This window comes from Primulina tabacum, chromosome 11 (genome assembly GCF_025594145.1).
Source record: "Primulina tabacum isolate GXHZ01 chromosome 11, ASM2559414v2, whole genome shotgun sequence".
NCBI classification, from domain to species: domain Eukaryota; kingdom Viridiplantae; phylum Streptophyta; class Magnoliopsida; order Lamiales; family Gesneriaceae; genus Primulina; species Primulina tabacum.
Window position 1 is genome coordinate 35,899,414 of NC_134560.1, and position 144,179 is coordinate 36,043,592.

The window sequence follows — 144,179 nt, forward strand, 5'->3', positions numbered from 1 at the left end:
GTAGTTTTCATGATCGGTTTATTGTTGAGGATCTTGAAGTAAAGTTGATCTTTGGATTTGTCAAGTTAGTATAGGTATGTTACAGTTCAGTAACATACGACGGTAAAACATAAATTAGGTTTTAATTGTCATTATGTGTTGTTCTGATCGTATCTATGATTTGTTGACTACAGTAAGTTGTTAAATGCCTTCGTTGTGGTATATTTTTATTATTGTGACATATTATTGGCATTTAATATAGGACATACTGTTATGATATTCATGTTGAGACCTATCGTTCTTGTTAGCCTGTTGTTGATATCCTTTGTTATATGGCACTGTTGTTTATCTTGGGATTATGGTGTGGCAGATAGGCCTATTTACATTGATACACATGAGACCATAGATATGATTGAACAATCCCATGGTTAGTTCAGCCTTTTGAGGTCAGTGCTGGGATCGTGTCATCTAGTTCGTTCTGTTGTGTCATCCTGTTGTATCGTACCAGCTGTATGGAGGCCGAGTCAGGGGTGTTTACCTCGAACACTTGGCAGGACGGTTTAGCTGCATGACGATGTAGCTCCCCTGAGTTATCGCTCGAGCATTATTCCATTCATTATCTTACTGTTTATTGGCTCTTGTTATCTCGATTATTGTTGAGCCGTTCATGCATTGCATATGACATTTTATTATATGATTATGCATGATTTATGTTTATTGTTGTTATTGTTTAACTATTTCATACAAGAACCTAACCTCAATTGTTTCTGGGCTGGGCTGTTGTGGTTTCTATTAGGCACTATAGTAGATCTCCCGAGTCGTTTTGCAGCATCGGGCTGAGGTTCCGTCAGTGGAGCTTGAGATTGAGGTTGGATTGCTTGTTTCTGTTCAGTGGAGTCTCCCCATTAGTCTATATGTATGTCTTGAAGTTTGTTTCAGTCTTGTGTTGTAGTTTATTTGCCGGAGAGATGCATCATGTATCTATAATGATATTTGGTTGTTTTTGTGATGTTCTGAGTCGACTATGTCGTTGTTATGATCTGGTGAGTACTTGGTAAGTTTTAATTTCTACTTAGTCCTTGCTAGTGCGCTATAGGTTGTTTGACTTCGGTTTTTGTTTTAAATGACTCTATTCGGAGTATATTTTGATATAAAATGATGCTTGAGTTTTTCGGATGTCCAATTATCTGGAGATGTATTTGTTAATTGTTATATTTAAAGAATTTAATATATTTTTTATGTGTAAGCTCAACAAGATCTTTTGTTTGATAATATGTGAATCATATATATATATATATATATATATATATATATATATATATATGGTATTTACGTGCATCGTACGTGCTTCATGCTAGTGTATTAGCATGAAGCACGTACGATGCACGTAAATACCAATTATATAATAAAAATTTAAAATTCGATTTTTTTAATAAATAATTTGAATCATTTTGTTATTAATTTGAGTTTAATCTCTTGTTACATTAGACGAATAAATTAATTAAGAACTTATATAATTTACTTTCGAATTTTTTGTAAAATTAAAATTCAAGTTGATAATTTTATGTTATGTAATAAATTATAATTAACACAATATATAGCCAAATGAACTTAAACAAATTTTTAAAAAATATATATTCAAACACCAAGTATAAGGTATAATAAACTAAAAATCAATCAAATTATGGACTTTATCAATACATAATCATAATTTACATAAATTAAGCACACTAACGATAAATAATTATCAATTTAAAATATCGTAACTAACTCATCAAAACAATATCAAAACTAATGAAATAATAATTTTGATAGCAAAATATAAGTCATAATATTCCATTTAAATAATATTTAAATACCTAAATAATTTTTTAACCTTTTGTTTTTAGAATTTTATGTCATTGATAATAATTTTATATCAGAATCGATCTTTTATAAACTACAAAAGTGCTTATTAATTTCTTGTTAAATATAATTTTAATTAAATTAATAAATAAATCAATATATGTAATGAAATACATATTTAAATGAGATTATACGGTAAATATCAAATAAAATCTAATAAACTCATAAAATAATTATTAAATATAAAATTTAAACTACCGGTTGATTTTCACATAAAAAATAGAAATATAACCAAATACATAAACTTGCATAAAAAATGTTATTTTTTGTATTTATTGAATTAGTTAGTTTGATTTCAAAATAAATAAATAAATATGTTAATAGATCATATGTAAAAACTCTAATACTTTGACAGATGTTAATCAATGATCATTATAATTTATATTTATTATAAGGATTATGTCATATATTATTTTTTATAGTAGAAAATAACATTTCATTATAATATAACTCAACTTTATTTCTCTCATGGTCGTTTACAATTTCTATTATGTAGAATGAAATAAATTTTTTTTAAATGAAATAGAATGAAATATGATATAATTAAATATTATAATGAAAAATAGATAAGGGAAAAAGTTAAAAGCATAAAACTATAACCATAAAATATGGTTAATTAATATTTAATTACTAATTAATAGCCTAAGTGTGAACCATAAAATGTGGTTAATTAATATTCATTATTAATTAATAGACTAAGTGTGAAGTTACTACCTATGTTATTTGATAATTAAAATAATTAAGAATGTGAAGGGTAATTACGTCCGTTCACAATTAGAAAACATTTCAAATATCCACATTTTTATAGGTATATAGATTTGATAATTAAATAATTAAGAATGTGAAGGGTAATTACGTCCGTTCACAATTAGAAAACATTTCAAATATCCACATTTTTATAGGTATATAGATATATATAAATAATATATTAAGTTCTTTAAATATAACAACTAACAAATACATCTCGAGATAACCGAATTCTAGTTTCTTTTGTGGACAACGCTATTATTGCCATAAAAATAATATATCATATATATATATATCAGCTGAACATGCACGCAACACGTAAATATAAAAGATACAAAACATTCATTTCAAAAAAAAAAAAAAAGATACAAAACATTAATGAAATTTTATATAATGCAGACAGTTGAAAGCCTGAAGGCAATTGAAAGTAACTATATGATATATTATTTTTATGGCAATAATGCTATAACTCGAGGTTCCAATTAAGCTAATGAATCTTGAAATGTGATAAGCGTTGTCCACAAAAGAAACTAGAATTCGGTTATCTTGAGATATATTTGTTAATTGTTATATTTAAAGAACTTAATATATTATTTATGTGTAAGCTCAACTAGATCTTTTATTTGATAATTTGTGAATTTTACTGTCAAGTTTAGACATACATAATTTATTTGTTTAAATTGTTATAAAAATATTTAAGTTCAATGAATTTACTAGATCGGGTTATACTTTAACTTTAGGTCTTTTTTCAATACGTCAATTAAATTAAATTTATTTGCCTAAAATAGTTTTTTTTAATCAACTAATATGGCTCGTTTTCCAACATCTTAAGGCAGTTGTGGTATAAAAATATGAACATTATTTAAATCGATCCGATTATTTGCACCATATGTAATAATCAAGAACGCAATAATCACACACAAAAACAAAAAAGAATTAGCATTTAAAAAAATTATTTAGAATTTCTGCAGTAGGTGAATCAGTCGACAAGAATATCAATACTTCTACCTCAAGACAAACCAGTTAATGTCACGAGACTTACAGCACTACTCAGAATCTGAAGATTCTTCAGAAAAAGGATTTAGCGTCGAAACCATCTTAGACAGTGTCTCTCCCATGTCATCAAGATCATCTTTGCCAAAACCCCAACTTCTAAGCAGTTCCGTACCTAGTGCTCCTCGCGCAATCCCAAGCCTACGAAGGTTTATCAGTCTATCCTCCAAATATGGCAAAACAGCACTGCTAGAACGCAATCTCGCTGCCATGGGGATGGAGTGAACTTCGAGCGGTCCTCTGGTTGTCGCAGGACCTGAAATTGGGCCATCCAATATCTCGCCATGTTGACCAACAAGATTACTGAATACTGAAGGAAAAGGCAAAGGAATTGGAAGAGGGCATTGCGCTACACTTAGATGGGAGAATTTTGGTCTCGCTGCTGAATTTAAATAGGAAGCCTGCACTGCATCTTTAACTTCAGGAACAGAGGCTCTTTGATACCCTGAAAACAAAATAAACAATAGAATTAGACTACCAATTTTTTGCCTGTCTAAGATCTAGTAGCTAAATAACAATACTGAAAAATGGACCAGATCAGCGAGGAAAAGCCTGGAAGCCTATTGAGAATGTTATCCAAGAACTACACTAACACTTTGGCTGGATTTAATATCAGAGAAATTCTGCAAAGATTTCAGGTCGCAGAAGTTGATTTACAGTATGTTTTAAACAGAAAGGCTCATTTTTTATTTGAAAATTCATAGCTAAAAATTGAGGTCGTCACAATAATTGAACAGCATTCCAACCTTTCTGTTCTTTCGTAAATTTGTTTTGTCTGGAGTTAAAGAAAATCTTAGCAAACAAAAATGATGAGTGGGTTTTTTTCCCTTCACTCGTTTATCATACAACCAATAGTGCCATTACATTTCTCACAAAGATTCTATATACACCTTGACTGCAAAACCACAACCAACAAGGCAAGAAGAGCCACCAAGTTCATGCATAGAAAATTAGACCATTAATACTGGAAAAAAATACCCAAAGTTGTAAGACCGGGAAAATGCAAATAATCTTTATTGCTACCTGTTCCAAAGACTCCATGAACAGTGATGGATTCCACAGCAAGCATATCTTCAACTTCTGCTAACTCTGGAGTCAACGGCAACAAATTCTCCAATAAACATTGTGGGCTTTGGTTACCTGGTATACATGAATTTGAAACTTTAGCTAGAAAACTTAATTCCTAAGGGGGAGGAGAGAAGCACAAAGTCAGAACATAGTACCGGTGAGACCTGGAACTGGCATAGAAACATCCAGAATAGTAACCATATTCTGCCTAGATTGGCCCCCTGTCATTTGCATTAATTGATTAATATCCACCGCACCGCATGCGTGGCTCACTTGTGTACTAGGCCCAAGTGGTTGCATTCTGAAGGGGAGACTAATGGAGTGTATTGCAGATGCATAAACTGCACTGGTGTGGTAAGGCTTTTGATCTTTTACACACAGATACTTGGACAGTCTACCTTCATAAAAGTAAAAAGATTATTTGAGTAAAATGTCGTGACAATAAGTGAAAGGATACGCTATTAGCCACAAGCTCAATTTTCATACACAAGATGCTGCAAATTGGAAAATGGAAATAATTTCTTTAAATTATAAATTGTAGATCCAAGTTTAAATATAGTAGCTTCTTCAATTAAGGAATGGGGAGATCATAACACATCAGTCCTGGAATTAACATAAATTTGCATGAAAACAAGGTTAAGAAACTTGGCAAGGTTAAGAAACTTGGTTCAAACACCGCAACGATGAAAACAGTAATATGCGAGAATTATTTGCAAGAAGACGCTGATTCATTCATAGATTCTCCAATCTATTACTCAGTCTTGCCTCATTAATCCACTGCACGATACAAATAAAAACACTCCAAGATCAATAAAGATTGTTACGAGATAGATTACTGATTGTGTTATATGAAAACAACAGAATCGAGAAATTGAGATTATGAAATCTATCTCACAACACAATCTGTAGAACCTATCGCATTGTCTTATTTTACGAAGTGCAGAAAATTTGTAAATTCCGTGTGTGACAATGCTAGCCATCTCAGCAGACCTAGGCAGCTATATAATAGTGTGATTAAAAGCCAATGTTTAAAATAAGCATTATCATTTAATTAAAGAGATTACAAAGATAATAAAACGAATGGTACAAGCATAAAAAAATTTTGGCATCATTTCTCGACGAGGACATCGAACTTTTCAATCAATAAGTAGAAGGCAAAACCAATGAAACATAGATACTTTTGATACCAAAAAAACAAGAATCTGTTCAAATTAAGGACATTCGTCCTATCAGTCTAGTCACAAGTTTTTACAAGATAATCGCCAAAGTGTTGTCCTTGAGATTAAAAAGGAAATCCATCTCACAATACCAGACTCTCAAAATGATTTTATCGAAGGTAGACAGATTCTAGACTATTGTCTCATTGCAAAAAAACTAGTGGAGGAATTTAGGTTTAAGAAAAGGGTTTCGGGGAGCGTTGGAGAAGACGGATCAGGGGATGTCTTTCAAGTGTATCTTTCTCGAAACTTATTAATGGTAGGCCTAGCGGTAAATTCAAGGGTGGAAAAGGCCTTAGCAAAGGAGGCCTGTTATTCCCCTTACTTTTCAACTTAGTGGTAGACGTGTTGGGTAGATTGGTCGACAGGCAAATGAAATGGAACTTTTAAGGGGATTGGAAGTAGGTAGAGAGAGGGCTGAGATCTCCCATATACAGTTTGCAGATGAAACTTTGTTCTTTGTGAAGAATAACAGCCACTTTAGGTTTTTGGTGGAGATTTCGCTATCGTTTTGAGAAATGTCGGGGTTAAAGATCAATTTGGAAAAAAATGCTTTATTGGGACTTCATTGCGAAGAAGAGGAAGTTGGAAGGCTAGCTTGTGAAATTGGTCGTGGGAAAGAGTCTTGGCCAATTAGATAAGTGAGGATCCCTTTATGCGGGAATTCATTATAAGTCTTTTTTTGAGAGTCAGTCCTTTTCAAGATGTCTAAGAAGTTGGCGAGTTGGAAGAAAGCGTTCTTATCTAGACAGGGTAGACTGACTCTGATTTAAGCTGTGTTGAATGCTCTACTAACGTACTTCATGTCTTTATTTAGGGTCCCACAAGACGTAGCGGAAGCCGTGGAAAAGATTATGAGAGATTTTTTGTGGGATGGATCTCACCATTGTCACTTGGTTGCTTGGGACCATGTTTCTACACCAAAGGAGCAAGGGGGTTGGGGCATTGACAATATTTGTCTGAGGAATAAGGTCTTACTAGGGAAATGGCAGTGGAGATTTTCAAGTGAGGGGGAGTTGTTATAGAAGAAGATTGTGCTTAGCAAATATGGGTTACATGATAATGGGTGGGATGCGGGTCTTGCAAGGAGTGTTAGTTTTAGGAGTCCCTGGAAATTTATTTCTAGGATCTATCCGATTTTTCTTCAGTCGGTGAAGGTTGTGGAAAAAGGGGAAATAAAATCAAGTTTTGGGAGCTCAGATGGTGGGGGGATTCCACTTTTTGGATTTTTTCTGTCATTATTCCAGATTTCTACGGCACATAATCAGACTATTTCCCACTTTTTGCGTTCTGATTCTTCATCCAACCTATCCACAATCTCTTGGAATTTGCACTTTCGTCGGGATTTGAGGGATGAGCAAGTTAACGATTTAAGCTTATTGCTAAGGTCTTTGGATATGATTAGTTTGATCGAATAAGCTGATTAGGAAGTGGGTTTGGGATCCTTCATGGCTATTTTCCATTAAATCCTTCTTCGAGTCTTTTTTCCCACTTTATAGTTTTCCTTCTTTTCCTCTTTATCAAACCATTTGGAAAGTGCCTATTCCGTCCAAGGTTCAAGTGTTCTTGTGGTCTTTAGTGTTTGGTAAATTACCAACGTGCGAGATGATGCAAAAGGGGTACTCCAACTGTTCTCTTTGTCCGAGTTGGTGTGTGTTGTGTAGGCAAGAAGCGGAGACCCACGACCACTTGCTCATTCATTGTCCTTTTATGATCTTTCTTTGGTTCAAAGCATTGGCGGAGTTGGGCCTGGGCCCTGGTTTAGATATCTTTGAGATCAACTCATGATTTATTTGGGGTAGCTCTTGGTCACGATCTAGGAAAGAGGGGTAGAATTTTCTGGGTTGTGGTGGTTCATTATTTATGATGATTCGGTTGGATGGTGAGGAATAGAAGGATTTTTGACAATGAAGAAGAATCGCTTGAAGAATGTTGGGACAAGATTAAATTCAAGGTTCCATGTTAGATTTCGATGAATGTGGAGTTTAAAATGTTTCCAGTCTCAGATTTGTATAGGATTTAGTCCAATACTATGTTAATATGATTCCCGTTCTTACTTTATCTTGCGTGGACCTCTAGTTCATTTTTTTGTACTTAAAATCTTTTATTGACATAATCTTGTTTCCCACAAAAAAAAAATATAAATAGGAGGCCTAAGAACAACATAGTCAAGAAATTGAGATGATGAAAGCTATTCTGCTTAACTCATGATATTGACACACGTTTATTCAAAAGTGAATTATTCCAACAAAGTTTTTGTGGTCATTGTTCATTGTTTAGAGGCTAAAAAACTTGACTTGTAAAAGTACATGTGGGAGTAGTCAAGGTGCGAATTTCAAGGTGAATGAGTAGTTACACACGAATGAACCAAATTAAAAGTATCATATCAAAGAAGATACTAGGACAGCAACAGTTGAAGAAAAATCAAGGACACTATATTTAAGATGGTGTAGACACATTCATTATTGAGAGTTTTGAGGAATTTAGAAACTCGAACAAAATGGAGGACAAACTTAATTTTATACGAATTTATTAAGCATCACTTATATGATTTAAAAAACTGATAGTTTACAGTGACTACGAATTTAGGACAAGAGCTTGGATGATAATATAAACCATCAGGTGGACCCATGTAGCAAACACAGTTTCAGCTTCTCGTGGATCAATTTTTCATCAACCCTAAGAGATTGTTTTAATTGCGCCAATGTCGAAAAATAAAGATAAAACTCACATTTAATTGTCATGCTTACTTGTACTCAGGGACGGTAAACCAACTGGGACTATCAATTTACAGAAAGAAGATAGTCTTGCAAGTGAAACTGCATCGTGGATTTTACTGGATATTATTTGTTTTTGGCTTTTGGCATTTAGGTAGGAGTTGGGACTACGGGCACAGTAGAGCAGAACGGGAACATTTGTGTACTCATCTGCAATATTTTCTAAAAATTCCCCAGCTACACCAGAGAATCCTCCAGAATCATCAACGATAAATTGAAATCCCTGCCCAAGAAGAAAAAGAGGGGGAGAGAACAAATTTAGATTAAGAAAAAACGTATAAATAATGCAGCAGCTGTCTACGAACTGCGAAGAATAAGCAAAAGTTCTAGCAGGATAAAAAGGTATTGTGCTCTAGAAATATAGTTCCTTCGGAAAAGGGAATAAAAACAATGATAAAAACCATGATCCATTGTCAATGGGCCCAAATGATCAAATGAATTTTATTTTCTAAAATTTGATTCTCAAATAATTGAATCAAATGTTTAACACGGTGAGGACTGAGCCCCACAAAAAGTACCTGAATAAGGTCACACTCTTCAACAAAAAAGCGAAGCCTCTCATTAATTTCTTCTCCTGACATGCACCCCGAAAAAGCATCTCTTCCAATTCCATAATTGTTAAAATCTTCAGGGTCCATCCACAAGCCATTTAACTCATACAGACTCTGAGGATGATAATGAACTTTGGAGAAATCTGTCCAGTACTGAACTCCATCTTCAAGACATGCAACAATGTCTTTATCTTGATATTCAGTTTGAGAATCACTGTTCCTTCCATCATAACCTCTAGAGTTATCCATGTCCTCGTCAGTCTCTGCTGAGTCTAAACTTTGCAAGAACAAGTTCTTCTTCAAAGGTTCAGATGCCTGAGTTGTTATACTACCCTTCCTACACATAGGTCTGGAGACATTTAATTCATACAAGTGTCATATCAGACAGTAAAATGTGCATCAAAATGGCATACCAAAATACTATATCTAATGCTCAAGAAAAGCAGAAACTGCAGATCAAAATTTAGCCTTGATAGGTGTTGCAGGTTTGCCTATTAAAAACATAGGCTCCATAGTCTTCAAAGATCAGGATCGTTGCTCGTGGTAAAAAACTAAGTCGGGTCATGAAGACTCATGTGAAATGGTAATGAAAATTCAAAAAGGCATCCAGCTTTCAATGTTTATAACAACGAAAAAATATTTAAAAATAAAGAGAATTGGCAGTGGCATGCGATTGATAACCTTCTGCTCCAATGAAGGAGAACAAGAAGGTATCTCCAAGAAAATACCAGAAAGACACGATCTGGCATATTTTCCCATGTATGCCAACAAACAAACTTGTGTTGACTCAGGAAACTATGTCAACTAGGAGCACATAGATTCTAAAAAATTGTAATATACAGAAAGAAGGGGAAAAAGCATTCAGCAACAGTCAAAAGTCTAACTCTAAGGTCTAAGCTATATGGAGTACAAATATTACATGCCTCCATTAACTGTCAAATGAAAAATGCCACAGCCCATAATAAACATGTATAAATTTGTTTTCCTAGCAGACATGAGTAAAACATCTCCGTCACTAATGAACTCATTTAAGTTGGTAAAGAAGTGAAGGAGCTTGAAATATCGGTGGTAATGCATCGAGAATAGGAGAAACATTTTATTATCCATGGAAAGTCGTCTGTCTAGTAACAACTAGATGCTTCAAATGTTCCTGGCAAGCCAATGTAACCTATTAAAGCAATCAGCCATCAGTCAGCAAGGGACAAGTCTAAAGATGCTCTCATGAAGTCATATCTGTAGCTGTATAAAAATAAGACGTTTTGAAAGATCTACACAGAAAAAAATGAACACCAAACATAAATTTGCAGGGTGACAATTTCCAGAAAATATGAATACATATATCAGATATTGGTGCCTAGGCATTTGATTATTATAGCTCAACTAACAGGATAGCCAAGGAATAAAATCATCTAAGTACACATAATCATAAATAAGAATCACTACCAATAAAGTTATCAGTTGTATGACTGGCCTGGTTTCAAAACTGATTTTTGCAATTCTAGAGTTGAAGGTTCAGTTTCAATGGACGTTAGAACCTGAACCAAACCGCTTGAACATAGTTTGGTCCTGATACCTGTGATTTCATTCACAATTCAGATACAGCCTACCCGATTAAGCAGGAGTTTATTCTTTAAAACTTTAATGGTCAAGAAAAACGTAAATGTGTGTAATTATAGATATCAAGTAGTTCATGTATTTACTCAAGACCTTAGAACTCAAGAATAACTTACGTTCCGATTGCAATTCCATAAAGTCACAATTAAGAAAAACTAACTGAAACACATCAAAATATGAACGTGAGAGTAATATATCACCATGTAGGGGTATCAATCGATGCAACCGGGACCTCATTATACAATGTTCCACTCGCGCTTACACATCCGAGGGAGCCTGTCGATCCAATTTAATGAGTCAGTATCTTTGATAGAAGAAAAACCTACTTTGATCAATTCAAGAAATTCAAAGAGTGTGATGTGATTTCTACAAGATCACTAAATGTGTATGTAAGTAGGAGCCACATCAGTTTTGACAAGGACAGATATTAATAGGAAACCATACACGCATGGAACCCCTTTCCCACAGACAGTGTGAAAAATAACATGACCATACAAGTTATCAATATGATGTAGAGAGGAAAAATGGGGAGATGGAAAAACATAATCACCTTGGTTGGTTTTGGGGGATAATTTTAAAAGAATGATTTAATTGACTTTTTCTGGAAAATAAGTTGTATGCTCAGTTATATTTTGAAGGAATATTTTTTGCCATCAATTTCTAGTCATGATGGCACTTGTCTGATAGTGATAAGATGTTGTAGCATAAAATAAGCTTTTGGTTAAAATGTTATAAATAATAAATATGTAAAACGTTGAATCACAGAAATGTGTACCTTGGGAGATAATATTGATTATTTTTATTCTGGGATATAAAATGTTTTGGGGAAACAAAACTTAAACAAGGCTTAGGTTAGTGAAACTTAAAATTCGAAAGAAAATCAGAAAAACTAAGAAATAGCTCTAGCCATTGATACAAATGTCATTACAAATAAAACTAACTAGCAAATTAGAGTGATCCAGAAATTAACAAGTCATAACAATTTCATAAAAAATTAAAAGTCAGCATGAACCCTTACGCTAAACTTATTATGTACCTTGAAAATCAACTGAAACAAGACGAGGAGTGTGCGTAAAAATACCCTGCACATGACGAACTCGTCCGAGAAAAAAAGATTATCAACAAAAACCAAAAAAGAAAAAGGATACCGTAAAGTTTTCACCAAAAATTATAGAAAGTGGGGAATAGATTTTTAGTTAATGGGCACTGCCTTGGCAGCAGATTTACCTGCCGAGTTTCGCCAGCACGATAGAGGACGTCCATATTAAAGTGATGATTTTTAAATATTTCATCACTCTGAGGGTTGTCAGCCAAGCCAAGAAGCTCATCCTTGAACACACACAACAAAAAAGGTCATTTTTTTTAAATTTTACTATTGACATACATTCGAAAGAAGGCAGATCAGTATACCCAAAACCATATACAATTCCAAAATCGTCAATACTAAACAGCCAAAATCAACTCATAAATTAAGCAACTAACAAAAAACAGGGTAAGACATACATACAAATATTAAAAACTAGTTCATAGTTTCTTCAGTGTCTACAATCGTCGTGTAAAAAAGCTAGAAGTAGAGAATACGGAGCAAAAAATCAAATTTACCTGGAAGTTCCAGAAATGGGAGCCGATAAAATTTGCATAGCTTCCAATTTGAACTGTCAAGATTTCCTTCATACTTCTACAGAGTGAGATAGATGGACGCGTCTCAGGGTAAGAAAACGGTTTTGAGTGCAGTAAACGATAACTTTTTTAGGAAAAACTTTTCGAGATATTTGGGAGAGAATGATCTCTACGGTATAATTCGGCAAATTTAGGGAAAGGGAGTATTTTGGGACTTATTTAAAAAAAATGATTGAGATGTCAATTTACGTAAATGTTCATGTATTTTAAGTTTAAAATTGATTAACTCTTGTTCACTCCTCTAAACTTCTTCACTTTACTTTCAACCCTACGCAGTCGACTGATTTGCCCTCGTTTTCCCATCGACTAAATCCGCGCAATTGAATCGACGAAACCCTTCTTCAACTTTTTTTTTCAACGCATCCGAGAAATGGCTGACCAAAATATGGTATGTTCACTTTTATTCTGTTATTTGATTCTTCGTGCGTTTGTTGAGAGAGAAATGGTAGAACCGTCGTGTTGAGGAAGAAAGGGTGCGTGTGTTGAGTTGTTGAGGAAGAAAGGGCCAAGCGTTGGTCGACCAACCCTCGCTTAGTCGACCAAGAAGCTCTGGTCGACCAAGAAGCTGTGGTCGACCAACGCTTCTTGGTCGACCCACGCTTGGTCGACCAAGCGTGGGTTGGTCGACCAAGCGTGGGTTGGTCGACCAACGCTTGCTGGTTCAGTGTAACATTAATTTTTATTCTAATATATTTGTATTTGTGACAGGTATATTTGCCGAGAAAACTAGGCAGGGATGCAATTTTTCGCTGCAAGTTGACACTCGAATCAAGATATAAAGAGGTTTCGGAGAAGATTTTTCACTACCTCAATAACGACGAGAGAGCCCTTTTTTTGGAGCAGTCTCTTTTTGATAATTTGGTTAGGTATCATAGAGATTTAAATATTTCTAGTCAAATTACGTGGTATTTGATGAGTAATCAGATAGTTGACACGGGTAATGATAAGTTTTGGATGGTGGTGCGCAAGAGGCCGGTTAGATTTTCTTTGTTAAAGTATTGTTTAATAACCGGCCTCGATTACGCTACAGAGCCTGTAGATGTACCAGAGGGAGGTGTCTTTGGCTCCAGACACTTTGGCGGTAAGTCTGAGATTGTTTTAAGTGAATTGGAGGCAAAGATGAGTGTTCAAGTGCAGAATGAGACTGGTGTAGACGTGGAGAAGTTAAAGATGGCTAGTCTTTTACTTCTGTTGTTTTGTGTTCGGTGAGGGGACTAGGAAAAAAACGAATAAGATCGACCCTAAATACCTGAGGCTTATAGATGATTTGGATAGGTTTAACAGCTATCTATGGGGTAGAGTAGTCTTTCGTGATGTGGTCCGATGTTTGAAGAAGGACCTTTTAGGACGATATAATTACCTCACCGAGGCACAGGGTCGGAAAGAAGTTGATGACAGCTTCCTTGTCGGTGATTTTGTGCTGCCTCTGCAGGTATATTATTTTTTGAATGTTAAAACTGGATTTGTTATCTTTATTTCTACTAATAACATTGTTCTAAATTTATGTTACAGATCCTCGTTTATGAATATTATCCGAGCGTGGCACAAAAGTTTGCAAGGAGAAGAGATGTGGACGATTTGATGTTGCCCAGGATGTTTCAGTGGGTGACTAACACGTGGCCGTCAAACTGTGCCCCAATTGTTGTTGATGTCACTGCAACCTTTGGTGATTGTGCTATAGATGTAAGTAATATGAATTGATTTGATATAATAATTGTGGACTTAATTTTTAATTAATCTGATACGTTATTAATTAAATGTAGGATTGTCTTGGATGTTTGACTCCTACTCTCTAGGAGCTCGTTTCAGCGTATTATACGACCGGGGATTTTGTTGATTTTGCGCCCGATGCGGTCACCACTCGGGTACTCGAGCTCTGGAGGCAGGGTCAGACAGTCATATGTGGCGAGCACCCTCTGGAGTCTCCCTCAGTCCAGCACATCCATTCTGCACATTCAGCTCCCTCTGTCCAGCACACGCCTTCTGCACATGCATCTCCTGACGTTTCCGGCACCCGTCCTGGTGATCTCAATAGATCCAGCTCTAGCACCAGTTCTCCTATGCGTACGGGTCCTAGAGTCCACTTTGGACTCAATCCTTCCCGCCGCCCATCACCCTTGGAGCATCGTTTCGAGCGGCGATTGACTGCGTTGAAGGATTTTGTTACGTCTATGCATGTTAAGATGTCAGCAGGATTTATTGAGACCAGAGCGTGTATCAGGAATATAAATCAAGCTCTAGATGACTTGAAATCGAGTTTCAATCTTGGTCTCGATGAGTTGAGATTGAGTTTGACTGAACAGATTAGAGCTGGTTTTGCTGAGATGAGGTCTAACATGACAGTGCAGCAGGACAGAGATTATAGCATAGCCTATAGCAGAGGGCGGGAGAGGAAAGCATCCGAGGCATATTTTGGTGAGTTAATTTTATTAATTATATTTATGTTTATGTAATAGAATGATTTAGTAGAATTCTCATTATTATTTTAATTTGTTTAATGTACGCTTTTAGGTGTGGATGATAATCTGGCTAGAAAAATTGGCAGTACTAGCCAAACACTACATATATTTGAGCCTAACCTTCTGGTCATTACAGAGGAGTCCTCAGAAGGTGAGTTAATGCACATTTTTGATTTGATATTTATGTATAGTATATTAAACAACAAACTTTTTGTTTTTAGATATTCAAGTGACTCCAGATTCGCGTAAGTCAAGTAGCGAGACGACCACGTCGAGAGGTTATTACACTAAACCTTGTCTATTCATATTTGCATTAAAGTTGTTATTATTTTAATTTGTTTAATGTACGCTATTAGGTGTGGCTGATAATTTGGGTAGGGAATTTGGCAGTAGTAGCCAAACCCAACAGATATTTGAGCCTAACCTTCAAGGCATTCCAGAGGAGTCCGCAGGAGGTGAGGTAATGCACATTTTTTATATTTATATTTATGTATAGTATATTAAACAATATACTTTATGTTTTTAGATATTCAAGTGACTTCAGATGCGCGTATGTCAGGAGGCGAGGCGACCACGTCGAGAGGTTATTAAACTATACCTTGTTTATTGTTTATATTTGCATTAAAGTTGTTACAATTGATCATTTTATAGATGACGGTGTGAGGCCACTTGCAGAGACCATGACACTGAAGGTAAACAACTCGCTGGCGCGAGTTAGGGCATCGATGATCGACCGTTCGCCAAGTAGGATTCGAGGTTTTTGCGTCGAATATGAGAAGTCGTTCTACGGGCCCATGGCGATCACAAAATCGCGTGTCACTGTCTCTGTAAGCTTTTAAATAAATCTTTTATAAAGTTTAAATTTGCAAAGAACTTCTTTTAAAACATTGAAAACCTTTTGTTATGTTGAATTCAGAACATCGGCGAAGCTCTCCGTGGATTGCTTGAGATGCAGATCCGATATCCTGAAGTGAAGTCGACAGATGATTCGTTGATGGACAGACATTTCTACACTGCGATCTCAGTTTTGGCCGAAGATAAAGATATCGATTTCAAAATAAATCTGGCAGGGATTGTGAGCAAAGTCAAAGGTAGTGATCCAGAATGACCGTGTCTCTCGTGGGAAAAGACACGAAGAATTCTCATCCCTGTCTACAGAGATGGGCGTTGGTTTTTGCTAAACTCGTGACAGGGGTGAATAAGTGCATTATATATGACTTGCAGCGAAGGCACGATCCCAAATTCAAAGATCTGAATGAAGAAATAGAGCCTATACTTATAAACGCTGCTCGTCTGCTATCCATTGTTGGGAACAACTCACACCCCGAGAGGCCATGAAATATAAAACTACATGATGAATTCCGTGCCAAGATTATACAGTATGTTGTCAACTTTCTATTTAAAATATAATAACTTCATTATTCTTTTTTTTATTTTACAGTAAATATTAACTTCTCATTTTTTTTCTTTTTTCACAGTGAAGATTCGGGAGCATTTGTGTTAGCTGTTGCTGGATACTCTTTGTCTAGGAAGAGTGCGCAAGTAGTAGTAACTTTAGATGATAGATTCGTATCTGAGTTTAGATATTTTTTAGCTTGTAATATGTTCCTTAATGATTGGTAATTATTGTGATGTATCGGACAATTTTATGTAATTATTGGAACATTGTTTCTTATGTAATTATTTGGGATTTTTTGTTGGTCGACCACTCTCCTTTTTGGTCGAGCAGTATTCTTTTTGGTCGACCATTCTAGCTTTTTGGTCGACCAATAAGCTTATTAGTCGACCACTCTCCTTTTTGATCGACTAATAGCTTGTCTGGTCGACCAAAAAGCTAGAATGGTCGACCAAAAAGCTAATGGTCGACCATTAGATTTTGTTGGTCGACCACCAGTGTCCTTTTAGTCGACCATTGTTCTTTAGGTTTTAGGGTTTAGGGTTTAGGGTTTTAAGAGTTTAGGTTTAGACCCGTAAATTCATGATTCATCATATAAAAAACATATGAATTACTGAATCACAATCTCACAATTATGTTACATTAAAAAATATATAAATCGTAATTTCAGGATTATGTTATATGTTTTAAATTACATATGAATCACAATCTCAGTATTTTGTTACATTTTAAAAAACGGGATTATGTTGTATGTTTTAAGTTAACTATGAATCGTGGAATCACAATCGAACTATTTTGTTATATTTTAAAAAAATATAAATCCTAATTTGAGGATTATGTTATATGGTTTAAATTACATATGAATAACTGAATCACAATCTCAGTATTTTGTTACATTTTAAAAAACAGGATTATGTTATATGTTTTAAGTTAACTGTGAATTGTGGAACCACAATCGAACTATTTTGTTATATTTTAAAAAAAAATGAATCGTAATTTCAGGATTATGTTATATGTTTTAAATTACATATGAATCACTGAATCACAATCTCAGTATTTTGTTACATTTTAAAAAACATGATTATGTTGTATGTTTTATGTTAACTGTGAATCGTGGAATCACAATCAAACTATTTTGTTATATTTTAAAAAAAATGAATCGTAATTTCAGGATTATGTTATATGTTTTAAATTACATATGAATCACTGAATCACAATCTCAGTGTTTTGTTACATTTTAAAAAACAGGATTATGTTATATGTTTTAAGTTAACTGTGAATCGTGGAATCACAATCGAACTATTTTTTGATTTTTAAAAAAATATGAAGCGCAATTTCACGATTATATTATATGTAATAATTGACATGTGTCACGATCTGCCAACGGTCTCACAACAAAAAATATGAATCTTAATTGCATTACCTTACATGTTTTAATTTACATATGAATAATGGAATCATAATCTCACAACTATCCTAATTTCACAATCATGTTACATATTTTCGACAATTATTAATATCTATTTAAAAAACAAAACTAATGGTCGACCATTAGCTTGATGGTCGACCAAAGAAAACTAATGGTCGACCATCAAGCTCATGGTCGACCATGAGCTTGATGGTCGACCAAAGAAAAATAATGGTCGACCATCAAGCTAATGGTCGACCATGAGCTTGAACGTCGACCAAAAAAACTTATGGTCTACCAATCAAGCTAATGGTCGACCATTAGGCTCATGGTCGACCAAAAATAAAACTTTGGTCGACCCTCAAGCTATCTCTTGCTGAATTCACCGATCGAAGGAATTCTGTTTCGTTTTCTTCTGCCAACTCTCTTCTCTAACAAAGGAGGCAACACCAATGGAAAATTAATGTTGCGTGGCCATTCATTTTCTTCCGGAACGGGATACACAGTCTTTGAGTAAGCCATGCACCATGACATTGTAGAATAGTATTCTGAACACATATCATATAAATCAATCTTCGCTAACCAACTGGCTGCGATGGCATGAGCACATGAGATTCTATCAATATCAAAAACTCGACATGTGCATCTTTTTGATTCGAGGTCCACTATGGCCGAATGTCCACGACTCCTAACATCAAACTCCAGACGTCCTAATTCAAAAACTTGCATTCCTTGGGCATCTGTGAACCTGCTACGAATAATCCCCTCGATCGTAGGGGTCAAGTTAGTGTTACTTGCAATTGATGTGTGGCGATATCGGGCAAACCAAGATGAGGTCAGTTTCTGCAAAGAATCTAAGAGTGCAATGATTGGCAGCTTCCTTTCTTCAAGTAGTCTAGCATTGATCGACTCAACCTCGTTTGTCGTCATAATATTGTAACGGGTCTTCGGACAATACGCTCGAGTCCATCTATCAAGTGAGTCTCTCTCGTCCAAATATTGCGCTGCCTCAGGATATCTATTCCTAAAATCATTGTATGCAATATCAAACTCGAATGTTTTATAAATTTCTGCAATGTGCAAAAACATTTCGGTTGCACCCTTCTTTTTGCATCTAGTCTTCATATTTTGGGATAAATGCCACGTACAATGATCATGATGCGCATTTCTATAGACAGTAGAAATCGCATTAATGATCCTCTGATGTCTGTCAGAAATTATCACCAATTCATCATCGTCTGGTACTACTTCTAACAACTTCGTTAAAAACCAACTCCACGAAGAAGTACACTCGACATCTACGATTCCCCACGCCAAAGGATATTGGTGATAATTTCCATCTTGTGCCTATGCCACCAGTAAAACATCATTATACTTGCCCTTCAACCACGTACCATCAATTGATACAACTTTTCGCATACTTCGATATCCTCTAACGCATGCACCAAAAGCAAGAAACATATATTTGAATCGATTTTCCTCGTCGACAAATATGTCTGTTATGCTTCCTCGATTCATCTGCTCAACCATGTGCAAATAACAAGTCAATTTAGTAAAACTCTGCGTAGGATCACCTTTCAACATATTTTCTGCTAGTTCTTTTCCTTTCTAAGCCTTATAGTATGATATATCAGCATTCATACTATTGCGCATCATCGCCATCACCGCTTTGGTACAATTGGCACTGGATGACCTTGAAAATTATCCACCAACATATCACGAACAACAGCAGAACTCGCTCCACGGATTCTATTTCGTCTCCTAGTCAAACCACATGTGTGTGTATTGCAATATGTTCGAACGGAGAATGCACATGAATCATTCTTAATCAAAGAGGTCAGAATTCTCCACTTACAATCAGACACTACACATTTTACGACGTACACCTTTTGGCTACTTTTAACCGTCTCAAATTCAAAGCAAGCTTCCAAACTTATTTTAATTAGCTCGTTTTTCACCGCTTCTCAGGTTTGGAAACTCTTGACCAACAAACAAGTTTGAACCATCCGTAGATGAAAATGTATCATCCAAATTTGCGTCATTGCTTTGAACCAAATTTGCCTCGACCTCAATTGCGTTATTACGTGCTTCATCATATAACTCGTCTGTGTTACTGCGATCCACATGCATGGCATCCACATTATGTGCTTCGTCGAAAAAATCACTGCTATTATTACGATCCACAGAAACAATATTCAAGTGAAAATAATCATCAAAATGCCTCTGTTCGTTAATATTGCAATTGTTTTCATCAATACCATATCCGTGCACATTATCAAAAGAATCAAAAGAAGCAACACATTCAATTTCAACTTGAAGCACTGGCCTACTTCTCGGACAACCAAGATACAAATATGCTTTCAAATCATGGCCATTCTCTATATAAATTGGTTGAATGTTTCACGGCAAATATAGAAGATAACTCAACCTCAAGTTGGCAGTGTCTTCTACTTTCCCAGCTCTATATAGTTCACTATTTAAATTTTCAAAATAACAAATATCATCATCCACTGTTATAGCAACAAACTTTGCATTGGGCCCTGGATTCCATTTATATACCAGCCCCTCCGTCACTTCCCATTTCCCATCAAAATGAACAACAATAACTGTTGGCATATCTACAAAGTGCACAAACAAATATGATAATTAGAATGGGCAAAATTTTTTAATAACAAAAAAAAAATGTCCGCACATGGTCAACCAAAAAATTGTTGGTTGACCAAGAAATTATGTCGGTCGACCAAGATGATCACGGTCGACCGACTTAATTTCGGCAAAAACAAGAACAACTTCATCAATCTTGGTCGACCATTAAGAGTGTGGTCGACCATGAAAAATTTTTCTTCTTCACTAAACATGGTCGACCAATAAGAGTTTGGTCGACCAGGAAAAATTCTTCTCGATCGACCAACTTAATTTTGATTGAAAAAAATTTTTGATTTTAATTTTGATCGATGAAGAAAACAATGAACGACACAAATTATTGATCTTAATTTTGGTCGATCGCTGCATGAAATGAAGAAAACAATTGAACTAGGTTCAAAGAAAATGGAGCAAACTTACTGTATGTTTCTTCAAATACAAACGAATTGGTCTTCAAATACAGAAGAATGGGGGCAACATATGTGGGAGTAGATTTAGATCTGGATCTGAGGAATGAGCGCAACAACACCTGAGCAACAACAGTGGTCGATTTCGATTTAATGTAACGTGGAAGAGGTAGATGAGTTCTTTAAATTTGGGAAGCTGATAATTGGGGAAAATGTGCGTGGAATGAGAAGAAAGAGAAGAGAACAATTAATTTAGGAAGTTAGAAGTTTAATTAAGGTTTAACGTACAAATCAAGAGTCAACCCCTTATTTTTTTAAAAAAAAAGTCAGACTCCTTGTTTTTTAAATCCTTCATGTCTTAATCCCATTTTTTAAATTGGCCCGGTATAATTCAGCGTCGATGGAGGGTAAAAAATAAGGTCACTCGGGAAAATGTGCAAAAAAAGCGCGAAAAGATTTGAAGAAATATTTACGTAAAATTTTAAAAAAATTTATATATAAGAAATTTTTAAACAAAAAAATTAAATGCATTGAATTAATTTTGTTTCAAACTCTTAATTTATTTATGATTAAATGACACTTCATTCAACAGCCATCAACAAAAGTTTTATTTCATACAATTTGTGATACCTAGAAGAACCGCACAGTTGCTAGGAAGAAAAGGAGCATCGCCTACAGAGAAGAGGACGCAACACACCTCGCAAAAACTCCAAACAATTCTTTGCAGAATTCTCATAGATTTAGTCAAGCTTCTTTCGTGCTTTTCCAGTCATATTTTAGCATCAATGTACATATTCTAGCACTATTTTGTTATATTTTTTCATGTTTTTGTAATTTTCTAATGATTTGTTGATACACAATCATGTTAAGAGTTTATTTCATCAAGTTCTATTGTCTTTTCTTTTGTTTTGGTGTTGTATTTGTTTAGGAGATTATAACGAACCGTCAAATTTAGTGTCCATAATCATTGTGATTCTTAAAAGTTAGATTTTCATTGTATTTACACAAATCGAGACATCTTCGCACTTGCCACGCCCACAAATCAAATATTGTGCAAACAATTACCCTTGTAATATGTTTTCTTATATAATAAAATTTAAATTTAAATTAAAAAAACTCATATACATATTAAGATATTTAATTGTAACAATATGTTGATTAAGAAAACCTAAAATCAATATTCATCTTAAGGAAAACTAAAATTATAATTTTTGATATTGAGCTGTTTAAGGTAATCTACAACGATAAATTCGACCACACACATTGCGTGGCGTGCGTGAAGAGCAGCGACTGCACGCGCCAACCGACCCAATTCACTGTCCTAAAAGTACCGCAGAAATTAGCTTTACATTTCTTCTTCCTGCAAGATATCAATTGCTCAGCCAACCCTCTCCAGTTTCACTCCTCTCATCACCATCGGAATTAGAACTCGTTCACTTCTTCAGAAAATAACAAAATCAAGAATATTATGGCCCAAAAGTTTCACGAATCAGGCAACTGTTGATTGTTTTCAATCAGCTCTTGATAGGAAAAGAGCTCGGATTCCCAGAACCATTTTCAGTCTGTGTTTTAAGTGGAAACAAGGAAGCCATGGATTCTAATTCTTGGTCTGCTCGTGTGTCTTCTGTCACCAAGAGCTATAAATCAGCTCTTCAATCTCGATCTGGTTAGTGCTTGAGATTATTATCTCACTTTTCTCTGGAACGTTTAATTTCCATCTGGGCTTCTCGAATTTGTTGATTTGATGTGGATGTTGATCAAAGGTTGCATTTTTTTGTAATGATTTAGGTCCTAAGGTAGTGTGTACGGGCGATGAAAATGGAATTATTTTACTTAGGGTTTGTGATTGAATAAATGTTCCTTTGAGAAGTTAGCTCTCTGTTTGAGTACTGGATTCGAAATCAATTGTACCCTTGGGCTCAGTACGGTTTTTTTGGGAATCACATATTTGTGTTGAAAACTGGCTTGTGCTTGGGGCTAAACATTTTCTATTGAATATATTCTTTAAAGGTTGAATTATAAAGATTTTTCCTGTTCATAGCTTTATCTTATACTGAGAGGTTTTCTTATATGAGATTGGTTGCTACCAAATTTACATTGATTTTGATGGGATTCTGTGTGTGTGTGTGTTATGGCAGGGCTGAAGTGGGATAATTTTGATGCAGAAATGCTTATGGGTTTCGAGGAACTCGAGGTGGAGGATGATATGAGGGAAGAATATATTTGCCCTTTCTGCTCAGAATATTTCGACATTGTGGGACTCTGTTGCCACATCGATGATGAGCATCCTGTGGAGACCAACAATGGGGTAACTATTTTTTATTTTTTTTTCTTATCACTCTGAGTACAATATAAAAATTTAAGTTGTACTCATTATGCTACTCTCATATGAAATGCTTTTCTGATACTCAACTAGCTAGCTCTTATTTAATAATAATTTTTTTAGCTCCACAAGTTTTGGAAAATGATTAATCAAATTTGTTTCTGTTAGAAATTATGGTCCTGATTTTGATTATCGAAGTCATAGAAGATGATGAAAAATAAACACAAGATCACACAATATTTATATTGGTTCACTGACTTCACTCTCGATATAAGAGCTACATCCACTTGTCTGCAAATTTCCACTATAACGAAATCAAGAAAGCAAAGAAAATTTTACGAGAACATGTCCTCTCTCATAACTCTTTTCTTGTCACTCTCTGTATCTCTATCTATTCGCGAATTATTACACAATGACAACTACTAACAGATATAAATAATAAAAGGCTACATTAATATATGCAAAATACCTAAAATACCCTTAAATAAATAATTAGGCTCCATACATGTATTGACAGTCTCCCACTTGGAGACTAATCCACCATCATCGACCGTTTTCACCTGGAGCGGTAGCGACTCCTCACTCCTCAGTGGAGAAGTCCAACTGAAGTTGTACATAAATTCAGTTTCTCAGCTGTCGCAGTCTTCATCAACATATCAGCTGGATTACGAATTCCTTCAATCTTCTCAAGAGCCAGAATTCCATCCTCCAAGGTTAATCTTATGAAGTGATATTGAACATGTATGTGTTTTGCCCTGGTATGATAAACAAAATTCTTTGCCAAATAAATACACTTACTGTTACAATATAACACGCTCTTTCATATTTGTGACCCAACTTTTCCAAAAAAGACTGCAAGATACTCGGCCTCAATTGTAGAAAGTGCAACTACCTTTTGCAATTTCGAAGCCCGACTAACTATTGTAACTACCAGAGTGTAAACAAATCAAATAGTACTATTTCTACCATCTATATCACCAGCTTTGTCAGTTTCAACCATAGTACTCAAAAGCGCAAAAGGCGCGCATTGCACGGATTCCATGAGGTGTGCGCTTTTGTGCGCTTCTTTGCTACTTTTTTTTCGTTCTATGCTACTTTTTTTCGTTTTTTGCGCTTCATAGAAAACAATTTTTTTTAAAAAAATCCAACATATGAGAAATCGCGCATTAAAAGTGTGATTTATCCTTAATTTATTAAAAACTAGAGCAGGGGAAACCATAATATCTTGTTGCCTATGCCCCATATCGCCTTTTCCTTTTGCTCTCACATTTTAATATTTTATACTTGGAAAATGAAAATGATGATGATTTAATATTTGATATCTCATGTTTTATATTTTTAAAATAAATTAATTTTATTTTTATCATTTTAAAATATTTTATTTATTGTGCTTTACGTGCGTTTCGCTCTTTGAGTCCCAGGACACCTGAGCGCTTTAATGCTTCTTGCTCTTTTGATAACAATGGCATTAACATATCCATGCAGGCCAAAATCCGATTTTCTGAAGCATAAAGCTGAAATTTTGTACCTCTCAAATATCTGAGAATCCATTTCACCTCCTCCCAAAGTTGTTTTTACTGGATTCCTCATAAACATGCTTACGACTCCCACTGCATGTGCAATGTCGATATAGTACATATCATTGCACACATGAGACTACCAATTATAGAAGCATGTGGTACCTTGTCTGTGTAAGCTCACTACTCACACGAAGGTGACTGATCCTTGGATAGACGAAGGTAACCAACTAAAGATGTGTTCACCAGCATTGCTCTATCCATATAAATTTGCGAAACACTTTCTTAACATATTCTTCTTGAGATAATATTAGAACCTTTTTGTAATTCTCATCCCAAGGATTTGTTTTGCTGAACCTAAATCTTTCATCGCAAACTTTTCAGACATTTTCCTTTCTCAATTTATCAATCTCCAGCAGACTAGCTCCATAAATCAACATATCATTTACATTGAATACTAAAATGCTATAAGAGCTATCAAACTTTTTTATGTGACAACAATGATCTGCCTGACATCTCAAAAAATCTTCACTGCTCATAAAATTGTCAAACTTTTTATACCACTGTCTAAGCGCCTATTTCAAACCATACAAACTCTTTTGAAGTTTACTTACCATTTTCTCATTTCCTTTTACATCAAAACCATGTGACTGTTGCATGTAAATTTCTTCCTCTAAATCACCATGAAAAAGTGTCTTTTTTATATCCATACGCTTAAGATGCATATTTTCTTGCGTAACTAACCCAAGTATAGTTCCTAATGTGGTTAGTTTAACCATCAGAGAGAAAATCTCGGTATAATCAACTCCTCATTTATGCTGAAAACCTTTCGCCATGTATCTTGCTTTATAGCGCTTGCTATCATCATGCTCTTCTTTTATCTGGTAAACTCATTTATCCTGCAATGCTTTCTTCCCCTATGGTAACTCTGCTAACTGTCGTGTTTGATTAGACATCAAAGAATCGTGATCTAGCTCCCACTTGATTGATCCATCAACCTGCATTACTTCTTAACTTTCTGGTTCACCTATGTCAGACAACAAAATACAACTGAGAGATCTCAGTGGTGGCCTAGAAATTCTGGACGATCTCCTCGATTCGGTGCATTAGTAGTTTATGGATTACATTATCTTGGTCTGTCGGCAGATATTTTCTTCATTAATTGGAGCATCTCGTTGCCAATCACTCACCTGTTTACCCAGTTTGTCGTTGTACAACACCTGCTCATTGAAAATTACATCCTGCTCTTGATAATTTTTTAATTTTGGTCATCCCAGAATCGATAGCCAAACTCAGTATCACCATTGCCTATAAATTAACATTTATTAGACTTTGGATCGAGTTTGCTTGTAGCAGAAGATCAACATGAACATTAGAGAGGCAACCAAACACTTTCGGAAAAGAATAATTACCTCTTTGACGCTCCAAACCTCCTCTGCTAATCAAATAAGTCGATGGACCGCTATTAATGAAATAAGTTGTTGTGTTAATCGAATCAGCCCAAAATGCCTCGGGCAATTCTTTATGAATCCACATGCTCCTTGCACGCTCATTCATGGCCCTATTCATTCTTTCAGCCATTAACCGTTTTGTTGAGGATTTCTAAGAGCAGTTTTCATTATCTTGTTCCCATTCTCGGCACAATACTTCTTAAATTCATCAGCTATGTTTCACCTCTATCATCAGATTTCAGACACTTCACTTTTAAATTTGTCACATTCTACCACGGCTTTCCACTTTTTAAAAGTATCAAACACATCAGATTTATTTTTCACAAAATAAACTCATATATTTCTGGTAGAATCATTAATGAATGTCACATAATAGTTAGATCCTCGTAGAGAACTCATAGGTGAAGGACCCCAAACATAGTATGCACTAACTCCAACTCTCTCATATCTTAGCCATATTTAGAGAAACTGGTTTTTTTTTTGTTTTCCAAAAACACAACTTTCACATAACTGAAGAAGATCAACAGATTTTAATTCTAGTATTTTCCCATTCGACACAAGCATTTTCATCCCCTTTACACTCGTATGTACGAGTCTGCAATGCCACAAATATGACTTGGCATAGCAGTCAACAACTACAATCATATCTCTGCAATATGAAGTCCTATAAAGAGTTCCAGTTTTATTGTCATGTACAACCACCATAGAACCTTTTGTAATCTTCCACGCTCCACCACAAAACGTGACATTATGCTCTTCATCATCAGTTGTCCCACTGAAATTAAATTTTGCATCAACTTCGGTACATGTCCCGCTTTTTGTATTTTCCACACAGCCCGATCTGATATCTTTAAACGAATATCTCCGATACCAACAACATCCAAGGGTACTCCATTAGCCAGATATATTTTCCCATTATTTCCAGCAACATAATTTTTAACAATTCCATGATGAGGAGTTGTATGAAAGGGCGCACTTGAATCCAAAACCCAAGAATAACAGGACTGTCAATAGACAAAAGTAATTAATCCTGAATCTCATCAGTTGCAGCATTGTTCTTGTTTTTGTTTTTCTTTGGGGTCGTACAATTCTTTTTCAGATGGCCTCGTCCCCCACAGTTCCAACACTCCAGATTGTTATTTCCTCTGCCTCTTCTCTTCCTTCAATATTTAAGGCAGAACCTGATGTCGTAGTTTCACCATAATCGATCCTGTGAACCTCTTTTGCAAGAATTATATATCCGATATCATTAAATTTCAGTTTTTCACTGCTAACAAAATTACTAACCGCAACCCGCACTGGTTCCCAACTGTTTGGTAGAGACACCAAGAGTATCAAGGCACATACCTCATCATCAAAATTAATTTTAACGAAAGGCAATTGATTGACAATTGTATTAAACTCATTAAAATGTGCTGCTACATAAGCCCCATCTATCGTCAGCGAACTAAAAAACCTTTTCATAAAAAATACCTTATTATTTGTGGAAGGCTTCTCTTACATATCTGACAGAACTTTCATCAGACTCGAAGTCGATTTCTTGTTTGCAACATTATGAGCCACGTTCGTCGATAGTGTCAGTCGAAATGATCATTTTCTGAAGTCTTTTTTGGTTTCTTCCATGCAAGCAGTAGATGCAACTTTCTACCGTACGGATAGTCCTCGATTTGCATTCTCCAGAAAGCAAAATCCTTGTCATCAAATTCTCAAATCCCATGTACCAAACCTTCTTCGCTAGCCATCGCTTTCAAATTCAACACGACTCTTTGACACCAATTGTTAGGAATTATAGTCTTGATTTTGAGTACCGAAAGCCAAAAAAGGCAACGAAAAATAAACACAAAAACAAACAAGATTTATAGCGGTTCACTCTCGATGTGAGAACCGCTTGCAAATTTCCACTATAATGAAACCAACAAACAAAGTAAATTTTCCAAGAACTTGTGCCCTCTCAGAACTCTTTTGTTGTCACTCTCTGTCTCTCTCTCCATTCGTGAATTCTAATACCATGACTGCTACCAACAGATATAAATAATATCAAAGCTACATTAATATATGCAAAATAGCTAGAATACCCTTACACAAATAATTAGGCTCCTCACTTATATTAACAATTTCATGATATGTAGAGATGAGGTCATGTGCTCGTATTTGAGGGACATGTTTATCTTCTTTGAGTAATCTTTAATGCGCTTCTGCTGGAAAGATTTTGTTTCCTCGGGCTATCATCGGATGAAGCTATTTTAAGAAGAAAATGTCTCTTAAGCATTTGTTGTTTTGTTTCTTTTGTTTGCAAAAATATAATATTAAACAATATTATTCGGATGTTTTTGTATGAAGTTATGTTAAATATGTATTCTTTCTGCAGGTGTGTCCGGTGTGCTCCGTGAGGGTTGGTGTTGACATGGTAGCACATATAACCTTGCAACATGGAAATATTTTTAAGATATCCTTTCTTTTACTGTGCTATTTCTTGGATTATCTACTTGTTTCCAAGTAGTTTTTTCCCACTCATCGAATTGCATCTATGTAGTTTCTCTGTATTTTGATTCTGCGAATTTTTTTTACATATAAGCTTATATCCATCTTGCCACTTGAGATTTATGTTATTCTTTGCATGAAAACTATATTAAAAATGTGGCATTGACTTCTCAAATATTGGGAAGTGTTGCAATTACTAAAAGATCAACTGTTATTTTGATATGAATAGTATATTATATGATGACATGATCATGTACATTCATTTCCTTGACGGGAGATCACATGCAGCGCAAGAGGAAATCAAGAAAATCTGGTTCCTATTCAACCCTTTCTTTGTTGAGGAGGGAACTGAAAGAAGGTAATTTGCAGTCCCTTTTTGGAGGGTCAGCCTCCTCGGTTTCTTCTTGCAATGCAGCCCCAGACCCGCTATTGTCTTCATTTATTTTGCCAATGGTTCAAGATTTTGAAAGTGTTCCATCTAACACGTCAACTGAGTCAGTGTCAGTTAACAAAAGCACAACTGATGCCATTTCACAAAGGTAATGTTTTAGTTCGTTATGTAAATTTCCATTCTCGCTTGTGCCATTAGGTGCCATTTAATTATTAACCTTATGGTGAATTGCTGAAGGCTTTGAGAATATAATATTCTGACGTTGTTGAGCATTGAACTCAGATTTCTCCTTTTAATCATTGAGTTGTCAGTGTTTGCGGTGAAATGATCTGATCCACTTTTATATCCATCGCACTTCTCGTTTTTTGGTCTTTCCATCTCCCTCTAATTTGGGGAAATGTGACTCAAATTAATGATTTCTAATGGCGTTGGTTAGCTCTGCGAAATGATATTCTTAAGTTACCTGGGAATTCCAGAGTGCTGGTTTTGTTTGAAAGTACATTAAACTAGTTTAGACTAGAGACCAGTCCATTGAGACTAATATTTTTTTATTAACTTCTTATAATGTTTGAAGAATGGTTCAAAGTCCGATTTAACGTTGAAATAGTGCTAAGTTAACTTGACATTTTTTGATATGGTTTTGTTTTCAGCTCATAGTAGCCTCCTTGAAATTTAATAGGAATTTGAAATTAATGGTTGGTGCCTCATATTTTTTTTCCAAGATTCTCGGAGGCATTGATACAGATTTCTTGATGTATACTCGTTCTTGCAGCAACTGCCTCCACAAATTTAGTAGTTCTCTCGCCATTCTTGGGACGTGAATAAAAAATTTAGTCATCTGTCATTATCTTTATGAATAAACTAGAGTCCTTCGAGAAAAAATCTAAGCATTTGGCTACCACAGAAGAAATTAGTGATAATGACGATAAACTCGTACCTGATATTTCTAGCTAGTTAAACTATATGCTATTTCATATGAATGAAACTTCACATGAATGAAGAATTTGAAATTGCTAGATCCTTTTGTCGTCCTTGTTGGCTAGTGGTCAGTTCTGCTCCCACCAAGGCTAAGCTTAATGATTAGAATCTTGATGCGGAAAATGGAGTCAAATTCTAATTTTAAATTGTATAAATGATGGGATTTTATCAAAATTGGAACAAAATAAGAACCAGAACATGCATCGTTGGTATCAGAACCATAAAAAAGATATTCTCTTTTAGATCCTTTAAAAATTTCCAGGATCTTTGAAATGTCCTTTATTATACTCGGATCATACCTTTTTCCAATAATATTTCTATTGGACTCTAGTGATAATCTGCAGCCTTGAAGATGAAAATATACGTTGATAGCTTCATTTACCAGCTGTATATAGTTTAAGTGGTTAAATTGTGATTATTGATATTGCTACTTCTATCACCGACTAGTTACGTTATGTTGGGCTTTATTTCCTATTTTTCTCGGTTTTTTTCTGCAGAAAACGAGTTTTTTTAACGTACTTGGAGGGATAAAGTATATATGTAGTTTCATTTTTTCAAGTAGGCGGAATTTACATTGGCAAGTAATGATGATATATATTGGATTACTATTTGCAGAAAGGTCCAAGAACCTCCATTGTCTATCGAAGATAAAGAGGAGAAGACGAAGAGATGTGAGTTTGTTCAAGGAATAATGCTATCTAAGATGCTTGATGATAATTTATAAGGGTCATCTGTGGGTGCTGCTATGCTTGTGGAACCTGTAAAATGGATCGTGGCCATTGTGTCCGAGAATCGAAACACGTGGTAAAAATAAGTTGTAGCAATAAGTGTAATTTTATGTTTCTGTAGAATTAGTAGAAGCAAATGAAAGACTCGATGTATTTCGTTTTCATTCACTAGGCCTTGATAGAGAAGATGACGATGTACTTATCGCGCTATTTCTAGATTCTGATCTTTATCGATTTTTTCTAGCATAAATGCAGTTCTAGTCTCCTGATCGTTTTGAGTTTTTTTACTCGACTTTTGTTAAAACTCTGCTGGGCAAGAATACATTTGGTTGTATTGAATCCGAATCATTTTTTAATTCTTGTTTTTAGGATGTATGTAATAATATTTTATTTTTCTAAAATTTTGCAGTTTTTCTGTTTATGTTGTGCATAGAGTTCTGATTTCTGGAGTAAAATAGTATGTATGAAACCAATATAGTAGCTGAAAGGAGTTGGTAATAAGAGCAGTCAAACCAATCGAGTTTCAGAATTTTTCTACTATTTTTTTTCAGCATAAAATTTTTATATTTATTCACCCTTCCAAAAATTTTAATATGATTTAATTTTTCTTTTCTTATTCGCATCAAACGTTGTATCAAACCTTTTCTTTTTAAGGATGAAGGTGATTACGCACACACTTTGTTTATATCTAAACTAAATTTGTATTTACATATTGATTTTAAAAAAAAAAATTACGAAATTATTGTTATGCACACACTTTTGCTTGTTGTCTAACAAAACGTGCTCCCACCTCATTTAGTGTTTGTCTCATTTAATACTTGTCTACCATCTAACATATTGCCAGCAATTATGGCTACACTGCGTGCTAGTATCACTACAAAAAAAAATTTAATTAGCGATGCAACGGTTTTTTCCATCGCTAAAACCGTCGCTAATTAGCGACGGAACTTAAAGCCGTCGTTAAAGTCACCGTCGCTTTCATATTACAACGAGTTTTCAAAAATCGTCATTAATTAGCGACAGTTTTGAGTATATAAACCGTCGCTAATTAGCGACAAAATATATCAACCGTCGCAATTTTTTATTTTTTTTAAAAAAAATATTTTGTTTTATAATTTAATTAAAAAAACTTAGTTTTATAATTACTTGTACATATTTTTAAATTAATCTTCTCAACTCATCAAATTTGTAAATAATCTATGAAACGATTAAATCTTGCGATAAAATAATCGAACAACAAAATTAAATAATGTCATAAAACTGAAAAAACAAACCGCTCATAAGTCTCAATAAATAAAGGTGTAGATAAAATAAAAAACTAGGAGACTAAGTTTCATCGTCGTCGTATGCATCGCCGCTATCGCCATCACCGTCGTCGTGACCAAAGTCTTATGATGGTGGAATGTACTCAGGCGAGTACCTCAGGACCTTACCCGAACGTCAACGATGTGAGAATCCAGCTGCGTATGGGTCATCAAAATGTGATGACCCTGGTAAAACGCGTCCTCTGCTAGATGAGCCTCGACCATATAGAACTCGTCGGGATGTATGTGGCTGTGGCTGTGGCTGTGGCTGTGGTAATCCAGCGACGAGTCGATGGACCTGCTCCTCCAGACTCGTCATCCTATCCTTCAACGACGCATTCTCCTGCTGGATCGCCTCCAAAGTGGTCTGCGTCGCCTGCAGGTCGATACGGAGATGCTCATTAATAGTTTTTTGTGCCTCCCACTCTGCTCGCATCCTGTCTGTATCCTGCGATCCTCTGCCAGAACTGCTCGAACCTCCACCTGGGTAAACTTCATTCTGCCGGTGCTCAAATCCAACAGCAGCTAAAACGGTGTGTGTAGAGGTCCTTGCAACGTCTTTGAAGGTTCTGTAGCCTGCATTGAAACAAAGCAGCTATTCCAAGTGAACAAAAATCACAAGGCTAGCAGTTCCTAATACTAATATGAGGTAACTGCGAGAATATTCAAACTGAACCTCTTCCATGAGAATACATGAGCAATCGATGTAAGATGTTCGACTAAAGTTTAGTGAGATAGGAGCATTTATTATGTAAAACGAGATCTCTGTCACAACACATCACAGTTTAATTCTAAAGAACATACAAAGCTTCCTTTTTTCTGATATTCAGGCTTTATAGACAAAATAAAAAGTAATGGAAGAGACATTGTTTAACCCCTGTTCTTAAGACTTTTCAGTGGCTGTTATATACGTTTAATTTATAGTTGCCGGAAAACTTGCAGACATGCAGCTTATGTGTACAGATTTATTGACATACCTATTTCCATATTTCTGGACAAGCTTTTTATATGTCTTTTAACCATCGGCTGAACTTGTTCCTTTTCTCGAGGTGAGTAGATCATCACTCTACTTTGACATGGTGATAAGCTAGTACCAGGGCCTCGGGGCAGCCGGCTACTGCAAGGATGGAATTGCTGATTACTCAAACCCCGACCAATCATAAGATTGATCCCAATATACTCATTACAGGGCAGTCCATTAAGCGTGTGATCCCTGGATGGAGAGGCTTCATTGTCAAGTATTTGTCCCCTCAAACTGCTTAATCTTGGAGAAAGAGCTTCCCTACTATCAAGTAAGGGGTTTGAATGATTGGGTAGTCTTCCCTGGTGATAAACATTTTGCTGTTCAATTCTTGCTGGAGTAACAGTCTGTCGAGGTGCCATTAACCCATCTTGACCAATTTGAGAGCCAAAAGGACTACCACCTGATACTTGGGCAACAACATCACTTCTATCCAAGTGTCGATTTCTGTAATTAGGAAGTTGATGTATCTGTCGCTGTATTCGTCGTCTTTCATAAAGAGTAAACGCCACCGACCCAGATGAAGGAGAAGCCGCCTGAAAATCTCCAATAGAATGCGTAGGAGCCGAGTGTCCAGTTACTTGAGTCAATGGTGCGTCAGGCACATGTAACTCATTGAGATAAAAAGTTTCTCGAACAGTGGCGCCAGGAGATGAAACAACAGCCAAATTGTGGTCTGCTCCATGATCAGAGGTTGGATTCATAGTTTGTACATTTGAAGAACCAAGAACGGTTGGATTACAGCCATCACAGTACCAATTTCCTTCAGGTACTTCATGCCCAAGACCGACACAATATGTGTGCACAGGTAAATCACAGAGATCGCAGAGAAGCATAAGTGCGTCATCCCCACCTTGCTGGCATTCCGCACAATGAACATTCTCATATGGATCAATAAAGCCCCTGAGCTCTTCCTCCGATGGTTGATAAACCTGTACTCGGCAGAATTAAATAATGTTGTTGAAAAATTAGAGAGATCCATCAACCACAATTAATTCATGCCTCTACTAATGTAAAATAATACCTGATCTCGCTCCGGAACAGGAATAGCCGCATCCCTCAAATTATATTTGCCATCAATTCGTGCAGTTCTACTGATTGTTGCAAACCGTTGCTTACAGAGGGGGCAACGAGATTCCACCTTTGACCACTCAATTATGCAAGAAAAGCAAAAGTAGTGACTGCAACAATTTAATATTCCTCTGACTGTTCTCTTCCCCTCCTCAGATAGACAAATCCCACAGACCTGTTTCCCTACCTCAATCGTCATGTCTTCCAACTTTTCCTTGCCCTTCTTTTGCCCTTTCGCAATCTGAGCAGCAGCTTGCCTGGTAAGCCTGCTCACCCTGTTCCTCTTTGTGGCAAGCAATTCTTTTTCATCATCTGGTGCAAATTCTTCATTAATGTTGTCATCAGAATCATTATAATCATCGTCTCCTTTCTCTTCTCGATACGAAATCTCAACATAATCTGCATATTTTTCTGCAGATGAAACCCGAGTTTTCTTTCTTGGTTTCTCTTGTCCATGCCAAAGTTCTATGTCACCACCACCATCTTCTTCTACGTCTTGTGATAGCCTACTTTTCTTTCTTCGTTTAGCACCATCGAAATTATCATCTTCTTGGTTTTCTTCTTCACTATAAGCTGCCTGTTTCTTTCTTTGCTTACCAACCCAACTATTTTTTTCTCCCTTTCTACCTCTAGGTCTAGAAATTTCTTTAATCTTCTTTTTTCCGAAATCCTCCTCAGGTTCATCATCATCATCTTCTTCCTCCTCAAATTCCCCTAAACTTTCTTCTGACACATCCTCAGAAACAAACGAATGCTTTTCGTCCTCTGATTCATCAAGCCCATCTTCTTCGCCCACCATGTAATCTTCATCTGATTCATCGGAACCTTTTTTCTTTACCCAAACCTTCTTCCTGGTTCTACATTTGTAGGCAATCTTGCCTGCCCTTGCCATCCTCCATGCACCAACGAAATCAAACGATATAATTATAAAACCACGTCAACGGGTGTGTATTCAATGTTAGCGGGGGTGTATTTAATTATGGGATTTAACGATGATTTTTTTCAAAGGATAGATTTTCATGGATTTGGTAGATTTTTATTTATTTTTATAGAATCATATATATTTGTAAACAGAATTTCATGGATTGCTGTAGAATTTGGTATTTACAAATCTATCGATTGATGGTACAATTTTTGTACTTTGATACATAAATATTTTTTTTTAATTTATTTGAACTTATAATTATTTAATATAAATGACATTTTCACTTTGAAATAAATTTTTTAATGTATATGGTAAATAACTAATCAAAACAATATGAAATTTGATAAATTTTGAGCAGTCTTTATGACAAATTCTTTGAAATTTAATTATTTTTATTGATTTTTGTTGAGTTTAAAAGTCTAGAGGTATTGAACATAGACTTTTATAAACTCTATAAAAGTTTATTGATATTCAAATTAGATTTTTCTTGAGTCTTAAAAAGTTTAGAGGTATTCAAACTTGACTTTTTTAAAATTTATAAAAATCTATAAGTATCCAATATTTTCAAAGATTTACAATTATTCTAATATAATTATTTACGTGCAAATCTTAAAACTCTAGGTACAACTATAGAAATTCAAAAATTGTCTTCTACTCACTCACCCTAGAAATTTTGATAGATTTTTAATCAAACAAAATATCATTTTCATCCATATATATCTCTTCCTCATTCAAAAACAGCGCTTTTCTCCTCTCTAAAGACAAGTCAAGGGTTCCTCGAATTTCAGAGGTATGATTCTTTTCTTGAATCATTATATATTTGATTACAAAAACATATTATGATTTCTATGTATCTCTTTCTGTGTTCCGTTCGTTGTTTGTTTATGTGCGTGCTCCAAATTTTTGCATATAATGTGATATGGGGAAGTCTGTACATCTGACTTTCAGTTTCTTAAAAAATAATCTGTTTCGATTTCTGTATTTTCTCAAACCAATGATTCAACAATTCAAAAATCGATTACATAAATTTGGATAATAATTTTCAAATAAATTATAATGTTTATGTTTGAGTAATTTTTTTCTTCATCTAATTTTGTATTTGAACTTTTATTTTATTATGTTTTTGCCATAAGAGTACGAGTCGTGTAGTGGAAGGATATTCGGGGGGAAAGTGATTGGAAAGCTTCAGAGATCAATTAATATTAAATTAAATTTATTTGGAATGGATTTTATAAACTATTTTAAATTTATATCAATTAGAAATTTGTAATGAAGATGATTTGTTGCACAACTGACTGGTTGGATTCACTGGTTAAGATCGTCACCCTGAAGATGTAAAAGAGTTATTCAATTTTCGTCATTTTTCTTTGAGAAACGTCATTGAGAGGATATTTGTTATATATAAATCGCAGTTCAAAATATTCAAAACTGCTCCTCCATTTCCATATACAACACAGGCGGAGCTTGTATTGGCTTGTGCTGGATTGCACAGTTTTCTTCGGAAGAAGTGTCGATCTGATGAATTTCTAGTTGAACCAATGAATGAAGTTCCACACCCTTCATCAGAACAAGTTTACGAAGATAACAATTTTGATCAAATATTTGACACTCAAGAACAACAACGAGCAAATGCAAATGCATAGAGGGATGCTATAAAAAATCGAATGTGGAGTGACGTTGATCATATTGATAATAATGGACCTTAGATTTTTGTCGTAAAGACTGCTCAAAATTTATCAAATTTCATAATGTTTTGTTTAGTTATTTATCTATATTGATATAAAAATTTGTTAAATATAATATATATATATATATATGCTTATAAATTAAAATTTTATTGATTAATTATTTTACATATTGAATAGACGGATATTGAAATTTTGATTTTGTTAAATTGAATTGTGATTTTTTTCATATATTAAACATATTTATTTTTTAAATAATTAAATTTATTTACATTATAAAATTTATTTCAAAATGAAGTTATCATTTATGTTTAATAATTACTAGTTTCAAGAAATTTTTAAAAAATATTTATTTATAAAAATATAAAAATTGTACCATCAATCAAAAAATTTGTAAATGTCTACAAAAATATTGAACAAAATCTACAAAAGTCCATGGAAATCTGTTTACAAATCTTTGAGATTCTATAAAAGTCAATAAAAATCTACCAAATCTACATAAATTTATCATATAAAAAAATCGTTAAATCTCTTCGTTGAATACACCAATATAGTCTGCAGAACAAAAGCGGAATAAAGCTTAAACAGACCAACCAACAACGGACGGAAATACAGAGGAGATCTCCACAGAAAAGAGGATCACCGGTGTCTTCTACCTGCGACTGGAGAAAGGACACCAGAAACAATACAAATCGAATGGATTTCAACGAACTTTAGCTACAATTTCCGCCACTGCTCTCCTTCATCATGGGTACCGACCTATGCAGAGAAGTGAGAAGTTTAATGCACATTACGTTCGATGCAGGTAAAAGTTGAATTTTGGTAGCAAATTTAAATCTCGCACCAATAAATAGCAACGAAACCGCATTCTGTAAACGCGCTATCTATTTATATCTTATTTTGTTATTTAAATCTAAGAAGATATCAGAAGATAAACAAAATCATCCTAAAAGGCAGCATGTTTTGGATTTTGATATTTTAACTAGAAGAAATTTGGTTTCGGTACAATAAGTTGGTCTTTTCCTCTAAATCCAAATATAAGTCAACATTCAGTTCTCATATAAAAAAAAACTTAGTTAGTCCGAGAGTTTCTCTAGTGTAAATCGAATAACAACAGCTGCGGATTTTATCATCATAAAAAAGATCATACTGAATCGGTAATGGACTAAGATTTTGATTCACAACGTATGTATATTGCATCTATGATCTATCTAAGTTTTGACGGGCAAATTATAATTATCGTCACCGTGAAATATATAAAAATAAAAAACATCAATCACCTACATTAAATTAAAGATATTTTTATAACCGGTGCTTTTAAAAAACGGGTGCATTTATCTCCTTTGCAGAGGATTTTATACAAGATTTTTAGGTTTTTAAAAAGCACAATGTTTTAAAATAGAGTAAGTCTCTTGTAAAACGGTCTTACGGATCTTTATTTGTGATGTGAGTCAACTCTGCTCATATTTACAATAAAAAATAATATTTTTTCATAGATGACTCAAATAGAATATCTGACTCATAAAATTGACATATGAAAATGTCCTACATGAGTTTTTGTATTTAAAATTTCATTAATTTCATGTGGGGTTATTTGTTTTTTGAGTAGGTTTTTCATAATACGGTCTCACGGATCTTTATTCGTGAGACGGATCAATTTTGTCTATATTTACAATAAAAATTAATATATTTGACATAAAAAATAATATTTTTTCGTTGATTACCCATATAGAATATCTGTTTCACAAAATTGATCCGTGAAACCGTCTCACATGAGTTTTGTATTGTTTTTTTCGGTTTTCACACAGGCGCTAAATGCTACTCCATCCCTCTCAAATATTAAGATTACATTTCTTTTTTCATTTATCACAATTATATCGTCTAATTTTCATACTTAATATTATTTTACCGGCCTTGTCATATGATAGCCAACATTAATGTATTTCCAAGAATTTTTAATTCTATAAAAAATATTCATTAAAAAAATGTAAACGGTAAATTTTTTTTTTGTGTGTAAAATTTACTTTTCTAATAAACTTTTTAATATGTGTGAAAAAAAAAACATAAATACATAGAAGGAAGGGAGTATTTGATCAAGTTTTGACAGTAAAAAATTGCAAAAATAAAAGAGCCTAATTCCACTACTCTTGTTTTAAACAGAACATGGCCAAATAGCTGTTAACCATTTGTCGATGATCGATGGTAAATATCATGTGTGAGTGGCACTATCCGTCATTTGTACATTGTAACACTGACCGATACCGCTTAATTTGACACTAAACCACATAGTACTTTATTTCGAGAGGTACTTTCAAATTTGACAACTAGTTTCTTGATTTGTAACAGAAGTCAATGAATCAGTGGGCTATGTTCCTTAGAGACAATGGTTAGATTTGAAAAGACATGGGAAAGTTGCTTGGATGCTCAAATCAAATAAGGATCGGAGTAATATATACTGATTTGTTGTAGTTTTCCCACAGGTTAGAGAAAGAAAGAACACAAAAATTCACTGTGAGACGGTCTCACAGGTCAATTTTATGAATCGGATATTCTGTTGGTCCCACTTGCGGTAATTTGAGATAATAAACCAAAAAATAAAGAATAAACTGGACATCGAGATTTACGTGAAAAACTCCTAAAAATTATTAGGATAAAAACCACGGGCAAGATGAAAAAATTCCACTATAATATTTTGTGGTGTATAACTCACTCGTTGTGTTTCTAAAGAGAACACACACTCTCTTAATACAGGAGAACAAACACCTCACAAATATTATAGAATTAAACACTCAAATGCTATAAGATGAGAGAAAACTCGAATAAAGGATGATTTCAGAATGAAAGAGAGATCTCTATTTATAGAGCTTCTTGTCTGTGTGAAGACGTGTTTTATACGCGTAAAACACGTCTTTCGTCTTCTGAAATGTTAGTCAACCACCACGTTTAAAATTCAGCCAACTTTTAATATTCTTGGCCCCATTTTGCCGACATATTCTATATGGGTCATCCACGAAAAGATATTAATTTTGATGTCAAAATATATTAATTTTTATTGTAAATATGGACAAAATTGATCCGTCTCACGAATAAATATCCGTGAGACCGTCTTATGAAAGACCTACTCAAGAAAGAATAGCATATGAATTTCACAAGTGATTTATTTATACGTAAAGAATTTCACCAGAAATAGATTTTTTGCATATGATAAAGAATGTCATGATACATCTTTGATGTAAAATGAAATTTTTTGCTGAATTTTTATTGGGATTATATTCAAACTCGATGAGCTTGCGTGTGACTAATTTGTGGAATAGATGCAATGGAATCATCATTAAACATCACTAACGTGACCGCATGAATGAAATTGTCCATGACTAACATGCATTTAATTTGATATTCGGAAGACAAAACGAAAAAATATGGTTTTGAAGAAAAAGTGTAATCTTTGTTTTTATTTATTTATTTTTGGAAACAGAGGGAAAATAAATCCAAATATACCCATTGATTTCTCGTTGTAAGTTATAAAATAGTAATAATAAACGCAGAGAAAAAAGATTTTCCCGAACAACTTGAGTTTTTCTTGCAATTAATTACTCAAAATGGAGTGTATATTAATGTCCTTTGGCGGTAACATCTAAAAGAGTAAAATGAAAAGAAAAGAAAACGAGATTACTGTCGGAATGTGTGAGAGAAATGTGTGTGCAAGGAATAATCCTTCAATGGTCCGAGAGAAATGTGGACAGGATATTCTTCTTTAGCGTGAACTCATCCGCCTTGGCTGGGTTGATAGACTGCAATAAACATCCATAATAACATCATCTAAGATTGTTTTGTCCCTCGCAAATTTTTATTCCTAGAACCGTTTTTTCATATTTTCTGAGTTGGGAGACAATGTTTGTTATAATCGGATTACGAACATCAGACATTGTCCCAAACTTCAGTGTTTCTAAACACTTGTTTTAAAATAAACTTTTTCAACCTGTATCATAGTTGGGGGTGGGTGTATAAAACAAAAGGATATTTTCGAGAAGGGACGAAAATATTTTCTAGTAGTGTAGTTTTTGTTTCTACATGTCAGAAAATATTTCTCAAGATGATTAAAATCTACCAAGACAATGGACATTCTTCAACTTCCGAAAAATGAAAAAGAACCACAGTAATACTAAGTTTTACCTCCTAACAAAAATGACCAACCGTGACAAATCTAATTCCAGAAATGAAACGATCTAATCCAAATGCAACGCGACAAAAGTGAAACCATAGTCATAATTAAGCAGTAAAATCTTTATATACAAATATATTAGGTAGAATTTGCAAGAGCTTATTTTAAGTGTTTCTAACCAATGAAATGTTTGGAAATTGTATATAGAAGCTGGGAAGCACTTCAAATAAGTTCTTGCAAGCACTAGCTAACTGGCATTTAATGAGGAAGAGAGTAGGATAACTGGTTAAAAGTTTTTAGTTGTGGTTCTAAGAAAGTCGAGAGAAAATTCAAGACATATAATGACAGGTATAGATCAAAGAACCACAAAAGTTTACCTGGGCTAGCATGCGTTCTAGTCGCTGAACTTCGTTTTTGGCATAATCAGCACCTTTGTCCAAGCAACTCTTGGCAGCTTTCACATATATCTTCCCGTATCTGAGAAAATTATGGAGAAGAAACGTGAAAAAAATGCAACCCCTGCTATATGTGAACATACGCTGTAAATTTAGTAATGAGTGATGAAATTACGACAAGTTTCCTACACAACTATGGACAAAAAGTGCAACGTATAATGTATTCATATATTTTGTAAGAAATATAAACAAGATGATGCCATAGAGACAACCTTGCAGTAGAACCCATAAGTTTTTCAGCTTCCACTTCTATCCGGTTGAATACCGCCTTTTTATCCTCATCTGTTGAACTTATAAATTCCTTCACTAAGCTATTTAGGGTCTCAACAACACCAGCCTAAAAGACGACAAAAAACTAAGCAGAATAAACAAGAAGTACCAGAGATGGAAATGCCTGTAAATTTGCTACTAACCTTAGAAGTCAATTCTCCTTTTCCATTTCGACTAGTTCCACACTTCTCATTGATGAAATTAACAAAGTCATCTAAATCTCTGCCACCATCATAATCTTCACCAGCCTTGTTGTTCTTTGGGAAAAATTTCAGGGTAGGAAAACCACTCACGCCGTACCTGCTTAGCAGGTCACCCAAGGTTATCCATACTGGAATTATCTTCAATATATTTTGTTGATAAGACAAAAGGAGGAGAAGCAACAGTCAGGGCAACACATTTTTTTGAGTACTTACTTCTCTGCAAGATTTTTGTAATTATCAGCCTCAACACTGGCAATTACAACATTTTCTTCCAAGTTGAATGCTTTTGCAACCTTTTCGTAAGTCTACATGTAAAAAGCAGAAAAAAGTTACGGATTTCAAATACATGCCACCACAGGACACTTTATTTCTTAAGGAGTCAAGAATGAAATTACAGGAGCAAGGTTCTTGCAATGGCCACACCTGGAAAAGTAAATCATTGATCAGAAATGAAGAGCATGTTTAAATGACTTAACACCACCATGCCAATGGAAGCCTATGAAGTTGCTACAGCCTATAAATACCTTATATCTGAACCATCTTATCCTAATTTTCAGGAATGACACTTACCAGGGTGCATAAAACTCCACAAGGACATCTTTTTTCTCATCGAGTACGATTTCATCAAAGTTGTCAGGAGTTAGAACCACCACACTCGAAGGGCTTTTAGCAATCTTAACATTTGTCCCTGAGAACAGAACATGACAACATTTAAGAAAATAATGTAATAAAGAACAACGTAAGAATGAATCTGAATAATATTTGTGCAAGAAGACATAAAATGATCACGTAAGTAGCCAAGTAATGTTCATAGGCATCAAACTTGAATTTATTTTGCATAAACAAAGCAAGACATATTTTATTTTGGACTGGAATTGGGGCCTCCATTCATGCAAAACATATTTTTCAGCCACTATGAATGCCAATTTCAACAATAACTTGTTTTAAAAAATAAATTAGAGCCTTTAGCGAGAAAAAAACGTAAAAAAACAGCGCACTAAGTTTTATCAAACATGCATAAAAAGTTAACAAGGAGTGCTACAGTATGTAACAACCAGAAACTTTTACCTCCTTCACTGTTAACAAATTCGGCAAGGGCTTCAGCACTTCGTTCACCTTCATACCTAAGAAACAGGACATTTACTTATGAGGAATGCACAACCGGAAAACAACATAATCTAAGAGTTTCGAGCTAAGCGCAGAAAATCACTTTTTTGGCTCCAAAGAGCCCTTAGGAAACCATTGGATGGTGGGATAGCCAGAAACCCCATATTTACTGCAAAGACTTTTGTGTTCATCACAATCAACCTGTGATATAATTACGCATCAAAGATTAAGACACCGACAAAAGAAATATAAATTGAAATGGGAATAATCTCCTCTCATACTTCATTGAATCCAGATCCTAAAAAAGAATCAAATGAGTGCCACGATATATCATAGGTGGTCACCAAATAGTTCCTCCTTAAATGAGAGAGAACATTTGACTGAATTACTGTGACATTAAGCTCTAGATGACAAATTATGAATTTTAAATTTCTTTAATATGGGTAACAAAATCAATATTAACGATGCAGTTCAAAACATTTGAAAAAAGAAATATAACCTTGCCAATTAAAACTGATTTGGCCTTCTTGAAACTCGCCCCAAGGTTTTCATACTCTGGAGCAAGCTTTTTACAGTGTCCACACCTGCAAAGAAAGGATCACACATCCTAAAAACCATTGTTGCGGTAGCAGCGAGGATCCCGAAAGGCTTCACGAAAATTTCACAACAGAAACAAGCAGTTTACTCCATATATTCAAAGAGTCAACTCCTACAGCTCTCAACGATTAAAAGAATTGCAGTTTACCATTGGAAAATGAAAAATAAAAATCTCGATTTGCATGGAATACAAGGTGGCCGGTATGAAATCCCGATAAACCTCTAATCTAGATCAACGAATTAAACTCCAAAAACAACATTTCCACTAAATCCACAAAACTCAAACCACCAATAGTCGTATACAAAAACCAGCAGCAGCGATACGAAAGCTTACACTCAAATTCATAAACTAAAATCACCAGAAACCAAAAATAGAGAATCAGAAACATTATATACCAGGGGGCGTAGAACTCAACGAGAGCTCCTCGATCTTGACCAACCTCTTTCTCGAAGTTGTCCTCGGTCAACACGACGACGTCGTCGGCAAACGCAAGAGCAAACAGGCACAGTGTCAAAGCGAACACCAAGCAGATCCACAGTCTCGCCATTTTTTTGTTCTCAAATAAGCAAATTTTAGTTTTCTCTGATCGAAGAAGAAACTGGAATGAAAATGAATTTATATAACAAACAGGCGTAGACTTTTCTTACCCTATGTTGACTATAGTTGAATCCGGCGTTTTCACCGATATTTGTCTATAAGACGAGTCAATTCTATCGTATAAAAAGTAATATTTTTTAATGGATGATCCAAATAAAATATACTTATTACAAAATACGACTTGTGAGACCGTCTCACGTAAGTTTTTATCTCGAAAGTGTGACTAAAGCTGGCTCAAGTACCCAAGCATTTTTATGGTGATGGGATACCTAACATAACCATTATGAATAGGCCAACCATTGACATAATAGATTGTCTAATTTACGACAATCTACTACATAACAATGAAACTTATGTTTTGATATAAGTTAAGATCTACATTCATTCTTCTTCGACTTAGTTTTTAGGATTTTGTTAAGTCCAAATCTTAATCTTTAGCACAAAAAGAATTGCAAAAAAATATTCAAATCCGACGTGAATATAAAACGATATGATAAGTCTAAATTCAAACCCGAATCAATCTGACTAACACGATCAACTCGATTTGATTTTTATCATACTTATTATTTTATAGAATTATAAAAAATCAAAACATATAAATGTATAATCATAATAAAAATATTTTAATTTAAACATATGTTAATAAAATCTAAATATAATATATATGTTTCATGTTTTTAAATACTTAAATTTAGTGGTACAATTGTCTAAATGATTAATTATTCCAAAAATAATAATTGTTTAGAAATTCAAATACTTCACAAAATAAATATTACATGTTTAAAATTTATGATATTAATATACAAGATCTTCAAACATAAAAAATGGAACTTAATTATTTCAAGATTCGCTTCTCGACCTTTTTATATGTTGTGCATTAGTCAAACCTTAAAACAAAATATGAAATAAAAATAAAATAAAAATGACTGTTTTTATAAAGTTTAGTTTACAAATTTCAATTAATTTACTTTTCAATGTATGTATCAATAACAATATAATAATTATTAATAATATATGGTAACATTATTCGAGCAAGCGTCATAATATTGGGGAAAAATTATTTTTTCGGGTCAGATTTCAGTTGGTTCGGGGTCAGATTTCGTGGTTCAATCCAGTGTGACCCGAACCCGAAAATCCCCAATCCTAACCCAAAATTTTTCGGTTTGACGAGTTGAGTTTGTTTTTTACACCCCTAGTTCAGTAGAATTAAACTTAAAAGTTAAACTTGAGTATTAAATGAACTTACAAGTCATCACATGCGAATAATATAAATGTTTCTTTTAAATAACACCTATATCTATGCATAAAATTAAAATTTGGCTCTATAAGTGTATGAGTTAGTAGAGTAGGTGATCGTTTGGTCAGTTTAATTTCTACTAACAATACTTTTCTCGGACAAGCCTGTTGCAACTTGCAGATGACTTGTCTAATATTATTTACCTAGCTAACGTGATTTTCAGGTTACTAATATAGTCTAATAATTTATTCAATGTACATAAAATGGTAACGATTATTAAAAAAAATTAAATTCATAGAGTAAGTAAAAATAGATATTAAAATCTGTATATTCATAAATTTCAAGATTATACATAATTAAATTATTTATGACATCTAGTCGATTTTTTTAAAAAAGTTTTGATGATTTTTAGAGAAACCTCGTTTAATTTTTCTTTTTAAAAAAATTGTGCTGAATTTAGTCATTGTAATACATAACATATTTATGAATTATATTAGAAATTATTTTGATATAACATTCTACAGATAAAAAAATAAACAAAGAAAGGTAAAGCATTTTTGTGAAGCTACACAACTAGAATTTTTAAAATCAATTAAACGCAAAATTTGAATTGAGAGTTATCTAATTAATTCAAGGTAAAATTTAATGCAATGAATAAATAAAGAAAGACAATTTAAAATGAAGTTTTGAAAATTAATTAGATGCAAAATTTGTTGAGAATCTCGGTTCACCTACCTTTTACCAATTTATATAATCGACTTTAACTTTTATTCTGGCTTTTGATAGGATCCCCTAAATTAGTAACATTCTCTCTCAATATATGCTAAACTAACTCGACACGATTAAATAATTAAGTGTTTTCAAGTATTTATCAAATGTGAGTTGCATACATAATTCGTGCAATTTCTTAGCTTTCGATCTATTAGACAATAACTATCAATGTGTATTTAATTTTATATGTCTGTGCAAATTGTAAATCCAAAGTTTTGGATATGATCTCTTAAATCCCAACAAATAAAAGAGTCTAGGTACTCAACAACATAAAAAATCTCAAAACCACAATTAAATGAAGTCTCTAAAGTAAAAATATAAGAAGAAGAACAAGAACTAAAAGATGTTGCAAGAAATCTTAACTTCGTGCTCGGTTTCTTTGCTCCGAATTGTCCTTTTCTCTCCTTTTTCTCCTTGGCTGCTGATGAACTCTCTGAAAATTATCAAAGTCTGCCCAGAAAACGTATTCTAAGTATTTAGCCTCGAGAAAGTTGGAAAAAAATTCAACCAAATATTTTTTTCCCTGTGGATCGCTATGGAATTCCAGCCCCAGCCCAACCTCCGCATACATTTTCTTCTTCATTCTATTCGGGTATGCTAGGACGACTGGAATTGCTCGCCCTAGCTCACTGTGCTCTCAAATCATCTTTGTTTTTCTTCTTGTGCGAGCTAGGGCGGTCATATTCACCCGCCCTAGCGCGTTTGGCTCGAATTTCGGGTCTATTTCTTCATGTGCTTCCTGGGACAGACATATTCATCCGCCATAGCTCGCCTTTCTCGACTTTGGCCTCTAAATCCATGTCTCTTGATAACATTTCCTAAACTCAAACACATGAAAAACAATCATTATGCATAACAATAAAAACATCTAAATATAGACTCGACCTAAACGAAATATGCATGATGCGACTCGAAATGACATAATAAAACGCACAAAAATGGCACACATCATATAACAATTGTTAAGATCAAACACTTACCATTAGGCAAAAAGATATAACTGTTAGTAAGGCGCAACTATATTTTCTTATATTCGTGAAAATGCAGAGTGCATCTATTTGGATGCTAATGGGTCGCGCTGTTAGGCCCATGAGTTTAGGTAGATGCTTGTCTATCTGCTAATGCTGTCTCATATCCTTATAAGTCAGTCTTACCATTTTCCTAGCGTCGTTCATGTCTCCAGTAGAGCCAATATTATCCGTTAAGATCTAACGTAACTTTTTTACGGCCAACCTAGTCAGCCAGATCAAATGACACGACTTCGGCAGCTTGACGCGTGAGAATTTCCTAGAAGATCACTCATCTAAATACTCATGTACGTTTAATCCATTTAAATATTTTATTTGTGAATTTTTCACTATATGTTTTTTTTGTGGAACAATATATATGGAAAATGATATTTTTGGTTATGTAGATTTGATTTTAATCTTCTATATTTTTAAAATTCAGTCTTATTCTGCTATTTTTTTATGTGTGATAATTTTGGTTAATTTTCCAACTTGACACTGGCGAGACACTGTTGCGGCATGATGTGGAGCTGACGTGTGTAGTGCAACATCATTACTCTCAATAAAATAAATAAAATTTCCAAGAAACACAAAATACATTATTAAAACTGAAATTTGATTACATAAAAGATTAAAATTATAAATAAATAAATAAATATACATGACAAAAATTGTAATTTTTCTTATTATTCAAATGAGAGTAATCGTGACAAAATAAGTATTTAAAAAAAATGGTTGAATCTCATGAAAAATTATAAAAAATTATCGTTGACATGAAAAATGGTTTATAAATTATAACAAAACAAATTTTTATGTATAAATATTTTAATTTATTATTTAAATTTTTAAATATGATTGAAATACAATATGATTAATAGTAGTATTAAGATTCAAATTTATGAATTTTTATATGAGAAAAAATAGATAATTTAGTTAAATTTTAAAGTTGACCCTATTGACTAATATATATCAATCCATTAATAAAAGTTCATATATCAATGGATATTTAATTAAGTTCGTCTTTCAAAGGATTGTTTTACTCATTTAATTTGGTAGGAGCATATTGTTTTCATATTTTTTATTATTTCATTTCTTATAAATATATTCCAAATATAGGAATAATTGATTTTACTTTAGAGTAGATCTCTTGTGACACGGTCTCACGAATCTTTATCTGTGAGACGAGACAATTCTACCAATATTCATAATAAAAAATAATACTCTTAGCATAAAAAGTAATACTTTTTCATGGATGACCCAAATAAGAGATATATCTCACAAAATACGACCCGTGAGACCGTTTCACACAAGTTTTTGCATTATTTTTATTTCATAAGTAAATGGAAATACTATATTTATATGTTAAAAGGAGAATTTCCATATAAATGTGAATATGGTGAAATCTGAATTTTGGTTTCTTAAAATAAAATGAATTCATCAATGAAAATGTATTGTTTTTTGAAAATTATTTTTATTTTCGAATTACTATTTGAAGTATTTCTTAATAATTCATTGTTATAAAAATCAATACAAAATTATTTTCTCAATTGTAAAAATATATAGGGGTCAATTGGAATTTACAGAGAAGCCCCTGTTTTCCCCCAAGTATTATTTTGAAAATTCAATCAATAAACTACTGTGTGTCTGTCTCATGATTCTTCCCCAATTTCATCCCATCGATTATTTGCCCTAATTTGATTCTGTTCATAGCTACATTTGATTTCAATTCACTGGGAATTCTGTGTAAATACAAGTTTTGAACTTCATAATGGCTCAATCCGGCAATGTCGTGAGTCCCACGCTCTTGTATATCCATGCTCGCCAATTATGCTTAATTTATCAATTCATGTAATATTTTTGAGCTGATGGGTGGGTACTTTACGTGTAGGCTGCTGGAGTTGACAACACTTTTAGAAAAAAATTCGACAGAGAGGAGTATCTACAACGAGCTCGCGAGCGTGAAGACAAGGTTTCTCTGTTAATTGACATAAACACAATTAATATTGCGCTTTTTTTATATGCTTCTTATTTTGCACTCCACTTGATTTTGATATGCTCCCTCCACTTGATTATGGTGATTTGCTTATTCATGTTCTTCCGTGCAGGAGGCTCAGGGCAAGGCAAAGTCAAAATGTAAGAGTTTGGTTTTCGTGGTTATTTGGATGGGTTTTTTTATTCATGCTTTGATATGAATGATATGCACATTTTGAGTCGAATCTGTGCCAAACTCTTAGGAAAAATTCAACTCAATATATTTCTCAACGCCTCAAACTTGTGTTCTGTTACCATTTGTATCTCCTAAATTCGTTGCAAAAGAAGAAATGAAAACAGAAAACGCGAGGTGGTTATTTTGTTGAGGTCGAACCATGTGGTTTTGTTCCCATGACGTCATCTTCAGTCCACGCAGGTGCTCGCCTAATTCTTGAAGCTTCTCATCCCGGTTTAAGGCTTGAGTATTTCTTAATGGGCTTGCTGCTGCTCAAACATCCCTCTTGCGGCCCCTTCTCTAGTTTGTTGCTCCATGAGTTTTGGCCTCAAGTCAATTTCTATTGGGCTATCACTCCTCCCATCTTCGAAATATACCTTGCCCTCAAGGTGCAGCTGCGAGTAAATGGAGCAAAATTCATGAAAGTTTTTGCTTGTTGTGTCTTCTGGAGGGTTGTTCGACCCTGGCACCAAATTATGCTCCCTGTGTTCTGGAATCTGTTCTAAAGAATTGTCCAACTCTATCCCTGGGACAAACTCTTTTTTATGTGCCCCTGCCAGAACCCCACTTGAGGTTTACAAATACTGATAGGCTTCTCGTTCAATAAGGCACATAATTGAGTGTAAGAGACAGAATCAGCTTCGGTATTTTGTTACCCATCATGCATTTTTGTCGGCCATGCCACGAAAATTCCATTGTTAAGGCTCCATGGTCATGCAAACAAGGCCCTAGAGTGTGGAGCCATTGCATTCCCAGTACCTCTTCCACCCCCCAAATAGGTAGAACATACAAATCAATGAAAAATCCAAGTCCCTGCAGAACTAATAGAACCTTCAAACATTTTTTTTATCACACCAGAGGTATTGCCCACTTCCCGTATATACCTTAAATCGCTTGGTTATTGAGCATGGAAGTCCCAACTTCTCAACCAACCCTTCTTGAATGAAATTGTTTTGACTACCGGTATCAATTAGGACCTCAACTGGAACCTGCTGGTAAGTTGCTGTAATGTGGAAGATTTGATGATTTCAGGCGCTTGCTAGAGCGTGCAAGCTGACCACAACTTCTTCCTCACTTTCTATATTTTTCTTCTTATCTTTATAGAACTGCAGCCCTTCACGTGGTTCATCCACTTCAGCTCCCAAGAGGACCATCACCCTATTCTTACAGCGTTGATTGACGTTATACTTCTCCTCACAACTGAAACAAAGCCCCTTGTCACGCCTTTCCTGAATCTCTGTACGGGACAATCTCTTAATAGGAAATTTAGTTGTTGCTGAGGCTTAGGTGGAGTATTGTTGGGTTGGGTTGCTGAATGCAATGACCTTTCCCCGTGTATGGCAGCCCCTGCTGCTTCCTGCTACCGCTTTTCCGTGTATCGGCGTCATCGAACCATTATGCATTGTATCCTTCTCATCACGCCTCTAAGATCATCATTCCTTTCTTCAAATAGCGTGCTTTAACCATCGCTTCCACAAGGCTTCTTGGCGACTATATCAACAACTCTCTCCGGATTTCAGGTTTGAGGCCCCAAATAAAAAAATTGATGAACAATGGCTCGGGAACTCCGATAATTCTATTCGTTAAGCCTTCAAACTCTGCTCGAAATTGTGCAACACTTCCTGTTTGCACCATCTTTCGTAATTCTGTCAAAGGATCATCATAGATAGAGGATCCAAATCGCTCTCTTATTTCCTCTAGAAACTGCCCCAATCAACTAAAGCCCTATTCCGATCCATCCATTGATACCAAGATGCTGCCTCCCCTTCCAGAATGAAGGCCACCATTTGCAAACGTATATCAGGCGGAATGGAATGTAGAGAGAAGTATTTCTCAACTTTGTAAATCCAATTGTGCACCTCCTCACTATTAAACCTCGGTATTTCCATTTTAATCCCTTCATGTAATTAGCAAATTCAGGGTCGAGCATAGTTACCTTGCGACTGGTCTCCATCTCAGAATTGAAATACCGTGGTGAGTTGAGCTTGTTTTCAGAGGAATCTGGTAACTGATTCAGTTGCCCAAAACAGAGGCCCATGGAAGACATAAACTGCTCCAACATGGTGGTGTAAGTCGCTAACCGAGCATCAGTGTGTAGCTTAAAGTTTGTCTCGAGTTGCCTCATCGCCTCAGCAACATCTTCGTTCCTCATGATGAAGGATCAACGAGAGCACCGGTGATATCAATGATATGCACACTTCGAGTACGTGTCAAACTCCAAGGAAAAGTTTAACTCGATATCTTTCTCAATGCCTCAAACTTGTGTTCTTTTACAATTTGTATCTCCAAAATTACCGGCAAAAAAGGAAATGAAAACAGAAAACACGACTGCATAAGGTGGTTATTTTGTTGAGGTCGAACCACGTGGTTGTGTTCCCAAAATGTCATCTTCAGTCCACGCAGGTGCTCGCCTGATTCTCGAAGCATATCCTCCCAGTTTAATGTTCTTGGGCATGAGTATTTCTTGACGGGCTTGCTGCTGCTCAAACATCCCTCTTGCGGTCCCTTCTCTAATTTGTTGATCCATGATTTTTGGGCTTAAGTCAATTTCTATTGGGCAATCATGCTTTGTTGTGTTAATAACAAAACTGGTTAATATTGGGTTAGTATGTTGTTCTAAAGTTTGATATTTTGGGTTGATTGTTGCTTTCACGCAGCACGGGGCCCCATAGTCCAGCGGAAACCTTTGAAGCACAGGGATTATGAAGTGAACCTTGAATCACGCCTGGGAAAGACCCAGGTTAGCGTTAACTTCTGTATTTTGAGATTCTTACTCTTCTTAATGTCAGAATCAAGATTCAATTGTTTCCCTGATGCATAACTAATAAGTGGTGCGCGAATGTTGATACTTTTGGATGTGAGATTTGTGAATGTTGGTTCCTGAAAATCAGTGGCACTTTTGTTCATCATGTGGCTGATAGTAAAACATAGATGGAGAAGATTTTTGGATGCCTAAAATTCTTATTTCTTATTGTTTGTCTGTCACAATATTGGCATGCCTAGAGCAAAAAGTTTTTTTTATTTTATTTTTCGGGATAAATAAATCATACAGAACCCCTATTAACAGATCCATAATGACGCCGTAGGATCTATTACGACAACTGAACAAACAATTGTCTCCATTCATAAAATGATTATACTGTCATTTCAAGTGTTCACTTTTCTTCTCCATTCTAATCTCACGTTTCTTTGGGGTTGATACATTTGAAGTGATGTAAAAGAATAGGCAATGTCAGGATTCAAGTGCGCTTGACTGTAACAGGTGTAGAAATCACACATTTTTCTTTACTCTTTTATAATACTACTGATATTATTATATTATTGTTCTTCTTTCTCCATTTCTGATTAACGTTATCTTATTGAAGAAGAATACACATGTTATGGTTAAAAGTTATGGAAGTGTAATTTGATGGATTTTGATTTTCCCTATATTTGAAGTCCGCTCTCTCCTTTTCTTGTGGTTTTCCCTAGTTTTCATTGGAAAATAGCACAATGTATTAGCATGCGCAAGTAGATATATATTTTGATGTACGGTGTTGTTTATTGCTTTTGCAGGTTGTGACGCCCATTGCACCTCTAAGTCAACAGGTAGCTATCCATAATTTCTCTTATTGTGCTTGTGTTGTTAGTATTGTCTTTTCTGGTAAAAGTCATTCAGATTTTCCCTAGTTTATGTGAAAGTGATGCAACTTAAAATGAATGTTGAATGGATGTTGCCTTCTTTTATATCTAACGAGAAAGGACTCCAGCTCTCGAGATTGTGTTGGGACACAACTTGAAATTTACTGAATGGATTCCCATGGGATTAGGACCCTCTATAAATTTTTAACAACCTAATGTTTTAAATCATGCGACTCATGAACGAGTCATCTTCACGAAATGAAAGCATTTCACACGACAATTTTTTTTGGGGCTGAAAAGTTTTTCAGGTTCAATTTTTTTGGGAGTGCTAGCATCTTTTCATATTCAATTTTATTGTTGAATTGATTAATTCATTTGCATGCAAATTGATTATTTCTTTTAGTCCTCATTTATCATAACGAAACTGTGAAATTTTCCGATAAGATTGATAATTGAAATCTTATTTTTAGCAATCTGCTTCTTCATATTTGTAAATTTGTTTGCCCCACTTCGTTGATTCAATCTTCTGAAAATTGTGAAGAAATTTTGGTGTAGACTTAAATTTTCCGTGCTCTTCAGTTTAATTTTTGTTTTACCCCATAACTTAATCATTTTTCTTTCAGGCGGGATACTTTTGCTCAGTTTGTGAATGTGTAGTAAAAGATTCTGCAAACTACTTGGATCATATAAATGGAAAGAAGCGTATGCCTTCTTCTAATTTACGATAAGATTTGTTTGTTTGGACTTCATCTGCTGCGATTTATGATTACTGGCATATTTTTGTATTCTTTTTCTTAGATCAACGAGCATTGGGTATGTCTATGCGGGCTGAAAGAGCGACTTTAGAGCAAGTAGGAGCCTTGAATTTTTTTAATCTATTGATGCTTTTTCTAGGTTATCCATTAAATGATTTCGATGTTCTGCGCTATTTCTTTTAACCTATATGAGGTCAATTTGAGCCAATTTATGAGTGATGATCAAGACCGTGTAACTTGAACCCCATTTTTCAAGTACCAACATGCTATACTTTCAGTGACAAAATGGTGTAGATACTGCATTATAATGGTCTATGTGCATTCTGAGACAAATCACACTTTTGTTTGTTTGTTTGTTCATATGGCTGTTTGTAGAACAGTCAAGGCATGAAGACTCTATGGTTTTAATAGGGAGAGTGTTAGGTTGTTTCTCGACTCTTTTTGTTTCTGGAGGGTAGGATCGACCCCCTTCCGTGGAACTTTTTAAGTTAACTACATTACCCCAATCTCATATTTGAACTGTTTTATTCATGGATAGATATGTCATTACAGAACTGTAATAGTTCTACAAGTAGCTCATGCATTAAATTTTTTGGGGGTAATAAAGAGTGTTTGAATGATTTATTATGGTCGACAATTTCAATAATTGCCTTTTTGTTGTTGCTTTTATGTATGATATTTTTATCCTGATTTTTAAGGCATGATTGTACTTTGATCATCAATTGAAATGCATCGTGATGGACTACAAAGTGTGCTGCAATTTGTTGAAACAAAGGACCTTTTCTAGCGCTGATGGTTAAAACAAATGTTCATGTTTTGATCCCTGCATTCTGCAGAAGTTCAAGACATGAGTATCTTGAAATCTTTTTTCCCATGCTTCTTAAATGAGCCAGTTACCGGCACAGTGTCTATTCCATGCCCGAAAATGGAAATTCTGAACCTATCACATAATAATTGTCTTATCTCTGACCACAACTATATTTCTTGTACGACTGACTGTATATGTTTTAACATTCCTTGGTGAACAGGTCCAGGAGCGGTTTGAAGTTCTCAAAAAGCGGAAAGATACTGGAGGGTTTTCAGAGCAGGGTAAGACTTAGAATGAAAGGGTTCAATTAGTATAATATGTCTCAGATTTAGAATATACATATCCATTTGGATAATTAATATTTTTTCGCTCTTGGAACACTATTGGTTGAGGTGATCGGATTATGTGATAGATAAATTCAGTGATAATTTTGAGTTGATAACGATTAAAGACTGTTCTTAGTATGATGTTTGGTTTGTGGGGTAGATTACTGATAATTCAGGTTATCTTCGTACTCTGGCTGATATAACCTCCCAACAATGTATATCTGATAATTAGAATGAAAACCTATGCTGTACTCTAAGGTTTGGTCTCTTCGTATTGGCGAGGGGTATTTTGGTAAAATATGTTTATACATTCGTGCTACGGCTGAAATTTTTGTGAAAGATCAGCACCCATCATCTAATATTTCATCGCATGAATTATGTGACTGGGCTTGGTTTCGTATTTTCCCATTTTGACCCCACAATGTGAAGATATGTATGCCACTGTCATATTATCTGATAGTTGAAATATGAATGTAAGTGTATTGCATCTTTTAGACATCCTTTATAAAAAAAATCAGTCAACTTAGTTGTAGGGGTGTCCTATTTGCGACATCTATGTTGCCAGTATCAATTGAAAAGTGTGAGGACATCATGTACGAAGTTCTGTGAAGCAGATAGATGATTCAGTGCATTTCTTTCATTTATCGGAATTGCATCTTCTTTATGGGCTTGATATGAGTTCCCAAATATTCTAATTTCAGCAATTGCGACCCCACAAATCAGGCAACAAAACAATTCAATTGACGATTCTTGTATGGAAGTAATCTAAATCTCTTTAACATTGTTATCAATATTCACACATCATATTGAGGTATTGATTCTATTTTTGCCAATGGGCCCTTTATACCTAGAATGTTTGTGAAAAATCAAGGAAATAGCACCTCCGTCCTGATAAGAAGGTTTGAGTTGAATGCCTTTGGTATTGTCTTTAATTTTCCGTTAGCCAATAGTGTTATATTTCTGTTATCGCATTGATATTTGTGTCGACCTGTATTGGATGAGTGTGGTGTGTATTTAGGATCATTCTGATACATATAGGCTTCATACTATTTATGGCCGATTTTCAAGACCATTTTCGTGGTTGAACATGTATGTGACTTTTCCTGTCTCACACAGTTGACGGTTGCTTGTGCTTGTGTTTGCTGTGCCTGACTTTTTAATCTATATTGTTATTTGTTAGCCTCTGATGATGAGCGACTTGCTTATAGTACACTCTGACTGTTCTCATTTCAGATTTTGATGAGAGAATCCTGAAACAACAGCAAGATGAGGATGAAAGAAAGCGCCTAAAAAGAGAGAAAAAGAAAGAGAAAAAGGTTGGTGCTCAGTCTCACTCTTGTTACTTCTGGTATGATTATCCACCCTATTACAATCACTAATTGTTTATCAAAATCCCTTATTCAGAAAGACAAAGGAGTAGAGGAGGAACCTGAGATAGACCCTGATATCGCAGCTATGATGGGATTTGGGGGCTTCGGGTCGTCGAAAAAGTGATCTAGGAGTTATTTGTTGTAGTACAAGGATTACTGTCATAAATTGATCTCTCTTTGCGGGCTTTCTAGCATCTTTGTGCTGAGTTTCTACTGCATCGTCTTCGAACAAAGTAACTGCAATGGGCTTTCCTTACCCTTTAATGGTGCGTTATTATTGTAGTCTTATTCTTCTAATAATTCTCCTTTCCTTTTTGTTTTTACTTTTTCACTCCTCTCAGGGAGATTTGAATCAATGGCGCACGTTATTGCAAGCTATTTTTATTTTTAAAAAATTCAAACTTTTAATTTCTAGTCTCAAAATACTTTTAATTGAAGTTTAGATTTTGGCATTTCCATTCCCTGTTGGACCAACTGTTTGGTCATAGTTCTCAAGTAATCTCATTTAAATTTGTATCTTGAATTTATTTGTGATAAAAAAATCTAATCAAATTTATTTACTGTAATATTTATAAAAATTATAATTTTTATTTTATACTTAAGTGTATTAATTATCTAGATATATACTTATGATCTTTCTATAATGATATTAGTTTTGTGCTAAAAATTGTAATTTCAAATTTGTTAATCAAGGGTAATTTTTTTAATGAGTAGGTTTCTTGTGAGATGGTCTCACGAATCTTTATCTGTGAGATGGGTTAATCCTACCGATATTCATAATAAAAAGTAGAGTAGGTCTCTTGTGAGACGGTCTCATAAATCTTTATCTGTGAGACGGGTCAACTCTATCGATATTCACAATAAAAAGTAATACTCTTAGCATAAAAAATAATACTTTTTTATGGATGACCCAAATAAGAGATCCGTTTCACAAAATACGACCCGTGAGACTGTCTCACACAAGTTTTTGCCTAAAAAGTAATATTCTTAGCATAAAAAATAATATTTTTTCATGGATGACCCAAATAAGAGATTCGTATCACAAAATACGACATGTGAGATCGTCTCACACAAGTTTTTGTCATTTTCTAATATCAGAACATAATTATCATATCACGAACCAACTTCAAAATGCAATAACATTTGTGAAACTAGGCAGTGATGTCTTCGTCCCTGTTGCGTTGCTACCAAATCCAACCTACTGTCCGAAACCATATTTTTCCTTTCCAAATTTGTAAAATTGGTCGATATCAAAGTAGTAGTTCAATGTCTTCAATTTCATCTGAAATTAACCTCAATCAATTTTAAGGTCGGACCATAAAGTTATGTTCATTCTACTTAAATACCATCAGTACATAAATGACAATACACGACACAATTCAAGACGATTTGAGCCATTTTTCTAATTGGATTTGGACAAAACTCAAAACATAAAATTTGTATATATATTGGATTTCTATTGAAACTGGTCTCATCTCATTTGGACTAATATCTAGATTATCATATTATAAACCATAATCACCGTCGCACTTTTCATATAATTTCCTACACTTCATTCACCTATTTAGTTCAATTTCAACATTCATGTTTACTATTTCATTTCCACGTCTCAATATCATCATCTTCACATCAACATTTCAATAACCAAGTGTACTGCATTCGATATATAATTCCATTCAACATTAACATTTGAGCATAAACTCAAGCACAATTTTCAGGAACCATTTGAAATCATATACAATCAGTACTCATTATTGTGTTCATACATAATATTATCAAAACATGAAACATTCTATGAATTAAAACTCAATTCATGTCGATAGAATATTTAATGTCATATTCGTAAAATATATAAATACATTATTAATTGGGTCGAAAAACACACACAATCTTGATTTTGATAATAACAAAACTTGTTATTGTGTTTCTAAATATTTACTAAAGTGTGTAATTGTTAGCTCAAGTTGGAAACTGGAACTTGAATTTAGCAAAACTGAAAATCTGGCAAGTTTCAATGTTTTGATTACATCTTACAACTCAGTAATGCAAATGACAAACCGTCAAAACTACTGAACATAAAACACAATTTGAGACAAGTTGTATTTTGCGTCAGTTGGGCTAAATCGGATGTTATCTAGAAGAACTGATAGTTGCAAGACCAAACTGATTGGACGAAAACAACAATCAGTTAGTGATTAGCAATTACGGTATTTTGCTCAGCCTGATCAGCTCGGTTATCCAAATGAAATAATTTAGTATATATTACGAAGCTAAGACAATGATATACAAATCATATTCAAAAGTCAAAATCTGAATTAGAATGTAATATGCTAATAGATAACAAGAAGATACAAGTTCTGAAGACTGATTTCAGCAGACAATGTGGTTCAATTGAGCAGATGAGCAAAACTGACGGACCAATTTACTAGGTTCAGTCTGACAAATGAGCCAAATTGAATGATCAATTGAGCAGACGAGCAAAACTGAATGACCAGTTTAACATGTTCAGTTTAGCATATGAGTAGAACTGAATGATCAGTCTAGCTGAAGAGCCCAACTGAACAAAACATCAAAATAAGTTAGGTTCGAGAAAAGTTGCTAGCAAGGCGAGAATAATAATTTCATCTTCACCCATAAGCACTCGGTATTGTGATTTAACATAAATTTCAACACCACGAATGAATTGGACTGATCACACATACGCTTTTGGCAGCCTTATCGAATGGTGAAGGATCATAGAACAGAGTTTGAGGTTGCGGATCCTGAGTCGGTGCTCGAAGGTGATCTCAATGGCTTTAACTTTTGAGCTTTCTTTCTGCCTGCCTTGGACAAAAATGAAGACTGAACACCTTTGAAATTTATTATTTGCTTTTCCCTTCCCAAAACCTGCAAGCAGCCAGAGTCATTTGGAGCATATAGCTGTGTTTTTGCTCTCTCGATATTAATTATAACTATTTGCTCAAAAAAAGTATTAATTGTAACTATTGATTTGTTATTTCATTGCTTCTTAGAATCACCTATTATTATGAGACCGAGAGCTTGACCCAATGATCTCATCAAAATTTCTTATGTATTGACTCAAGTTCGAGTTTCCCCCATCCCTAGATCGTGATACAAAAAAAAATCACCTATTATTATTATAAAAAATAAAAAACATGTGCAATAAAATTTATTTATATCATATAAATAAAGTATTATGAAACATTTTATTTAACTCTATAATTTTCTCGGCTCTGTTTGACAAGTATTTTGAATGTTTTTAGTATTTTATAAGTCAAAAAACTTACGTCATGATTGATACAATGAATTGAAATAAGGTATGAATGAAATCAGCTTCGGAATGAAATAAAAATAAGAAAGAAACGGTAGTTCTATTCCATTCCAATTATTGGTACCGACGAAATGAAAAATGAATGAAATGAAATAATTTTTAATAATCAAATTATTTTAAAATATTACTAATATTTCTATTAAAAGGTCGAACGGTAACTATTGGTTAATCCATAATCTCTTTTGTTGTTTAGAAAATAAATTTTTTATTTATTTTTGACTTATAATTCAAAATCTAGTCAATACAAATTAAAATAAATTACACTATTTTTAGTGTTTTATATTTTAGTCAAGTTGTGATATTTTGTTTTCCAATTTTTTTTATTATTTTACTGAGTGTCGTATTACAAAAATTATTAACCGTAAAAATATAATTTTAAAAACAATTTTTATATATTCAAATATATAAAATACGAATTATACATTGTTGAAATCATTAAAAACACGTATTAAAAATACATATATCTAAAATAATGAAGTTAAGATTATTTTTTTAAAAGACAAAAATTTGTGTAAGATGGTTTCATGTGTCGTATTTTGTGAGACATATCTCTTATTTTGGTCACTCATGAAAAAATATTACTTTTTATACTAATGTATAGTTTGGTACATGGGATAAGGGAGGATCAATCCCTCTCTTATCCCACGTTTGGTACCTTTTTAGAAAGCCCATGATAATATCGTGAGCCCGTGATAAATAATTTTATATAGGGATAAAATATCTCTGTGATAATTTTAATCTAATGATAAAAAAACCACAAATGACTTAATTGCCCTCAATATATAAAAATCCTAAAGGATTTTTTTTTCTCATTTCACTTGTAGGTAGAAATTAAAATCAAATAAATATTTTTATTTATTTTTATATATTATATAATATGATAATTATACAAATGAACTCGAGATAATTATATAAATGATTTGTATAAATCTCAATAAAATTATTAATATCATTCGATTAACCTTAAAAATTTATATTTGACTTGGCTCACAAAATTAAGGAATCAATTATCATATTATATAATATGTAAAATTAGTTAAAAAAAATTAAATCATGCAAGCACTGTCGGTACATGAACATATAAGAAATATGAATTCAAGAAACAAAAATTATAAAATTTATTATGATAATGTTAATTTTATCATTACAATCTAATATATAAATCTAATCACTCTTATTAAAATCATACCAAATATTAAATATAATATCCTACATCTTATTTATTATTAACTTATCTTTATATTATATATCACATGTTTATCCTATCATGTGTATCAAATTATATTTTATTTTTTACTGTGAATATCGAATATAATAAAATTAAGACCGTCTAAAAAGAAGTAATCATTTTTAAAATATAAAAGATTAAGCGTCTGTTTAATTTTCTTTCACCGGCTTAACAGCTATCTTGATCTTTTACAAGCTAATTTAAACGAAGAGAAGCTTGCACAAAGCTTCGCAAGTCATTACTCATCCATGGATGATCGATGAGTTTTACCCATGTTGATTGCCTTCGGCATCCCCTTCCACCGCCGCAGGCCTTCGCCTCCATTGATAAAAAATCTACAAGATCAAATTAGTACTGTACCTCGAGGTTTCAGGAGGTTTTTCTCCTTCGATGGTCTCAAACCGGAGGCTGAGCGGAACTCGGATGGAGATTCAATGGGGCCTAACTCTTCATCTCATGTTGAAATTAAATCCGATGAGTACCTAATTGTAAGTGTTTTTTGTCCCCCAAATGTAGCTTTGTGTCATTTCATAAGTAGTAATCGGGTTCTGGATAATACAAGAGTGTTTTTACTTAATTTTTCTTTTTGATTGATAAGAAATTTGATTCTATGGGGTTAAATTTTGAATTTAGCCAATGTGTGAATGAGCATAAATGCAAGAAAAAAGGTAAATTCATGCTGTATAGGAAATTTGACCATTGGAAGGCTTGCTGGTGAAAGTATATGGATTTTTAGTTCTCAGCGTTTTCGTTCCGTGCTTCTTTTGTAGTTTGTGAAGGCATGTTGCTGCATTTAGTTTCTTTTCTGTACTAACAATGCTGTTTGCATTTGTATATTGCAGTATAATTTCCAGGCCAGCTCTCTCGAAAACTGCGTCAAGCACTTTGTTTCTCTAGCAAATGAGGGAAAGTATCCAAAGATTCGAGCTTTATTGCATAAATTTGTGAAACACGAAAAAGCTCCCCCGATTTCTTCATTTTGTCACGCCCTTTCAACTTTTAGTGATAATTTATGTGCTAACCACATCATTTTTGATATATTGATGTCATCTTATGTGAACAACACGAAGCTTGATTTGGCCTTGGAGTCTTTTAAGAGGGCTGGTGATTATGGGTTTAAGTTTTCGGTGCTTTCGTGTAACTCATTGCTAGGTATTTTGGTCAAGGAATGTAGAATAGGGAGCTTGGAGTTTGTGTACAAGGAGATGATCAGGAGAAGGATTGAGTTGAATCTGATTACATTTAACACAGTGATCAATGGGTTGTGCAAGGCGGGTAAGTTGAACAAAGCGCGGAACACGGTGGAGGATATGAAGGTTCGGCAGGTAGTACCAAACGTGGTTACTTATAATACCTTGATTGATGGGTACTGTAAGAGGGGTGGGATGGGGAAACTGTATAAAGCCAATATGCTGTTTAAGGAGATGATGGAGAGTAGGGTCCTCCCCAATGTGGTCACTTATAACATTCTCATTGATGGGTTTTGCAAGGATGGTAATGTGATTTCAGCTATTAAACTGTTTAAGGAATTGAAAGAACAAGGTTTGAAGCCAAGTGTGATAACATTTAATACACTGATTAATGGATTATGCGTCGGTGGAAAAATTGATGAGGCAATGATGTTGAAAGAAGACATGGTAAAATCAGGCTTGGAGCCGAATATTGCAACTTATAATGCAATAATTAATGGCTTTGCTAAAAAACAAATGTTCATGGAAACTAGAGAATTCTTTGATGACATTGTGAAGAAAGGGATTGTAGTCAATGTACTGACATATAATACTCTGATTGATGCCTACTGCAAAGCTGGTAAAGTGAAAGAAACATCATCTATATTCAATATGATGTTAGAGAGAATGGTGTCTCCTAATGTTTCAACCTACAATAGCTTAATTGGTGGTTATTTTGGTGGAGGAAATATTGAAGAAGCAAATAAGCTTCTGTTCGAAATGGAGAAAAATGGCTTGAAAGCTGATATAGTCACCTACAACATAAGAATAAATGCAATGTGCAAGATAGGACAAACAAGGAATGGAGTTAGGCTTCTTGATGAGATGTCTCAAAAGGGGTTGAACCCCACTCATGTAACATATAATGCTTTGGTGGCTGGTTATTGCCGCCAAGGAAACCGTAGAGCAGCGTTGACTATGATGAAAAGAATGGAAAAAGAAGGAAAGCGACCAAATGTTGTGACATATAATGTGTTGATCATGGATTACTGTCGGAATGGCAAGCTGGAAGAAGCAAATAGACTTCTTAATGAGATGTTGGAGAAAGGATTGGTTCCTAATCGTACAACCTATGATATTATCAAGGAGGAAATGGTGGAAAAGGGATTCATTCCCGACATAGATGGGCACCTTTACAATGATTTGGTTTGATCGTAATCTTGGTTAAATAATTGGGAGTTCCCAAAGAAAAGGCTTTCAACAATGAGGTTTGCCGGAAGCACTATCTTTCCTCGTAGTAGCTCTTAGGATAAGTCTTTGGCCACACTATGGGGTCATGTTTCTTTTTATCATCTGAAGTAGTTCAACCTGATTCGTGGATACTGAGCTCCTCCTTCCATCATTCTGGTACATTCTTCTTTACTTTTTTTTCCTTTTATCTATCCATTTTCTACTTTACACTTTGCCCCAATCAAGTTGTTTGAATATGTGTTTACTGGTTTATTCATTTAACTCACAGCCAGAGTGGTGAACAGTGAACATGACAATATTACATCAATGAGCTTCGTGTGGATACATACAATGAATAGGTAAGTAATGTTTCATGTGCATACGATGGATACTTCACACATTTACAGTTTTTTCCCCATTTATTTTGTATAACAGTGTATGAACTGCTTAAGAAAGGTCTTTCATGTTCTCATCTCATTTTATGGTTGTGATAACAACTTGAATGTTAAAAATTTTGGTTTTTCTGTGCAGGAAATTTATTCTATGAATATTTATGCAGTCTTGTATTCTGAACCATTTGCTGCAACTACTGAGAATTTGGTTGTTACAATTTCTTGGTATGAGCAATAACTAAGTTCAATGTTAATCAATTTGGTTGTTACAATTTCTTGGTATGAGCAATAACTAAGTTCAATGTTAATCATTCTCACTAATTTGATAAAATAATCTTAAAAGATATTTCATTTTGCCAACACTAAGTGTTTCTTTTGAATTCAAAGCAACTCTGCTACCAATTTTAGCGACTTTCTCACAAGGTCCCAAATTTGCGGATGTAAAAAATGGTGTTGACTATTGTATAAAAGTGTGGTAGCTTGGTGCATACTGGTTCTTGATGTTTTAAGGGTGGTTCTATTTAAATTATCACGAGTCTAGTTTTGTGCTCCCTCTATTATCAATTTTATAATTAGACGAATCCCTTTTTTGATCGTGATATTTATATTTATCTTTCTACTCTATGCTTTAATCTTTTCACTGCATATATTGATAGGGATGCTTGGAAAGATAGGAAGACGATCTTCCTACCCTATTCATCACATCATGATTTGATATTTACTTTAAGCCGTACATTGTTGAAATTAAATGACAGACTTTTAAAATTGATTTGAAGTGACATGTTCAGACATTTTCTATAACAGATAATTGTTGAAAGAACTTCATAAAGTTCCATTTACTTGAAGAAGTTCAGAACGTAAACAATTAGTCCTTGGCTTATCTCCATGCAGTTGGAGAAGGGTTAAAGAAAAGATTTGGATTAGAGAAAAGTAATTCTTTGATTAATAATTGATTTTATTAATCCCACACTTTAAATATTACAAATGATCTGTATTTATTCAGAAAGTAAAATCTAACAAAGAGCATAAAATCTATATTGTTCCAACCGATTCAACAGAGTGATCCACTGCATTCCTCGAGTTTATGTTCTCGCATACACTTGCTGTGAGAACCCCAATTTCGGCAAAATACTAATTTCAGCATAGCTAAGAATTCTCGATTTCAGCAAGACGATTTTCAGCAGTCGCAACCAAATTTCAGCATGTTATCCCAAAAGTCAGAAACCATTTCAAATCTCAACTGACAAATTAATTTGAAGTTATGGATGACAGTAAATGAGAGGCTAACAGTCAGATTTTACTCTATAAATAACATAGAATTCTGAATCATTGTTATACAAAACACTGAACAAATCACTCTAAAATTTGAGCAAGAATCAGACTTATTCGAGCAACATTCAAGTAACAAAGACAGTTTTTTGTCAATCATCAACCAAAACTTTGTTAAGCATAATACTGTAAGTGGGCTTTTTATTTTAACTCTTGCAATCTGATTCAAAACTGATCAACATGTATTTTATGTGTTTAAAGTCTGATTCTTGAAATCTACATATTTGAAACACCGGAGTTTATGAACAAATGGTAGAAATATATAGTTTGAACATTCCTAATTCTTGTTATTCGGATTCATGTCTCACTCTTTAGAGGATTAAAATATAGAAGACTGATATCAGTTAGTCATGAAATTCATAATCTGTCTAGTACATAAAATGATACTTGTTTATTCCCGAAAAATATATTGTTTCTGTCTGAATATATTGTATTCGAGATTTATGTGAAAATGGTTTTAAATGTTGAAAGGATTTTTCCGACAACCATATTACTCACCCACCCAAAAACCATCTAAAATAAGAATGAGAAAAATATTGAGGATGAAGAGCAAATCAAGTTTTGAGGCAGGTGAAGGAGATAAATCATTGCTGATATAGTTTTTATTTTTTTGTTATTCCTCTGCGTTTTGATAGACATTTTGATAGACATTTTGTTATTTCTATTATTGATTCGAACAATGTTTTTTTTATTATGAATGAATATACTGGTTTAATTTTTGAAATATGTATTTCTGAGACTTGTTGTTATCGAACGTATAATTTGAGAACAACGTTGGTGTCAATATGACTCGGTCTCGAGACTTAACATTGAAGTGGTATCTGAGCTAACCAGGTTTCATAATCTGGGTAGGAAAAATTTCAAACTGTTAGAAGATTATAAGGATCATATATACCCACTGAAATAATAAACCAATTGTGTAAAGTTGGGCAAATCAGTACAGAAGCCATATCTGAATTCAGCATAGCTTTGATTATTTTAGAAGCGTGTCTGACATCAGCAACCCTGAATTCTGTAGTCTTGAAATCAGCATACCGGAATTCGGTAGACCCAAATTCAGTAGACCCAAATGCAGTAGACGAAATTCGGTAGACCAGAACTCAGCAGATCCTGATTCAGCAAAGTTGGACTAAATAGACCTTGTTCCAGAAGAGCTAGATATTAGTAGAGTAGTCACACTGAACTCAGTAGATCTAGAAACGCTTTAAGAACAAGAACAAACCCTTATAAGTTGAAGTGTTTTCCACACAAACTCCAAATGATATCACGAATTTTCTGAAATTTTCATTTTTCGAAAATTTTGCAGAATTTTTATTTCCAGAAACTCATTATTTTAATAACAAACTTTGCACACTTCATGTTCATGATTGGGAGGATTTTAGAAAAAATTTGATCCAATCCTGAGATGGTTTAATTTTGGGCTAATTTTATCAAGCTTGTCCTAGCTATCAAACTTATGTCCATCGAGTATTACCTACTATGATTCCTTTTGTTTATACTATTGGTTGTCATTAGCATGATTTAGATATTTAGAAAATTATGATGAACTTTTTCTCTCAAGTTTTTTGGTGTATGATATGACTTACCAAATTTGTTATATTAATCATATAGAAAGGGAGATAAAGCAGTTTCGAGGGTATAACCTATGCTTGAGATTCGACAAGAATGAATTTTTGGATTTAGAGAAGTATTTGAGCTGATATGGAGAGCTTTGCTTACTATGTGCAAGGTATAACAACATGCATGAAAAGATCAAGGAAGAATTGGAAACATCTCAAGAAAATTTCTCCGAGTTCACTGACCTCCGGGACAACCTGGTTGGGAAGATTCAGACGCTTAGAGATCAAAAAGATTAGTTCATGCATCAGAATACTCAGTATCGTGAGCAGACTTATTCTCAAATCCATGAACAACATAACACTATTGAGATACTTAGTGACCGACATTCTGTCCTACATAACCATATTGAGCAGCTGCAAGTGGTGATTGCCATCAATGAAGAAAAGGAGTCCGAAGAGGATCCCGAGGAGTAACTTGATGAAGATCCCGAGGAGGATCACATGGAGTTAGGATTGGGAGAAGTTATAGACTAAACTGTTAATAGTAGACTGTAATAAGGATAATCAATCTCTTTTTTTAGCATTCTTACAACATTGACACTCAGAGCAACACCTGTTTTGAAGGCATCATACCGAATGATGCCATTAGAACTTAAGGAACTCAGAGGATAACTCTAAGAGTTGTTCGATAAGAAGCAAATTCGGCCAAGTGCATCACCTTGGAGAGAACCCACCTTATTTGTCAAGAAGAAGGATGAAAGCATGAGAAAATACATCGATTACCGAGAGTTGAACAAGATCACAATCATGAACAAATATCTACTCCCAATAATCGATGACCAATTTGACCAGCTAAAAGGAGTTAAAGTATTTCAAAGCTTGACTTGCAGTTAGGGTATCATCAACTGAAGATTAAGACAGAGGATGTTCCTGAGACAACCTTCATAACAAAATATGAACATTACAAATTCACAGATTAGCCTTTTGGATTTACGAATGTCCTCGCAGCTTTCATGGATATCATGAATTGGGTATTCGAGCAATTTTTTTACAAATTCGTGGTAGTACGACATCCTTGTTTACTATCCAAGCTAAGAAGACCACGATGAGCGCCTCCAAAAAACTATTTGAACAGTGAGGGAGAATGAGTTTTATGTCAAGTTCATGATATGTTTTGACTAGATAATGTGGCATTTTGAGATCACATAATATCCGCTAAAGGTGTATCAGTTGACCCTGCAAAGGTACAAACGATAATGGAGTGACCAAGACCGAAGAATGTAATCGAGATTCAAAGTTTCCTAAGCCTGATAGGCTACTATCAGATGTTTGTTGAAAGATTTTCTTTGATAGCAGTGCCACTCACCAAATTCACACAAAATAACTCCAAATTCAATTGGAGCGAGAAATGTGAGAAGTGATTTGAAACACTGTGGTAAAAGTTAGCTTCTATAGTCCTTGTACTCTCGGCGGAGGACAAGGACTTCATCATCTACAGCGACGCATTGAAAGAAGGACTCGGGTGTGTACTCATACAAGAAGGAGGGTGATTGCATATGCGTCAAGATAGTTAAAGTCATATGAGTAAAATTACCCTGCGCATGATCTTGATTCAGCTGAAGTAGTATTTTCCCTGAAGATTTAGAGGCATTACTTGACAATCAGCTACCACCTGGGAAAGGCCAACAAAGTAGCTAACGCTCTGAGTTGCAAGAACATGGGTAAGATGATCATCACTTCTGTATCTGTCAAACCATGTTTGCGTGAGATAATGAAGCTAAGTCAGGGTTAAGATCCTAACTTGACAAAAATCAAAGCTCAAGTCAAGGAAGAAAACAATCATGAATATCAAATCGACAACAACGGCGTGCTTTGGATGCAAGATAGGCTGTGCGTGTCAAATGTTGGAAAATTATGACAAGAAGTCATGTCAGAAGCACACAAGTCAAAATTTTCTATTCATCCTGAAAACAACAAAATGTACAAGGATCTAAAGAACAAATTTTGGTGTAGTGGGATGAATAGAGATTTTGCTGACTTCGTCTCTAGTGCTTGGTATGTCAACAAGTGAAAGCTGAACATCAAATACCTAGCGGATTACTTCAACCATTAGAAATCTCGAAATAGAAATGAGAGTATGTTTCCATGGATTTCATAGTGGGACTGCCAAAATCGCGACAAAGCCACAATTAGATGTGTTATCGTGGATAGACTAACTAAATCCGCACATTTCATACTCATATGCATGAACTACAATTTGGACAATTTGACACCCCTATACATGAATAATATAGTGCGATTGCATGGGGTACCAATCACCATTGTTTATGACAGAGACTCGAGATTTGCATCGAGATTTTGGAAAAATTTCCAAGGAGAGATGGGTATGAATATAATGCTTAGCACATCATACCACCTGAAGACTGATGGACAGACCGAGAGAACTATTAAGACGCTTGAAGACATGTTGTGAGCCTATGCATTAGACTTCAGCTCAAACTCGAGTGATCACCTACCTCTGGAAGATTTTCCTACAACAATAACTTCCATAGGAGCCTGGGTATGACTCTCTACAAAGCTCTTTATGGGAGAAAGTGTCTATCACCCCTGTTTTGGGATAAAGTGAGAGAGAAGACCATCACCAGATCTGAAATAGTCCAAGCCACCGTGAATAAAGTTAACATCATTAAAGAACGAATTAAGGTAGCCTAAGATCGTCAAAAAAGTTTGGCAGACCTAAAAAATACCATTAGCATTCGAAGTTGGGAAAATAGTATACGTGAAAATCTCTCAGATAAAAGGCGTAATTCGATTCGACAAAACCGGAAAGTTGAATCCAAGAACGTGGGACTTTATGAAATATTAAAGAATGTGGGTGCATTAGCTTACCAATAGGCTTTACAACCCAACTTGTCCATAATTCATGAAGTTTTTCACGCATCACAACTAAGAAGCTACATATCTGATCCAAGTTATATACTTGAAATGGGACCCTTGATAGTCCAAGATAATAAGAGAACCTACTGTACGAAAAAATCCCAATCCACATAGTTGACATTAGGGATTGAGTTTTGAGACGAATGTTTATACCGTACGTCAAGGTTCAATGGTCCAACCTGTTAGATCTACAAATTTAAAACTCAAATTATGTTGCAAAGATAATAGAAATATGTTCCTAGAGATAATCTATGTGCACAAACCCTTGCCAAATGCAAGTATTTCTCTAGCTAAGCTAGTTATAACCCTCGAAACAAAACAAAAGAATCCCCAAAACAACTTCATTCTTCACATGTTTATTTATTGCTCCTTTTCTAGACTCTTATAAGGATTTATAATTCATGGGCTTGTTTTATCGTAGGCCCATTAACAATAGGTCATAACACAATCATACGAAACGTGAAGCTACAAGAGAACTTGAAGAAAACACGCGCAAGAGATACTTTTGTCTTTTCGAACAACAAGATGAATCAAGTTTCGAGGATGAAATTTTTCACGAGAGAGGGATGTGAGAACCAAATTTCAGCCGACTACCAATTTCAGCAAAGCTAAGAATTCTCAATTTCAGCATACGATTTCAGCATGATCATATTCAGCAAACCATTTTCAGCAGTTGCAACCAAATTTCAGCATACCATCCCAAAATTCAGAAGTCATTTCAAATCTCGTAACTGACGAATTAGTTCGAAATTATGGCAAATATGTAACGTACCGTACTTTTAAACTACTTGAAATTTGCGAAAAATAAAATTTTTCTTAAATATGAAATAAACTTTCAAATTGCGATCATCCACAATCCGTTCTAAAAAAAAAATACTGCAACCAAACGATCGAAATTAAAAATTTTGCTAAAGCATTTGACTAGGCAACATGACAGTAACATAAAATCAGAGTATTTGAAACTTTCATAAATTCTTAAAAACATGGCGGTCTTCGAGTTTAGTCTCCCGCTCAGTCCAAGCCAGTTCACTGGTCCTCACCCCTCGTCTCCTCAAATGCATCCTCACCTGCATCGATCAAGTCTAGTGAGTCTAAAGACTCAACATGTATAAACTGGGAGTAACAAGTAATACGTAATAAAATCACATGCAACTTTAAAATAGAGCGTACGTACTTGAAACTTGAACTTGCATACTTAAAATCTGAACGTAACATCCTTGAAACTTGTACATACGTACATAAACATAGACGTGCCATCATCATAAGACTTTTCTTAAACATGCTTGCATACTTGTACATACTTGAACATATATAAACTTCATCATTTTGCGTGGAGACATGTTTCAAAGCAAGTGATCCATACATAAATTCGCCTGATCAGACTAAACCACAGTACTGGGCTGACAGGAAAAATCCACTGCCACATCCATGAGATCCCCGTTCATGCTTTAACGGTTGGATTGGTCCCCGGTCATGCTTTACCGCTTTCCAATCCTGATCAAAACCCGTTCATGCTTTAAAGGGGTGGAGAGGTCCTCGGCCACGCTCACCGACTTCCAAACACATTCATAAATTTGGTCACAAGACATTTAGCATACCTCAAAAACTTGAAATATTTTCTTTTTCACGTCGAACATACTTACTTAGCGTTGAGGGATTCGTTGGATCTCGCTTGGGGCCACTACTGCACATACTATTATGAGTTCAAACACATATCTTGCATAACTTATACGTAGGTAACTAGTGCTTGCCAGCGAAATAAATAAATAGCTTATGACATTCTAGATCACTCGGGACTTGACCTCGTTTAATAATAGTACTAAGCCATGATATAGAACACCAAAACCAATCCTATATTTTACATAAATAAATTTTAACCATCGTACTAAACCATGAAATAGAACCCCGAAGCAAATCCTAAAAAAAAAATTTTTTTTTTAATTTTTTTTAAGAGGAAGTACACGTACCCCGTGTAGGGGTCCAGGTAGACACGAAAATTTGGTATTTTTGAAGGAAAAAGGACACGGACTCCGTGTCGAGGTCCGGGAAGGGGTCCAGGTACCCTCTGTAATTGGAAATTCACGAAAATTCACTAAGTTAATCATTCATCCTTTCAATCCAAGCCTAAAGACCGTGAACCAACACCTCGAGACTCATCCTAGGATGCTATTACATTGATTCAAACCCGTACAAACACCCCAAACGTCTCCAAGCATCTATAAGCAACTTCAATACAATAATAACCCGTAATTCGACATCGTTTCGCTTCCTACGACTTCTATTACATCCCAGGCCAATCCCGACCCAAACGAACCACCAAATAACACCTAAACACATCCCATAACATATCTAAATACAGTAACACAAGCCCGACGATGTCCAACGAAGCCTGCAACAAATAACTTTAAGAACATGTCAAGAACACATTTTCGTAAAAGTCGCAGTTGAGCAGTCTCACGAAAACAATCATAACTCACTCATTTCTTATCCAAATATTTCGAATTTTATAACAAATCGAAGGTATCGAAAAGTTCTACGTTTCATCTGTTGAAAGTTTTTCCAGAAATGTGACGTTCCGTACTTTTTACTACTAAAATTTGCGGAAGAATTAAAAATTTTTCTTAAATAAAACGTGAGCATTCAAAATTCGGTAAAATTAACTGTACGTCTCAACAAAGATCTAAAATAGAGTTTGACAAAAGTATTTGAACATTTTCATAAAGACTTAAAAACATGGCGGTCCTCGGGTTTAGCCTCCCGCTCAGTCCAAGCCTGCTCCTTGGTCCCCATCTCCTGTCTCCTCAAAAACATCCTCACCTGCATCGATCAAGTCTAGTGAGTCTAAAGACTCAACACGTATAAACTTGAAGTAACAAGTACTACATAATAAGATCACATGCAACTTTAAAATAGGCATACATACTTTAACTTGAACTTGCAAGATAAAACTTGAACATACGTACATACATGCTTAGACGTGCCATAAACTTTTCTTAAACATGCTTGCATACTTGAACATACTTAAACATACATGGCTTCAACATTTTGCGTAGAGGATGTTTCAAAACAAGTGACCCATAACATAATTCGCCTGATCAGACTAAACCACAGTACTGGGCTGATAGGGACGTATCCACTGCCACATGCATGAGATCCCCGTTCATGCTTTAACGGGTGGATCGGTCCCCGTTCATGCTTTAACGCTTTCCAATCCTGATCTAAACCCGTTCATGCTTTAACGAGGTGGAGAGGTCCTCGGCCACGTTCACCGACTTCCAAATCCATTCATAATTTGGTCACAAGACATTTAGCATACCTCAAAAACTTGAAATATTTTCTTTTGCACGTCGAGCATACTTACTTGGCGTTGAGGGATTCATTGGACTTCGATTGGGGGCCGTTGCTGCACATACTAACATGAATTCAAATGCTTAACTTGCATAACTTAGACGTAAATATCATGCTTACTTACGAGCTCATTCAATTCCTTAGGACGTTCTAAAATTCCCATGACTCGACCTTGTAAATCATTGCACTAAACCATGACATCAAACCTCAAAGCATACTATAAATTTTTCCCAAAATAACAAACACACGGACCCCGTGCCCAGGTCCGGCTCCGGGGTCCGTGTCCGTGCGGTGAAATGTGTCGTGAAGAAAAGGGAAGGCACGGACCTCGTGCCCTCGTCCGTGTGTGTACGCAAACTTGACCCCGAGAAGAAAACAAAGGCACGGACCCCGTGCTCTGGTCCGTGTGGGGGTTCGTGTCAGCTCGAAAAAAGGATAGTCAAGTAGAAACAAAGACACGGACCCCGTGCTCTGGTCCGTGAGGGGGTCCGTGTACCTACGGGAAGAGCAGACTCACGAAAATTTCAATATACGCGATGCTTATCGTTCTAGACTCGATTGTACGGACCATGAACTGACAACCCGAGACACATCCTAGCATGCCATAACATCGACCCAACTTCGCACAACACCCAAAGCAACGACGTCCACCCTACGACACATACAATTCAAAAACGTGGCAATTGACACCAAATCGATTCCTACGACTTCTAGTGTATTCAAGTGCCTATCGACACCAAACGACATATCAAATAACAATCCAACATCATACTAAGCATACCTAGACGCAGCAACGATCACCCGTCGATCTCCAACGAAGCCTGCAACAATAAAATCTCAAGAACACATCAATACATAATTTTCTGAAAAACGAAGTTTGAGCAGTTCCACGAAAAACGTCATAACTCTCTCAATTTTCATCCAAACATTTCGAATTTACTGTCAAATCGAAGGTATCAAAAATTTATACAGTTTTTGTGTTGAAAGTTTTCTCAAAAACGCGACCGAAAAATCGCAGCATTTAAAAGACAGCAAAAATCGAAAATTTAGATCTAAAATGGTTTCAAAAGCGTTCTAAACATAATTGCTCAAACTTCTACGCATCACACATGTATTTTTACACCTAAATAACAACACACGCATAATATGACGAGATCGATGCAGCAATAACAGAATATACGTGCCTTTTGATATTTAAAAATACCGTAATGACGACACCGACGCGGGAAAGAAGCGAGGTTGATCCCGAACGACTTGCGGCTCGACTTTCTTGCAATAAAACTCACCGAAAAGTGCTGAAATTCTATGAAGGGAGGGGCAGCTGCTGAGTTCACAAGAACCCTAGGTTTTCTCTCTTTTAAAAATCTGAAAATAAGATTGGTAGGGTGTGTTATGTGTTTTAGTGTGTGTAAAAACATGGAAGTGTGTGTGAGTGTGTGTAACGTGTGTGTGGGTTTTTAATTAGGAGAAATTAGTGCTAAATTAACTAATTAAAATACTAATTAAAGGTTAACACACACTAGTTTAATAAATCTCCTCAATTAAAATAATTACACACTAATTTTAAAAGTTCTAAACTCTTAAATTATTAAATACATAAATAAGGCTTTAAAATACTAAACTAAATGAATTATTTAAAATGCCCCTTCCTAGCTCTTAAAATAACATACCGCACTTTAAATTGCCAAGAATCGTCCCCGGTCTTTTCCTCGATCCCGCCTCGAATAATCGCCTGAAACATGAAACTCCAAAAATATTTTAACGTGCATCACATAAACATAATTAATTTAAAATAATACATTTAAATAAATCATGCACTACTAAGACTCGATTTAAAATTAAATAACTGCTTTAATAATTAAATAAATGCATGTGTTATACGTGTACTGAATTTGGGCACTACAAGAAATCCGACTGAAAAATCGCAGTAATTAAAAAGACAGCAAATTCGAGTTTTCAGATCCGAAACCGTTTCAAAAGTGATCCAACCATATTTGCTCAAACTCTTACATAACATACACATGATTTTCATACAATAAACATCAAAATATTTACTATGACAAGATCGATGCAGAAATGAAAGAATATACATGCCTTTGATCTTTAAAACTCACGATACGGTGAATATCGAAGCGACACGGTGCGGGAAATGATCCGGGCGACTTGAGGCACGATTTTTGCTGCTAAATCAACGAAGGATTGCTGAAGAAAATTTGGAGAGGGAGATGGTGATATGGAGGCTGCTGAAAGAGAGTTTCAAGAAAACTTCTCTTCTCCTCTTACCATAATAGAATAAAAGAATTGACCAAGAAATTTTTTATGTGTGTGGTGTGAGTATACGTGAATATATGTGTGTGGTATGTGGGGTGTTTGCATCCACATAATTGGTAAGTATAAGGTGTGTGTGTTTTAATTAAGGAAAAATTTGTTTAATTAATTAATTAATCATGCCAATTAAAATGTTAAAACAATTATCAATTTAATAAAATTCTAATCCCATAATAAATTTACTAAAATTCCCTAATTAAAATAAAATCAACAATTGATAAACTTTAATAGTTTAAAAATCTTAAAATCACCTAATTTTTAAATTAGGCTTTAAAAATGTTAAAACTTCATAAATCCTTTAAAAGTGTCATTTTCTTCACTTGAAATAAAATAACACATTTTAAAATTGCCAAAATTGTCTCCGGTCTCTTTCCCTCGATCCCGCTTCTAATATTCGCCTGAAACATAAATTCGAGAAAACATTTTAACAAGCATCAAATAAACATAAATAATTAAAATAATGAAATTTCATAAATCATGCATTTCTAAAATCATTTTAAACTTAAATAATTAATTTAACAAATTAAATAAATGTACGGGTTTTATGTATACTGATTTTGGGCTCTACAAAATAAATGACAGTAAAAGAGAGACTAATATCAGATTTAATCACACACAAAATTCTGAATCATTGTTACACAGAACTTTGAACAAGTCACCATAAAATTCGAGCAAGGAGCATACTTATTCGAGCAACATTCCAGTAGCAAAGGCAGATCTATGTGATCATCAATCAAATTGTTTTTAAGCATAATACTGTAAGTGAGCTTTCTATTTTAACTCGTGTAATCTAATTTAAGACCGACCAACATGTATTTTTTGCGTTTAAAGTTTGATTTTTGAAATTTGTATATCTGAACCACTGAAATTTATGAACAAAAAGTAGAAATATATATTCTGAACATTCATGATTCATGTCTCACCCTTTAAAATATTAAAATGTAGGGGATTAATATCAGTTAGGCATGAAATTCATAATATATCAAATATTTAAAATTATACCGGTTTATTCCTGAAAAATATTTTGTTTCTGCTCTGAATATTGTATTTGAGATTTATGTGAAAATGATTTTAAAAGTTGGGAGGATTTTTCTCCTACTTACTGAGTGATGATCATATCATTTCAACTACTAAAAATCCCTCTCAGATAAGAATGAGGAAGAAATTGTTCCAATTCTGGGTCTGGTGAAGGAGATAAATCGTTACCGCCATTTAGTTTATTTTTTTGTTATTCTTCTGTGTTTTGATAGACATTCTGTTATTGATTCAATTTATGTAAAGACAACATATTTTCAATAACATGAAGGAATAGACTAGGTTGAATTTCTGAAATTTATACTTATAAGGCTTGTTGTATTTTAATGTAAAATTTGAAAATGTCGTGCCACACCGCGCTGACACCTGCATTGAATTTGATTGGGCTTGTATTACATTTATTTGAGCAAATGTATTGGGGGTCTTTATGAAGAAGCATTTGCATTAAAAGAGACGAGCTCATCCTATCTTGCAATAAAAACAAAAACCCGATTGGGAAAAGGGTCAGTGATGCATGATATGTACTCACACTTGGCCAATTATTATCCTATTCTCATCCTAACTTGATCAGAATACAGAATCCAGAAAATCTCCGTTAGCTGAACCAAATGGATTGAGTGGGCAATAATCATCCATTGTAGCTACCATAGATCTCTGGTTGGGATCTTGGTGGGGCACCCACCCGACCATATTATTTAGGCAAACATAGCCCGAAATGGCACTATTTCCATCTGCATTCTGCATAACTTGATCATTATCATTAATTTGGTGATTCATTTCCGTGTCCATCCAATTGCTGTTATTGAAATTTGCATTTAAGAAACCATGAGTTGAATGCAACGGTTCCACTTGATAATTTTGAGAATCCCCTGGCAAATAGTTATCAGTATCTATGAACTCCGACATGATTGAGTGATGATTTTGAAAAGTAAAAGTCTCTTTGCCTTGAGCCACTAAAGTTGTATCTGATTGCCCTTGAATGCTACCATTTACCACATAAAATTCTGGACCTTGATTCCAAGTTGTTGGATTATGAGTAACAGGTATATAGTAAGGCGGATACGTTTCTGTAACCAAACATTTGATGCATTAGAGAGAAGTTGGGATATCAGAACTGTAGAGGTTACTGATATGATCAATACCTGATACTGATGAATTTTGATTTGAGGTGATATAAACTTCTTTTGTTGTTGCAGGATAGTTTCTAGAGGGGTGACACTGAGACTCATATCCATTGCAGTTCAAAGAAAAACCCGAGTTATCATGTGAAGGCGGGTCGAAAAGAGGACTTCTTGAACTTGGGAATGGCTTCAGACTTAAAGCAAAGAGTGATGGATCGTATTGCAAAAGATTCTCATAATGTTTGTCGAGTATTCCGGGAGGGAATATTGCCAAATGCCTCCTGCAGAGGAATGAACTCATACCATGAATGTACTTACTGGGCTCTGATTCACTTTGGCCGTACTTTTGAATTTTTTTGTTTAGTTAACTTATGAGATTAAATAATGAGGTAATGGTGGGATACCTGTAATTTGAAGCTGGACCTCCTGTGAAATCAGATATCTGGTGCCAAAGCGTATGCTTTTTTGGTTGAGGACTAGTTTCTTGATAAAACGAAGGTGGATTACTCAACTACACACAATATTAAATCACATTAAGAAATTTATTTTATATTCAGACATGATACCATAAGAAGAAAGAGATCATATGAATCAATGTTACAAAACATTATTATAAATTCATTTATATTAAAATTGTATGAAAATTGTTGATATAATTTTACCTCGATCTCCAAAATCCCACCACTATTATCGGGCAGAGAGGCTCTGATGGCTGTAATCTGAGACCATTCTACTTCCATCTTACTCTTCAATGCTCCTTCTAAAACTTCCCAAACGAGTTTACGTTTGGCATAGTAAATTTTGGCTGTCAAGTCTCCTGCACGCCTGCTAAGCTTCTGTCCACAGGCATTGCATGTATCTTTGATTTAGGAATGAAATTAAAAAAAATCACCAATTCATAGAAACAGTGGGATAATGTTATATACCTTCCAAGATCCAATCGTTATTAGAGCTGCCTGAAAATTTGAAGCCTTCCGGTATCCCGAAACGTTGGTTGGATCTGTTTTCGGCTTGCTATGGTTCGAGTTCGGATGATTTTCATTTGTGGACAACTCTTCTTGCTTCTTCCCATACATCTCATGCAGTAAATCCAGAAAAGATTTTGATTTGTTTAGTTTCAACCCGAGAGGACTCAACTGTGAACTACTCTCACACCATTCTTTCTGCATCAATAAAGCAAACAGGAAAAAAGTTCAAAACTTTAGGAGACTTGGAGAAGATAAATGAAAATATTAATTAATACAGACGTATATAAAGTTTACATTTCTATCAGTTCGAGTCCTGAAACTCGATTCAACCTTGGATGAACAAAAAGAAAAAAATAAAAATTTCGAGCTTAAATCTTTAAAGCATAAAAATATCATCAAATATGAAACTTCGGTGCCATGTTGGCCGAAGAATATCAGCCATGCACAAAGGCAAAAAATCCCACGTAAAGAGAGAGATCCCCATTAATCTAAAGCAAACAGGTAATATTCAAGATTCATTGATAAATTACTTCAAATATGTGCGTATCAAAAAATAATAAATATAGAAGAATGAAAATTAAAGAACCTGAAGATTCATAAACTCAGGTGAAAAATGATTGCTCTGAAGATTTCCTCGACACCATTCTTCTTTGTTAATTCCAAATATAATTCCTTTTCTCTCACCCATTTTTGTATGAATTAGAACACACTTTTCTTGCTTATTTTCTTGTTTTTCTGATCAACTGAGTTATATGGGTTGAGCTTAATTAATTAAGCCTCTTTTCACCGTTACTAAGCACCTGCGTGTTATTGTATTTATAGGCGAGGTTTACATGGATGAGGTTGGCGGAGTTCTGTAAAAAGTGGGAAAAATAATTAAAATAATGAAAGTAGAGAAAGCAATGGTCATTTTTCACAAAAAATATATACAGAATCAATCATGCATATAGTGGCTTTTCCAATTCACACCTTTATTCTACATATACTTTACCATTCTTTGTCTTAATTCTTCATTTCCAAAGTGCGTTTATATATATATATATGTGTGTGTGTGTGTGTGTGTTTTTTTGTATGTATGTATGTGTGTGTGTGTGTGTGTGTGCATCTTCTTCTTTTTGATACATGTGTATATCTAATTTTTAAATTTGAAATTTTCTTATGATTTCTACACTGGTCGACATATATTACATTTAATCCAACTGTTCATAACTTTGAAGAAATATTGTTTTAATTAAATATATTATAATTAAAATATTCCACTCTTAATCAACATTTATATGAATATCAAGTTGAATATAATTTAAAATAGAGAAGAAAGTTTTTTTTGGTCTATTAACTTATTCAACTTTGGGTTTTGATTAACTAAGATGTATCACTGAAAAATGCTAATATGACATTGAAAAGTGTTGTTACGACGTCGCAACTCGTCAGATGTCACTTCAGTAATTGAATCAAAATAACATAAAAGACAATCAGTTTGTATGTTTAAGTTCCTCATAAAAATATTAAGTCATCCTTCAATTTTATAGTCTCTCTTTCCGAAAATAAAAAAACCCTCAATCTCTTCAACTTAAATCATGTAGCATCCAATGTTTGTTTTTTTACTAATAAATCATAGCTGATGTTAACAGTATCACTCACGAAATCTTTAAAACAGTGTAAAAACCCAAGTCCGGATAGCTCTGTGTACAAATTAAATCCAACATGCATAAATAATCTTCTACAAACATATATAATTCTACGAAACAATATGGTAAAAATGTTCAAAATTGGAGCCATGACTTTGCTCGATTGGCCGTAATTTGTTTAGATTAAATGAATATTATACTCATTTAGTTATAAAATTTAAAACTCAAAAGTTTTACTTCAACTTGATTCTTGAAATCAGCAATCTAGTCGGATTCATCTAATATATATCCCACATTCATGAAAAATATATGAAATTAATAAACTAACTTAACTAGCTTACATCATATGAATCCCAAAAGCCAAGAATATATATATATATATATATATATATATATATATATAAAAGAACACGTGATGTTTTATTTAAGACTTGTTTAATTTGGATATTGCCAAGGATTTTCTATATTAATTTTAGGGTGGGGCCTTAGGCTGCATGCGCACAAATGAATAGTTAAATATATAATAATGGAATGAATGATGTAATTTGATCTAATAAAAAAATGGGGACGTAACATTTTGACCAATGATGTATATAATAATTGTGAATAATCATTGCTTTTGCTTTCATGATGATTGCTTATCTTACATGATATATATGATAGGGACTGTTTCTTTCAATCTTGGATTCGTCGCACTTTCGTGAGGAAATATAAGGGAAAACTTGTGCTAACTTCACTTTTTTTTCTATGGTGGCAGCGTGACAATAATCTGGTCCCATTTACAACCCCAAATTAATCGTAATCCATTTTGATCAATAAGAAGATAGAAATTTTGAGTGTGTTGTACAACTTAACCAACTGATAATTCAGTCCACGATCGAGCTATAATTTGGTAATATATGGTTACAGATACGTTAGATGTAGGATCGAATATTTGTCATTTTACCAAAAAAGTTATACACTATAATTTGGTAATCTATGGTTATAGATATGCTATAAGTACGTAAGATCAAATACTTTTCGTTTTACCAAAAAAATTATATATATAGTTTTGTTATTTTGTCCATCAATGAAGTGACACTCAACTATTATATGTGATGAATCATATCAAACCTTGTATATCCAATAAATAAGTGTCACCTCATATTGGATGTGATGAACCATATCTAAATTGTATATTCAATATATGAGTGTAACCTTATAAATATGCACAGAGACGAGCAAGGCAAGTGAACATTATATATAAATATGGACAAGAACTTAAGTTTATCATATAGTTCAATCACATATTGTTATATGTGTAGAAATTAAACAGGAACTTAAATTTAGATAGTGCGATTTGGATACAGATAATAGATTTTAATTTAGCGACAAAATTTCGAATAATTATACATGGACAAGACCTAAATATCTAAACAGTACGTACATAAAATTTAAATATTTTCATCTTAAAAACGGATGTGAAGTTTTAACTATTCGGGCCAGGGAGACGAGACTATATCATAATTTTTTTTTAAAAAATCGAAAAGATTTATAAAAATGAACATGAAAATTTATTTTTCATTGTAAATAAACAATATGTAATTTTTTATTAACTAGTCGGCTACTTGTGAAACGAAAGCACAATATCTTACATCAAGCAACCAGCAAAGTTCACTATCTTTGTAGTAGGGTCCAAAATTTATCCATTATTGCGTGTCATTCATGTTATCAAATAATATATAATTGCAATCTTTGAATTTTATATCACATTTCGCCCTTTTTCCTAACCAATCATTCCTCCACCCAAAAAATTATTTTTTATATATATATAAATATATTATTAAACTATTCACGACGTTTCTCGATCCATACTAATATATATGGCCGAGTAGTGTTTCTTGAATTTTAATGATATTATACTATTTGACATATATATATATATATATATATATATATATATATTAGCTGAGACTCCACTCGAAGTGGACCCATTCGGTCGGTCTGGGCAGCCCTAGTCTCTCTCATTCAGGTATAAAGATCTGTCGCTCAAGATCTTTGGTCTCTACCCGTAACCCTTCGCCGTCCTTGTTCTGCGAGTGATTTTTTTTTCTTTGTATAGGTTGGGTTTTCTGGCTTACCTCATTATTATGGAAATGCCAGAACCACACGTGCAAGTTTCCCAACATGTTGCTCGTCCGTGCTTTTCGAGACTATATAATTATAATTTCATTTAGAATGATATATATAGAAATTCTCAACCAAAAAAAAAAGAAGCAATCTTATACTATATTTCATCAAATCAGATGTTTTTAGTATAAATATATAAAGACGCATAAACTATTTAGTTAGCATAGGGAAAGAATAAATAATTGGAACGTAAGATTTGGGAATGGAGATCGAATTTTTAATTAGGAAATGAGCTTTACGGACATTTAGAAGTAGCATGCATGAAATCTTATTGGGACCCTTTTTAAATTAATTACTAATGTGGAATTTTTAGGTAAAAGTACGTAGATTGGGGATAAGATTCTACTAGATTTGGACCTTTTTCTTGTTCAATTTAAGGAAAATTGATTTATATATCTCCGTATGGCACATGCATCACCTATTAAGCTTTTAAGAATAATCAATTACTAATCTCCGTTAGTTAGTGAAAAAGACACATGACATTATAATACTATTGAAACATTACCTATATATATATATATATATATATATATATATATATATATATATATATATTACATGATTGATGTATATTGATATTTGAAAGAGTTTGAGGAATTGAATATCACTTCATTTTAGGTTTTTTTTTTTTTAAATTCTTGAAATTAAACAACCTATGTTAAGATTTTTAGATACCTTTTGTGTGAAATTCCGAGAGAAGTTATTGTGATACATATTATAATTGTTTTATCTCGTGAATCGTAACGTCATTATTATGTATTTCTTAGATGAAATATTACATATTATGAAAACATATTCTCAATTAAAATTTATGTATGATGGATGCGAGTGAGATTGAAATTAGATAGCAAAGAAAAAAGAAACCGACTGATCAGAAAATCATATATATTTCATCAGTCATTTTCTCTACTTTGCACATGCATCCGTTTGTAAGTCTTCTCAAAATTATCATTTACAGCAATATAATTAATCCAATACATTGTATTTTTGTCTTTTTATCTACTTTCTACGAACAAATTTAACTTGTACTTATTACCGTCGTAAATACAAAGAAACTTTAGTTTGAATCAGTTGCGGAAAATGAAAAGAATTTCGACTCTTGGAGTGATTTTAATAAGTTATAAATTATACATATTCGGGAAGCCCGATTTTTGCTCTTATTTGCCATTGATTTCACATATCACATACATAATTTTTATTTGTTTCGTAAAAACACAACAAGATTAAAAAAGTTGAACTCATGCCATTGTGTGTATCCAAAAGAGTGTGAGCTTGTGCATAAATCGGTGAAGTTACGTGTTTTGTTCTCTCTCTTACTGAATTTTTTAAACTGTTCATTTTTTCCGTTCAGTTTGTATCTCTTTTGAACAGGTCTGCAATTGTGGTAACAACTTGATTTTCTCTTCACCGAGTAATGTCAAGTTGAACTTTGTTTTTTGCAAGACCAGTTCAAGCCGTTGTGAGTGGCTTGACTTTGCCTTCATTTAAGCAATGTTCAGTCAGACTTATAATTCTACTGTTCGATGTAGCCTAAACCATGATGGTTGCATCTGTTTTCAAAATTTACATTTTTTACTTGCTCTTGTATAAACATGATTGAGTACTTGCCTCAGAATTATTGAACTCATTATTGTCAAACTCTACCTCAGTTCTATCACCAGCTGGTTTTTCCAACTCATTTATCTCTTTATGGAAGCTTAAGACTAGCTCCAATAGTTGACTAGGAGTGTCAACCATTTGCATTCAACGTTGATTGAAACACTCTCATCATATCATCATTCTCAGCGGCTAACATATTAACTTTTACTTTCAGACCGTCAATCTCCTTTCGCTACAAACATCTAGAATTGGTTGACTTATTATTTCAATTTTTTGCTTTATGCCTTGGCTTCGTATGATAATTGTTAGAGTCTTTTGTGCTTATCTATCATGTCGTGTAGTGTTGTGACAAGATCCTCGAATATAAATTCAATTGAGTCAATGCATAATCTTTTTCACTTGGTGAGTTCCACGAACTGGATTGTTCTGAATCTGAATCGGCCCATTTGCTTTTGCTCTCCTCAACAACAAACACTCTTTAATCTTTATTCTTCTAGAAAGATCTTCTTTTATCTTTGGACCGTTGTCTCTCAAATGTTTTATTTTCATATTTATTCGGCCTATTACAATCTGCAATGAAATTGCATTGTTTCCCTAAGTTAAAAAATCTCGATTTTCATCATCTTTATTTTTTTACGATAAGAATTGAATTTGGACTGATTCTTCTTCATAAATTTACCAAATTTTTTAAAAAATAAAGACATAGCATCATTGTTTAATTGTTCAGCAGATTTTTCACTAGAGGCTTCTTCATTAATGGTTAGAGTTGATATTGTGGTGGCCAGAGCTTTTTGTGGTTTGGGGAGTTGATAGCTCTTCTTCTGTCTTGATCCTTTGGACTCCCTCATGGCCACCATTTTTACATCCCACTTTCTAGGAAGTGCTCTCATTACCTTCAAAGAAATCTCACGGTCAGAATATTCCTTACTGAGATATGCAAGTTCGATAATGATGCTGCTAAATTATTCATCAAATTCATTTAGAGTTTTTCTGAGCTTCATTATGGCATTATCAAACTTTTGGATAGCAACAATTAGTTTGTTCTCTTTGGTATGGTCATTGCCATCATAGAGTTGGGTCAACTTTTTCCAAATCTTTTTGGCTGTAGAACAAGTCTTGATTATATTGAACATGTTATTGTCCAGAGTTTTGTAGAGGATATCATTGAACATATTGTCGAGGTTAGCTTTCTTATCCTCAGTCGTCCACTCAGAACGGTGCTTTTCCACCATCTGTGGAGCACCATCAGATGCTACAACGGGTGGATTGGATTTTAAGATCATTGAACCGTATCTTGAGCCGCTAATGTGCCTACATACATATTTTTCAATTATCATAATCTTCTTTGAAAAACATATAAATTTGTATCATTTGAATGTATAGTTATCTGAGTTTAAAAAAACCCAGCTCTGATACCCAAGAGCGTAAGTGAATTCTTTTGACTGAATTTTCATCTATATAGTTAAAAACTTTCAACGATCGGATATACTTTTCAATAATCACTTGTAATAATTCTCGATATAATGGTCTTGTCTCTATCAACATCTTACACTGCAATAAATCTCATTTAATGTTTACTTTTCTTTTTCGTCTTTAGCTAATTTTATAGATTCTGAAAAGTAACTTGATTTAAGAAATACTAAGAAATTTTCTGTCATATCAGGAGTTGGTGAGATATTGTTGTAATACCAAAACAAGTAGTTTCAGAACAATTGAAAAACAAGCATCTACTTTTCTTCACACATTTTTTAATGACATTTGGATTGTAAGGCCCTGGCCCTGTCCTCAGACTCTGCAATCACAGTTCCTGGACTCAGACCAGCTTGCACTTACTCATCAGACTTCTCCACGCCAGGAAAGTGGAGTTTGTGCCTTCCCAGGATTCGACCCCTCAAGTGGTTACCAAGATTGTAGCCAATATACCTATATGCCAGGAGGTTGAGGGGTCGAATCCTGGGAAGGCACAAACTTCACTTTCCTGGCGTGGAGAAGTCCGATGAGTAAGTGCAAGCTGGTCTGAGTCCAGGAACTGTGATTGCAGGGTCTGAGGACAGGGCCAGGGCCTTACATGGATTGTAAAGGCTTACATTGAATGCTTATTTAAAAGCTTGTTCCGGTCTTAACTTTGTGTGACTTGCAGTTTGAAAATATTAAATAACTTGAGAGGTCTGACTTCTTCATCACTGATCCGAAACCCGAAATTATAAAACAATGAAGTGACTGATTTTCTGTAACAGCTCGATGTTGTTATTTTGTCAATCACTAAAATTTAGGGTAAAAGAAATCATGGTTGTTCATATCATTAGTACAATATTTAAGGATCGAACATGTATTTTATCACCAATAGTTCATATTTTACCTTTAAAAAATTCATCAAACATCTATTTATATTTCTATAATAACATAAATATATTAAGAAATAAAAATAGAGATTTTTTTTTTCATTTCAAAATTTTCATTTTTAAACAGATTTTTAGAAAAATAACACGATTTCAAATATTCATTTACAATCTGTATTTATCTTCGTTTAAAATATTTTATATCAAGTTTCGTAGATTTATAATTCCATGGCAAATCACGTATGCATCAAAATCTGCGTTTCTGAATCTTATTATTGTTAGTGAATTAATCTCATGGGGCAAATTTTCATGATATCATTTAAATGTACTTATTATGAACTTGAAATCTTTTGTCATAACCAATAATTCTAGCAAACCATGTTATGCCAATATGAATAATTATGAGTTCAAATTCTCAAATTTCTCATTTTCGACGCCAAAAGGATTAAATTTAAATGTTCATGCCGTTGGAATTTTCAAACTTGGGATGATTTTGCGAAGGTGAAGACTTGGGTGATCTGACCTGTAATGATATCTCAAACCCTACCAAAATCCACCAAGTGTAACTCAGGCCCTATTATTGATTTTTCGTCTCAATCTCACCAATTGTAACTCCAGCCCTACCAAAAATCCACTCATTCCAATACAAATTTATGCATATGAAAATAGAACAATCGGCATTATAATTTAACTTATCTATCTCTTCATTTATTTGAATGAATGTAAAAGGTAATTTGGATTACACAATAATATTCGGGTAAGAATGTGTCTATAAGATTTTTCATTTATTTACCAAATTATCGTAATCGCTTTTGAAGAATCAGAATCAACATTACACCAGCTTTGAGTTTTACTTAAATTGAGCAGCAATAGAAGCAAAATGTGGGGTTAGAAAACGAAAAAATGATTTTTTTTTTAAAGTTAAAAGTGAATAATCATTTTTAAGTGACTATAAACACTCTCTAGTGCAATAACTCAACTTTTTCTACATTTTAGTTCTATTTTAAAGAAATGTTAACATGACAATAGGTATTACGGAAATGCCCGATGTTACATCAACACTAAAAAAAAATATATATAAAAACTTCAAACAGATCTGAAGGGAAATAATATTTCCGAATTTAATTGATAAAATCTCTTGATTTAAATTATTTCCCTAACAATATATTTTCCTTATTAATTTGATTTCATACAATATCTTGTGAGATTTTGCCTTTATAAGATAATGAATTAATTAAGCAAATATATTATAGATATGCTATTTATGATAATAATTTAAAGAGATATGGTATTAAGAGTTTATTCTTAATAAAACTCTTACTTTCCTTCTGCAATAGGTTTCCTTGAAGAATAAAGTGTACATCTATAAATAAGAGATCAAGGACATCAAAAACTCTCTCTTGTTCGCTAGGCCTCTTCTCACTCGATCATACATACAAACACTGAACTTATGCACGGCGTGAAGATCAGAGAAATAAGTCATCAAGGATCGTGCTGTTTTGGAGAGTGGTGATCTCGTGTTGCCTTGAATGTTGGGCACATCTTCAGACAACATCCGTAACGAAGTTGGTTGAAGATCGTTTTCATGGCTCCTCTTTTGACATCACGTTTTTTTTGCTTTCTTAATTGATGTTTTATTATTATTGGTTGTTTTTAGAAAGGTTTTATTTTCTCAATATGTTGAGAAAATTGATATTTGTTTAAATCGCTAGTGATAGCTTTTTGTAAACATTGTGATTTTCTAGTGATTAATTTTTGTCATAAGGCACCGCATAAGTATTTATACTTGTGCAAATTCAAGCTTGTCTATCTATTTATTTAAAATGAATTTGTGTCACAAAATATAATATTCCGTTGTATGTTGTCTTAAATATTGTAACATTTGACACAACACTTAAATCTGATAAAACGCAAATTTACTATTTTACACTACTGTTGATATATTTAATCACATCTGTCGAACATAATTCATTTCAAGTAGTATCAGAGCCTAATCTTGATATACTAAGTGCTGATTGTGGTTTTTGTTTTTGTTTGACAGAACTATTCAAATGGATCCATCACTCGCAAACATCACACTTCGGCCACCAGTATTAGATGGAACTAACTACAGTCTATGGAAGGTCAAAATTTGGTTTCATATAAAGTCCATAGATGAGAGAGCATGGCAACGAGTTCTAAGCGGTTAGACTCCACCAAGGAGAATAGACGAATATGGTGATAGTCTGATAAAACCGGAAAGTGACTGGACTACTGAAGAATTGCAGATTTCAAATTACAACTCAAAGGCACTGAATGCCATTTTTTCTTCAGTTGATACGAACATGTTTGGACTTATTACTAATTGTGTCTCAGCCAAGGATGCATGAGACATTCTACAAAGACACTGTGAAGGTTCTGAGAGTGTGCGACGAACAAGACTGAGGATGGTTACTTCCAAGTTTGAGATGATGAGGATGGAAGAATCTGAGAACATACTGGAATATGATCGTCGCCTACGGAAAATTGCTAATGAGACGTTCAGTCTTGGAGACCCCGTCTCCGATGAACGATTAGTTAGTAAGGTTCTCCGTTCTTTGCCCGAAAGATTCAACATAAAAATTTGTGCGATAGATGAGGCTAAGGACACAACGCAAATGGCTTTGGAAGACCTTATCAGTTCACTTCGCACTTTTGAGATGAACATAGACATGCAGAAGAAGGATAAGGGGAAAACAATTGCATTCCAAGCTTCAAATGACTCCTTCAATGACCTTCTTCATATATCCCAAGAAGTCAATGAATCAGACCTTTGTGAGGACTCTATCTCCTTTATCACAAAGAAATTTGGGGATTACTTGAAGAGAATCAGAGATAAGAAGAAGGATGCACAACCCTCGAAATTTCTAAGTCCTCCTGCCCCTCAAAGACCACAAAGGTTTCCTGCCAAGCAACAATTTCAATCAAGGAACGAAGACAAAGGACAATTTAACTCAAAGAAGTATGATTCAGTGCAGTGTAGAGAGTTCAAGGGGTTCGGACATTATGCAAATGAATGTGCCAACAGACTGCGAAAGAACAAAGGCTACAATGCGTCTCTAAGCGATGAAGAATCTGATGAGGAGGAGAAATCCAATGATGAAGATAATCACACCTCCTTGACTGCATTATTGACAGAAAATCGCAGGCTGTAGGTGAATCCATTAGGTGTTGCCCTAGATGTTGCCACTCCTGGCCGCAACATCTGCAAAAAATTTGTATGTTTAAAATCCACAACTTCTGGAAATTTGAGTGTAGATGATGAATCGGAAGCTGATGATGAAGAGATGACTCTTGGGAGTGTTCAAAAGCTTTATGAAGAGTTGTTTGAGGATTGGATCAAAAGAAACAACCTTAACTTCACTCTTGTAAAGGAAAACACTGATCTAAAAGCCATGGTTGCCAAACTTGAAGTAATTCTGAGCAAAAAGGACTTAAAACTGGGAAAGACCAAAGAAGAACTTCAAAAGGCAACTGAAACTTTATCCAAGTTTAATTCGGGCACATCCAAGCTTGAATCCATACTTTTGATGGGAAGAGATGACAAGAAGGGCTTAGGGTTCAAAGACAGTGTATATGAAACTGGTGAATCTTCAAATCCACCGTTTTTGTGAAAGGAAAAACTGAAACATTCACACCGCCACAACCTACACCTTCAACCAAAAGCTCTCCACCGAAAAGAGAATCCACTGCACCTGTTCCTAAGAAAAGAAAACGCAGATATGTATGTCATTACTGCTTTAAGCCTGAACATATCAAGCCATATTGTTTCAAGCTCAGGGATGACCGCATGAACCAAAAGTCAATCCAGATGTTGCCTCAAAAGTTGCACAACACTTCTCGCAACACCTCCAAGAATCGACCTACAGTATGACAAGTTTGGGTACCAAAGGTAAAAATTCACTGTAATGTTGTTTATACTTTATTAAAAACTAACACTGCAGGTTACTGGTACTTTGATAGTGGAAGCTCACACCATATGACAGGGTCAAGAGAATATCGCATCGATTATGTTGAACAAAAATGTGGCAGAGTAACTTATGGAGGGGGAGCTAAAGGAAAGATTGTTGGAAAGGAAACTTTGAATGTTGAAGGACTACCAAAGCTCCACAGTGTGCTCCATGTTGAAGGATTAAACTCAAATTTGATAAGCATAAGTCAATTATGCGATGATAATGTGCATGTCAAGTTTAATAAACATGTGTGTGAAGTTTTTGATGAATCTAACATATGCATCATGACAGGTACAAGTTCTTCGGACAATTGCTACCAAATAAGTGAAGAACTTTCATGCAAACATGCACAAATCACTGAACTTGACCTTTGGCATCAGAAACTCGGTCATGTAAATTTCAAAACTTTGAGGAATTTGAGTAAATACGAGGTAGTGCGAGGTATGCCTAATCTCTCATCTGGGATACCTTATGTGTGCGGTGAATGTCAAAAAGAAAAACAGAATCGCGTGTCACACACGGTGTTGGCAACATCTGGGACAACACGCTGTCTGGAATTACTTCACATAGATCTTGTGGGTCCTATGGAAGTCGAAAGCTTTGGAGGTAAGAAATATTCTTTTGTATGTGTTGATGATTTCTCACGGTTTTCATGGGTCAATTTTATTAGGGAGAAATCAGACACCTTCAGTGTGTTTAAACAATTGGTCACAAGAATCACAAACTTTCATAATTTGAAAGTGAGAAGAATCGGGAATGACCATGATAAGGAATTTGAGAATTCTTCATTCGCATCATTTTGTGACAGGAAATGTATTTCACATAAGTTCTCGGTACCAAAAACCCCACAACAAAATGAAATTACCGAACGCAAGAATAGAACACTTCAAGAAATGGCTAGGGTGAAGCTGACCTCAAAAAATATCTCAAAGCGTTTTTGGGCAGAGGCCCTAAATACGGCTTATCATATCTCAAACAGAGTATATTTAGGAAGTGGCTCAACCATGACATCCTATGAAATAATCATGGAAAAGAAGCATAATCTCAAATATTTTCATATTTTTGGATGTGTTTGTTACACTTTGAATGATAGGGATCAACTTGTCAAATTCGATTCAAAGAGTGATAAATGTCTGTTTTTGGGATATGCCACTAATAGTCGAGCCTATCGCATGTTTAATTTAAGATCTAGGACTATTATGGAATCGATTAATGTTGTGTTTGATTATTGTACAGATCTAAAGAAGAAAACTGCTGAGGATGACGTTGAAAACCTTCTGGAAAACCCAATTGTACTGGAAAATGCAGGTGTTGCCCCGGATGTTGCAACACCTAGCACAACACGTGACACTGAAGTAACTGAATTTGAGGACGAAGCAAATAGTGATGACGACATAGGAGATGATGGACATAATATATCGACTAAGATCCAGAGAAATCATCCATCATCTCAAATAATTGGAAGTGTGCAAGGTGAAGTTCAAACTCGAAAGAAGAAGAAAATCGATTACCGAAAGATGGCTGGACTTATATGCATGAGCTCTGCTTACTCAAAGGTCAGATTTTCATGTTTTGAATCCCAATTTGAACATAAAAATGTTGACAAAGCCTTAAAAGATGAGTTTTGGATCAATGCTATGCATGATGAGCTTGATGAATTCGTTCGAAATGATGTTTGGGATCTAGTTCCAACTCCTGACCACATCAATATAATTGGAACAAAGTGAATTTTTAAAAATAAAACTGATGATTCAGGGAACATCATTCAAAACAAAGCAAGGTTGGTTGTTCAAGAGTACACACAGGTTGAGGGGGTTGATTTTGATGAGACCTTTGCTCCTGTTGCCCGCATTGAGTCAATCCGAATTTCGCTAGCTATTATTGCATGCTACATGAAAATCAAATTGTTTCAAATGGATGTTAAAGTGCATTTTTGAATGGTACCTTGTGTGAGGAATCATATGTCAGACAGCCTAAAGGATTTGAAGATCAACATAACTTGAATCATGTGTATAAGTTGAAAAAGGCTCTCTATGGTTTGAACCAAGCACCACGTGCATGGTATGACAGACTAACAGAATATCTTCTTGAAATTGGCTTCAAACGAGGTGAGGTAGACACACCCTTTTTATTATGAAATCCAAAGGTGAAATCCCTATTTGTCAAGTCTATGTTGATGATATAATCTTTGGTTCCTCATCTCAAAAGCATGCTGATAATTTTGTTGAGTGCATGTCATCCACATTCGAAATGAGCATGGTTGGTGAGCTAATTTTTTTTCTTGGTTTGCAAATCAAACAAATGCATGATGGCATCTTTTTGTGTCAAAGTAAGTATGCAAAAAACTTGATAAAGAAATTTGCTAATGAGAACACCAAGCACATGAAGACACCTATGGGCTCAAATGAAAAATTATCCAAAGATGATGCTGCCGAAAATGTTGACAACACCTTATACCGCAACATCATAGGAAGTCTCCTGTACTTGACTGCTAGCCGTCCTGACTTAATGTTTAGCGTTTGCTTGTGTGCTAGATACCAATCTAATCCTAAGATTTCTCATTTAAAAGCCGTAAAACGTATCCTACGATACATAGCCAGAACCATTGACTTAGGATTATGGTATACTCACGACACCAACTCAAATTTAGTAGGGTTTTCAGATGCTGATTGGGCAGGGGATTTGGATGATAGAAAGAGTACCTCTGGAGGCTGCTTTTACCTTGGAAATAATTTGATATCATGGCATAGTAGAAAACAGAACTGTGTTTCACTTTCAACTGCTGAATCCGAATATGTGGCAGCAGGAAGTGGTTGCACTCAACTTTTGTGGATAAATAAAATGATAGAAGATTATGGACTTAAGAGTGAACCCTTAGTTGTGTACTGTGACAATTATAGTGCAATAAACATTTCAAAAAACCTAGTACAATACTCTCGTACTAAACACTTTGACATTCGACACCACTTTATTCGAGATCTAGTAGAGAAAGGATTGATTCGGATGGAATTTGTTGATACAAATAACCAATTGGCTGACATATTCACAAAAGCATTAGACTTTGAGAGATTCTCCAACCTTAGGAAATCTCTCAGCATGTGTTCTGCCTGATCATTCATCGATGTTGTCTCAGATGTTACAACATATCGGACAACACCTAACATGCATGTGCATTTGTTTCATTAAACATTCTGCATTTACATGCATATTGTGATATGATGTGTTAGAATGATGTTGCTTAATCTTCTGTTACACTTACAATTCCTTATTCGATCTTGTTTAATACACTTGGACATGAAAAATATTCGAATTGAGTCACTAAGTAGTGAAGGATAATCATGTATACCATGAGTTTGTCCAATGTGAAAAGTGATTTGATTAGACTGAAAATATTTATAAAACATGCTCTTGTATCAGAAGAAAAGATTGGAAAAAGCTACCTAAAAGAGTCCAAAGAAGACTGTATTTTTAGTGTGGAAGCTACCTCTTCTGAATTTAAACAGAAATCAATATAGAAGAAAATGGAAAAAGCTACCTAGAGGAGTCCAAAAGAAGACTGTTCTTCTAGTGTGGGAGCTACCACTTCTATGATTAATAGTTGCTAAAATCACCAAGTGTGGAGAAAAATCAAAATTTTTGTTGGGAATTGTGGGTGTTATCGGAAGATGTTGCCAACTTGTGAAAACACTTCATCTGTAAGCATATCTCATGTCTGTTTTCATGTTTCTATTTCAGTTACATTCTGTAATTAGGCATAACTAGATCATGCATAAACATATAATTGTGAATATTGTTGAAGTCATAAGGACATGAGTATTTCAACAAAAGGAGAATTCGATGAAAATTCCGACTTTGGTAAAATTCGAATATCAGTGATATTTCAAGTCTAGTGGAGTGTAAATTCGATGTGGGTTTATCTCTGGAATTTTTGAAATAATATTGTGCGACAATCATCTCAGTAATTGCCTGAAATGTTTAACGGCTATATTTTTACAATTTTTGTTTACCGTTAGGCTAAATAAGTTACCAAATGTTTTGTTACCGTGGCACTGTTCTTTCACACTTATCTTCATTATTTACACCGCCAATTCATCATTTTCCTCATAATTGTCTCTCGGATTTTTCGTATTTTCCTCTCGAAATCTAGGTCTTTATGTTTATTTTTCTGCACTCTTCGTCTTTCCCACTTTCATCACCACAAATTGAAATGGCAGGGAAAGGCTATGATCGCCATGACATACGAAGTGAAATGGGTCACACGGATGATATTGCCCCCACAAAGCCAACATCTCCAGCAATACCTACGGAAGCTTCTCCTATGGAAATCGTCCATGTAGCTGAACAACCCACGCCACTGGAAGTCATTCTCGCAGGCGAGCTTGGAAATGCGATTGATCTTGATAATCCGCCAATAATCCAGGTTTTTAATCCTCCACATTCCCCTGTTCGCCGATCAAAGAGACAGGCTGAGTACGACCCTGATCTTACTCCTGGGAAGAGATTTCGCCACAAGGGCCAGCCCTCCACTCGTCCATCGTTGATTGATCCTGTTGAAACGTCAGGAGATGACTCAAATGATGGTGACTACGAATTTGTGGCTAGCAAGAAGATTGTTCCCCCACCCAAGGACAGCAATACATCGTCCAGTGAAGGCACTAAATCTGATGAGAACGCAACCCATGTTCCTCTACCAAAGCCCTCACCATCTACAGATGAGGAAATCACGTTGGCCCAATTTATGGCCAACTTGAGAAATCAAAAAACCGAAACTTCTGCTGTTCCTGTTGATCCTCAAGACTCTGGAAATTCTATTGACTCCAGCAGTTCTACTGACAATCCTGCTGAGGAAGATATCATCTCTAAAGAACATGGGTCTATTGAACAAGATGTTGCTGAGGATGATGCCAACACTGAAGACAACACGGACCTCAGTGACTATGACTTGGGCACTACTTTTTCTACCAAATTCTACACTGAGCACGCAGTTGCTCAGTAGCATCTTTATGCAAATCGCGACTTCATTGAGGAAAAGAACGTCGATACTGATGTCTTTGCGAGGCAAAATCTGATTGCTTTCCTGAAAAACTGCTCCTTGCTCTCCACAGTCTCAGCAGTCACACCGTTTAATCGATGGCCGGTGCTTGAGTTTTACTCAAACCTCTCACCTGGTATAGGTGATGAACGTTCTGCGAAATATGGGAGAGTTTATGTTCGCAACAAAGTCTTTGAGTTCAGTCCTGCAGCCATTAACTCTCATTATCAGACTCCTGCAGAGAATGAGGATGGTCTTGCCCCAAACATTCATCTTGTCACTTCCACAATCACTGGGGGCCTTTTTACTCACTTTCCAACTCATCCACAGAAGTTATCAGCAGCGAATTTAACTTCATTTTACTCAATGCTTCACAAGCTGTCTGTTCGAAATTGGACACCCTCCAACAACACCACTGTTGTCACTCGACACCAGGCATTAGTGCTATATTCCATTGGAACAAATGGGGTCTTAAACTTTGGGAAGCTCGTGTTCAACACAGTGCTTCAATATGCTGATGGTGGTCTGAAAGCGTCGAAGATACCTTTTCCTAGTCTGATCTATGGGCTTCTTATCTCACAAGGTTTTGTTCGAGATGTCAGTGAGCAATTATCTGACCTTGGTGAACCATTCAAGATTGCCCCTGCATTTTTCAAAGGCAATCGAAGAATTGATCTTCCATGGACTGAATCTCCCAGAGCACCACCTGTTTCAGGGCCACCACCAAGCCTTCCTGATCCTCCACAGACCACTGACTACATCATGATCTCGGTACCAGAAGCGCACGTCCACATTGCTCACGCTATGGCAAAGGTTGAGCAAGCCAAGGCTGATATTGCCTACTATCAAGCTGTGGCTGCAAAATTTCGGCTTCTTTTGGAGGTCGCCGTCTTTCCAGGACAAAAAAGGGGAGATGGTGATGATCAAACAGAAGCTGGTCCATCAGGGACCAAGGATAATGAGAATATTGAAGATTCTGATGAAGAGGATGATGTTGATGAAGAGGAGGAGGGTTGATCTATCCTTTATTTTGTGCTGGTATATTTTTTGCTGATGTTTCTGTTTATATTTTTCCTCTCTCTGCGCCTGATGTATTTACTTAGTAAACTGATAATGAAATGGTGCAGGTATTGTCTCAAGTATTGCCAATAATTCTAACAACATCCGTGCTAACCGTATTTTATTCAGGAGGAGAAAAATTCTCTAACTCAAGAAGAGATGATTTGAGCTAAACAAAGATAAATGTGTTTGATATCATTTTGTCAAAGAAAGGCAAAAAAGAAGAGATTGAATGGAAATAATATTTCCGAATTTAATTGATAAAATGTCTGGATTTAAATTATTTCCCTAACAATATCTTTTCCGTGTTAATTTGATTTCATACAATATCTTGTGAGATTTTGTCTTTCTAAGATAATGAGATAATTAAGCAAATATATTTTAGATATGTTATTTATGATAATGATTTAAAGATATATGATATTAAGAGTTTATTTCTAATAAAACTCTTACTTTCCTTGTGCAATAGGTTTTCTTGAAGAATAAAAGTATACATCTATAAATAAGAGATCAAGCACATCAAAAACCCTCTCTTGTGCGCTAGGCCTCTTCTCACTCGATCAAACATACAAACACGGACTTGTGCACGGCGTGAAGATCAGATAAATAACTCATCAAGGATCGTGCTGTTTTGGAGAGTGGTGATCGCGTGTTGCCTTGAATGTTGGGCACATCTTCAGACAACATCCGTAACGAAGTTGGCTGAAGATCGTTTTCGTGGCTCCTCTTTTGGCATCACGTTTTTTTGCTTTCTTAATTGATGTTTTATTATTATTGGTTGTTTTTAGAAAGCTTTTATTTTCTCAATATATTGAGAAAATTGATTTTTGTTTAAATCGCTAGTGATAGCTTTTTGTAAACTTTGTGATTTTCTAGTGATTAGTTTTTGCCATAAGGTACCGCACAAGTATTTATACTTGTGCAAATTCAATCTTGCCTATCTATTTATTTAAAGTGAATTTGTGTTACAAAATATAATATTCCGCCGCATGTTGCCTTAAATGTTATAACATTTGATACAACACTTAAATCTGATAAAACACAAATTTATTATTTTACACTACTATTGATATATTTAATCACATCTGTCGAACATAATTCCTTTCAAGATCGTCAACACATCAACTTTATGAGACGGATCTCCGACTCGACCTAACCCATGAAATTTTTTACTAATATATATCTAAAATATTATTTTTCATTGCAAGAATATCATTTTATGTTAGTTATATATGGAAAAAAATTGTGTAACATATGTTGATTTGAGTGAAAAATATTCGACTCGTGAAAATTATTATTTTTATGTCCAAAGTATTATTTTTCATTGCAAGAATATAATTTTATGTTAGTTATTTTATGCATAAATATTGTAAATATATGTTACTTTGAGTGAATATATTTTACTCATGAAAAATATTATTTTTTATGCAATAAATTGTTTTTCACTACAATAATATCATTTTTTTATTATTAGCTACGTTATGAAGAAATATTATGTAATATATACTGATTTGAGTGCAAAGCATTTGATTTATGAAAAATATTACTTTTTACCTTTAAAGTATTATTTTTCACTGCAATCATATATCAGAAATCGGCCTATAACCCGACCTCTCTCACTCATGTATATTTGATTGTAAACCAGATTGATTGCCCCTAAAGAAAAGGAAAAGAGCGACCGATTTTCTGCCTCTATTCACAGTTTGTGACCTAAGCTCTCTCATGCTAATTTTCTTGGCTGCTAAATTTTAGAAACCTAAATTTCAGGTTGGTCGCTGAATTAGTGACCGAATATATTCATCTTTCGCAAATTTAGAGAACATATTTTATAAATCGGTCTCGAATGTAAACTTGATCGCCATAATAACCTCTTACCTCGTGATATTTATTTTGCATACCGTATAAAATAAGAGTCCACGTAGTCGAAATGAAATTTACGATGAGCATTACCATTAGCGGGAATTTTTTTTAAAACAATAGTTTTGCAGTGTTTTCAGAACCAGATCGGACGGTTCGATTGATTCGACCGAAAAGCGATCACTAGTCCGGTCCGAAACACCTAAAAACCTTTTTAGAGGTCAAACAGTACAAACCCGATCAAAAACTGATTGAACCGACAATGAACCGGATTGAACCGGTTTTCTGAATTTTTTATTTGTTTTTGAAAAAGTAGTTTTTTAAAACCATAAATTTTAAATTTGGATAACTATATTTTTTTAAGCAAAAACTTGTTTGAGACGATCTCACTAATCGTATTTTGTGAGACGAATCTCTTATTTAGGTCATCCATAAAAAAATATTACTTTTTATGCTAAGAATATTACTTACCAAACGGTTGAACGGTCGATCACCGAATCGGTTAATGAAAACATAGGTATTGCATGAGTTTAGATTGGTTTGCATTGAATTAGAAATGACCTACTATGGAGTCCTTTATCATAAACATCATCCTTATAATTACAGCATCGCATCATCACTATGCTACAATGCTTGGAATTTGGTAGGACTAGAAGAGCTGTTCTACAACAAGACTTCGTTTTCAAGACCCTCTGAACCGTGGATAATATTATAGTTGTGATTAATGCCACCACTCACACCTTCCATAACAGCAAATCTCATGTCTTCCGACGGTCTCCAGTGCCGTTTTCGTTGATTGATGAACCAGTTATTGATCTGCTTCTGGTCTAATGCTGTCGTCTCTGATAGCATATTTTTCTCCTCTTCCTGCGGTGTCATCACATAATGATATATCATATGCATATATATAAATAGCAAATCAAAACTTAATCTGGATCTATATATATATCAAGATTCCATGTGTAATTGGTCTAAGAATATGTATATTTCCCTCCTTAGCTTCCTCCCACGCCCCTCGACGTTTAATATCTTCATTTATACACTTTCTTGAGCCATCTCATGTTAAAACCCAATAGATATCTAACAATATTGCAGGTCATTATAACTTGGTGAAGTATATATTCTGTATTGAGTAAATACACATTTCTTCCAACGAAAAGCTTATTTTTTTTTGGATAACAGATTCTCCATCGAAGAACGAGAGAGTAGAGGATACCGTCGGATATGGCCACCTATAATGCGTGTTCCACCAATGGAGCAAGGCTGTTCTAGCATTCTTTGGGAGTTTTCCCTTCTTCCTTTTCTTCAAGAACTCTTTTCTCAAACTGCTGAGATACCCGCTATATTTGCGCATGAGCATTTGTTTTAGCTCCTCGTCTCCTTGTTGGTTAAAACAGGATTTTAAGCTTTCAGGCGCCTCGAGTTCACCACAACTTACGTCCTCATCGGACCGACCACCAACATCATCTGGGAAGGAGGAAGATTAAAAAGATCATAACATTTTTTTAGAATACAATTAATGGACTTATTCAGGCCAAATGTACATTGTTCTAGCTCAAATCAAATGTAAAAATATGGGAAAAGACCATACCAGATAGAAAATCAATAAGACCAGAAGTAAATTTATTTAACAATAAATAACCAAAATAGTTCAAATGAAAGGGCAAACAAGTTCAAGTTTCATTTGTCCAACACCTAATGAAGTAAAAATTAGCTATCATCATACATGGAAGCTGTTGAACTCGGCTGCGAAAGCTGCCACCAAATGACTTCTACATTAAAACCCTAAAACAACTATTTTAGATAAATGATGACAGTTCACTGATGTGTTGCCAATCAATGTGAAAGGGGCATCTCTCATGTTCGTCTTTCTTCATATATACTCGACTCTTGCTTCTTATGAGTATAACTTAATTCAATAAACATAATAGAAGCCACACTAATCAGTAGTACACATGGATTCCAACTTTAAACAGATACATACCGAGAAAGATAAATGAAACATTCGAATTCAAAATTGTAGATAATTACATTAAAATCGACATTAATGATATTCTATAGAAAGAAAAAACATTTATCATTCAAACTAGCGAAAATTCGCTGTTCTGTATACATCAGGTAATGACCTAAATTACAAGATTGATAGTTGAAAAGTTCTTGTCTGATAGGTGAGAAATATTTATACACAGCCTCACATTGGTTAGAAGTATTATCAGAAGATACACGATCCAAAGGATAATTTATCTTCCATTTATTCTTGCTTCCTTTAACTCACACTAATCTTATAAGTTAATAGATGTAGCTCATCTGAACTCCATACATCCACTCTTTCTAAGCATGAATAATGTAATTATACATCTCTTACCTACATTCATATGCATTAATCTACCGACTTTGTCTACCGACTTCGTTCATGTATTTTATATCAAATACATCCTTTAAATTCGCCCTTTTACCGAAAAGCCGAACTCAGATCCGGTCCATATTTAAATTCTTCCAAGTTCCCACTACCTCTAATTGTCATGCCTGATTTCTTGAAAATGTCGAAGCTTTTTTCTACAAATTTCTTATTTTAGAGTACGCCAAAATATTTTTGCATCGGATTACACTTGAAGCAAAAACATATTTCTTGAAATAACACAATCGTCTTGAACAATTTCTCAAAAAATTTTACTACACGTTGAAGATAACATCTCAATTGATCAATTAATTTCACCTAAACCATGTTTCAATCAAGAATCTGTAAACAAGAACATAAACAAATGAATCCAAATATTTGAGCGTAGACCGTAGATACAAGTTCAAATTTATTCAGGAAATATATCTCACAGCAAGAATTAATGTTTAAAGCAAATCTACATGAAATTTGTGTTAGAGTAGATGCCTGCAAGCCAACGGTTGGCTAGGGAATTTATTGACTCAAGTGAAATAAACAATCTTTATTTTAATATAATTTAACTTTTAATGATTTCGTTATACTTTATCTGTATACCCATGCAAACAGCATAGATAAAGTCCTTGATTATGCTTTAATTCAAATGAATCGTAATTCGTTGTTGAAACTCATTTGTAAACACTGCATATTCTAAATTCGTTCCTAGTCGATTCAGTCGCCTAAAACAGGGATAAAGGTCGCTTGAGCTCGAGACTAGCATCTGTGATGTTGTGTACTGCGTTTCTTGGTAAGGGCATAGAGATGTCCAAACATGCAGATGGGTAGTCATATGATGATTATACCGAACAACCCTCCCTCGAACTTTCCAAGTGGTTATCATTCATCGAGAGGATAAGTCCGTGGTTATGATTGTACACCATTAGTCCTTACGACCCGGGACAACACTGAGGCTCTATATGCTAGGGCTGTGCTTTGACCCGTTTAGCGGCTCCAGGAGAGTCATCAGGTGGCGAGGTTGGGTACAGTTGCGACACATATAGGAGCCAGTGAATTGTAGTCGGGGATTCACCGCTCACCTACGGGTGTGGATATCCTATGTGATCTAATGAAATAATAGTGCATGGAATCTCTGGCCAGAATACGAGATGTACGTTGGAGAAGGAGTTCTCCAAATAGTACACGCGATGCCACTATTATAGTTATCACATAGTTATCGAATTAATATGAAACCCTCGATGAACCAATGGTTGCAGATTCGATCGGGATATATGAGATGAAGGGACCGTACTGTACGTTAATCATAATCGGCTGGTTCTTGCAGGCACTATCAGTGATACCTAGGGGATCATGGGGCGATGCTACTAGACGCTCTTACCATGATCTGATGGGTGCAATCAGAAATTAGTTCTGACATTCTTGATCAAGGCGTTGATGAAAAGAATGGGGCTAACTAGGGTAAGCCCAGATAAAGGATTATGTCCTGAATCACAAAGAGTTGTGAACCCACGGCTAGCTGTATCCCTGAACCATTGAGGGTCACACAAGCACTGGATCGTTTGTTCCCGTTGAGAGAATAAATTCAATGTGTTGAATTTATAAGATAGTAAATTCAAGAAGTTGAATTTATGAAATTTGGAGAGAATAAATTCAAGAAGTTGAATTTATATTATATAGTAAATTCAAGGAGTTGAATTTATGATAATTAAATTTTGAGAGAATAAATTCAAGGAGTTGAATTTATAAAATTTGAGAATTTAATTTATTAAACTCAAATGTTGGGTTTATTAAATATTAAATTTTGGAGGTGATAAATTCAAGGAGTTGAATTTATAATTTTAATAATAAATTTAAATGTTGAGTTTATTATGAATTTAATTTATTAAACTCAAAAGTTGAGTTTATTAAATATTAAATTAAATATGATGAGAAATATGTTTAATGGGCTTGTAGGAGTACAAGTCCAACATATTAAATGATTAAAGTTCTTAATGGACTTTAATATAATTAATTAAACTAGTTTAATTAGTCCATTTAATTAACAAAGCCCATTGGATTTAATTAAGGAACCTAAATCCATAATTATGGAATTTAGGTTAAAGGATCTTGTTTTATAATATATAAATAAAAAGTGGTAGCCTCCAAGTCTCCCAATCTTTGTGACTCAAGAGAATTGCTTAAAAAGTTCCTCCAAAATATTTTGGCCAATTTTCAAGAAAGGAGATTTGAGTCTCTCTCAAAAATTTTAGATCTCAACGTAAAAACTTCTTTCAAATATTCTAATGCTATTTGAAAGAGGAACAAATCTTCTGGTCATGAACTTGATAGAACAAGACTCGAAGAAAGTTCGTAGGGAATTCATCAAGAGCTATCTCCGCTAACCCCGGAATAGTTGGAGCCGTGTGAATCGTTCACCAAAGGTATATTACTAAACATCCTATGTATGTTTATTAATTAAAATCATACGAGCGCCCAAAGCAAAACCTATTTTGATTGCCAAAATAAAATAAAATTTTTAAACTTCCGGTGCGTTGGGGTGCGTAGAAAACCGAGATCCAACAATTTGATGCTCAAGAAACTCATAAAACAAAACAAGATGTTCACCATTCTGCAATCAAAACATCAGTGCATTTAATATCTATCTTAATTCCAGTGTAATTCACTAGAAATCATCAAGATGGAAGTGAAATAGAGAACTGAGCCTGGTCCAAAACAGATAAATACATAAAAATTATATTGGAAATCTAAAAATTATGGCGGAAGAAGGTTTGGACGTACCTGTAGAATGATAGTTAATAGGTGTTGATGAAGGATTAGAAGTGACAGAAGGTAGGGTTTCTTTGCAGAGATCATTGAGCTGAGATTCAATGCTGCTTAAGAAACCTGTGGCTTCATCAAATGGTTTGGAAAGTTCCTCCTTGTATTTGTGTAGAACTTCACAATATGATTTCTTCAAAACAAAAAAACAAAAAACAAAAAAGAACCGATGTATATGTCCATGATTAGCTTATGTAGAAAAAATCACAAGAAGGAAAGATATTGTAATATAATAAAAACGTACACCCTTCCCCCAATATCTTATCATAATAATTTGACTTCTCTTTTACCATGAACTCATCAAGCTCGGGATCAGTTCCAATCTCACTGCTGCAAGATGATAAAGGGTAGTTTTCTTTGCTGATTTCCTCAAGAAGTGAAACCATTTCTGGTGGTGCTCCCACCTCCAAAGAAAAAACCCATGTAAAAAAGTCAGTTCCCAGATCGATGCACATACATGTAGGAACTTTTATTATTTACCATTATTATATATAAAAGAATGGTAAAAAACAGTGCCTGAGCGCGCGCGTGTGTAAAATTTGTTCCCAACTACACACACAGCCAGTGAACAGAAAAAGTTATTTCACCTTTCTGCACTCAACATAAGCAGATAATAAATCAGGATAAAGAGGGTGATATGCAATCTGCGCCTTGATTATATCTGACATCTCAATTCCTCTTATGCCTCCATGAATTTCCGCAACTTCTGCTGCTAAAACCATCTGTTGATTTTGCCGATCACTGAGCCCAACACCGATAATGTTACCGACATCTCCATTGAAACCAGTATCAACAGAGGAATGAAATCCGTATAACTCATCCATTAGTCTCACCACCAACAGTTGTTTTCGGATTTGAAACTGAGAAACAACTGTGGTTTCCTCACATATTTTCTCGATTAGCACACAGCCACGTTATTGCGTGTTTTTGTGTGCGAAAACAGAAACCCACATGCCAGACGTAACCCTTTCACTTGGAAACTGTGATGGACATAGAATTCGTGAAACTGGGTCGAAGCAAGATAATGGGAGAAAATCCAACACCTATTAAAAAATTTGAAAAAGACCAGACCTTTACGTTTAATCTGCTGCAGACACTTATAGGGAAAGACATAGAAACACAGGAAAAACACGCACAACACACATTGAGATAGGAAATTAGGGTGGTTGGTTATAGGAAAGAACTAAAGAGAGAAGAGATCAGGCACACGTTCTCTCACTCTGCCTAACAGTACGTACCTTAACTAGGATTATAGGATAGTACTGCCTGTGAAATCATTCAAATATGGATTATTACACTGTAAAAAGAGAGATCTCGATGGTTTTGATTGTTTAAATGACAAGATATTCCGCCACCTTTCGAGAGATGATTGGTGGGAGGAAGTGCAGGGAATAGAGTACTGACATGGATACTACTGTTTACTTGACTTTTGACTATGTACTGCTTTTCAGCTCTTGTCTGTCACAGGAAGAGAGAAGCAATACTCCCAGTAGGGGTGGAGGTTTAGTCCATTGTTCACGGTGCTCTACATTCTCAGACACAACATATACATATTTATTATTCAAAGAAAAAATTATTTCACAAAAGTTGCATTTAAAATATATATATTCAATTCATTAGTAATTTCGGTGATACGCCAAGAACATATTGAGTTGGAAGGGACGAAAACCAGAACCAAAGGTGGTGACCTTACAAGGAAGAGGGTTTTCCGAAGAGAAAGTACATGGACTGTATGTTTCTGTTGTTTTATGTAATGGTTCAGTCAGATTTTATTAAATTTCGATTGGTTCTCTCTTTTTTAAATACCTAATTCATATAATTTCGTTGTTTTTCTAGGAAAAAATGTCTTCATTCTATAAGTTTTACAACAATATATATATATATATATATGTATATTTGCAATAAAAAATAATATTTTTTCATAAAACTAATCGAGTTAAAAAATTTTAATAAAGGTCCTAACTATTAAAAGATATCCCGTGACATTCATTTATATTTAACGATACAAAATTAAAAATGATATTATTATTTACTTATATGATTCGGATTAGAATGACTATATTATCATGTGTGAATATTCAATATCATATCAAAATTAAATAAGTCATTAATATTTTTTAATACATATATTGAAATGAAAAAAATGTTTAAAATATAGAGAATCAACATTTTAGAAGACCAGTTATGAAGATTAAAATATAGATTAATATAGATAGCTATGTTTAAAGATTCCGGCCATGGATAAAAAAAAAATGACATTTTGTTTTATAAAACTGATCAATTATTATTTTTAAAAAATGACATTTTACAATATATTTTAAATATAATTGGGAGTTTTTTTTTAAAAAAATAGTTGATCAGGTCTATTTTCCCAAATATCGATGATAAAAAATGGTGCATCAATCGGAGAAAACTGTCGGTAGAAGAATTGTCAGCAAATGGTACCAACAAGAATTGTTAGCAAATGGAGCATTAAATTTGACAACTGTGAGTTGTCAAATTTGGCTAAATAAATTTGACGAAAATAACGTGTTTTCACACTGACACGACATGGGCGTGAAAAATGAACCAAAATGGCGCTTAGTAGAAGAGATGTGAGCCAAGCATGCGCAACTAGGACAGAAAGATTGGCGCACATGCGCCCTCAAAGCCGCGCACATGCGTGGCCCATGCAGTGAGACTCGCGCATATGCGCGTTCCTCCCCTCATTCTGAAATCATCCCTTTTTCGAGTTTTCTCTCATCCTATAGCATTTGAGTGCTTAGTTCTATAATATGTGTGACGTGTTTGTTCTCCTGTATTAAGAGAGTGCATGTTCTTTTTGAAAACACAGTGAGTGAGTTTTACACCGTAAAATATTATAGTGGAATTCTTTTATCTTGCCTGTGGTTTTACCCTAATAATTTTTAGGGGATTTTCACGTAAATCTCGGTGTCCAGTTTATTCTTTATTTTCGGGTTTATTATCTCAAATCACCGCAAGTGGGACAAACAAGTGGTATCAGAGCCTTGGTTTAAAATTTCTTAAAATTCTGAGTATGCTCTGTGGTTGCAGCCTAGACTGATCTTCCACATCAGAAAAGATTTTTTGAGATTTTTTTATTAAGGCGGGATTATTTTGTTCAGTCTACTAAATTGTTGTAGACATGATAGCGGGCAGGTAAGAGCTAGCAAAGTTCAACGAAAGCAATTTTATGCTGTGAAAAATAAAGATACAAGCAGTTTTAAGAAAGCAGAATTGCTTGGCGGTTATTGAAGATAGACCGGTGGAAATTACGGATGATAGAAAGTGGAATGAGATGAATGACAATGTTGTTGCCAATTTACACTTGGCTATAGCAGACGAAGTACTGTCAAGTATCTCTGAGATAAAAAAAAGCCAAAGTTATCTGGGATATTCTGACAAAGATGTACGAGGTCAAGTCACTACACAACATGACTTTCCGAAAGAGAAGGCTTTATACTCTTCGGATGGTGGAATCCTCATCGATGACTGATCATATCAATAATAAATACTCTATTTGCCCAACTCACTTTCATGGGACATAAAATAGGGGAAAATGAACGTGCAGAGCTTCTATTTCAAAGTCTACCAGATTCATATTATCAACTTATCAACATAACAAACAATATTCTTATGGGCTTTCTAAGATTCGACGATGTCTTAACTGCGATTCTCGGAGAAGAAAGCCGACGCAAGAATAAGGAAGATAGGTTGGGATCTTGAAGCAGGCAGATGCTTTACCGATGATAAGAAGAAGATTCATGGACCGTGACTCCAGTGGGAGCCAAAGACGAGGTAGATCAAAGTGAGAAGTAAGAAGAAAAATATTTACTGTTTTAAATGTGGCGGTAAAGAGCACTTCATGAAAGAGTGTACGATTATCGACAAGAGTTCTCAAGGAAATGTGGCCAGTACTTCAGGCGATTGTGAAATATTATTCAGCGAAGCGGCAAAAGTTGCAGAAGGCAAGCACAAATTTTGTGAAACATGGATTATGGATTCAGGAGCGACATGGCACATGACGTCTCAGAGAGAATGGTTTGATCATTATGAACCAGTCTCAGGAGGATCTATATTAATGAGAAATGATCATGCATTGGAAATCGGTGGGGCCGGTACTATCAAAATAAAATTGTTTGATGTCACCATTCGCATCATACAGGAGGTACGACATGTGAAGGGACTGACGAAAAATCTTCTGTCCTTGGGGCAATTGGATGATATTGGGTGCAAAACCCGCATCGAGAACGGTATCATGAAAATTGTGAAGGTTGCGCTTGTGGTTATGAAGACGGAAAAAGTTGCTGCAAATCTGTATGTACTTTTGGGAGAAACACACAAAGTGGTAGAACTAGTTGTTGCATCAATTGGTCCAGGAGAAGAATTAACAATGTTATGACGTAGAAAGCTCGGGCATATGTCAGAACGAGGGTTGAAAATTCTCTCAGAACGGAAGCTGCTACCGTAACTTACCAAAGTGTCACTACCCTTTTGTGAGCACTGTGTTACCAGTAAACAACACAGATTAAAATTTGGCACTTCTACTGCCAGGGGCAAAAGCATATTGGAACTGATTCATTCGGATGTTTGGCAAGCACCGGTCGTATCCCTAGGAGGAGCGAGATACTTTGTCTCGTTCGTTGATGATTTCTCTAGGAGATGTTGGGTGTATCCAATCAAGAAGAAATAAGATGTTTTCCAGATCTTCAAAGATTTCAAAGCGCGGGTTGAACTTGATTCAGAAAAAAATCAAGTGTTTTAGGACTGACAATGGAGAAGAATATACCAATGACGAATTTGAAGCATATTGTCAACGTGAGGGCATCAAAAGGCAGTTTACGATAGCTTACACTTCTCAACAGAATGGAGTGGCGGAGCGGATGAACAGAACCGTGTTGGACAGAACAAGAGTTACGTTGAGGACTGCGGGTCTAGACAAGTCATTTTGAGCGGAAGCAGTTAAAACCACTTGTTATATTATCAATCGTTTTCCTTCAGTGGCGATTGATCTGAAGACTCCGATAGAGATGTGGACCGGAAAGCCGACAGACTATTCTCATTTGCATACATTTGGAAGTCTTGTGTACGTTCTATACAATGAGTAAGAAAGATCGAAGTTAGATTCAAAATCTAGAAAATATATCTTCTTGGGCTATGCTGATGGAGTTAAGGGGTTTCGCTTGTGGGATCCTACTGTTCACAAGCTTGTCATCAGCAGGGATGTTATTTTCGAGGAAGATAAAGTAAAGAGAGACAAAGGCACACTGAATTCAGAAACTACTATATTTAAGATGGTGAATAAGACAGATGAATGTCAAATTTCTTGTGAAGCAGTACTAAAGCACGAAGAACAAGAATATGTTGAGTCTGAGGTTTCCAATGCGAGGCAGTCAACTCGAGATAGAAGACCACCGGGTTTGCTTTCAGATTATGTCGCTGAAAGCAATATTTCATATTGTCTATTATCAGAAGATGGTGAGCCATCGAGTTTTCACGAGGCTACTCAAAGCTCGGATGTATCCTTGTGGATGGTAGCAATGCAAGAAGAGTTGGAGGCATTAGACAGAAACAAAACTTGGGATCTTGTTACACTACCACAAGAAAGGAAAGCCACTGGAAACAGATGGGTCTATAAGATCAAGCGTGATGGCAATAGCCAAGTGGAGCGGTATCGTGCTAGATTGGTGGTAAAATGATATGCTCAGAAAGAAAAATTGACTTCAATGAAATATTTTCACATGTGGTTCGGCTTACAACAATCAGAGTAGTGTTGGTATTGTGTGCGGTGTTTGACCTACATCTAGAACAGCTAGATGTGAAAACGGTATTTATTCATGGAGATTTTGAAGAAGAAATCTATATTCTCCAGCCAGAAGGTTTTACGGAAAAAGGCAAAGAGAACTTGGTTTGAAGGTTGAACAAATCTATGTACGGTCTGAAACAGGCGCCAAGGTGTTGGTAAAAGAGATTTGTTTCCTATATCAAGAGCCTTGGATACAACAAATTGAGTGCAGACCCTTGTACATATTTCAAGAGGTCTGTCTGGTGATGATTATATTATTTTGTTGTTGTATGTGGATTCCATGTTGGTAGCAGGTCCCAACAAAGATCAGGTCCAAGGATTGAAAACACAATTGGCTAGGGAATTTGATATGAAGGACTTGGGACCAGCAAACAAGATTCTAGGGATGCAAGTTCACCGAGACAGAAGTAACAGAAAAATTTAGCTTTCCCAGAAAAGTTATTTGAAGAAAATCTTTCAACGCTTCAACATGAAAGATAGTAAGCCAATATCGACCCCTCTTCCTGTTAACTTCAAGTTATACTCCGAGATGTGTCCTAGCAGTGAAGCAGAGAGGATGGAGATGTCTCGAGTACCGTATGCATCAGCAGTGGGAAGTTTGTTATTCGCTATGATCTGTTCAAGACCGGACATTGCTCAAGCTGTGAGAGCAGTTAGTCGGTATATGCCGAATCCTGGACGAGAGCATTGGAGCACTGTCAAGAGGATCCTTAGATACATTAAGGGTACCTTAAATGCTAAATTATGTTATGGAGGATCAGATTTTACACTCAGGGGCTATGTAGATGCAGATTATGCAGGTGATCCTAATAAGAGGAAATCTACTACTGGTTATGTGTTTACACTTGTAGGGGGAGCAGTAAACTGGATTTCAAAACTGCAAATAGTTGTGGCGTTATCTACGACGGAGATAGAATACATGGCAGCTACTCAAGCTTGCAAGGAGGCAATATGTATTAAAAGGTTATTGGATGAGATCGGACACAAACAAGAGAATGTTCCTTTGTTTTGTGACAGTCAGAGTACCTTGGACATCGCAAAGAATCTAGCCTTTCATTCCAGGACTGAACACATTGGAGTTCAATTTCACTTTGTGCGAGAAGTAGTAGAAGAATGAAGTGTGGATATGCAGAAGATTCATACAAAAGATAACATAGCTGATTTTCTGACCAAGCCAGTTAACACTGATAAGTTTGAGTGGCGTAGATCCTCAAGTGGGCTAGCAGAAACGTAAGCAGCAAGGAATGGAAAGATTAAAAAGATGTGTGGAGATGTGTTTGATTCTCAATCAAATCTCCAAGTGGGAGAAATGTCGGTAGAAGAATTGTCAGCAAATAGTACCGACAAAAATTGTCAGCAAATGGTGCATTAAATTTGACAATTGTGAGTTGTCAAATTTGACTAAATAAATTTGACGGAAATGTGGCGGAAATTAATAACGTGTTTTTAACGCTGACAGGAAGCTCTATAGATAGAGCTCTCTCCCCTCACATTCTGAAATCATCCATTCTTCGAGTTTTCTCTCAACCTATAGCATTTGAGTGCTTAGTTCTATAATATTTGTGAGGTGTTTCTTCTCCTGTATTAAGAGATTGTGTGTTCTCTTTGGAAACACAGTGAGTGAGTTGTACACCATAAAATATTATAGTGGAATTGTTTTCATCTTGCCCGTGGTTTTTACCCTAATAATTTTTAGGGATTTTTCACGTAAATCTCGGTGTTCAGTTTATTCTTTATTTTCGAGTTTATTATCTCAAATTACCGCAAGTGGGACCAACAAAAACATTGAATCCCTTACCATAGGTAAATTGTCTTGTTTACCATGTATGGTTACTTTCAATTAAAGAACTCTGATTTATCTTCCAGCCTGATGTTTTAAAAGAGATCTCGGTGAAATGATAATTAAATTGACCATTTGTTTTCACTTTGAGCTTCTTTGGTTTCTAAGAAAGCTATTGTTACACAAGAGACATATTTTTTTTCCTCTACAAACCTAGTGGAAAATCTCCATTCTAATCGATGTTGTGTTCTTCACGATTCATTTTATCACGATATGTTGTTTATATTGGAACGATAATATTATTAATTTGTTGTTCATGCTTCCATCAAAAGCTATAACTGTAGGATTCAACACTTGTCATTTTACCAAAAGTTATAGCTGGTGTTAATGGAGCAACTCAAATCTTTTAAATTGTACAGCAGAACAAGCATCGCGTTTCAATTGCTCTACCAGCAGCAAGGACAATTATTGCACTCAACAATCTTCCTCCCAACAATGGCATTCCTTGTAATCAATGAAATTCATACCCGTGAACTTGGCCTGATATTAATTGTAGGATCGAACACTTACTGCTTTATCAAATATTATAGTTGCATGGTGGTAATGATGAAACTCAAATCTTTTAAATGATACAGTAACACAAATACTACGTTTTGATTACTCTATCAGCAACATAAACAAATATTTCACTCAACAACACTAATATTTATTATCATGGTGAGATGTTGCCCTTTCATTTCTTGGTATAGAATTGTTTATTAGTATTTTTTTCTTACATGTTCATTTGTTAGTGTCTCAATCCTATAGCTGAACTTTACGTCACACGACATAAATGATATTCAAGTGTGTTGTTAATGTTTTATAGAAATAACATATGTCAGATCCTCTATTTATAAATAATCCCACTAATTGCCTACAAGCTTTTCTCTTGTTGCATTGTATTTCATATATGTATTTATGATTTAATGATTGAAAGTTTAATTATTTGGAGACATAAATTTTCAAAATCTTTGTTTGAAAGTGTAATTATTTGGAGACATAAATTTTCAAAATATTTTAAAGAAAATTTTAAATTGTCTTTATTTGATTTTGGGTGACGCATGGCTGAAAGTATAAAACGTAGGACTATAACTGGGGTTGTAGCATTGGTTTCTTGTCTTGCCAAAGAATGATATAATCTGAAAATGTCAGATTTTTAGGTGGAAAAATTTACAGTGGGACGTGAAATAAAATGACACTATGTGGGCTAAGGTTGGACTAAAAATTTGTGATGATGACCAAACAGAGCCACACAAGTTTTTTTCTCAAATTGGTTATAGAAAACAAAGGTGGTGAAAGATGTGAAAAAACGGAGTGACTTTTCAACAAACAAGAGGAAAAAAAAAAGAATACACAGAACTTGAACGACTCGATAAAAAAACAAGAAGATCGTCTGAAAAAATAAGCTCAAGTATCAAAAAGAAGACTCAAAATCGAATCGGATAATGACAAAGAAACGTGGAAATCAGAGTCCAGATACGACGGAAGCATTGTTGAACTTAATCGAAGAAATTGAAGCAAAGAAAATAAAAATAAAATGAAAAGAAACTGAATGAGGCGAAAATCAAGCAAAAAATTTAAGGGGTTGAATAAATTACGTTTGTTTAAAATGATAAATAAGTTATGAAACGATATTTTCTATTGAATAAGAAGAGAAATAAATTGTGTTTCTATATTTATTTGCAAAATTTGCAACGATTCATAGCGCATCTACATTTGTTATCCATGTGCAACTCATATGCTTATTAGTAGTAAATATTATACAATTTTCAAAACTCATTGACCATTTATAAATCATTTAAAATAATATAATAAATATTTTAAAAAAATTGGCGAGTTAGTCCGGCATGACCCGTAACCAAAACGGGCCGAAAAAATCATAACCCATTTCTTCTTTTTCCAGTGGCGAGGCGCGAGCTACACACATGTGTTCCAATAGGTCAGGCTTGTTACTCTAGCCGAAAAATCCATCAAATTACAAATGCACATAAGAATTGCTTAGTAACACCCCAACATTTTCCATCCAGAAATTGTTGGGACGACCCAACTCATAATCTCATTACAATATCAATTGCTTCAATTTTTCATATGGATAAAACTCTTTTGAAAAATAAATAAAATTATATTTGAAGGATCGGTTCTAACACCTGCGAGGGTGCTTCAAACACAATATTCTTCATGAGCTTCAATAGCTCATGTCTAAGAATGTAAACACTGATGAATTAGATCGAGTTTTGTTTTAAACCAAGTGAAAAATTCTCGAAATAATCATTTGTTAAGAAATCTGACTAATTTGCAAGCCTTTTAACTTGTGTGAACTGAATGACTGAAATAAGGGGGATCAGTCGAACTGATCAAATCAGTTTGAAAACAATAATTAAAGAGTTAAGTACACAAGATATGTTTATAGATGTTTGGAGACTTCAACTGCTCCTACATCACCCCTTCTACCACCTCGGGTAGGTTCCACTAGAAGATTTGGATTTATACAATGTCTTGTACAAATCCACTCAGTTTAGGACTTACGCTACTGCCTAACTGAACTCCTAGCCTAGACTGAATGCACCACTTTCCAGCCAACACTTGTTTAACGTCTATGTGTTAAAGATTGCATACACAAGTTTAACGTCTTTGTGCAAGACTTACTCAACTTATCAATAAGCTCAACTCTCTGTATATGTGAGTGATTGTGTATGAGTGTGTGAGAACTGATCTATGAATATAACACGACAGTGTTCTCACACACTGAGAGAATTGTGCTTCTAAATCTAAGCTGATAACACGTTGAAGTGTTCCCTCAAATCTGGGCTGATTGTTTCTTGAGCGTGCATTTATACTCTTCATACACTTGTTTGTTGATGGTCTTGAACTTGTATTTATAGAGGCTTCGTGACCGTACATCAAGACTCATCAAATATGTTTGTTGCAGTTGAATATGTTCTTCGATGTTTGAGATGCCCTTTCTGATAGTCATCCTGGAATGTCTTGACTTTAAGCTCTGCTGCAACGTCCATTATTGTCCTTTGACTGGACAATTGCTTTCCTTAATGCGCATAGCTGGATTCTACTTAGATAACCTTATCGTGTTCTGCAAACTGGTCGGCTCCTAACTAATGTTCTGAAGTGGTCAGTTGAACTGATCTTGAACTGGTATGGTGAAATCAGTTGGCTCGTCAGCTGAACTGATTTCACTGCTTCAGTTGAACTGGTCGGCTCGGCTATTCATCAGTTGAGCTCTTCATCAGCTGGCCGAGCTTCTAAAGGTCTTCCGATGAACTATCATAGAATATATTCATGTTTATTTTTGTACTTGAGCCTCATTAGTTGACCTGTACTACCGTGCTTGCTTTATTATATAGCTACTACTGTGTTGGACGTTAGAGAGCAAACTTTGGCAACCCCACGCCCCATGAACATATATTGGTCAATAGGTTTGGTGGACTTAAAACCACCCATGATGTCAACAAGCTCTATATCATGTAAAAATCAGTCATTTTCCTTTCATGTTCATGTTCATGTTCATAACATAAGCACCCATCATCAATATTCATGAGTTTCTTACATATTTAATACATAACAATGGAATATGGTGCTATATTTTCATCAATAAAATACTAACAATGTACATATAGCAATAATCAATAGGAAGTATTTGAAATCATAATATTACTCATGTATTACTTCAAGAACATGCCAACTTACAGTCCAAACGTAAGAACACCGGTTTGAGACGATGTATCTCGCTCCTATACTGTCAAATATATCAAAAATTCAATTACTATGTCTATTCTAGATGAAGTTTGCTCCTCTACATTTATAATAACCAAAATAGATGAAAAATTACACCCTTATGAAGTTCTTGTGATGGAGAACTAAATTCCTACTTCAAAATGAAGAATAGAATGAAGAAGGGAGCCTTGGAGAAAGATTTATTGAAGTTCTCTCGAGTTCCTTGCTGTAAGGAGTTGAGAAATGGTGGAAATGACTTGGAAAAATCGATACTTATCTTTTCTCATGCAAGGCGGCGCTCGGACGGTCATTTTATACCGCCCGGGCGTGGAATGTTCTGTAAAAATACTGAACTTGAATTGCACCAGGCGCTCGGGCGGTCATTTTCTACCGCTCGGGCGCCACCTGTTCTGCCTCTGCGCACTGCGTCATCAAAGATCGCTCCAGAAACGTATTTTTCCTTCATAATTGGAAAAAGTTGTGAACATGAAAGTTGTAGCCCTATATCTTGGCTTGAATCTCCAACTAGTTTCATGTCATTTGGAGGTCTGAGTAAAAAGTTATGCTTATTATCCCAACATGTGTCAGTGAAGAAATGACGATACACACGACACACTTCGGGGCACTTTTGGCTTGTCTTCCACAATGATTTGGACAAAACCCAAAACATGAAAGTTGTAGCATTATATCTTAGCTTTCTAATGGTTATGGCCTCACACAATTTGGATCAATATTCAAATGATTATGCTAAAACCCGTAAAAACTACCACATTTTCATCTCATTTCCTACCAACTTCATTACAATATTTCTACCTACACATCTTATCATCACTATTTAAATACATATTCATTCTCAATACATCATGAACAATATAAAAATCATGTTTAATCTCAATATTGATACTTCAATCATCACGTGAAATCTAATGAGCTAAATAACTACATAATAAACGACATAAACGCATTATTGTCATTTTTACGAGTAACCGGGCATTACAATAATATTCTTTCAGTTCCACCATTCGGAGCAAGGTAATAAATGCAACATATGATATAAAATTGATAATGTCATCTTTATTTTATAGTATTACGAATTTAATGTGCATGCAGATGGAAAAATGTATTCACGTGGACACATACACCTACACACTCTGTGCGAATCATTCGTGATGTACTTGACAAGATGGGAGATTGTCAGGTGTTTACATTATATAAAATATAAATTTGGTATATGTCACATATTATCGCTTGGGTAAATGATTCATCTTTTCATTAATTGTAGTTCAAATGACATGTTTATGACCTCGAAGCTGTGGATGTTTTGTCATTGCCCTTAGAATGTAGACATCTCACTCTAGAAAAGTGTGTGCCCATTAATATGTTTTCACATTGTGGAGATGCATCGTCCAGAACGAGTTCTTTGGCAATTTGGAATGTCACAAAACATTCCAATATCATCACTTGATGGAGATCATTTACATGAATGCTCAAGACGAGGATGCAAAAATTACGATTGGGTCAAACATCATATAGTGATGGTGGATGCGTGGGAAAATCGTCATAATCTGATTGTTGAGAGTGAATTAGTTGAATATTATAGCATGAGATATGATTATGAGACATGGTAAGATTCTATAACTCGACATTTCATATCTCCTATCAAGCCTCAACAAATCGATTACGGTTATCAGCCCGGAGATGCATATTTTAGACGTGTTGTGGTAAGTGCTTGTTAAACAATTTATTTTCAACACTTTGCATTATTCTATTACAATTTATTATGCATGTGTTTGATAAGTTATTTATTTTTATTTTATATTAGAGAGATGAGGCATCAATTTTAAAGAATTTGTTTGGAGGATTCTCTGTTGATGTTGTGAAGCATTAGACAAAGTTGTTAAAAATACTATCCAGACCGGTGAGTTACTGTATGAAATGTCCTTCAGAACACCCAAGCAACAACATCATCATGATAGGTCTTCAAACAGAAGGCGACGACCAAGGGATGATGATGTAGATGATGAACCATCATTCTCGACTCTTGACTGGCGACAAAGCATGAGTACACGATCTCCCACGACTCTTTCTTGGCCTCACACCTCACATGGTACATGTTTTTATTATCTAACTACTTTGTTTAAATTCACATTCATGTTCTTATTCAACAATATATTTATTTCACCTTTAATGGATGATCCTTCGCATGGTACGACTACACAGTTGCCCGTAACTCTCGGCTGGGCTCCCACTTCACATGGTACATTTTAAATATCAAGACAATTTATTTAGATTATCGAAGTATATGTTTGTATTCACCTTCACGTTCTTATTCAACATCATATTTTTTTAACTTTCAGGAGAGGATACTTCGTATGGAGATTCTGTATTTTGAGCTCCACTTGCTTCCTATAGTTTGCCTTCCTCGTATATTAATTGGCCAAATAAGGATTCTTTTAATGTTTCTTTTGGGTTAGGTACTTCGTACACGGATCATGAATTTCAAACTCCACAGCAGGCTTATGAACCTTCTTTTACGAAACTCTTATTTGACGGTCATCGCCAGCAGTATGAAGAAATCCGCCCAAATTATAACATCTCACAAATTTCATACTTGGGATATTCTCATCCTCAATCGCCAAGTCAGGTTCCCCTGAACATTGATATGAACATGTGTTCCAATGTTGGAGTGAATGTAAATGAAGAAGAAGATGTAGAAGAAGAAGTTGAAGTCCCACAGTTGGTGCATAAAAGTAAACGAATCCCAAAGCCACGGGATTGTGGAACTGGACATCGTTTGGGTAGGAAAAAAAATAAAATATTTTAACATATAAGTTATGTATATTGAATACAAGTAAATCTATTTGTTTTGAGTTTTAAATAATTGAAATAATTGATTTGTTTTTTTATTAACGGCATTAAAGTGTGTTTCTAGAATAAATAAGATAAATATGTGCTAAATATGTTATGATAAATATATATTTGTTGATACACAATCTATAATTAGGAAACAATGGTGATTCTATAAAATAAAATACAGAACGAGATGACTTTACACAACAGATAACATATAGATACCTAAAAATTTATTAGCCAAAGAAACAATGACATACCATCAAATTAAACAAAAAAAATGTTCGATTAACATATAAGAATTAGCACGATACAAGAAAAATATACAATTACAATTGTAACACATTGAATTTCCTAGTGTTCCATCAAACATGTAACCAATGAACACGTAAACACTTAAATAACATATTATTTTTTCGTGATGAATGAAATATAAAATTAAAAGTTAAAAAAAATTACCTTTACATGTTCTGATTACGACGTTGTTGTGATGAGCTTTCTCGCTGGATGTGTTGCCTTTCTCGTGTGGAAGGCAGGTCCATATCATTTCTGATTCTTGTAGTTCGGTCTTTCCCTTTTCTCCGTCTTTGACGCCTATTTGGGTTGTGGCACAATTCGAATATTGGTTCATCCAATATTCCTCATCGGCAATTGGACGAAATCTTCCATCGTACGTGTCTACGTATTCACTCATCTGAAACCAATGTTGTACAAATTGCGTAGGATCTAATCCATACCATTTGGCGGTACATATTGCATGTGAACACGGAATTCCAAATATAGTCCATTTTCCGCATGAGCATTCATTAAGACTGAGGGTCACAACTTGTACACATTCACCCCGACCTTGTCGCCTCCCCCCCTCCGTGACAACGGATGCCGATTGGTCTCTAATCTCGGTACGAGCAACAATATGTTCACTAGATCACGAAGATCATCTCTCATACAATCGAAAGGCGTAATCAGGCCAAGGCTAATTGTTCTGAATCATACGTTGATTTCGTGTGATACGATCGATGAAATACTGCACGCAACGATTGAATGTCAACTGAACTAACGCTAATACAGGAAGTCGACGAGCACCCTTCAAAACAGAATTAAGACACTCTGAAATGTTGTTCGTCATAACACCACGTCGCCATCCCCTATCGTGAGCAAGAGTCCAATTGTGTTTATCAATTTCAGATAGATAAACAAAAGCTCTTGATTCGAGATTTTTAATTCATCCATGATGGCATCAAATTTACGTATTTGATGTTGTGTGCCTGCTTTCCAACATAGATCTTTTAGGTGCACATTTTTGAAATGTGTATTGAAATTAGAACATACGTGTCTAAGACAAAAACGATGTACGCCACGTGGATGTATAAAATCGGGTATCTCCTCAATAACATTAATGATGCCACGATGTCTATCGGAGATAAGGCACACACATGTGGATCCTCGATGTCTATCGGAGATAAGGCACACACATGTGGATCCTCGAACCACATGCTTGCATAGAAGTTCCAAAAATCATTTCCAGGAGTCGTATGTTTCCTCATCGACAATGGCAAATGCTAAGGGTAAGATTTGGTTGTTTGCATCTAAACTCACAGTTATAAGCATCTTGTGCTTATACTTCGTGTACAAATAAGTACCATCAACAATAATTATTTTTCGACAATGTCGGAACCCATCTATACATTGTCGGAAGGCCCAAAACACGTAGTTTAACACCTTCAATTCAGAATTGTATCTCGGTAAATGGTTCCACTGTACAATAGTGCCTGGATTGTACTTCACAAGGGCACCCATGTATCTTGGCAAAAGACGTACTGAGCTCTCTCATGTACCATATACATTTTCCACCGCCCGCTTTAAACTGTACCATACCCAAGGTTGCAAATGGCGGGGCGATCACCGCCTCGGCCGCTAGGCGGTTGAATTTTTTTAAGTAATTTTTTTATAGATAATCATGCAATATAATCATTTTTATATAAAATGTGCAATTCAATAATGTTTAAGTACAAAATATAATATCATCTAGATAATGTGCAATTAAATAATGTTTAAGCACAAAATATAATATCATCTAGATAATGTGCAATTAATAAGATTCATCATCATATTAATGTTATTATGCTATGTAGGACCGAGTGCTTACCGCTTTACCAAAAGCTATAGCTAGTGGTAATGGTGCAACTCAAATCTTTTAAACCGCACAGCAGCTCAAGCACCATGGTTCGATCGCTCTACCAAGCAGGCTTATGAACCTTCTTTTACGAAACTCTTATTTGACGGTCATCGCCAGCAGTATGAAGAAATCCGCCCAAATTATAACATCTCACAAATTTCATACTTGGGATATTCTCATCCTCAATCGCCAAGTCAGGTTCCCCTGAACATTGATATGAACGTGTGTTCCAATGTTGGAGTGAATGTAAATGAAGAAGAAGATGTAGAAGAAGAAGTTGAAGTCCCACAGTTGGTGCATAAAAGTAAACGAATCCCAAAGCCACGGGATTGTGGAACTGGACATCGTTTGGGTAGGAAAAAAAATAAAATATTTTAACATATAAGTTATGTATATTGAATACAAGTAAATCTATTTGTTTTGAGTTTTAAATAATTGAAATAATTGATTTGTTTTTTTATTAACGGCATTAAAGTGTGTTTCTAGAATAAATAAGATAAATATGTGCTAAATATGTTATGATAAATATATATTTGTTGATACACAATCTATAATTAGGAAACAATGGTGATTCTATAAAATAAAATACAGAACGAGATGACTTTACACAACAGATAACATATAGATACCTAAAAATTTATTAGCCAAAGAAACAATGACATACCATCAAATTAAACAAAAAAAATGTTCGATTAACATATAAGAATTAGCACGATACAAGAAAAATATACAATTACAATTGTAACACATTGAATTTCCTAGTGTTCCATCAAACATGTAACCAATGAACACGTAAACACTTAAATAACATATTATTTTTTCGTGATGAATGAAATATAAAATTAAAAGTTAAAAAAAATTACCTTTACATGTTCTGATTACGACGTTGTTGTGATGAGCTTTCTCGCTGGATGTGTTGCCTTTCTCGTGTGGAAGGCAGGTCCATATCATTTCTGATTCTTGTAGTTCGGTCTTTCCCTTTTCTCCGTCTTTGACGCCTATTTGGGTTGTGGCACAATTCGAATATTGGTTCATCCAATATTCCTCATCGGCAATTGGACGAAATCTTCCATCGTACGTGTCTACGTATTCACTCATCTGAAACCAATGTTGTACAAATTGCGTAGGATCTAATCCATACCATTTGGCGGTACATATTGCATGTGAACACGGAATTCCAAATATAGTCCATTTTCCGCATGAGCATTCATTAAGACTGAGGGTCACAACTTGTACACATTCACCCCGACCTTGTCGCCTCCCCCCCTCCGTGACAACGGATGCCGATTGGTCTCTAATCTCGGTACGAGCAACAATATGTTCACTAGATCACGAAGATCATCTCTCATACAATCGAAAGGCGTAATCAGGCCAAGGCTAATTGTTCTGAATCATACGTTGATTTCGTGTGATACGATCGATGAAATACTGCACGCAACGATTGAATGTCAACTGAACTAACGCTAATACAGGAAGTCGACGAGCACCCTTCAAAACAGAATTAAGACACTCTGAAATGTTGTTCGTCATAACACCACGTCGCCATCCCCTATCGTGAGCAAGAGTCCAATTGTGTTTATCAATTTCAGATAGATAAACAAAAGCTCTTGATTCGAGATTTTTAATTCATCCATGATGGCATCAAATTTACGTATTTGATGTTGTGTGCCTGCTTTCCAACATAGATCTTTTAGGTGCACATTTTTGAAATGTGTATTGAAATTAGAACATACGTGTCTAAGACAAAAACGATGTACGCCACGTGGATGTATAAAATCGGGTATCTCCTCAATAACATTAATGATGCCACGATGTCTATCGGAGATAAGGCACACACATGTGGATCCTCGATGTCTATCGGAGATAAGGCACACACATGTGGATCCTCGAACCACATGCTTGCATAGAAGTTCCAAAAATCATTTCCAGGAGTCGTATGTTTCCTCATCGACAATGGCAAATGCTAAGGGTAAGATTTGGTTGTTTGCATCTAAACTCACAGTTATAAGCATCTTGTGCTTATACTTCGTGTACAAATAAGTACCATCAACAATAATTATTTTTCGACAATGTCGGAACCCATCTATACATTGTCGGAAGGCCCAAAACACGTAGTTTAACACCTTCAATTCAGAATTGTATCTCGGTAAATGGTTCCACTGTACAATAGTGCCTGGATTGTACTTCACAAGGGCACCCATGTATCTTGGCAAAAGACGTACTGAGCTCTCTCATGTACCATATACATTTTCCACCGCCCGCTTTAAACTGTACCATACCCAAGGTTGCAAATGGCGGGGCGATCACCGCCTCGGCCGCTAGGCGGTTGAATTTTTTTAAGTAATTTTTTTATAGATAATCATGCAATATAATCATTTTTATATAAAATGTGCAATTCAATAATGTTTAAGTACAAAATATAATATCATCTAGATAATGTGCAATTAAATAATGTTTAAGCACAAAATATAATATCATCTAGATAATGTGCAATTAATAAGATTCATCATCATATTAATGTTATTATGCTATGTAGGACCGAGTGCTTACCGCTTTACCAAAAGCTATAGCTAGTGGTAATGGTGCAACTCAAATCTTTTAAACCGCACAGCAGCTCAAGCACCATGGTTCGATCGCTCTACCAAGCATGGACAATTATTGCACCCAACAATCTCCCTCCCAATAATTGCACTCCTTGCAATCAATGAGAATCGAACCTGTAATGCCCGAGATTTTATTTATCGTAATCTGAGATTAATCTGAAATGATTATTGATTAATTAAGATAAATATAGACGGAACGGATTAGACCGAGAAAGATGAGAAAAGACGCGAAAATTATGCGCGTGGGTGGTAGAAGACCTCGCGCATATGCGCAAGAAGTGGTCGCGCATAGTAGAAGACCTCGCGCATATGCGCAAGAAGTGGTCGCGCATATGCGCGAGCTGTGCACAAGGTGAAATTCGGGTTCCGAAGGCTGGGCATGCGCGACCTAAAGACGCGCACATGCACGAAATGTCCAGAGAAATTGGCGCATATGCGCCGGATGGAGGCGCGCATATGCGCGAGTTGCATTGCACGAGACAGTAGGTCTCGCGCATATGCGCGACGATGTGGCGCGCATATGCGCGAGCTACCGTGTGAACGACGCGTCGAGACCTATGGTCTCGCGCATATGCGTCGAGACAAGTCGCGCATATGCACGAGACGTGCAGCATGAAGAATGAGCCACTTGGTCTCTACATGCAATATATATATAGCAGAGTTCATTTCCACTTCAGAATTCCGAGAAAAGGGTCGTGGGAGGTTAAGAAATAATCCTTACGTCTTTTGATATTTAGATTTGTGATTGGGGAAGATCCGGCCGTCCGAATTACAATCTGACTTCAGTACTGTGTTCCTATCGACGCAGGCTACAACTGGACGTAAGTTTTGTTACGTTTAGACACGATTTGAAATTATGATATTGTCAGAACTGAATAGGAAATATATATGGTGTTTCTAATATAGTAGACATCGTATAATTGAAGTCAGATCGAAGAACAGACTGTGTATGTAATTGATATGATTTTCAGAACTGTTATGATAGAGATTGTACAGAATTGAGAGTATGATCTGTTATTGTTGAGAGTATGAATTATACCAATATTGATTATGAGTTCTGGTAGTATATCTGTGATGTTGAGATTGACGGAGTTATCGAGACTGCATTATTATTATACCGTCGAAACATCGGTAGATTGATATTGATCAGATTCAAGATCGATTGAGATTGTATCGTACTTTGTTGACATTGATCAGACTATGTCTGGATTTAAGTATTGATCAGAACAGGTCTTAAATTGAGTTGTACATTGATATTGTGCATATTTGATATTGTCATTGCCAGATTGGGTATGGACCGATTGGAATGCGAGACTTCGTCTTCGTCGGACCGAGAAGACAAAGGTATAAATCAATGTGAATCGGGAGATCGACTTAAGTCAGATTGGACTTGAGTTTCCCTAAATCACATACTTGTATGTTATTGCTTTTCATACCTTTGTGTTATTTGAATGAATATGCTTTGGTTATTGATTTATAGAACAGCATAGTATAGCAGATAGCTATTGAGTGAGAGTCACTGACAGAAGGGCCAGATTAGGACAGAGTTGTTAATGGCCCATTGCACATTGTCAGAATTGGCAGACCCGCCTAGTCTTTGGCAGAACCGCCATGGCAGAACCGCCGAGTCACTGGACTTTTGGATATATATTGATAGACTGAGGAGAAGACCGACTCCTATTGCAGATCTTCAATATAGACAGCCAAAGTCTGGGACTAAGAACGTACCACCATCTAGCTGGGGTATAGTAGATGGGAGAACGTTGCGTTCTTATTTAGATTGGGATCCCTATATTAGAAATGAGTCGAGTCTGAGTCTGAGAGTCACAGAGTGTGATTCCTTATTTGATATTGAATTATGTTCCAGATTGCGGTACATATTTAAAGTATAATTGATAGTTGATATCGATCCATGTTTCTGATTTAGATACATGTTATGTATATCTGATTTATGCTTTTATATTGTTTATATGATTGCATATATACTTGATTTATACTGGGAATGTAATTCTCACCGGAGTTATCCGGCTGTTGTCTTGTTTGTATGTGTGCATGACAACATGTGGGACAGGATCAGAGTCAAGAAGAGAACGAGGCAGGACTAGTTAGCGTGGAGATCCGGGCTCAGAATTAAATTAGGTTTCAGCACTGATATGTAGTTGAATCTAGTTGAATTATCGTAGACAATACAAGATTTGTATGTTTATGCTTAATATGTAATTCAGATTGATTTACATTACGTTTCCGCATTGTATTTAAAAAAAAATTTAGACCCTGTGTATTATAATCGATTGAATAATTCCTAAGAATGATTAAAAATTGGAATTAGCGTCCGGGTCCCCACAGAACCCGTGACCTTGGCTCTGATACCAATTATAGGACCGAGTGCTTACCGCTTTACCAAAAGCTATAGCTAGTGGTAATGGTGCAAATCAAATCTTTTAAACCGCACAGCAGCTCAATCACTACGGTTCGATCGCTCTACCAAGCAGAGACAATTATTGCACCCAACATGATAACAAAGTAATATAATTATTTTCACCAAAAAACTAAGTTTAAATTTCAAAGTTTCAATCAATTATTCATCATTAGAACAAATAGTAGACTAAACATAACTAATCTTCCAAATCATCTACATATGCAACATCTACTACATCCATGATCATCTCATCATCGGACTCAAAATCAACATTTTCTTCATTCTCCTCATAAGACTTGAGAGTGAAAACCAAAAATACAATAAAGAAAGTGAGGTGTGTTAGGTTTTTAATATTTAAAATTAGTTGACTTTGACTAGGTTTTTAAAATTGTTGACTACAACTTAAAAATCTTGACTGTCTACCTCGCCTGCCTGCTCGGCGCCTCGACCCGCCTCCCAAACGTCGTATAGCTTGGGCCGCCTAAAACACCCGTCTCATGCATAGGCGGTGCGGTCGAGGGCCGCCTCGACCGCCATTTAGAACACTGACCATACCTTACCATATGAGATTTGATAATTATATCGATCTTTGATAAGTTGGATAACATATTTAATGTCTCACGAAGGATCACACCGAACAATACCGGCAAGTGTTTTTGCAATCATATTTTTGTCCAAGTTATGGTGGTCTAACCCCATTTGGCTAGACATACATGTACTGTGGACCACCATATTTCGTGATCTTGAAATACCCCAATTTTGATTTTAATGATGCACGAAGAACCCACCTACAGTTGACATTGGAATATTTATTTTTACAACGAACTAACTGAAAAGTCCTTTACTGCTACTATCAAATGCTTTTTATCTTTAAAAACCATGTTCGTGCAAAGTTCTCCTCTATTTGCGTTGTAATAACTCAAATTCGATGTAGATGAAATTCAAACAGAATCAGGGCATTGCTCATCATATATTATACTAAAGAATTGAGGTACGTCATATAAGGATAGACCGACAGGCGGGACAGATAATGGTAATGCATCGGGTCGGTGTTCAAGATTTGAAGTGCCTTCAAAAGGATATGCATGCATATGATCAACGGTGTCGGTATGAGATAGACCAATATCAGCAAATGTGGCATATTCGTCTTCATGCTCATCTTCATATGTTTCACATGCAGTTGTATCAGGTTCAGTAAATATTTCGGTGGCGTGAAGGTTAACATCTAATGACAACTCACGTGATCTTTGTTCATCAGGTACGACGGATGTCAATACATGACCCGATCCACTAGGATGCACACTCAGTGAACAATCGAAACCTGCATGATTTGTGTCAACCGAGTACCATCCTCTTGCACCAGAATCACATCTCATGTGGAAATCGGCCAGCTAACATTTTCTTCTACGGTGCCAGTAATATACCGATCACATCCCCAAATCCAATCATCCGAATTAAATCGATTTTCATCTACTGGTTTGTAAAAAGCAGCAGCGGAAGTACCGACTTCATCATTAAATCCCATCGAATTGAACCCTTCAGTTATACATGGAATGTATGAGTCTGAACCTCAACATGTACATTATGCTCGACGAAATCCGTTTCGATATACTATTCAATACATCGCATTTCGTTAATAGAATCCATCATAAACTGTAAATTGTTATCATCATTGATGTCAAGATGCATTTCTACACAATGTGACTTATCTATGTATAAATATTTTGTTGACAATTTTAAGTTAAATTTTGAACTTTCAATATTTGTGACGGTACACTACTTCCTTCACTTCATGAAAATTAATAGATACTGGTATTCGTGTTGCCCTCAACGCAGTGGTATTATATTTCACAACGTGATGTCCTATAATAACTTTACCACCTACGAATAAAAGCACTGGCACACTGTCCATTCCTATAAAAATAATTCAATAGGCCACACAGAACAAAAAGGTGATAACAAATTTTTTATATTACAATTGAATAATAAAATCATTTAAATGTATACTTTTTAATAAACATTTTTTTATAATAATAATAAAATTTATATTAGTTTTGTACAATAAATAAACAATCATATTAAATAAGAATAAAATTAATAATAAAATCATATTACTTATTTTTATTTAATAAAGTAAAAATAAAAAATTATTTATAATAATAGATTTTTTTTTATTTGTGTAAAATCAATCAACTGTAATAGTTAATTTTTTTTATAACCTACCTAAATAAACAACAACAATAATAATTATCGCTACTCTAAAATAAAAATATCTTATTTTTTATTTGTATCTTACAAGTTAATAATAATACAAATAATAATAAAATAATAAGTTTTCACAATATGCTTGTGAAATAAAATAATAATAAAATAAATATATTATACAACTTATCTTGTGTTCAATACGTTAAGAACAAAAATAAAATATTTATAATAATAAATTTTATATCACTTGTATTTCTTAGTTGTACCTTATAAGTCAACAATACTACAAATAATAATTTTTATAATAATAAATTTTCATACTACGCATGTCAAATAAAATAATAAAAAATGAAATTAATTGTAATATTTATTTGTATTTAAGTAGTTAAGAACAAAACTAACAATATTTATAATAAGAACATTTATATTATTTTTGTAAAATAAATTAATTGTTATACTAATTTTTTTTATATACTACCTATATAAAACAACAACAATAGTAATTATTATACTATTAAGTATTGTAAATATTATTTACATAATATAAAATAATAAGAATAAATAATAATATATGGAAACATAATTAAGCATTTTAGTCATAAACTCGAAACATAAGATTATGATAAATTCATAATTTATTTTCAAATACTCAAGTAAATTAATTGGCGTGACTTGCTTTTAAAAAAAATATTTCATTTGCTATGTAAAATCAGTTTATGAGTGTAATAGTAAAATTAACAAACGACTTCTTCGTATGAAGTCCAAAAGATTATCCAATTATCCTTGTGTTGACAATTCAAAAGTGGTTCTTAAAATCTCCAACTCTATTTCACTCATAACACAACACTTGGTCAAAGTCAGATACAAGGAGTTTGTTTTCTTCATTGTCATCATGGGCTGGCCCAAAATCAGTGTATGGGCTACTATTATTGTTTTCAGCCTGACAATTCGACCCATACGGTCCAAATAGTTAGGCCCACCAGGAATGTTACTGGCCTTCATGAACTAATGTCGTGTCTGTGGTGTTTGTTTGAACTTGGTATACCAAAAACTTCGTTTTTATCATTTCAATAGACTTTACTTCGATTTTTAAATAAATACAAAATTTATAATTAGATTGATGATGAAACACTACATATCAAAATTAAGAAATTCGCAAATGGATATAAATCTTATGAGCATATATATATATTTTTAATAATAATAATAATAATAATAAAGCGTTACCAATGAGTATCTGAATTCATATCTAAAATGATCTTGAGTTGATATACTTTTAATAGAATGGAAAAATTACGAGTGGCCTTTCGTTTCTGATGAATTTGATTTCTGCGAAAAATTACGCCACCTTTGCTTGCTCTTCTCCAATGACACCTTGCTTTGAGAAAAGTTGGAGAGGCCCTGTCTAAAAGCTTCTAGATTCACACCATTGTCCACCAAGATGCTTGTAACACCCATTTTAGAAACCTATGTGAGAGTCACAGAGAGAAACTGTGATAACAAGCCAAGAACAGCGGTGGAATCATACATTTTGTAATGTCGGGGTGGGGTGTAAAACTAGAACTCCAAAAAGTTAGGGGCAGCAATAACTTCCTAGTATAGTGCATCGCAAAAGTATTTTTCCAGTTGTAAGCCGTAGAATAAATAACACAACAGGAGAAGAGATCTCACTGTATCTATTTTGCGATCCTCATCATAAAAAAAAAAGCATTTCATTATATGGAATGCCCGTCTTCCGATGGATTCTCTGAAAGTGATCGGTTTTGTGGGTCCAGCTGGAAAATATCACCTGGAATTTTAAAAATATTCAGTACATGTCTCCTCGCTAACAATTTACGTAAAGTCTTCATTTAGCAATGCATGATACATCTCAAACACTAGAACTGCCAAAAGTTAATTTGAATGCATACGAGAATTGGCAAGTAGCTCAACTAATTACTTCTTTACATCAAATATCCATTTGACAGCAATGTGAAATTTATATTCATGTTTCCGAGACAAGTCGAGAGATTAACATAAAACATTTCACACCTTATATCTTGCATCTTAATGGTCATACTCCCAGATTTTTGTGTGCTGAAATGAATCAAATTTTTCCCTCGAAAAGAAAAAACCGACCAAATTTTAATCTAGTTTTGATTGGGGTATAGAAAAATCAAATGTATCTCCAAGCATACAAAAACGAAGCCATGAGTCACGTTGTCTTAATATTTTAGGCAATGTCATTATTCTCTGCATAAGCCTCTTATACTGGAGCATATTCTCTTTTCACAGTACTTATTTTGAAGGAGAAAAATCATCGGATGCTGTTGACATAAAAAAATTCGGTACACTCACTCAAAGCAAAAACAAAATAAAATATTTAGCTCACCTGAGAAACGAACATTGATTTTACCCCTAATTTCTCAAGGAAAGTGTCCGCTATATCAGGAGTAGGCGACCTTGAGGCAATAGCAATATCAACGCCTTTCTCCTCAAGAGCATTCAAAATGCCTTTGGCATGAGGATATAATGATGGCATCTCACGTTTAGAACGACATTCACTGAAATAAATCAACATATTGCATTAGCATACCAATGTTCTCAAGAAACTGAAAAAGCAAGCCTGCAATTCAGGATAAGACAATTAAAGCATATACATCAGTCAAAGCCACCAAGAAAAGAAATTGATCAGAATAATTGAGATCCACTTGTTTTCTAATTAACATACCATGACTATAAGTGTCAACAAATCAATTTAAACTATTGAAGTAAAAGGGTCATGTCGTTGCTGACACAAAATCCCAAAATCGCAGTTCGAATCCAATTCTAACCGGTTATATAACAGATTTAACACATTCAAGCACTTGACATGTGGCAGTTGTGGAGCTAAACTCTCGAAGCCTTTGAGGATGGGTACAAGGGGTATAAACACAACCATTAACCCCCGGAGTAACAATTACCATCATTTCTCAGACAGAAGCTTTTCGAAACTGGTGTCAATTTCCATGAAGAAGTTCAATTCAATTAGTTTCAGTGGACCCGTTAACACAAAAGAAAAGATCAAGTACATAAAAATTTTGACTTCTTTATTACAATCTAAAATTTTGAAATTCTTAAGCAAAGTATCACATAATTTAATCAACCTGAAAACAGTTCCTTTTAAAGGGATTCATAAAAACAGAAAATACAGCAACATCCATACTTGTACCACCTTCGATCTTCAAGCATCCCGCGCAATTAAGAAACAGCTGCGGGAATTTCCAAGGTTTTTTTAAAATTGAGCCAAAATATACACAAATACAGATGTATTTCACATATTCCACGAGGAGTAAATCTCAATCGGCACAAATCAAAATGCATCAGCAGAAAAAATTCATAAAAAAACATGGGAAAATACGTAGAAAAGGAGGAAAATACCAGTAGAAAGGCCAGAGGGTATAATCTAGATCGAAAACAACAAGACGCGGAGATCCTGAAACAATCCCAGAATCTCCATTGCTTCATTCTTCACCCCATCGTCTCCCATGATTCCCTCTGTTGATGATTTTGAGTCCACGCGGTCTATTTTGGAACCTTAACTACAGAAACTTTTCCCTGGAGTTTTACAAATTACATTTCGTCCCCGTACTTTATCGTTTCTTACAAATTCACCCAAATTTTGATATAATTTAAACATATATCTTTTATTTGACCAAAATTTTGATATACAATATTTTAATTTTGATAAAAGATTATTTTCAATCTATATATTCAACTTATTCTTGTTCAAAATAATTATTTTAAAATTCCATAAAATAACTATTTATTAATTTACTTATATGTTATTTCATATAAATATTATTATAAATAATTGTATAAAAAATTAATACTAAATTAAATTAATTAAAATATTTATAAATACTTTAAAAATAACTATAAAATCAAACTTATTTTAATAGAATTAAGAAAAATTGCGTCCGCGATATATTGTTGGCAGTGCTAGCTATAATGGGTGGCATCCTTGGCTCAAGGAGGTAACATTTGATCGGAGAACAAATAGGAATTAGGAAGTCATTTTGGAGACGAGCTTATCTTATACATAAGAATGAAATAAAATCTATTTATTTTTAACTAAAAAATAATTTTTAGAGAAATTTATCACAACTATTCTCGACTCTCAAATCTAAAATCTCGTCTCATACTTGACAGTTTGATGTCAGATTAGCTACAAGCGAATCTAGAAATATTGATATTTTAGTAATATAACAAACTACCGATCATGAGAGCCAAATTAATCTACATGATGAAAGGCTCGAAAAACAAAATCAAAATACGTTTCTTGATTCGAGGGTTCTGATTGCCATGCCCATCTCCATACTGGTACATGTATATCGACATTCTACCGAGATCCGCAGCACTTTCCAAAAATTTGAGCGAAAATGCACAATCTTTCTCGTGCAAGTGCTCGTTCATCTTTTTCCAGGCCCTGCACATCAAACCCCTGACATGTTCTTCTGCCTCTTCTTTCGATGCACTGGTCTGATTCATGTAACATTGGATCGATTTTGGTATATCAAATTGTTTTATATTTGAGAAATATTGGGTACTTATTGTACCAATTCAGGTATTATCTTCTTAAATCTAGAATGTCGAATAATGGAATATTAGTATTTACAGGGTCAAATTGCGTACTATTTGAGAAATATTAGGTAGTTTTTGTAGCAATTCATGTTTATCTACCATGACCACATTAGGTAAATATTTCCCAGATCTTGTTGTTGTCATCAATAAAATGAACGTGGAATATCTGAAAAATTAAAAAAATTTATTTTGTCGATTTAGGCGTCAGCAACAATGGACAGGACAAAATGATTTCTACAAATTTTTTTAAATTTTTATAGCTACATTAAATTCGTATTCAATATCAATTTTTTGAGGAAAACATAAAAAAAAAAGAAGATATATAAATACTTAATTTGAGAGACGAAGAAACTATGTTGCCTTAGGAGTCTGAACTCAAGAACCATGTAGTACAAATCCCCAGTTTCGTTCGACTCTTCATTCCTAAGATATTGTGAAAGGGGGGCCTAAAACTCCTTTCTTGAAAATTTGCGGAAAATTAAAAATTTTTCTTTTTAAAAGAACTTAAATGGCCTCATTCATAAAATCACTGGGGAATCAAGTTCAATGTTTAAAATAATAGCAGCGGAAGAAAATAAAGTTTTGCCAACAATAACAATTTAAAAATTATCCAACGACTGATAAAAATTGTTTGCGGAATAAAATAACAACTGCTGCACTGAGGTCCTCGGGTGCCACTACTGCCGACCCAAGCTGGCTCACTGGTCCCCGCCCTCGGCCCTGGCCTCATCAGTACCTACAACAATCAAGTCTAGTGAGCCTAAAGACTCAGCATGCATATATCACAGGTAACGAGTAAAAATCTGAATTAAAAATATGCATGAGTTAACATATCCTGTCCTGAGGCATACTGAAAATAATCTGTACTGAGCAATTATAATACGTGCATAATTGAACTGGAAATCACTGTAAAAATATTTGCTCCTTGGAGCCTGTACTGAAATATCTGGTAAAATTTTCTGTTGAGATTATGTTTTACGCCTGTGGCCACTGCACTAAGCTGAACTGATCGGTAACTGGCTACCGGGGAGGCTGAAACTGAACTGAGCTGGCCGGTCACTGGCGACCGGGTGGTACCATACTGAACTGATCGGTCACTGGCGACCGTATAAAATAACACTCCCACATAGTGAATGAACCACAAGCCATATCGCATAAATCTCAAAAATAATCATTTTCTATTTAATGCACGTAAAATAATTAACTGGCATAATGAAAATGTCCCGTAATTTTACCAACTGGATTGGATTGGATCGTTCCCAGGCTCGCTGCAACCTAACTGTGCCATGAAAAATATGCAATAGCTTAAACTTGACCAACTACGCAATTTACGTTCAAAAGATGCGACTATGACGCCTAATGACTTCGCATTTAACCATGACTCCGAGCCAACTTGAACCGACACTGAACCGACGTATAGTCATGATTAAAATACGCTGAAAAATCATAAAATAATGCTCCTAAAATGATAGGGTCGAAATCTAGGTGGAATGGAGGCCAAAACACGAAACGCTCTTTCGAGAGTCAACTTGGCACATTGCACCGTAAATTCTCGTACGACCTCGAAAATGATCCAAATGACAAACGGTCGAAAACATGACCTTCTTAACTCAATGAGGCACTATCCAGTCAAAGGCCATGGGCTAAAAGCCAACCAAGAACTCGAACGAGCCTCTGAACCAACACAGCAACTTGCTGTAATTTCCAGCAGCTGCGCAACTACAAGACTTGCATTGGTTTCGAGACTATAGGCCATTAGGGGCGTGAACCACCGACCAGAGACTCTTACCAACATCCCAAGGAATGATTTGAACCATGGTTAAGGGCCCTAGGCCAGCCACAATCCGCATCACACCATAACTCAACCGAAGGGTCCAACCGAGAGCAACGTGCATGCGTGTGTAGTGTTTATGCTATGATCGATGTCTTGCGTCGTTCCAGTGGCCATTTGATTGACCATGGCACGATCTAGACATCTAGGAGCATGATATGAACCGTGGCTAAGGGCCATAGGCCAACCAAGATCCATACCAAGCAACAAAAGAAACGAAACCATATGCTGAAAAAATGAAGAAGCCGAAGGGGTATAGGGGCTGTTTTGACGTTTTTATTAAAAACCGATGAACCATGGACCAAGCCACCAAAAGGGCAACTTAGTCACGTCTTAGACATGCTAGGGAAGTGATCCAACCATGGCTATAGGCCCTTGGGGCAGCCAAGATCAGATCCCTCCTCCATGACAAGAAACTGAATTTTCGAACAACATTTTCTGCACCTATGGGGACTTGCTGTCATTCTGAATTTCCAGCAAGCATGGGGCTGGTTTGAATGGACCAACATGGTCCTAATGCATCCTACTACATGTATACAAGCCGCTTTGGGAGCCTGGAGTCGATCCAATACCTGAAACTCACAAAACAAAAGAAACCGTGAAGCTTGCCAAGGAAATCGAAAATTCTGCATGTGTTGTTCCAAAATGTTTTGACTTGGATCTCGATTTTTACTTGAATAAACATGATCATGTACTGAAAAATAAATGATAATATGACTTGATTGAGGTTTGAAAGAAATCTAGACATGCCTGGTTTCGTTTCGAAAGAAAACGAATGAAACAACGACGACGCGGCACGGAGGAGGTGGAGCGCTTCTCTTGTTTACCTTTCTTGCTCTCGATTTTTCTTCCCTTGCTTCCTACTGAATTCCCACGGTTTTCCTCTCTCAAAAACACTCTGAATTTCGTGACTAAGGGAGGGGGAATGATGGTTAGGAGGGTGAGGGAAGTGGGTGCAAGATATAAGGAAAGAATCAAGACCAAGTCCACTCCCCTTTGAATTTTAAATTTTGAATTGATATCAAATGAGTTGGTGGATGCTTCTAGGAGGTAGTGGCCGAAATTTTGCTTATTTTCTAGTCTAGGATATGTCCATTAATTAATTAAATTGTGCTCCCAAAAATCCTAGAATTATCCTACTAATTACATGCAAAGAATTGGTCAAAGTTGATGAGTTGGAAAATGAATCTTCTAGCACTAAGGGTGGCCGAAAAATGCATGATAAAATAAAGGGAAATGTTGATTATCTAGTCAACTAATAATCCTTGAAAGCCTTACTAATCCTTTAAATAATTTTAGTGAGCTAACCCCTTAATTTAATAACTTAAATGAGTTCATTTCTTAATCACCTCAAATAATTAAATTACATCCTCAAACCTCCCTTTCTAACTTAAATGAACTTACTTGCTAGCTAAATTAACTTCTGGAAATATTTCTCGAATCTTAAATTCTATCTCAAAACTCCAACTCCGGTCCGGCCTCACTGAAAATACTGAAATGCTAAAAATCAATCTACTGAACTGAAATAATGAAATAATTAACTTCAAACAAACGCATTTAAAATAATCATGCAATGAAGTCAATTAAATTTAAAAATCTAGAATTATGCATGGCTTATACGTCTACTGATTTACGGGTTCTACAATCCTCCCCCCTTAAATAAATTTCGTCCTCGAAATTAGAACTCACCGAATAACTCAGGGTATCGACTTCTCATCTCCGGCTCAGACTCCCACGTAGCTTCCTCCTCTGAATGGTTGAGCCATTTGACTTTGACTCGCTTAACCAACTTGTTCCGAAGTTTCTTCTCCTGTCTGTCTAGGATCTGCACGGGTCTCTCCTCATAAGATAAGTTCGGAGTAAGCTGCAACGGCTCGAAATTCAGCACATGCGAAGGATTTGCCATATACTTCCTCAGCATGGAGACGTGAAAGACATTGTGTACTTCGGCCAGATTTGGCGGAAGAGCCACACGATAAGCAAGCGTCCCAACTCTGTCAAGGATCTCAAACGGTCCAATGAATCTCGGACTGAGCTTCCCTTTCTTGCCAAATCTCATGACACCCTTCATAGGTGCCACTTTCACGAAGACATGATCGCCCACTGCAAACTCTAACTCTCTCCTCCGCTGATCGGCATAACTCTTCTGTCGGCTCTGAGCAGTCCTCATTCTATCACGAATCTTGACTACTACATCTGCTGCCTGCTGAACAATCTCTGGACCCAACTCTGCTCTCTCTCCTACTTCATCCCAATGAACAGGAGATCTACACTTGCGGCCATACAGTGCTTCATACGGAGCCATACCTATAGACGACTGGAAACTGTTGTTATAGGTGAACTCTACCAATGGTAAGTTCGACTCCCAACTCCCAGAGAAATCAATGACGCAAGCGCGAAGAAGATCCTCCAAAATCTGAATAACTCGCTCTGACTGCCCATCCGTCTGCGGATGGAAAGCTGTGCTAAACAGCAACTTCGTACCCAAAGTCAAATGCAAACTCTGCCAAAACGAGGAAGTGAATCTGGGATCTCTGTCGGATACGATAGAAACTGGAATACCGTGGAGTCGGACTATCTCTCGGATATACAGCTCTGCATACTGAACCATGGTGAAAGTTGTCTTAATAGGCAAGAAGTGCGCTGATTTGGTAAGACGATCTACAATCACCCAGATAGCATTCGATCCTCTGGGTGACCTCGGCAATCCGGTCACAAAGTCCATGGTAATGTTCTCCCACTTCCACTCGGGAATAGGAAGAGGCTTGAGCAAACCTGCTGGTCTCTGATGCTCGGCCTTCACTAACTGGCAAGTCAGGCACTCGGATACAAAACGCCTGATGTCCTTCTTCATCCCTGGCCACCAATACAATAGCTGCAGATCTTTGTACATCTTCGTACTCCCAGGGTGAATGGAGTACGGGGACGTATGGGCCTCTGATAAGATGTCTGCTCGGATAGAATCACTGCTGGGAACCCATATCCTATCTCGGTATCTCACAATACCGTCGCTGACTGAATACAAAACACTGCCCTTGGCTTCATCTCTCTTCTTCCACTGTGCCAACTGCTCATCTGCTGCCTGACCGCTGCGAATACGGTCAATAAGAGAGGACTGGATAGTCAAGGTAGATACACGAGGAACTCTACCTCGAGGATAAGTCTCAAGATCAAACCTCTGCATCTCAATCTGAAGAGGTTTCTGCATCGTCAAATGAGCCATCACTGCGACTTTCCTGCTCAAAGCATCCGCAACTACATTAGCTTTACCCGGGTGGTAGCTAATGTCACAATCGTAGTCTTTCACAAGCTCCAACCAACGCCTCTGACTCATGTTCAGCTCCTTCTGCGTAAAGAAATACTTGAGGCTTTTGTGGTCGGTAAAGATCTGACACTTCTCTCCATACAGATAGTGCCTCCAAATCTTCAAAGCAAAAACTACGGCCGCTAACTCCAGATCATGGGTAGGGTAATTCTTCTCGTGGATTTTCAGCTGTCGAGAAGCATACGCTATCACTCTCCCATGCTGCATCAAAACTGCACCTAAACCAAGCTTTGAAGCATCGGTATAAAGGACAAACTCGTCGGATCCTGACGGTACAGCCAAAACGGGTGCTGAGATAAGAGCTTGCTTCAAAGTATCGAAGCTCTTCTGACACTCCTCGCTCCACACAAACTTCACATTTTTCTTGGTCAGTGCTGTGAGTGGAACGGCGATAGAGGAGAATCCCTGGATGAACTTCCTGTAATATCCTGCTAGCCCAAGAAAACTGCGGATCTCTGATGCATTCTGAGGCACAACCCAATCTCTGACTGCTGCAACTTTCGCCGGGTCTACCTCAATGCCACTGCTAGAAACAATGTGGCCCAAGAACGCCACCTTCTCTAACCAAAATTCGCACTTACTGAACTTTGCGAATAGTTTATGTTTCTGCAATGTCTGCAACACTGTGGTCAGATGCCTGCTGTGCTCCTCCCGACTCTTGGAGTAGACGAGAATGTCATCTATGAACACTATCACAAACTGGTCGAGGTACGGCTGAAATACGCGATTCATGAGATCCATGAAGATCGCTGGCGCATTCGTCAGACCGAACGGCATCACAAGGAACTCGTAGTGACCATAACGAGTCCTGAAAGCTGTCTTCGAAACATCAGCATCTCTCACCCTCAACTGGTGATAACCGGAACGCAGATCTATCTTGGAGAAAATCGAAGCTCCCTGCAACTGGTCAAACAGATCCTCAATCCTCGGCAGTGGGTATTTATTCTTCACTGTAACCCTGTTCAACTCCCGGTAGTCAATGCAAAGCCTCATCGTGTCATCCTTCTTTTTCACAAATAAGACTGGCGCGCCCCATGGAGAAAAGCTCGGGCGAATGAACTCCTTGTCGAGAAGTTCCTGGATCTGCTTCTTAAGCTCTGCCATCTCTGTCGGTGCTAGATGGTACGGTGCTTTGGATATCGGAGCCGTACCTGGCACAAGCTCAATGGAAAACTCCACCTCTCTCTCTGGTGGCATACCAGAGACGTCTTCGGGAAAAACGTCTAAGAACTCTCTGACAACCGGAACATCTGAGGCTGACTGGCTGGGTTCCTCGGGGACAGATAAAAAGGTTGCTAGAAATGCCCGACACCCTCTATGCATGAGCTTCCTAGCCTGAACATAAGGAATAATGCGCGGTAAAGAAAAGTACCTGTCCGGCTCAAATAAGAACTGCTCCATTCCAGGCGGTCGGACAAGAACAGATCTCCGCTGGAAGTTTATCAACACTCTGTTCCTCAATAGCCAGTCCATCCCTAGGATGATGTCAAATTCCGGCATCGGTAGCACAATCAGATCCGCATAAACAAGATTACCGTGCAACTCAAGGTCTATATCTCGGATAACATTGGTGGCTGCCATCTCCTCGCCTGACGGCAACACTACTGAAAAGGCTGTATCTAGCCCAATGGTCTGGATCTTGAGAAAGTTTGCAAAGACCTCCGAAATAAACGAGTGAGTGGCCCCTGAATCTATCAAGGCCTTGGTAGCGGAACCAGATATAAAAATTCTCCCTGTCAACAACATAGTCTCCGGGTTGGTTTCCGCGGCATGGAGAGCAAAAACCCTGCCTTGGGTAGGCAGATTCCTCTGAGGGCACTGCAGCAACATGTGGTCTGGACTGCCACACTTAAAACACTTTCCTGAGCCAGCCATACATGCTCCAGGATGGCGACGTGAGCACCTGGGACAAACTGGGTGCTCCTGAGTCCTCGGGGCTGGGCGTCACCGCTGCTGCTGCTGCTGCTGTTGCTGGCCTCGGTTCCTGGGCGGTCCATGAAAAGGCCTCTTATTCTGCTGCTGATGCTGATGAGGAGGAGGGCGGTGCGGTGCCTGGACTGGGCGCTTGCCCTGGCGATCCCTCTCGATATCCCGCAGATCCTGCTCTGCAGCTAAGGCCTTGGAGACGGCAACCTCATAAGTAGCAGGGTCAGATACCCTAACATCCCGGCGCAAGATCGGCCGTAAGCCCACCAGGAAGTGCATCAGCTTGGCTCTGGCATCATTCGCTATCAGGGGCACAAAGTGACAGCCCCTCTCGAACTTACGGATAAACTCCGTAACTGACATATCCCCCTGTCTCAGACTCATGAACTCGGTGGTCAGCCTGGTGCGAACCTCCTCAGCAAAATACTTGGAGTAGAAAACCTCCGTAAAGTGGGTCCAAGAAAGTGTAGCCAATGTCAGGGCTACCGAAGCTCCTTCCCACCATAAGCGGGCGTCTCCAGTGAACAGGTAGGTGGCACATCGGACTCGGTCTGCGTCCCCCAGCTCCATAAAATCGAAGATAACCTCGAGGGATTTGATCCATCCCTCGGCAACCATGGGGTCAGATGCCCCAGAGAATTCCTTCGGGCGCATCTTCATGAATCGCTCATACACAGCCTCGGGCCCTGTCGGCCTGGCTGCGGCTGCGGCTACGGCTGCGGCATTGCCCCCCGCAAACTGTGCGAAGAACTGTGCCATCCCAGCTAACATCTGGGCACTCATGTCCGGTGGGGGCGGTGGAGGAGGTGGTAGGTCTCCCTCTGGTCTACGCTCCTCCCTGTCTTCTCGGCGAGGCTCCTCCTCTCTGTTGCGCTCTAAAATGCGTCTAGGGGGCATACTGTTCCAACATAACCCATACGTAACTAACATGCATAATTCCATACTTTATTTTTAAATGAACACTGAAGTACTGAAAATCTGGAAGCATGCTGACAAAATAATTCATGCTTTAACTGAAATACTGAACAAAATGCTGAACTGAAAAACTTACAGACCAAAGGCGTGGCTTCGTGAGCTTCTCGCGATCAATAGTAGTGAAACCCTATACAGAACCACCGCTCTGATACCAACTGTGAAGGGCCGGGGCCTAAAACTCCTTTCTTGAAAATTTGCGGAAAATTAAAAATTTTTCTTTTTAAAAGAACTTAAATGGCCTCATTCATAAAATCACTGGGGAATCAAGTTCAATGTTTAAAATAATAGCAGCGGAAGAAAATAAAGTTTTGCCAACAATAACAATTTAAAAATTATCCAACGACTGATAAAAATTGTTTGCGGAATAAAATAACAACTGCTGCACTGAGGTCCTCGGGTGCCACTACTGCCGACCCAAGCTGGCTCACTGGTCCCCGCCCTCGGCCCTGGCCTCATCAGTACCTACAACAATCAAGTCTAGTGAGCCTAAAGACTCAGCATGCATATATCACAGGTAACGAGTAAAAATCTGAATTAAAAATATGCATGAGTTAACATATCCTGTCCTGAGGCATACTGAAAATAATCTGTACTGAGCAATTATAATACGTACATAATTGAACTGGAAATCACTGTAAAAATATTTGCTCCTTGGAGCCTGTACTGAAATATCTGGTAAAATTTTCTGTTGAGATTATGTTTTACGCCTGTGGCCACTGCACTAAGCTGAACTGATCGGTAACTGGCTACCGGGGAGGCTGAAACTGAACTGAGCTGGCCGGTCACTGGCGACCGGGTGGTACCATACTGAACTGATCGGTCACTGGCGACCGTATAAAATAACACTCCCACATAGTGAATGAACCACAAGCCATATCGCATAAATCTCAAAAATAATCATTTTCTATTTAATGCACGTAAAATAATTAACTGGCATAATGAAAATGTCCCGTAATTTTACCAACTGGATTGGATTGGATCGTTCCCAGGCTCGCTGCAACCTAACTGTGCCATGAAAAATATGCAATAGCTTAAACTTGACCAACTACGCAATTTACGTTCAAAAGATGCGACTATGACGCCTAATGACTTCGCATTTAACCATGACTCCGAGCCAACTTGAACCGACACTGAACCGACGTATAGTCATGATTAAAATACGCTGAAAAATCATAAAATAATGCTCCTAAAATGATAGGGTCGAAATCTAGGTGGAATGGAGGCCAAAACACGAAACGCTCTTTCGAGAGTCAACTTGGCACATTGCACCGTAAATTCTCGTACGACCTCGAAAATGATCCAAATGACAAACGGTCAAAAACATGACCTTCCTAACTCAATGAGGCACTGTCCAGTCCAAGGCCATGGGCTAAAAGCCAACCAAGAACTCGAACGAGCCTCTGAACCAACACAGCAACTTGCTGTAATTTCCAGCAGCTGCGCAACTATAAGACTTGCGTTGGTTTCGAGACTATAGGCCATTAGGGGCGTGAACCACCGACCAGAGACTCTTACCAACATCCCAAGGAATGATTTGAACCATGGTTAAGGGCCCTAGGCCAGCCACAATCCGCATCAAACCATAACGCAACCGAAGGGTCCAACCGAGAGCAACGTGCATGCGTGTGTAGTGTTTATGCTATGATCGATGTCTTGCGTCGTTCCAGTGGCCATTTGATTGACCATGGCACGATCTAGACATCTAGGAGCATGATATGAACCGTGGCTAAGGGCCATAGGCCAACCAAGATCCATACCAAGCAACAAAAGAAACGAAACCATATGCTGAAAAAATGAAGAAGCCGAAGGGGTATAGGGGCTGTTTTGACGTTTTTATTAAAAACCGATGAACCATGGACCAAGCCACCAAAAGGGCAACTTAGTCACGTCTTAGACATGCTAGGGAAGTGATCCAACCATGGCTATAGGCCCTTGGGGCAGCCAAGATCAGATCCCTCCTCCATGACAAGAAACTGAATTTTCGAACAACATTTTCTGCACCTATGGGGACTTGCTGTCATTCTGAATTTCCAGCAAGCATGGGGCTGGTTTGAATGGACCAACATGGTCCTAATGCATCCTACTACATGTATACAAGCCGCTTTGGGAGCCTGGAGTCGATCCAATACCTGAAACTCACAAAACAAAAGAAACCGTGAAGCTTGCCAAGGAAATCGAAAATTCTGCATGTGTTGTTCCAAAATGTTTTGACTTGGATCTCGATTTTTACTTGAATAAACATGATCATGTACTGAAAAATAAATGATAATATGACTTGATTGAGGTTTGAAAGAAATCTAGACATGCCTGGTTTCGTTTCGAAAGAAAACGAATGAAACAACGACGACGCGGCACGGAGGAGGTGGAGCGCTTCTCTTGTTTACCTTTCTTGCTCTCGATTTTTCTTCCCTTGCTTCCTACTGAATTCCCACGGTTTTCCTCTCTCAAAAACACTCTGAATTTCGTGACTAAGGGAGGGGGAATGATGGTTAGGAGGGTGAGGGAAGTGGGTGCAAGATATAAGGAAAGAATCAAGACCAAGTCCACTCCCCTTTGAATTTTAAATTTTGAATTGATATCAAATGAGTTGGTGGATGCTTCTAGGAGGTAGTGGCCGAAATTTTGCTTATTTTCTAGTCTAGGATATGTCCATTAATTAATTAAATTGTGCTCCCAAAAATCCTAGAATTATCCTACTAATTACATGCAAAGAATTGGTCAAAGTTGATGAGTTGGAAAATGAATCTTCTAGCACTAAGGGTGGCCGAAAAATGCATGATAAAATAAAGGGAAATGTTGATTATCTAGTCAACTAATAATCCTTGAAAGCCTTACTAATCCTTTAAATAATTTTAGTGAGCTAACCCCTTAATTTAATAACTTAAATGAGTTCATTTCTTAATCACCTCAAATAATTAAATTACATCCTCAAACCTCCCTTTCTAACTTAAATGAACTTACTTGCTAGCTAAATTAACTTCTGGAAATATTTCTCGAATCTTAAATTCTATCTCAAAACTCCAACTCCGGTCCGGCCTCACTGAAAATACTGAAATGCTAAAAATCAATCTACTGAACTGAAATAATGAAATAATTAACTTCAAACAAACGCATTTAAAATAATCATGCAATGAAGTCAATTAAATTTAAAAATCTAGAATTATGCATGGCTTATACGTCTACTGATTTACGGGTTCTACAGATATCTTTTGTCATAAATGGATGTCACAATTTTCTTGATTTAGTCCTCAAAATGCTAACATAATCCAGTTTTTTTGTCAATCATCGATCAATTCCAACCGATGCACGGCCAACCTATCTTGATCCTCCAGCATCATATTCACTAGCTCCTTCAGTTCACAGGCCCTCGTCGCGTACCTCTCGTCCTAGAGAAAATAGAAGACTAGAATTAAAAGGGATATAAAAATATAAATAGAGTCGTCGAGCTAATTTTGCAGATACATGGTTAGACAACAGCATGCGGCAAGAACTCTGGTAAACATAAATCATTTTGCAGATCCCTTGAATGTATTTGAGGAAAAACTACCAACTGAAGTTGGTGGTGGTTTAGGATTCTTTATGTAGAAAACCAAAAATGTAAGAAGGCTTAAGATATGTTACGTAAATTTGCATTATACATAAAAGGATACAGTTTATATATTTATTACTGAGTATTCGCTGCTCAACGACTATATAAAATCGAAGTCCCAAAAGGGAGGCTTGTAATTTGCGGAGCGCCGATCCAATGCTTGAATAAGGGTGTAATTTGAAGATAGGGGGAACATTTTTGAAGCTACTTTCCTTTCAAAAGTCGTGAGTTTTTTGGTGGGCTTCATCTGGAAAATCAATTATGCAATATTAGGTAAGTATTTTGATATTTGTCGGTTTACCGAGAGAGTGGTGATAAATATTATAATTTCATTCCTTGAATTTTTTATTTTTGGAAATGGACTACTGATAGGAAGATATTGAGTAATTGATCCATGAAAATCATTTATGCAATATTAGTTAAGTATTTTTGTTATCTCACTGTTTATAAGAGAGTGTTTGTCGGACCAAGTGATTGTCGTCGCTATACCAAAGCTATAGCTGGTGGTAATGTGGCAACTCAAATCTTTTAAGTCGTATAGCACATCAAGTATCATGTTTCGATTGTTCTACTCAACAGAGATCCAACAATATCTCTTCCAATAATTCTACTCATTGCAATCAATGAAAATCGAACTCGTGACATTGGCTCTGATAACAATTGTAGGACCGACCGATTGTCGTTTTACCGAAATATACAGTTGATGGTAACGGTGCAAATCAAAACTATTAAACTATATAGCAGCTTAAGTACCACGTTTTCATTGCTCTACCCAACATGGATAATTATTGCACTTTACAATCTTCCTCTCAATGATTGATTTTCTTGCAATCAATGAAAATCGAATTCATCACCTTGCTCTGATATCTATTATAGAACCGAGCTCTTAACGCTTTGCTGAAAGTTATAGCTGGTGGTAATATTGCAACTCAAATCTTTTAAACCGTATAGCAGTGCAAACATCATGCTTCGATTATTATACCTAACAAAGACAATTATTGCACACAATAGTGTTAGTTATTTTGGTCGGGTGATTTTTTTTTTTTTTTTTTGGGAAAGAACTACTGATAGGCAAATGTTGAATAATTGGTCCATGAAAATCAATTATGCAATACTATGCAAGTATTTTGGTATTTGTCGGCTTATCGAGAGACTGATAGTAAAATATTATATTATTGTCAGGTGAATTATTTTTTGGAAAGGAAATACTGATA

General features: G+C 35.4%; 10 protein-coding genes and 1 pseudogene across 22 annotated transcripts; 5 read left to right on the top strand and 6 right to left on the bottom strand.

Moving 5' to 3' along the window:
* Positions 1 to 3,555: 3,555 nt before the first annotated feature.
* Positions 3,556 to 12,711, bottom strand: LOC142517877 (uncharacterized). Of its 3 annotated transcripts, none has more exons than XM_075620370.1 (9): positions 12,514 to 12,711; positions 12,139 to 12,240; positions 11,948 to 11,993; positions 11,112 to 11,187; positions 9,265 to 9,634; positions 8,720 to 8,969; positions 4,917 to 5,150; positions 4,708 to 4,824; positions 3,556 to 4,129 (listed from the first exon to the last, which is right to left on the bottom strand). In XM_075620370.1, exons 1-9 carry the CDS (start codon positions 12,583 to 12,585, stop codon positions 3,678 to 3,680), a joined length of 1,719 nt encoding a protein of 572 aa, XP_075476485.1. In that variant the 5' UTR covers positions 12,586 to 12,711; the 3' UTR covers positions 3,556 to 3,677. The 3 variants fall into 3 exon arrangements, with proteins under 3 accessions (XP_075476485.1, XP_075476484.1, XP_075476486.1); XM_075620369.1 differs by having other exon boundaries at positions 4,908 to 5,150; XM_075620371.1 differs by lacking the exons at positions 12,139 to 12,240; positions 12,514 to 12,711 and having other exon boundaries at positions 4,908 to 5,150; positions 9,265 to 9,646.
* Positions 12,712 to 14,651: 1,940 nt separating this feature from the next.
* LOC142519792 (uncharacterized) lies at positions 14,652 to 16,633 on the top strand. Its single transcript, XM_075622818.1, has 8 exons — positions 14,652 to 15,006; positions 15,103 to 15,201; positions 15,272 to 15,295; positions 15,407 to 15,505; positions 15,577 to 15,633; positions 15,702 to 15,877; positions 15,967 to 16,429; positions 16,529 to 16,633. Exons 1-7 carry the CDS (start codon positions 14,652 to 14,654, stop codon positions 16,156 to 16,158), a joined length of 1,002 nt encoding a protein of 333 aa, XP_075478933.1. The 3' UTR covers positions 16,159 to 16,429; positions 16,529 to 16,633.
* Positions 16,634 to 22,162: 5,529 nt separating this feature from the next.
* On the top strand, positions 22,163 to 31,058 carry LOC142518255 (protein DEHYDRATION-INDUCED 19 homolog 3-like). Of its 2 annotated transcripts, none has more exons than XM_075621002.1 (5): positions 22,163 to 22,570; positions 23,070 to 23,212; positions 28,564 to 28,641; positions 28,959 to 29,215; positions 30,661 to 31,058. In XM_075621002.1, the coding sequence occupies exons 1-5, from the start codon at positions 22,495 to 22,497 to the stop codon at positions 30,767 to 30,769; spliced, it is 663 nt and encodes a 220-aa protein (XP_075477117.1). In that variant the 5' UTR covers positions 22,163 to 22,494; the 3' UTR covers positions 30,770 to 31,058. The 2 variants fall into 2 exon arrangements, with proteins under 2 accessions (XP_075477117.1, XP_075477116.1); XM_075621001.1 differs by having other exon boundaries at positions 22,167 to 22,570; positions 23,043 to 23,212.
* A 947-nt stretch (positions 31,059 to 32,005) lies between these two features.
* Positions 32,006 to 35,120, bottom strand: LOC142519325 (uncharacterized). Its single transcript, XM_075622307.1, has 3 exons — positions 34,123 to 35,120; positions 33,055 to 34,030; positions 32,006 to 32,653 (listed from the first exon to the last, which is right to left on the bottom strand). The coding sequence occupies exons 1-3, from the start codon at positions 35,059 to 35,061 to the stop codon at positions 32,214 to 32,216; spliced, it is 2,355 nt and encodes a 784-aa protein (XP_075478422.1). The 5' UTR covers positions 35,062 to 35,120; the 3' UTR covers positions 32,006 to 32,213.
* A 5,142-nt stretch (positions 35,121 to 40,262) lies between these two features.
* On the bottom strand, positions 40,263 to 44,230 carry LOC142519054 (protein disulfide-isomerase like 2-1-like). The gene is made up of 11 exons (XM_075621945.1): positions 43,970 to 44,230; positions 43,476 to 43,560; positions 43,080 to 43,177; positions 42,938 to 42,993; positions 42,440 to 42,557; positions 42,265 to 42,292; positions 42,083 to 42,174; positions 41,810 to 41,966; positions 41,609 to 41,733; positions 41,319 to 41,418; positions 40,263 to 40,570 (listed from the first exon to the last, which is right to left on the bottom strand). The coding sequence occupies exons 1-11, from the start codon at positions 44,119 to 44,121 to the stop codon at positions 40,496 to 40,498; spliced, it is 1,086 nt and encodes a 361-aa protein (XP_075478060.1). The 5' UTR covers positions 44,122 to 44,230; the 3' UTR covers positions 40,263 to 40,495.
* Positions 44,231 to 48,797: 4,567 nt separating this feature from the next.
* Positions 48,798 to 56,650, top strand: LOC142518581 (uncharacterized). The gene is made up of 10 exons (XM_075621375.1): positions 48,798 to 48,975; positions 49,075 to 49,155; positions 49,292 to 49,319; positions 52,050 to 52,132; positions 52,948 to 52,980; positions 53,637 to 53,715; positions 53,812 to 53,864; positions 54,797 to 54,857; positions 56,136 to 56,218; positions 56,307 to 56,650. The coding sequence occupies exons 1-10, from the start codon at positions 48,955 to 48,957 to the stop codon at positions 56,394 to 56,396; spliced, it is 612 nt and encodes a 203-aa protein (XP_075477490.1). The 5' UTR covers positions 48,798 to 48,954; the 3' UTR covers positions 56,397 to 56,650.
* Positions 56,651 to 60,991: 4,341 nt separating this feature from the next.
* LOC142518092 (uncharacterized) lies at positions 60,992 to 77,494 on the top strand. 9 transcript variants are annotated; one of them, XM_075620762.1, is made up of 5 exons: positions 60,992 to 61,319; positions 61,674 to 63,407; positions 63,520 to 63,589; positions 63,762 to 63,847; positions 64,279 to 64,368. In XM_075620762.1, exons 1-2 carry the CDS (start codon positions 61,104 to 61,106, stop codon positions 63,210 to 63,212), a joined length of 1,755 nt encoding a protein of 584 aa, XP_075476877.1. In that variant the 5' UTR covers positions 60,992 to 61,103; the 3' UTR covers positions 63,213 to 63,407; positions 63,520 to 63,589; positions 63,762 to 63,847; positions 64,279 to 64,368. The 9 variants fall into 9 exon arrangements, with proteins under 9 accessions (XP_075476877.1, XP_075476878.1, XP_075476881.1 ...); XM_075620763.1 differs by lacking the exons at positions 63,762 to 63,847; positions 64,279 to 64,368 and adding an exon at positions 77,355 to 77,494; XM_075620766.1 differs by lacking the exons at positions 63,762 to 63,847; positions 64,279 to 64,368 and adding an exon at positions 77,355 to 77,494 and having other exon boundaries at positions 63,524 to 63,589.
* On the bottom strand, positions 76,335 to 79,012 carry LOC142518094 (uncharacterized). The gene is made up of 6 exons (XM_075620770.1): positions 78,834 to 79,012; positions 78,206 to 78,442; positions 77,942 to 78,115; positions 77,684 to 77,790; positions 77,301 to 77,560; positions 76,335 to 77,225 (listed from the first exon to the last, which is right to left on the bottom strand). The coding sequence occupies exons 1-6, from the start codon at positions 78,933 to 78,935 to the stop codon at positions 76,726 to 76,728; spliced, it is 1,380 nt and encodes a 459-aa protein (XP_075476885.1). The 5' UTR covers positions 78,936 to 79,012; the 3' UTR covers positions 76,335 to 76,725.
* Positions 79,013 to 88,408: 9,396 nt separating this feature from the next.
* Positions 88,409 to 91,680, top strand: LOC142519793 (uncharacterized). The gene is made up of 4 exons (XM_075622819.1): positions 88,409 to 89,151; positions 89,254 to 89,585; positions 89,945 to 90,559; positions 91,190 to 91,680. The coding sequence occupies exons 1-4, from the start codon at positions 88,409 to 88,411 to the stop codon at positions 91,678 to 91,680; spliced, it is 2,181 nt and encodes a 726-aa protein (XP_075478934.1).
* A 6,724-nt stretch (positions 91,681 to 98,404) lies between these two features.
* On the bottom strand, positions 98,405 to 104,594 carry LOC142519532 (homeobox protein knotted-1-like 1). 2 transcript variants are annotated; one of them, XM_075622576.1, is made up of 6 exons: positions 104,349 to 104,594; positions 103,698 to 104,153; positions 103,401 to 103,514; positions 103,072 to 103,243; positions 99,118 to 99,368; positions 98,405 to 98,768 (listed from the first exon to the last, which is right to left on the bottom strand). In XM_075622576.1, the coding sequence occupies exons 2-6, from the start codon at positions 103,932 to 103,934 to the stop codon at positions 98,565 to 98,567; spliced, it is 978 nt and encodes a 325-aa protein (XP_075478691.1). In that variant the 5' UTR covers positions 103,935 to 104,153; positions 104,349 to 104,594; the 3' UTR covers positions 98,405 to 98,564. The 2 variants fall into 2 exon arrangements, with proteins under 2 accessions (XP_075478691.1, XP_075478690.1); XM_075622575.1 differs by lacking the exon at positions 104,349 to 104,594 and having other exon boundaries at positions 103,698 to 104,342.
* A 23,289-nt stretch (positions 104,595 to 127,883) lies between these two features.
* LOC142519486 (uncharacterized) lies at positions 127,884 to 130,240 on the bottom strand (annotated as a pseudogene).
* Positions 130,241 to 144,179: the final 13,939 nt, after the last annotated feature.

What these genes read in the sequence shown, in the direction of transcription:
- LOC142517877 (XM_075620369.1), bottom strand. Translation starts at nt 12,585, where the DNA reads ATGAAGGAAATCTTGACAGTTCAAATTGGAAGCTATGCAAATTTTATC. An exon ending in CCCATTTCTGGAACTTCCAG is followed by an intron (nt 12,241 to 12,513) that starts GTAAATTTGATT and finishes TGTGTGTTCAAG; the next exon opens with GATGAGCTTCTTGGCTTGGC. An exon ending in TCGATTGATACCCCTACATG is followed by an intron (nt 9,635 to 11,111) that starts GTGATATATTAC and finishes ACCTATGTGTAG; the next exon opens with GAAGGGTAGTATAACAACTC.
- LOC142519792 (XM_075622818.1), top strand. Translation starts at nt 14,652, where the DNA reads ATGCGTACGGGTCCTAGAGTCCACTTTGGACTCAATCCTTCCCGCCGC. An exon ending in AGCATCCGAGGCATATTTTG is followed by an intron (nt 15,007 to 15,102) that starts GTGAGTTAATTT and finishes GTACGCTTTTAG; the next exon opens with GTGTGGATGATAATCTGGCT. An exon ending in CGAGGCGACCACGTCGAGAG is followed by an intron (nt 15,634 to 15,701) that starts GTTATTAAACTA and finishes ATCATTTTATAG; the next exon opens with ATGACGGTGTGAGGCCACTT.
- LOC142518255 (XM_075621001.1), top strand. Translation starts at nt 22,495, where the DNA reads ATGGATTCTAATTCTTGGTCTGCTCGTGTGTCTTCTGTCACCAAGAGC. An exon ending in CTGTGGAGACCAACAATGGG is followed by an intron (nt 23,213 to 28,563) that starts GTAACTATTTTT and finishes TTCTTTCTGCAG; the next exon opens with GTGTGTCCGGTGTGCTCCGT. An exon ending in AACATGGAAATATTTTTAAG is followed by an intron (nt 28,642 to 28,958) that starts ATATCCTTTCTT and finishes ACGGGAGATCAC; the next exon opens with ATGCAGCGCAAGAGGAAATC.
- LOC142519325 (XM_075622307.1), bottom strand. Translation starts at nt 35,061, where the DNA reads ATGGCAAGGGCAGGCAAGATTGCCTACAAATGTAGAACCAGGAAGAAG. An exon ending in CTGTTCCGGAGCGAGATCAG is followed by an intron (nt 34,031 to 34,122) that starts GTATTATTTTAC and finishes TGCCGAGTACAG; the next exon opens with GTTTATCAACCATCGGAGGA. An exon ending in GTCCAGAAATATGGAAATAG is followed by an intron (nt 32,654 to 33,054) that starts GTATGTCAATAA and finishes GTTTCAATGCAG; the next exon opens with GCTACAGAACCTTCAAAGAC.
- LOC142519054 (XM_075621945.1), bottom strand. Translation starts at nt 44,121, where the DNA reads ATGGCGAGACTGTGGATCTGCTTGGTGTTCGCTTTGACACTGTGCCTG. An exon ending in TACAAAAATCTTGCAGAGAA is followed by an intron (nt 41,967 to 42,082) that starts GTAAGTACTCAA and finishes CCTGCTAAGCAG; the next exon opens with GTACGGCGTGAGTGGTTTTC. An exon ending in AAGGAGAATTGACTTCTAAG is followed by an intron (nt 41,734 to 41,809) that starts GTTAGTAGCAAA and finishes GTCGTCTTTTAG; the next exon opens with GCTGGTGTTGTTGAGACCCT.
- LOC142518581 (XM_075621375.1), top strand. Translation starts at nt 48,955, where the DNA reads ATGGCTCAATCCGGCAATGTC. An exon ending in CTCGCGAGCGTGAAGACAAG is followed by an intron (nt 49,156 to 49,291) that starts GTTTCTCTGTTA and finishes TCTTCCGTGCAG; the next exon opens with GAGGCTCAGGGCAAGGCAAA. An exon ending in TTGCACCTCTAAGTCAACAG is followed by an intron (nt 52,981 to 53,636) that starts GTAGCTATCCAT and finishes TTTTTCTTTCAG; the next exon opens with GCGGGATACTTTTGCTCAGT.
- LOC142518092 (XM_075620763.1), top strand. Translation starts at nt 61,104, where the DNA reads ATGTTGATTGCCTTCGGCATCCCCTTCCACCGCCGCAGGCCTTCGCCT. An exon ending in AATCCGATGAGTACCTAATT is followed by an intron (nt 61,320 to 61,673) that starts GTAAGTGTTTTT and finishes TGTATATTGCAG; the next exon opens with TATAATTTCCAGGCCAGCTC.
- LOC142518094 (XM_075620770.1), bottom strand. Translation starts at nt 78,935, where the DNA reads ATGGGTGAGAGAAAAGGAATTATATTTGGAATTAACAAAGAAGAATGG. An exon ending in CTGAGTTTATGAATCTTCAG is followed by an intron (nt 78,443 to 78,833) that starts GTTCTTTAATTT and finishes TTATTGATGCAG; the next exon opens with AAAGAATGGTGTGAGAGTAG. An exon ending in TAACGATTGGATCTTGGAAG is followed by an intron (nt 78,116 to 78,205) that starts GTATATAACATT and finishes GCCTGTGGACAG; the next exon opens with AAGCTTAGCAGGCGTGCAGG.
- LOC142519793 (XM_075622819.1), top strand. Translation starts at nt 88,409, where the DNA reads ATGGTTACTTCCAAGTTTGAGATGATGAGGATGGAAGAATCTGAGAAC. An exon ending in AGACAGTGTATATGAAACTG is followed by an intron (nt 89,586 to 89,944) that starts GTGAATCTTCAA and finishes CTAACACTGCAG; the next exon opens with GTTACTGGTACTTTGATAGT. An exon ending in GGAAGTCGAAAGCTTTGGAG is followed by an intron (nt 90,560 to 91,189) that starts GTAAGAAATATT and finishes ATTATTGTACAG; the next exon opens with ATCTAAAGAAGAAAACTGCT.
- LOC142519532 (XM_075622576.1), bottom strand. Translation starts at nt 103,934, where the DNA reads ATGGATGAGTTATACGGATTTCATTCCTCTGTTGATACTGGTTTCAAT. An exon ending in CTTATGTTGAGTGCAGAAAG is followed by an intron (nt 103,515 to 103,697) that starts GTGAAATAACTT and finishes TTTTCTTTGGAG; the next exon opens with GTGGGAGCACCACCAGAAAT. An exon ending in CCGAGCTTGATGAGTTCATG is followed by an intron (nt 103,244 to 103,400) that starts GTAAAAGAGAAG and finishes TTTGTTTTGAAG; the next exon opens with AAATCATATTGTGAAGTTCT.